This window comes from Dromiciops gliroides, chromosome 2 (genome assembly GCF_019393635.1).
Source record: "Dromiciops gliroides isolate mDroGli1 chromosome 2, mDroGli1.pri, whole genome shotgun sequence".
Taxonomy (NCBI): Eukaryota; Metazoa; Chordata; class Mammalia; order Microbiotheria; family Microbiotheriidae; genus Dromiciops; species Dromiciops gliroides.
This window is the reverse complement of record NC_057862.1, coordinates 78,339,747-78,483,925: the sequence shown is the minus strand read 5'-3', so window position 1 is coordinate 78,483,925 and position 144,179 is coordinate 78,339,747. Positions and strand designations below refer to the sequence as shown.

General features: G+C 39.4%; 1 protein-coding gene and 1 pseudogene across 1 annotated transcript; both read left to right on the top strand.

The window, feature by feature from the left end:
* Positions 1 to 31,540: 31,540 nt before the first annotated feature.
* On the top strand, positions 31,541 to 139,976 carry ENTPD1 (ectonucleoside triphosphate diphosphohydrolase 1). Its single transcript, XM_043989759.1, has 10 exons — positions 31,541 to 31,937; positions 100,804 to 100,931; positions 109,731 to 109,848; positions 116,130 to 116,280; positions 118,364 to 118,523; positions 119,410 to 119,649; positions 123,455 to 123,715; positions 130,982 to 131,089; positions 133,070 to 133,207; positions 136,407 to 139,976. Exons 1-10 carry the CDS (start codon positions 31,931 to 31,933, stop codon positions 136,611 to 136,613), a joined length of 1,518 nt encoding a protein of 505 aa, XP_043845694.1. The 5' UTR covers positions 31,541 to 31,930; the 3' UTR covers positions 136,614 to 139,976.
* LOC122744304 lies at positions 62,322 to 62,855 on the top strand (annotated as a pseudogene).
* Positions 139,977 to 144,179: the final 4,203 nt, after the last annotated feature.

The following is a 144,179-nucleotide window of genomic DNA, read 5'->3' as shown; positions in this document are numbered from 1 at the left end:
ACAGTCAAATAATAATGCATTGATTTGCCTGTTTTCCCACAGCCTCTTCAACACTGTCTTTTTTAAAAAAATTTTTGCCAAGTTGAATGGAGTTGGGCAAGCCCAGTGCTGTTTTAATTTTCATTTTTCTTACTGCTTGTAATTTGGAGTGTTTTCATGTAGTTACTTATGGTTTGCAAATATTTTGAAAACTGTTTATATTCTCTGACCCTTTGGTGGAGGTGGGGGAGGGGAAGGCGGGAAGGAAAATCAGCAGTTGATACTCTATCTGTGTCAACTCTCTCCCATTCCTTTTCTGAACATTATAATAGGTGCTTCTTTCCAAAAGTTGCATTCCAAAAGTAGAAACAGATTTTCATAAAATCAACTAACATCAGGCATCGTCTACTTTGATTTGTTTGTTCTCCTTATTAATGTTATAATCTAAAAAGAGACTCCTTTGCAGCACTATTGCCCTCCTTCCCAAATATTTACCAATATGTCTTCATAAAGTAGGCGCTAAATATTTAGGTTGATTATCAATATTATTTCCTTTCTCTTTTGATCATTCCTTTCCATGCCGTGGTCAAAGGGATTATGTGTGTTTGTATGCATGATTTCTGGTTTTTTTTTCCTAGACAATAAATGTTTTAGTATTGCTGCATTGCTACATTCTACAGAATACAGCCAGTTACAAATCCATCGAATTGATAGTATAATTCACATCTTTCCAGCTTTCCACAAAAACAACAAATACTTTCCTAAAACATATGCAGATTATTGGCACAGTTACTTTATTCTGCATTGAGTCCAATTTTACATAAAACAGTTTTTCTGCAATTTTGACATGAAACACAAAATAGAGTTCATACCCTCTCTTCAGGTTGGGGGATAGAATGTGAAAATGATGAGACCTCACCTTTACAAAATGCTTTATTGTTACAAATACATCACATTTATTATCTCTTTTGGGTCACTCAACAATCCTGTGAAGCAATTAGTATCATTATCCCCACCTTACAGATGAAGAAACTATTCAGTTTCATTTGTTTGTTTTTACAGGAAAAGTTAGGGGTCATTAAAAGAGGTTTATAACTTCCTGGAGTCAAGCAAATCTATTTTTGTCCTGCTTAATTGTGGACCCAACTAATTGTCCATATATGCAGAATGTCCCAGGTACACTAATAGATGAACATGCTCTATAATCTATCCATCCAATTATGACTGTTTGTTATAATATGATCAAGAGACATTCTTCATCCACTTTATCTTTCCCATGTTGATAGTTAGGCCAAACTATTTTTTTTCTAGCAGTTATAGATCTCTTCTAGAAAGTTCTGTCATTTTCTCGGGCATTTGGAGTACCTTGCCAACCACAAGAAATCACTCTTCAACTTGGATTCTATCCTAGATTTCCTCCAAAATAAAGGCAAATGTCTCTGGTGAACGAATATCTCTTATTTGTGATGCATGAAGGCCTACTAAAGAAGCTTTCTTCATACATTCTTTAAAGTTTACACAGGGCTCTCCTTAGATAAAGCTATGGAGTTTTGGAAGTTTGGCTCTGGTACCTCTTGTTTCTCCTCTCTGTAATCTTCCTCTTTTCCCCTGTTCTTTCACCCAGATATCAGCTTTTCTTCTCCTATACACATTCAAGTAGCCCCTGCTTTCATATCTTTAACCCCACCTCCTTCAAGCTAAAGGCTAATAGACCTGATTTCAGTCATTTACATTTAACTATTGATTGATAAACTTTATTTGATTGTGAATGACTTTCATTTACTATCTTTTCCAAAAATTTCAATTCAGCAATTCAGGGAGCACCTAATATGTACAAGGCATTATTCTATGCACTGGAATAAAAAAATTATATATGTGTGTGTATGTGTGTAAATATATATATATATATATGTGTGTGTGTATGTATGTAATTGTATGTATATATGTGAATGAATGAAAATGTTGTCAACTGGACTTTTTCCAGAACCGGTCTCTAACCTATGCATGACCAGAGTTCCACAAAATTGGCCAGAGACAGGTGAGTCAGGAATTAGAGAGAAAGTTTATTTCCTAAGTGAGGAAAAAGACTTGCAAACAAGGTGGGGCTATAGACACTTGTGCTGGGGCCTCACCCTTAGTGGGGGAACCTGGGGCAGTGTGGGGGGATCTCACTACTTATACTAGTGACTGCACAGTGAATTATAGCCCTAACAATGAGGAAGCAGCAAGCATGTGACAAGTTTGATTCACTGGAGGATGTTCTACATTTTTCCAGTGTTTGTATTTGACCAGAGAACACCTGGTGAATTGTCTGACTAGCCCAGAGGGTGAGATCATCCAAAGGGTGATCTCAAAGGGTTGTTGTCCTGCCAATCTCAGGGCACAGCTTTCTTTCTGGGCCTCAGCTCTGGAAACAAGGAATCTAAATTTTAATTTGTCATTTCCCTCTTTTGGCCAAAGGTAGGGGGTCTGAAAGAGCCACAAGAGGCCAATTGGGTCAGGATGAAATATTGCCTAGGGGGTCAGTTCCTTGAGGGGACATATTGGGGAAGTGTGTCCCAGGTATCATTGCTAGACATTTGTTTACTTGCAAGCAGAAAAATGGGGCAAGAATGTAGAGGGAGAAAATGCCAACATGTTTGAATCAGGACCTTGGTTACTGAGCACATAACAAAAGGGAAGAGGAGAAAAAAAAACACAAAAAAATTAAAAAGACTAAGACAGTATATTCAGCCCTTATCTGGAATCTTGGGACAGCTGTCTCATCTGGGTGTCAGCTGCTTCTGGGTCCATACTATAAAAACCACAAGATTCATGGTCCCTTGAGGTTCTGTCATTTACTCCAGAACAGGGGATTTCTTTAGATGGTTCAGGAGTACATGCCCACAAGTTTGGCGGCAGTGGGAGTAGTCAGAAGGACCTGGTAGGAGCTCTTAGAAACAGCAATTGATTGTATGTAGAGATGGTGCAGTTTCCTAGCCTTGGAGGGCTATGTTCTGATAATGCAATAAGGTTTTTCATAAATTCATAATTGTAGTTACATTAATGTCAGATTACAGATCAAACTACTTAGAGAGCTTATGATGGACTAGGTTTTTTTTGTTTTGTTTTGTTTTGTTTGCAGGGCAATGAGGGTTAAGTGACTTGCCCAGGGTCACACAGCTAGTAAGTGTCAAGTGTCTGAGGTCAGATTTGAACTCAGGTCCTCCTGAATCCAGGGCCAGTGCTCTATCCACTGTGCCACCTAGCTGTCCCTGATGGACTGGTTTTAAGAAAGGAGACTTACATGTCACCAAGGTAACCAAGAAAACTTTAAACAAAAGACCAAAGCAATATAATAATTATCACCAGTATTAACTAACACCAAGACTCCTTTGTATCCTAATAACCCATTTTTAATATCCATTCAACCAGCATTTTTTCAAAGTCCCAGATGTCTCATATAGTTATCTGGTCCTTATATATCTTTTCTGGGACAATAAGCTTTAATCTCAGGACAGCTCTGAAGGGGTTCTACTTCTCTGGTTCCAATCTAGAGGTTCCTAGATAATTCTGCAAGTAACTAGACAATATAATTTGCTACAATAGATTAAATTTGGCTCTCCAGTTTTGAAACTTCAGAGAATTTCAGTTTATATATTCCTTTTGCTGATTCTGTCCTTACCTAATTCCTGTACCTGATATAAAAATCTTTTAAAAATTTATGAAGGTCTAACTGTAAAACTCTCCTGCCTTTCAATATTACCAGACATATACTTTAAAATGGAAAAAGAATTTCTTTGGGGGAAGCTAGATGCTCAGTGGATAAAGCACTGGCCTTGAATTCAGGAGGACCTGGGTTCAAATTCAGCCTCAGACACTTGACACTTACTAGCTGTGTGACCCTGGGCAAGTCACTTAACCCTGATTGTCCCCCTCCAAATAATAATTTCTCTTTCTTTACCATTATCAAAACAATTTATGTGTAAAATCCAATTAATCCTTTATTTATGTTTTTTTTAATTTTTTTTTTTTAGTGAGGCAATTGGGGTTAAGTGACTTGCCCAGGGTCATACAGCTAGTAAGTGTTAAGTGTCTGAGGCCAGATTTGAACTCAGGTACTCCTGACTCCAGGGCTGGTGCTCTATCCACTGTGCCACCTAGCTGCCCCCAATTAATCCTTTATTAATAAATCCTTTATTAAATTTTGAGGACTTATTACTAAAACATATTCAAAGCCTTAATTTTCAGATCAAACGTAAAGCCAATCGTGTACATCTGTGGTTCCTAGAAAAAAAGTACAATGCTATTGCTTTTCTCAAAATTTATTATTCCATTTATTTAGAAAACTTTTAAATTACATCTTTGTCTTATTACTTTGCCTAATCATTTTCCCCTTAGGAGGATATCATACCTATATTATAATTTGACCACAAATTCAAATTAAACTTGTAAAATGTCCATACTTTCATCTTAGAATAGAAACTCAGAGATGTTCCAGTATCAATCTATTACTTAACAGAATTAGTATTGTACTTACAAAATTTCTTCATTCTAGAAATTTGCTATAAAAGGAAAAAAGAGGGACATAGTTATATCAATGTCTTATATCACAAAGGGGAAAAATTCCCTTAGATCTGTTTGATTCCAGGCATGTGCCATATCTGACAGCCTATCATGTGTTCACATGGTGTTAATAGCAAGGTTCAGCATTAACCAAATGGGAATTTTCTTCTTCCAGAAAGGATATAGCACAATGGGGAAATAGAGTCATAAGCTTCCTACTTTGGGTCAGGCCAAAGTCATCCTCAAAACCTTTCCCAGGCACAGACATCCACCTTTAGCAGTTCTCAGACTTCAGAACTTGCCACTTTCTACTATTGGCTTCATGACAATACAATTATTCCTGTAATTAAAACTCAAAAAATTAGTTAGTTATGATCCCAGGAATTTTTTTCCTTAAATAGAAAAATTTCACTAACCACAACTTAGACTTGAATATCTTTCCTGATGTTTCCATAACAGTTAACATTTCACTTATCCTTTACTTGTAAATTAAAACTATACATGTTCTGGGACTTCAGACATATAGCAAATACCTGATAATTGACTCATTAATATGTTGAAGCTACATATTTAAGTCACCTTATACTCTTTCATAATAGCCAAGATTATCAAATGAAAATTTCACTATTATGTTAAATATTTAAGTTTTTGAATATCTATATTTTATCACATATTTTTAAAAGCCCAATTAATGTGTAACAGACTCCAGATTAAAAATTGTTTTGTCGGGGGCAGCTAGGTGGTGCAGTGGATAGAGCACCAGCCCTGGAGTCAGGAGTACCTGAGTTCAAAATCGACCTCAGACACTTAACACTTACTAGCTGTGTGACCCTGGGCAAGTTACTTAACCCCAATTGCCTCACTAAAAAAAAAAAATGTAAAAAAATTTGTTTTGTCTAACAACAATTCTGTTACAATAATCTCTCAAATTTTACAATATAAGGGAATTTAGAAATACAATAATAATACAAACAAAATCATGTATTTAAAACATGAAACAAAACTTCAGATGATATCAATTGCATTTTCAAATTATCCCATGTGAAAATCATTGATTTTTTCAACCTTTGGCATTTTAAAACCACTTTTAAATTTATCAGGCATGGAATAATTACATTCAATTAAAGAAATAATAATGTGCTTAGTATATGCTGGTTACTGTGTTAAGAACTTCACAATAATATCATTTTGATTTCATAACAACCTTGGGAGGTGGGTACCATTATTGTTTTTCTCTTTACAGATCAGGAAACTGGGGCAGAGTAAGATAACTTGCATTTTCCCAGCATTTTTTCAACACATGTATTTGGGACACTGATCTGAGATGAGAGGTTTAACAGAATAAGAGGGAGAGGGTCTCTGACAAGAGAGCTTTGTTTTAAACAGTCTTTTTTTTCTTTTCATGGTCAGAAATGTCAAGGAAGGGTTGACAAATGGTTGCTGTAAAGTGCAAACCTTTACCTATTTTTTTTTCTTTCTTCACTCTGGTCTTACTTCCAAACTAGCTGCCTTTCTTCATTGCCCTAGAGCAATGAAGCTATCAATCTTCAGAGGAAGCGTCACGTAACTTTAACTTTTATAACATTTAATCCTCATTTTTCCTTAAAACAAATTCTACAGAGTGGTAACCCAAAACTTACTAAGATATTTCAGAGAAGGTGAGTTCCTGAAATTACTACAAACCCCATTTCTCCCCCTTCAATCTAAAAATTATTAATCTCCTTAATAATTAATCTCTAAACCTCCAGAATTTGCTAAAATGTTTTTAGCAGTTCTACAATCTTTAATTAATTATCTGACTTTATTTCTGTAATTCCAACTTGACCAATGTTGAAATAATAGGAAAAAAGTGTTTTGCAGGGTTTTCTTCTTTTCTCATAACCCAATCTTCCACAAAAAGCCTGAAATGGGAGTTAGTCCTGTTTACTGAGACAATTACTTCAAGTATGAAAGTCCATTAATCTTTCTCAGTGTCCTAAACTCTTTAGAAATCTTTCAAGGTAACAGAATCTACAAACAGCACAAATAGGACACAGACATTCTACAAAGACACACAGATAAAATGACAGGACAGATACAGATACAAAGCTTGCAGTTTCATACAAATACCACTTAGACAACAAACACAGGCAGCATTCCACAAAGACAAATTAGATCACAAATTCACAGAGCAGGCAGTTAAGATCTTAATTTTACCTTAGGTTTAAGGGATTCAAGAACACAGTTGCAGATTTTAACTAAAGACAAGCAGGAGGTGGAGGCACACATTTTGCAAAACGTAGGTGTGCTGAGTCTGAGGTACAGTTTGCAAAATGTAGGCAGTGGGAGCCTGAGGCGCAGGGTTTGCAAAATGCTTGCAAAAAGAGCTAAGTGTGCCTTCATGTTATTTACAAAAAGGTGTACTGGCACATCTACAGAGAAAGAACTGATGGTATCTGAAAACAGACTGAAACACATTTTTTTTTGACAATTCCTTAATCTGAAGTTTTGTTTTTATCTGTTTTTTCTCACAAATTAGATAAGGTAGAACTGTTTGCCATGACTACTCATGTATAATCTATGTTGAATTGTTTGAGTTCTTAGGGTGGGGGTGGGAGGGGAGGGAGGAAGAGAAATTGGAACACCAAGTTTTTTTAAAAAAAGAAATTATAACCTAAAAAAAAAGGTGTACTGGCATGCTGTTATAAAAGGATATCCATCTTACCAGAGTGATGAATCACCAAAGGGTTCCAGGGGCTTTTCCTCAGAAAGAAAAGGCAATCTCTATCAAAGGCAAGGACTCAGAAGGGATTGGAGCAGGAAGAGGCCTCATGAATTCCTCAGACAAGGAGGAGCTAGACTCTGAAGAAATCTCAGGTGGTACCTAGTCCACTTCCACTGGTTCTGAAAGGTCCAATTGGCCCAGTTCTGTGTCCAATTCCACTGCTACCACCAAAAATGTCAACCAGACCTTTTCCAGAACCGATCTCTAACCTATGCATGGCTAGAGCTCCACAGAATAGGCCAGAGACAGGTGAGTCAGGAATTAGAGAGAAAGTTTATTTTCTAAGTGACAAAGAAGGCTTGCAAGCAAGGTGGAGCTACAGACACATGTGTTGGGGCCCCACCACTAGTGAGGGGACCCAAGGCAATGTGGAGAGATCTCACTACTTATACTAGTGACTGCTCAGTGAGTTGTAACCCTAACAATGAGGGAGCAGTAAGCATGTGACAAAGTTTGATTCACTTTAGGACATTACAATTTTGTCCAGTGTTTTGTCTTTGACCAGAGAACACCTGATGAATTGTGTGACTAGCCCAGAGGGTGAGATCATCCAGAGAGTGATCACAAAGGATCATTGTCCTGCCAAGCTCAGGGCACAGCTTGTTTGCTGGGCCTTAACTCTGGAAACAGGGAGTCTAATTTTACTATGTCAATTCATATATATATATATATATATATATATATATATATATATATATATATACACATATATATATGTATATATGTATATAGACACACACACACATAATCCATAAACATACACACACACTACCTGTCATCAAGGAGCTTATATCTTTCAGAGGAAATAAAACAAGTACACAGATAAGTGAATAAAAAGGTATCTAAGGAAGATGAAGAAGGCATAATAGAGAAAATGGCATTACCTTGTGCCTTTGAAGAAGACAAAGATTCTGAGAAGTAATGATGAGGGGAGAGTGGTTTCTAGCTATGAGAGATAGTACATGTGAATTTATGGAGGTGGGACATGGTTTGCTCATTTCAGGGAATAGCTAATAGTACATTTTGCCTCAGAAGTGGAGTGCATGAAGGGAAGCTTGGAGAAAGTAGGTCTGAAACAGATTTGGGAAGTCCTTAAAAGCCAGACTAAGGAGGTGGTATTTTCAACTAGGGAAAGTAGGGAGCTACTAGAGTTTTTGAACAGGGAAGTAAAGTTAGGTAGTACAAATATTATTATTCTCATCTTACATATGAGGAAACTGAGGGACTTGATTAAGGAAATTCAGTGAGTGACAAGACCAGAACTTGAATCCATGCTTTATGACTTCAAGTTCAGTTTTCCCTCAACTGTACCATTCTATTTTTCAAACAGGCACAGGATCATCATAAAGTCACATTCTTTATTGGATTTAATGATGTAGGTTGTTATGTACCCTAGGAAGATTATTTTTGGCATATACGTGGATAAGAGGTAGAAGAAAAGGAAAACTGAAGGCAGAAATCAATTAGGAGGCTGTTTGTTTTGTTTTGTCTTGTTTTTTAGTGAGGCAATTGGGGTTAGGTGACTTGCCCAGGGTCACACAGCTAGTAAGTGTTAAGTGTCTGAGGCCAGATTTGAACTCAGGTACTCCTGACTCCAGGGCTGGTGCTCTATCCACTGCACCACCTAGCTGCCCCTGGAGGCTGTTTGAATAACTGAGACAAGGGCTCAGGAGAAAATGAATTAAGGCAGTATGAATGGAGAGAAGAGCATGGCTGTAGGGTATTGTAAAGTCTCTTTACACCCTTGATTAGGTGTAAAGGACAGATGGAATTAAGCAGAGGGAACATTTAAGAATTTCATATGAGTTTACCCATCTTTGAATATAAGAATGGTGGTACCCTCAGTAGAAACAAAGAAGTTGGGAGGGGGCAAGGTTTATGGTGGAAGATGATAAGCTCACTTTTGATTAAGTAAAACATCAAAGTGATTTCTAGCAAGAAGTTGGAAATGCAAAACTGGGAGGTCAGGGAAAATGTTGAGATGGATATAGACATTTGGGACTCATCTACTGTACATAGGGTTGGTAAGTCAAGCAGTAGAGTACATGAGATGGCTAGTCAGAGACCCTTAAATTTCCTTTGAGTTCATAGGTATGTGTTTGGGGGTATGCAAAGGCATACACAGGGACGCCCTTATGTCTCAAAGAATGGCAGTGAATTGTAATTTGATCACATGATATGTGCTCTTTTAATTTTTTGTGTATGAGGGGCAATGATGATTAAATGACTTACCCAGGGTCACACAGCTATTAAGTGTCAAGTGTTTGAGGTCAGATTTGAACTTAGGTCCTCCTGAATCCAGGGCTGGTACTTTATCTACTGTGCCACCTAGCTGCCCCTTGCTCTTTTAATTTTATTGTTTGCTGTATTGCCCCAAATTACATGATATAGTCTAGAAATGCACAAAAACCTCATGCTTACTCACAGCATGGGTCCCCATTTACTAGGGTACCACATTATAATTGGTCCTCCCCTTTCCCCAGCTATATCCCAGAGAGATCATAAAAAAGGGAAAAGGGCCCCCAGGCACAAAAATATTTATGACAGCTCTTTTTGCAGTGGCCAAGAATTGGAAACTGAGGGGATGCCAATCAATTGAGGAATGGCTGAACAAGTTGTGGTATATGAATATAATGGAATACTATTGTTCTGTAAGAAATGATAAGCAGGCAGATTTCAGAAAAACCCGGAAAGACTTAAGTGGACTGATGATGATTAAAGTGAGAACCAGGAGAACATTGTACACAGTAACAGAAACATTGTGTGATGATCAACTTTGTTTGACTTAGCTCTTCTCAATGATCCAAGACAGTTCCAAAAGACTCATAAAGGAAAATGCTCTCCACGTCCAGAAAAAGAACTATTGGGTCTGGATACAGATCAAAGCATACTATTGTCACTTTTTGGTTGTTTATTTTTGTCTCTTCTTTATTGTGGTTTTTCCCTTTTATTCTGATTCTTCTCTTCCAACATGACTAATGTGGAAAGGTGTTCAACATGATTCTACTGTATAACCTATATCAAATTGCTTGGTGTCTTGGGGGAAGAGGGAGAAAAATTTGGAACTCAAAATCTTACAAAAATGAATGTTGAAAACTATCTTTACATGGAATTGAAAAAAATATAAAATACTATTTAAAAGAAAAGAAAGGAGCATAAAAACTAAACCATAATGAATGTGCTGATATCAATGCAAATACCTTAGACTTCTCAGTTAGGAACTTACATGTAAATAATGCCAGCACCAGTTCCAGTTCATAAAATAGATTGATTAAAAACCAACAGAAATAAAATTTGTTTCTTAGTACAGGTCAGTTTTGTTCTATTCAAAGCCAGAAAACCTTTCCATCTGATGGAAAACATCTAGTCTGTTACATAAGAAAAATATAGATTAGACTGCCAGTTTCAATTACCTAGATATCCTACTCAATCTAGTTTGAGCATGTTTCCTAGAAGTAAAATAAATAATATTTTACTTAATAAAGCACATTTAGAACAAAAGTTTAATAAACAAATGTGTTTTTAGTTTAACTGGTATGAAAATTATAGATGGCTAGAATATTCTATTGTGGTAAAAAGTTTTAACAGTCGGTTAGATAATGGAGAGACGCCAGTTTTTTTTTTTTTTAGGACCACCCTTTTGGGGAGGAGACCAACAGCATGAGCTACGCACACCAGTCCGCCTGTGACGCACGCCAGATTGCCTGCTGAGCACTCGACTTCCGGGGTGCGAGCTTAAAAGGCAAGGAGAGAACGGAAGTGGGGACTTTTTTCCTGCTCCGCTGGTCTCCTGGCTGCGCTGCACAGACAGACGCTGACTGGAGTTCGAAACGGCCTGGCTCGCGGTTAGCAGCAGCATGCGCTTGACACGGTCTCTCTCTCTCTCCCCAAAGGTGGCTTCGGCTTTTGGTGAGTTTTATACAGAATATAGACTAAGCTTAGACTTAAGACGATTTGTATTGTATTTCTACTTTCCTATCCTTCTAATCAACATCACCTTGTGACTACCATACAATAAAAGCTCTAACTAAAAAACCAGAAGCTTCTTCCATTTACTAGTCTGGGAGATAAATTAAGGGAAAGGTTAAGTAGGGGAGATTTATGATCTAATATCCAATTTTAAATCTCACACTATCAAAGGAATGAAATTTTGTACATTTGTACATTTACTGCTTTTTCTTTTCCTCTGATGATAAAGAAAAGAAATGTCACAGTGATCTAAAATATATTGAAAAGGGAAACTGCTATGTGTCAATTGAATATTTTGAAAACTATCAACTGTAAAATTTCATATTTTGGACTATTCTTCACGGTTAAGTTTTAATGAAGGAAAACCTATCAGTATGGTAAAAGTTACAAAGACTCTTCAAGTCCTGGGTCTCAACTTATTAAAATATCAAGGGTAGAAAGCTTGTAAAATTCTTTAGCTGTGATGGGAAGTTGTACGAGGACAACTGTCTAAAATACTAGAATGATGGTATAATGACAGTGTAATGGAGAAACCGACAGATGTTGTTCTGTGCTTGACAAAATTGGGAGATCATTTAGTGGTCATAATGAAAAAGCTAGTGGTTAAAATTTTCTTTCATTGAACAGAAATCTATTTTATCTCCCTCTCACCTTTCTACCACTGAAAAAATAAAATAAAACCTTTGTAACAAATATGCATAGTCAAGCAAAACAAGTTCCCATGCTGGTCATGCCAAAAAAAATATGTCTTATTGTACACCCTGAGTCCATCACTTTTCTCTCAGGAGGTGCATAGCATGCTTTATCATTGGTTCTTTGGAATTGTAGTTGGTCTGCCAGTTTATCTGAGTTCTTAAGTTTCAATTTTGTTTTTATAGTGGTTTTAATATATGTTATTCTTGTGGTTCTGCTCACTTCAATATACATCAATTTATACAAGTCTTCCCAGGTTTCTCTAAAACCATACCTTTCATCATTTCTCCTATCACAATACCATTCCATTATATTATATAGAGGCTCAGCATAGTCTTCTTCCCATTTCCTGTAATCTACACTGCTTTTTATCATGACCCCACATAGGACACCTCATCCTCCATCCCCTTTTCAGCTTCCTTTTGTGTCATCTTCCCCCATTAAATTATAAGCTCCTTGAGGGCAGGGACTATTTTTTAAAATCATGTCTATCTCTAGCATTTAGCACAGTGACTGGTACATAGTAGGAGCCTGATAAATGTTTATTAACTGATTATTTTATTTATATTCCATTATTTTTTCAGCCATTTCCAATAGATGAGCAACCCTTTAGTTTCCAGTTTTTTGTCACCACAAAAAGAGCTGCTATAAATATTTTTATATTAATAAGTTGGTTTCCTCTTTCTTTGATCTTTTTGGAGTGTGTCCCTAATCAAAGGGTATGCACAGTTTAGTAACTTTTTGGACCTAGTTCCAAATTGACAAGCTAACAGTTCCAAATTGACAAACTAACAGTTTTAAGAAAGGCTTATTTATGAAACTTCTCAGTATGCTTCAGAAAAAAAGATTCTGTAATTATAAAATGTGTAAAAATTTCATCAAGTTGCTACCTATCTAGAAGAACTGCATCCAAAATGATTTAATTGTGGCATTTATGATACTGTGCACCAAAAGACTACGTAATCACTAAGTGGAAAAATGGTCTCAATAATTGCCACACTGCTGACTGTGGACATCACAAACAGATGTCCATTGTGATGTGTGGCCTTTCGATAATGAAAAACATAGTCCATTTGAACATTTCATGTCTATTCAGAAACTATTAACAGTTGGTGTTTAGTCTAGTTTTTGCCACTTAAATGACATCCTTCTTATTCTTCAAAATGAATGGGGATCAATGATGTCTCTCTGATGCCTACTGCATCTGGATGTACTATAAGAGTTAAAATGAAATGTCAAGAAATAAACAATGGCATACTCCATGCATATACTATGTGCATTGTTTGAACCTCATCCTAATAGATGCATGTACTTCAAGCAAACAGAACAGAAATCCCTGATACTTTGGTTGTTTTTTAGACTTTTGACATTTTCATGGATGGGAACCCTTTACTGGACATACAGTAGTAGAGAAGTTTTCACAAGAAGTAGGATCTCAGCCAATGACTTTTAAATCACTGTTGAGTAGAAGATAGGATTTCAGAGCAGAATCTGTGACTATTGTAAAACAAAACTACTCCTTTATTTTATTAGCTTTACAAGAGATTGGGGCAGCTAGGTAGCACAGTGGATAGAGCACTGTCCCAGGATTCAGGAGGACCTGAGTTCAGATCTGGTCTCAGACACTTCTTAGCCTCAATTGCTTCACCAAAAAACAAAACAAAACAAAACAAAACAAAACAAAAACCAACCCCAAAACCAACCAAACAAAAAAAAAGCTTTACAAGAGATGACAGGGGCAGCTAGATGGTGCAGTGGATAGAGCACCGGCCCTGGATTCAGGAGGTCCTGAGTTCAAATCCGGCCTCAGACACTTAACACTTACTAGCTGTGTGACCCTGGGCAAGTCACTTAACCCCAATTGCCTCACTAAAAACAAAACAAAACAAAACAAAAAACAAGAGATGACAAAACAATTTGCCTTTCTAAAGATAGAATAAAAGGGGGAAACCTTATGCATGAACTAAATTCATTCAAGTTCATCTTTGCCTTTTTATCCATATGGTGGTAAAAGTGAGGAAAGCCATCCAACCTTTAGTTCTTAACTTACCATGAGGACTCAGGAATGAAAGGTTGTATAACTCTTTAGCTGTAATGAGAAGTGGTCCAGAATATTTTTAATCTATTTTCCATGATAATATAAAAATGTGAATAGGGAATAATGTAATAATTCCCCAAACTAAAAAGAAATTAATATGTCTAACAATACCATTACAAGTCATATACTGAAAGACATTAAAGAGAGAGAGAGAGAGAGAGAGAGGATCCATATTTACCAAATATATAGTAGTTCTTTTGGGGGTGGCAAAGACCTGGAAACTAAGTGGATACCTTTCTGTTAGGTAATGATGAACAAATTATGTTATATGAATGCAATACAATATTGCTGTGCTATAAGAAATGTTGAGAGATGGTTTCAGAGAAACCTGGAAAGACTTGTATGAACTAATGAAGAGTGAAGTAAACATAACCAGGAGAATGGTTTATACAATAACAAAACACAATAAAGATAAACAACTTTGAAAGACTTGAGAACTCTGATCAACTCAGTGACCAATCAGGATGCCAGAGGAATGATGACAGAACATGCTACCAACACCTCTTGACAAAAATGTGATCAACAGCAGATGCAGAATGAGATGTACATTTTTGGACTTAGCCAGTGTGGGAATTTATTTTGCCCAATTAAACATATTTATTGAAAAGGTTTTATTTTTCTTTTTCAGTTGAAGGGAGAGGTAAAAGGAAGAGAAGTTGAATTTGAAAATAAAGAGATAATATAAGTTAAAAGAGATAAATGGTCCTTCATGTTGATGATTAATTTGAGTCCCACAATCACTTTGATCCAAAATAGAAGCAAGAGTAATAAACTTTATTTTACCCACTCAGTGATTACCAACATTAGTTGGAGACTTGTAAAGTTGTGATTGCAGAGGGGAAACTGCTGAATTTAGACATTTATTGGGATGATATGAGAGTCATTGCCAACTTTAAAGTGTCCTTGGGTGAGTTGGAAGTTGATGTCAGATTGCTTTAGATTATAGTGAATTTTTCCTAAAGGTAGGTAGGTAGGTAGGTAGGTAGGTAGGTAGGTAGGTAGATAGATAGATAGATAGATAGATAGATAGATAGATAGATAGATAGATAGATAGATAGATAGATAGATGGATGGATGGATGGATGGATGGATGGATGGATGGATGGATGGATGGATGGATGGATGGATGGATGGATGGATAGATAGATAGATAGATAGATAGATAGATAGATAGATAGATAGATAGATAGAAAGAAAGATAGATAGATAGATAGATAGATAGATAGATAGGTAGGTAGGCAGGCAGATAGATAGATAGGCAGGTAAGCAGGTAGGTGAATGGAGTGTTTATCAAGCATTTATCATATGCCAGCCTCTGTGCTAAGTGTTGGGCATCTAAAAACAAGAAAACAAGACAGTCCCTCCCTACAATAAAGAAACTTATAATCTATGGGAAGGGCATACAAAATGTATAAAAAGAGAGTACTCACAAGACTGTAGGTAAGGAGATTGAACAGTCCAGAGAGTGATCTGAGCTGAGAGTGAAGTGAGCATATCTGGGGCTCCTCATGAAATGGCAAGCCAGTTGGAAATCCTAAAAAAAACTAGAGGACTTGGTGTAGTCTTCCATTTTGTGGGCTTTTTACAAATCTAGTCAATGCCTTGTAGTCTTAACTTTGCAAACCATTCATATGAAAGTCTTTTCTAGACCAATACACTTTAAAAAATGTACCCAAAGCACCTCAATTTCCTTATGACTTTGTGCATTGAACAATAATTTGCTTTCACAGTTAATTACAATGATGTAATGGAGTAATTTAAGCCCTCAATACTTAGTCAATAAGGTCTTATTCTCCAGGACAGGAAGTTGAAGAAACCTTAATTGGCTTTGGTCAATTTAGGTTAGCTCACTATGTGGTTAAAGATCATATGATAAGGAAAATTGTTCCTAGAGCAAACATTTGACTTTTTTGTCATTTCAAAATTTGTATTTTTGAAATATCATTTTTAAGTCTTAAAATCTTTATTAAACTTTTTTTAGTTTTCTTGATGAACAGAAATACTTTCCATTATGATTCAACAAATGTTAGCCTTTAAAAAATAATATACAATGTTCTTAAGATGAAATTTTCTTTGCATGTCTAAGTCTGTGCTGTGAGATACCATTATATGAGAAATGCCATTAGACAAATAACTTCTCTTCTTAATCTGTATGCTGATAGATTATGAATTGAGCTTTTCAAAGAATGTGATAAAAACAGATATTTGAAAACTGTTAAATATCTAATGGGTTGTATTTTGTTTTAAAACAGATAATAATAAGTTTACTATAATGGTGAATTTTCCATTGAAAACTTTGGACTATCACTTACAAAAATTATGAAAATGTAGAGGGTGGCTTAAAGATATAATTTCAATACCTCAATATGAGTCAGCTATCAGGTATTTGCTGATGTCTAAAACCCCAGAATGTGGTTAGTTTTAATTCATGAGTAAAGGATAAATGAAATGTAACTGTTAGGAGAAAATGAGAAATTAATATTGCATTCAAGCTTAAAGTTGTGATTAGTGAAATTTTGCTATTTGAGGTAAAAACTCTTAGGACTATACTATTGTTTTGAGTTTTGATCACAGGAATGGTGGTCTGAATTGTCAATAGCCAATAATAGAAATCAGCATGTGCTGCAGTCTAAGAATTGTGACAATTGAATGTCTGTTCCTGGAAAAAAAGTTGAGGGGACAACTTTGGCTTGGCCTAAGGTAGTATCCTCCTGACTCAGTTTCCTCATTGTGCAATTTCCTTTCTGAACAGGAAATTTCCCTTGGTTAATCCTAAACCTGGCTTTTGATCTCCTATAACTAACTACATGATTAGCTGTCAGATATAACTCATGCTTGGAATCAAACAGAGCTAAGGGAGTTTTCCCTGTTATGATATATGTCAGGTTTTGACTAGGTTTCTCCTTTTTTCTTTCATAACAAATTTCTATAATAAGGGCAGGTGAATAGTAGAAATTTTGTAAGTACAATACTAAATCTATTCATCAATAGATTGACAATGGAACATCTCTGAGTTACCATTATAGGATGCAAGTATGAAATATTTTATCATTTTAATCTATATTTGTTGTCAAATTATAATATAGGGATGATATACTCCAAGAGAGAGATTTGGACAAAGTAATAAGACAAAGATGTAATGTAAAAGCTTTCCAATTAAATGGAGTAATAAGTTCTAAGAAATCAACAGTTAGATTTTTTCCCTCTAAGAATACACACACACACACACACACACACACACACACACACACATATGACTGCTTTAAAATACATCTAGTAAGGAAATCCAGGCTTTGAGCATATTTTAGTAATAAGTTCTCAAAATTGGAATAAGGATTTTACATACAAATTATATTGATAATTCTAAAGAAAGTGAAATTATTTTCCCATTTTAAGTATTTGATAATTTTAAAAGACAGAAGAATTCATTTTATAAGTTAGATACATGAATTTTTATTTCTTATATCACATATAGGATTTAGGTCAAGATAATAATATCAAGAGGTATATTAAAAAAATCTGAAATTCTCTGAAGTTTTAGCATCGGAGAACATAATTTAAAAGCTTATACAGAACTGTATTGTCTTGTTACTGACAAATTTTAGCAGATTTATGTAGGAATCTTTATAAGCGATTTGGAAGCAGACTTGCACAGCTCCCTTCAGAGCTGCCCTGAGAATGAAGCCAATTCCAAAATGTCCAAGAGAAGCTATCCAGGGACCAGACCAGAGATATTTGGAACTCAAATGTGTTGATTAAATGGACATTGGGAATGCGTTACTAGCATACAAGGAGACTTGATATTAGTTAATATTAATGATAATTATAATTATTGTATTGCTTTGACCTTTTGTTTCATGATGTTTGTGTACATTTATTTTTAAGTTCTCTTGATTTCTTCATGACATGTAAGTATCTTCTCTAACTTATTTCATTGTGGGCCCTCTAAGTAGTTTGATCTGTAATATGATATGCAATTGTGATTATACATTTATGAAAACCCTTTCAGATTTGGCTTATAGATAAATGATGCATGGGGGGAGTGGGTTGCTGATTCCCATATAAATCAAAAGGGGAAATTGAGGAAACAGGGAATTGAGGGAGCTGGGACTGCAAGTGGTTATTTGTGGGAATTGAGTGAACTACACTGACTCCATCTTGTGACTCAACTCTGGAGCTAGTTTAGTTTCTATTGAATTATGGATCTAGTCCAAATTCTGTCCTGAGAGAAAACTTTATTCAATTATGAGAATTGGGAGAAAATCTTATTGTGTTGTTTGAACCTAGCCCTGTGTGACTGGGAAGTTGGACCACCCCTACTTGCTGCTTAGGGATCCTTAACCAAGAACCTAGATTATGCTGACCAGAAACTTGGTCAGATCCAAAGATTGAGGCAAGGATTTTTCTCACAGTTGTAGATCTCAAGAAATCCATATATCTTATCTTAAAACTGGCCTCATACTGATCAATTGGCTATTGTTTCCATTTCTTTGATTGTTTACAAACACTTAAGGGTAGTGGGACACATCTTTTTAAAAAAAATATTCAGGGAACTACGCTTGTTCAATCTCCTCCCTCCCTACAATTGGAAAGTCCCTAATCTTCTATCCCAATTAGAAATTAGATTAATGTTGCTTGTTTCCTTTTAATTAATTGGCCTATGTGATTGTTCTTAAGGGATAAAATTTTATCTCCCCTTCTATTAGTGTTCCAGGCCTAAGCTTGGAAGATCAAATCTTTGTTTACTTGATAATTTCGTTTTTCACATGCCATATAGCTAAACTTAGGAAAGAAGGATCCAACAAGTTGTGATGAGGATCATCACAGACAGAAGTGTTATAGAAGATAAAGAAGTAAGGAGGACCAAGGTGGAGGTGTCATTACAGTAGAAAACTCAGAGGATAAGTACTAAGAAAAGGCCATTCAATAGATAAGGCAATTACCAAGTGATTAGTGACCTTGTTAGGATAACTTTCAGAAGATCCAGGAAAGAGGCCATGTTACAGGGGGATTACAAGTAGGTAGAAGATGAAGAAGTAGAAGCAGGAAGTATAGATTACCCTTTCTAGAGGTGAAGGGGAAGGTAGAGATGAGATAACCTGAGAGGGTAACTGTTATTGTTGTTCAGTTGTTTTCAGTTCAGTCCAACTCTTTGTGACCCCATTTGGGGTTTTCTTAGCAGAGATACTGGAGTGGTTTGCCATTTCCTTCTCCAGCTCATTTTACAGATGAGGAAACTGGGGCAAATAGGGTGATGTGACATGCTGAGGGTCACACAGTAAGAGTCTGAGGCCAGATTTGAACTCAGGAAAATGAGTCTTCCTGACTATAGGTCTGGCACTCTATCCACCACTCCACCTAACTGCTCTGAGGGGATAGCAGTGGAGTAGTTTTTTGGTGTTTACTTTTGTTTTTTTATAGGGGAGACCACAGCATGTTGTCAAGATAAGGAGAAGCAACAAGTAAAGAGGGAGAGATTGAATATTCATGAGAGAAAGAGATGGTTGCCTACACTGATGTATTGCTCATTTCCTCCTCTTGGAAACCCTACCTCCCCTTGTGCTTCAGAGTTTTTTGTTGATTTTATGAGGAGAGCTGTTTTCCCCCCAGCAAAATATGAGCTCTTTGAAGGCAAGACTTACTTTTTAATCCTTTTATTCCCAACACCTAGTGTAGTGCCATGTATACGTATTTTTTTTAAGTGAGGCAATTGGGGTTAAGTGACTTGCCCAAGGTAAGTGTCAAGTATCTGAGGCCAGATTTGAACTCAGGTACTCCTGACACCAGGACCAGTGCTCTATCCACTGCACCACCTAGCTGCCCCTACACATATTCTTAATAAATGCTTATTGAGGGGTGGAACCAAGATGGTGGAGGAAAGGCAATGACTTGCTTGAGCTCTTCCCAAGACCCCTCCAAATACCTTCAAATAATGCCTGGAGCAACAGAATCCACAAAACAACAGGGTGAAATAATTTTCCAGCCAAAGACAATTTACAAGGTTGGCAAGAAAGGTCTGTTGTACCAGGGTGAGAGTGGATCACAATCTAGCACAGGCCTTGCCAGTGTACCCTGAGCCCTAGCAAACCAGAAGCAGGCCTCAGGAGCCTCTGACTCAGCAGCAGCAGCAGCAGCAACTGCTTCTGGAACTCTTAGCCCACAGACAATAAGAGGGTTGAATAACTGACCAGAAGGAGATTACAGGGGTCTCTTTGCTATTGCCAAGGCAGAACTCTGTTGTTTTGCCCATATTATGAGCCAGGCCACAGTCTTAGGTGGCAGTCCCAGGCAGGGAAGGAGAACAAGTACACCTGAGCTTTCAGCCACAGTGGAGCAGAATTATTTTCATATTTTCAAGGAAGAAAAGCAGGCCTGTGGTTGCTTGTAGACCAGAGCACAGGCCAGGAGAGTAGTAAACACACTTCTCCTTATATTATACCACCTTGAAAGAACTAAAAACTTATAAATTCCTAGAAGTATCTCTGAAAACATCTGCATAAATCCCCTGAAGCTTGGGACAATGCACCCTCCACCCTGGAAGCAGTGCCCCACTTTAACAAAGAGTTAAAAGTCAAAAAATAGGCTGGAAAAATGAGCAAACAGAAAAAAAAATTCTGACCATAGAAAGTTTCTATGGAGACAGGGAAGATCAAAATACACCCTCAGAAGAAGATAGCAAAGTTAAAGATACTACATCTAAAGCTTCTGTGAAAATCAGGGTGCCACCCCCCGACTGAGAAAGACATTATGAGAACCAAGGCAACACCCCCCCTGAGGAGAAAGCATATGACTAGCATCCGGAAGTTACATCTATTCATAGAACTACCTGTAAGTCAAGTCAATCAATCCTATCAGCCAATTAACTTGGAGCTGTGTGTGTGGACCACCCCTCTTGCAGTTATGCAGGGAGCTTCCACTTGAGGAGAATGGGGGATCTTTCTTTCTGTTGGAGGTTGTGGTAGTAGCAGCAAGTCCAGGGAGCTAGGCTCTTTCTTTCTGAACTCCACATGTTCTCTTTACTAACCCCAATATACTTTAATAAATACTTAATCTCCAAAGACTGGTGCTATACACTTCTTATTTAAGGTGACAACACATTAGAATTTTAGTCACGTAGTTAGATTTTAAGCTTCACAGTTCCAAGAAAAATATGAATTGGTTTCAGACCATAGAAGGGCTCAAAATGACTTTGAAAATAAAGTAAGAGAGATGGAATAAAAAATAGAAAGAGAAATGAGAGTGATGCAAGAAAATCATTTTAAAAAGTCAACAGCCTGGTAAAGGAAACACAAAAAATACTGAAGAAAATAACACCTTGAAAAACGGACTAGGCCAAATGGTAAAAGAGGTACCAAAAAACCAATGAGGAAAAGAATGCCTTGAAAAGCTGAATTGGACAAATGAAAAAAGAGATACAAAAGCTCTCTGAAGAAGACAACTCCTTAAAAATTAGGATTGAGCAAACAGAAGCTAATGACTTTATGAGAAATCAAGAAACAATAAAGGAAAACCAAAAGAATGAAAAAAAGAAGGCAATATGGAATGTCTCATTGGAAAAATAACTAACCTGGAGAAAAGATCCAGAAAGATAATTTGAAAATTATTGAACTACCTAAAAGCTATGATCAAAAAAAGAGCCTAGATATCATCTTCCAAGAAATTGTCAGGGAAAATTGCCCTGATATTCTAGAGCCAGAAGGTAAAATACTAATTGAAAGGCTTCATGGATCACCTCCTGAAAGAGATCTCAAAATGGAAACTTCCAGGAATATTATAGTCAAGTTCCAGAGCTCCCAGGTCAAGGATAAAATATTGCAGGCAGCTTGAAAGAAACAATTCAAGCATTTTGGAGTCACAGTCAGGATAATACAAGATTTACCAGTGTCTGCATTAAAGGATCAGAGGACTTGGAATATGATATTCTTGAGGGAAAAGGAATTGGAATTACAACTAAGAATCACCTACCCAGCTAAACTGAGTATAATCCTTCAAGGGAAAAATGGGGATTCAATGAAAGAGAGGCCTTTCAGGCATTTTTTTTTGTGGGACAGTGGGGGTTAAGTGACTTGCCCAGGGTCACACAGCTAGTAAGTATCAAGTGTCTGAGGCCAGATTTGAATTCAGGTACTCCTGAATCCAGGGCCAGTGCTTTATCCACTGCACTACCTAGCTTCCACCTTCAGGCATTCTTGATGAAAAGATCTGAGGTGAAGAGAAAATTTAATTTTCAAATACAAGACTCAAGAGAAACATAAGAAGATAAATAGGAAAAAGAAATCATAAAGGATACTAAAAAGTAAAACTGTTTATATTCTTACATGGGAAGATGATACTTGTAATTAATAAGAACGTTCTCATTATTAGGGCAGCTGGATGGAGTATATTTAGACAGAGGGCATAGGTGTGAGTTGAATATGAAGGGATGATATCTTTAAAAAATAAAATTAAGGGCTAAGAGAGGAATATACTGGGAGAAAGGGAAAGGGAGAGGTGGAATGGAGTAAAGTATCTCACATAAAAGAAGCAAGAAAAAGCTTATACAGTGGAGGGGAAGATGGGGGAATTGAGGGGGAGTGAGTGAACCTTACTATCATCAGAATTGGTTCAAAGAGGGAATCACATACATAAATCTATCACACACATAAATCTATCTTACTCTGCAGGAAAGTAGGAGGGGGGTGTGATAGAAGGGAGGGAAGATTGGGAGAGAGAACAGTCAGAAACAAAACACTTTTGAGGAAGGACCAGGTAAAAGGAGATAGAGAATAGAGTAAATATTATGAGGAAGGAATAGGATGGAGGGAAATATAGTTAGCAATAGTAAATGGGAAAAATAATTTGAAGAAAGTTTGTCTGATAAACATATAGAGAACTAAGTCGAATTTATTAAAATAAGAGCCATTCCCCAATTGAAAAATGATCAAATGTTACAATTTTCAGATAAAATAAAGTTATCTATAGTCATATAAAATGCTCTAACTCACCATTGATTAGAAAGATGCAAGTCAAAACAATTATGGGGTACTACCTCATACCTATTAGATTATATAATAAGACAGCAGAGGAAAATGACAAATGACAAATGTTTTAGGGGCTATGGGGAGAATGAGACATTAATGCACTGTTGGTGGAGTTATAAACTGATTCAAACATTCTGTAGAACAATTTGGAATTATGGCCAAAGGGCTATAAAACCATGCATACACATGTAATACCACTACTAGGTCAGTATCCAAAAAGAGATAAAAACCAAACACTTAAAGGACCTATATGTACAAAAATATTTATGACAGCTCTTTTATGGTGCAAAGAATTAGAAATTGAGGTGATGCCCACCAACTGGGGAATGGCTGAATTGCAGGATGTGATTATGATAGAATACTATTATGCTATAAGAAATGATGAGCAGGATGCTCTCAGAAAAACCTGGAAAGACTTAGATGAGCTGATGCAAAGTGAAATGTACTGTATATAAAGTAATAGCAAGATTGTAAGATAATCATTTGTTAATGACTTTGTTAATCTCAGCAATACAATGATTCAATCTAACACTGAAGGACTTATGATGAAAAATGCTATCCATCCCCAGAGAAAGAACTGATTGTGTCTGAATATAGATTGAAGCATAATTTTTAGTTTATTTTTCTTGAGTTTTTTTCATAACCTGACTAATAGGGAAATGTTTCATATGAGGACACATGTATAACTTATATTGAATAGCTTCCTTTCATAAGGGGCAGGTAGGGAGAAAAGAAGAGAATTTGGAGCACAAGGTTTTAAAAATGGACATTAAAATTGTTTTACATGTGATTGGGGAAAAAGAAAATTCTAAATAAATGGGAAAAATGCTTATTGAGTTAAATTGAATGGAATGGAGCAAGGTCTTTGGGGATAAGAGAGGAAATGAAGTCAAGAACAGAGATGGAAAACAGCCTCAGGAACTAGAAAGTCTATGTCACCAGTGGAATGGGGATGGTGGTATACAACTGTAATCCCTCCTATGGGGAAGACTAAAACTAGTAGATCACTTGAGTTGATCCATTATCTTTACTAAGTCTGAAACAAGCATGGTGAACCTCTGGGAGCAGGGGGCCTAAGGAGGGGAAAACTGGCCCAGATCAGAAACTTCTGTGGATCAGCAATGGGGTGCTGTACTTCTAGCCTGATTGAGATACAGAGATCCATTCTCAAAATGAAAAAGGAAAATTTATTCCATACTCTAAGGTCAGAAGGAAAGAGGAGGAAATGGATGAGGATATTGGTTGGAGAGCCAATCCCAAGAATTTTAGAGCTGTATTTGGCCTCAGAAAGGCCCAAGTTCAACTCCAGCCTCAGACACTTACTATGAGACCCAGGACAAGTCACTCAACCTCTCTCAGCCTTGTTTTCTTCATCAATAAAATGGCACCTCCTTCCCAAGATTGTTATAAGGGTCAAATAAGAGAGCATATGTACAGCACTTTTTTTTAAGTGAGGCAATTGGGGTTAAGTGACTTGCCCAGGGTCACACAGCTAGTAAGTGTTAAGTGTCTGAGGCTGGATTTGAACTCAGGTACTCCTGACTCCAGGGCCGGTGCTCTATCCACTGCTCCATCTAGCTGCCCATATGTACAGCACTTTGCAGACCCTAAAGCACTATATAAATGCTACCTATTATTATACACATTTATTTTCACTGCTACCTATTCAGATCAATGACCTCCAAAAGATGGCACCAATTTTTATGGGACATTTTGTTTTTCCTGTTGTTGCAATGGAACTTGAGCACAGAAAACACTTAGAGTTATTAACCTGAAGGCTTGAAGTCAGGGACCATGTGTCATTTATCTCTGCATCCTCTTCAGAGCCTAGCACATGCAACTGAAAATAGAAGGGCTTAATAGATGAGTGCTAGACATAATTAAATTTATTAAATCTATTGAATGTCTCTGGATCTCATCCAGTAAGAAGGATGAATGAATGAGTATCCTTTCAATCCACATTATGTGCTGAGTAAGAAGTCAAATAGGGGCAGCTAGGTGGCGCAGTGGATAAAGTATCGGTCCTGAATTCAGGAGGACCTGAGTTCAAATCTAGCCTCAGACACTTGACACTTACTAGCTGTGTGACCCTGGGCAAATCACTTAACCCTCATTGCCCTGTCAAAAAAAAGAGTCAAATAATTAATTAGATGACTAACACAATTCTTTAGTTAAGTCCAATTTTAACTCCAAGCAGAGGCACTCCGGCAATAGTGAATACAATGATCCAAGATAATTCCAAAGGACTCAAGATAGAAAATTCTATCCACATCCAGAGAAAGAACTGATGGAGTCTGAATGAAGGTCAGACTTTCACTTTTTTTTTCATTTTCTTTCTTTTGGTCTGTTTATTCTTTCACGACATGATTAATATGGAAATATGTTTTATATAACTGCACATATATAACCTATATCAAATTGCTTACTGTCTTAGGGAGGAAGAAGGTGAGGGAGGGAGAAAATTTGGAACTTAAAACTTATAAAAATGAATGTTAAAAATTGTCTTTACATGTAATTGGAAAAATACTATTTTAAAAGAAAAAATAGTTTATACAGAAGGCGCAGGTATTTTTTTTTTTCTGAAAGAGGACCTGGGGTATTTTAAATGTTCTTGTTTGTGGTTTGCTAATCTTCTAGAGTTGGGTCTGAAAGCCAGTTCCCTAAGAGAAGCATTCTTTACCAATTTTCTCTCCTTCCTCTTATCTAATGGCTCACCCTTGCCCCATCCCTCCTTCCTTCCCTGTTCTCTCTCTACCCTGCCCCCATCCAATATATGGTCTTATCAAAACCTGTCAAAATGTATTTTTATACTTCATTTGAATTAAAAACACACCATAAATAAGAAATGTCAATTATGGTATGAAAGGTCATTGGCCTGATGGTCAGAAGAGCTGGGTTCAAGTCCTTGTTCCTCTATTTACTAATTCTTTCACTTTCCATTTCTCTCTGAACTTCAGTTTTCTCACCCATAAAATGAAGAATAATATTTCTACTGTCTCATCTTTTCATGACAAAAGCACTATATAAATTGTAGTTAGATATTCAATGAAATGGATTTCTAGCTTTTTATAAGGGAGTAACCCTTCTAAAGAATGATAAAAATATGATTGAAATTTTATTGGTAGCAGTTTTCTATTTGGAAAAAAAGCCAACCCTCAAAATCCACAAATTTCTGTATGTTTAAAAGAAGAATACATTTATACTATCATTTATGTCCATAATATCCTCCCTGGTTTTCATGACACTGCTTTCTCCTGGTTTTCCTCCTACCTCCCTGGCTACTCTTTCTCAGTCTCCTTTGCAGTATTATCATCCTTATGCCACAGTGTAGCCCAGAGTTGGATCCTGGGCCATTTTCTCTATTCTCTCTCTCTCTCTCTCTCTCTCTCTCTCTCTCTCTCTCTCTCTCTCTCTCTCTCTCTCTCTCTCCTCTCTCTCTCTCTTGCAGGGCAATGATGATTAAGTGACTTGCCGAGGGTCACACAGCTGGTATTCTCTATTCTCTCTTAATGATTTCTTGCTTCCAGGCAGTTGATTCCTGGAGCTGTATATCCATCCCTCCAGAGCTCTTTATCCATCCCTCCGGACTTTACCTTTTAGAATCCCCAGCTTCCTATGAAGCTCAGCTCCAGTGCTTCTTCCTACAGGAAGCTTACTCTCCTACCCACAATTGCTGGTGCCCTCCCCACTGGATATTACCTTGTATGTGTAGCGGTAGGAACTGATTAAGTCAATCAAGTTACCCCACCTCATTTAAAACAGGGGATAAAATGCTATTCCCTGATGCCTTAACCAGGTGGAAACATCATCTTCAAACCAATCCAATCAGAGCAGTACATGAGGCTTATGTACTTCTAAAGGTACAAAGACTCTAGAATAGGGATTTTTCACCTTTTTGTGTCATGGACCCCTTTGGCAGTCTGGTGAAGCCTATGGATCTCTGCTCAGAATACTGTTTTTAAATGCATAACATAAAAAGTATGTAAGATCACAAGAGAAACCAATTATATTAAAAAAAATAAAACAAGCTCACAGACACCTCAAATCTATCTGTAGACCCTTTGAGGGGCCCTAGGGTAAGAACTCCCCTTTTAGTCCATGTTTAAAAAGTTCTCTAATGAATTGGAGTCATGACGATAGGATGTATGTTTCTATTGGCTGAGGGAATGCCATCATGACATGGGGGTTTTCTTGAAAACATCCAGCAAGTTACAGGCCAGAGAGATTCACACAAGTGGAGAAGAGAGACCATTTCAGCTATACCTCACCCTTATCACTGGGGGGAAGGGGGTGATGTAGAGGAACAAAGCATTGGTCTCAGGCTCTTTTATCCACCACCCCCAACTCCATTTCAGTAGAAGAGGGACTTGTGAACTTTGGAGATCCTGAGGAATTTCAACCTTCTCTTTAGTATTCTAGCAGCATTCTGAGATCAGCTGTTTGCAGTGCATTGGGAGCCAAGGACTTATTCAAAATTCTACAAAGAACCCAGCATAAAAGCTTTATCATCCCTAAGGGGAACATCTTGAGGACTCCAGTGAAAAGACTTGCAGGAATTTTGAATTATCCCTTTGCCACACATGCTCCCTAATTTCAAAAGCCCACTTTCTCCTGGATTTTGTATGTGCTAGAAGAACATATCCCAGATTCTGGGGGCTTTCATACCAACTGCACCAATTGTGGCAACTATGCCACCATAGTAAAATTCTAAAAGTCAACAAGGCAAGTCAGCATGCATTTCTTAAGTGCCTACTATAATCCAGGCATTGTACAGGTGATATAGAGAAAGGTAAAAACAGCTTGTTCTCAAGAAGCTCACATTCTAATGGGAGAGACACCATATAACCAGCTATTTATAAGCAAGATATAGGCAGGATGAATTGAAGGGGGAAAGCACTATTTATTTTTATTTTTTAAAATTTTTTTAGTGAGGCAATTGGGGTTAAGTGACTTGCCCAGGGTCACACAGCTAGTAAGTGTTAAGTGTCTGAGGTTGGATTTGAACTCAGGTATTCCTGACTCCAGAGCCGGTGCTCTATCCACTGTGCCACCTAGCTGCCCCAGGAAAGCACTATTAAAGAGACTGAGAAAAGCCTTCATACAGAAGGTAGGATTTTAGCTGAGACTTGAAGTCAGGGAAGTTAAGGAGAGAATTCCAAGTATGGGAGAAGGGCAGACAGTGAAAATCCATGAAGTTAGGAGGGATGTCTTGAACAGCAAGAAAGCCAGCATCAAATTTTGTTGCCGATGTTGTTGTTCATCAAAGAGGACCAATGACATCATGAGGATGATGTTTTGACTTGTGATTGAATTGGATTTAAGTGAAGCAGAGTCATCTGAGTCCAGTGGCAAGACAAAAAAGTCAAGATGACTGGTGATGGTCCCAGGGTTGAAAAGTACATAAATAAATAAAGTGTAAGAAGACTGGAAAGGTGTCACTGGAGTTGATTGAATTGGGGGTAGGGCAACATAGACCCTAAATTCATCACCAATCTGTGAGAAAGTGAATAATAAGTTTTATCATTGTTCCTCTGGAATCATAGTTATTTAGTTGATCATAATTCTTATAGTTTTCAAAGTTGTTTGTCTTTATAGTATTATACTTGTATAAAATTTTCTCCTGATTGCTCATTTCACTCTTTGTCAACTTATAAAAGTCTTCAAGATTGTTCATTCTTATAATATTGCGGTTATAGCATAAATTGTTCTTCTGGTAGACTTCACTTTGCTTCAGTTCATGCAAATCTTTCCATGTCATCTATTTCCTCATTTCTTGCAGTGAAATCATATTCCATACCATTCATATACCACAATTTATTCAACCATTCCCCAAACTGATGGGCATCCCTTTCATTTCCAGTTTTTTGCCACCAAAAAGAGAAATGCTATAAATATTTCTGTACATATAGAACCTTTTCCTCTTTCTTTGTTGTCTTTTGCGTGTAGGCCTAGCAGTGGTACCAAAGGGCATATACTTCTTAGTAACTTTTTGTGTATTATTCCAAAATGCTTTCCAGAATGGTTGTGCACATTTAACAGGTCCACCAACAGTGTATTTTGATGTGTCTGTTTTCCTACAGATTCTCCAACTTTTGTCATTTTCCTTTTTTGACATCTTTGCTAATCAGATGGATTTGGAGTAGAACCTCAGAATTGTTTTAGTTTGCCTTTCTCTAATTAGCAGTGATTTGTAGCATTTTTTCATGTGACTCTAGATTTCTTACCTTGAGGATTTGTCTGTTCTTGATTTCTTCTGTTGAGACCTTGTCTGTTCTTATTTTTAGACCATTTATTAATTGGGGAATGGCTCTTATTCTTATAAATTTGAAACAACTTCTTATATATCTTGGAGAGACCTTTATCAGAGAAACTTGCTGCAAAAAGGCCACATCTCTACCCACTAAACTATGCAGCCTCCAATAAGGCACATAATAGCATCATAATACATTCTTGTTGAATTGAATCTACAAATCTTGATTTACTTAATGGACACAAATTCTCAAAATGGAGAGACGGTGTGGGGGTGGTCAAAATGACAGTGGACTGGGAGCCAGGACTTCTAGTTCTATTTTTCCCACTGAATAGCTGTGTGATCTTGCCCAGATCACTTACTATCTCTGCCTCAGTTTCCTCAACTGTAAAATAAAGGAGTCAGCTCAGATGATTTTTAAAGTCCCAGCTCTAGATTTTGATGACTTATGATAATTAAACAAAGGGTTTGGTTTAGGGTGAATGAGCCTCCCTACCTCTTTCAGAGACAGTCCTTAGGGAGGTAGCTAGGTGGCGCAGTGGATAAAGCATTGGCCCTGGATTCAGGAGGACCTGAGTTCAAATCCAGCCTCAGACACTTGACACTAGCTGTGTGACCCTGGACAAGTCACTTAACCCTTATTGCCCTACAAAAACAAAAACACATAAAACCAGAGACAATCCTTAGCTTACCCATTCCTAGTTCTAGTCCTCATCACCAGGTATAAAAATAAGTGTAGATATAGATATAGATGTAGGTGTAGGTGTAGGTGTAGGTGTAGGTGTAGGTGTAGATGTAGATGTAGATGTAGATAGATGGATATGTGTGTGTATGTATGTATATACACATGCATATATACATACACACATAAATACACATATATACACCTGTATATGTATATCTACATACATGAACACACATATATGTATATCCACACAAACATTTTTAAAAGCCTTTAGGTGCTAACCCTTAAGCTCACATTTAACATTAGGGTTTAGGCTATTCTAACTATGAAAATTTATCCTCAAAACTTTTGAGCCTTTTAAGAGGGGTAAATGGAAGCTCAAGAAAGGGTGGACTGCTTATACAGGATGGGTGAAAAGTCTTGATGTTTTAATAACTTTTTGAAAATTATTTTTTCTTTATTTTTCACCATTTATGAGATTTGATTTTTCACACACAACATAAATTCATTTCCTATATACATTGTATATGATTCTATGGTATTGTAAATTAAAAACAAAAAATAAAGGAGTTATAAAATATCAAAATGCCTTCCTATCAAATGATTGGTGCAGGAATTGAGAATTCTGCTTCTGACTCATTTGGGTACTCTATCCTTCACATTCATTTTTCTCTGAAAAAAAAAAAAGCCCCCCCCCCCCAGTAACTCGAACTCTACTTGTGTTATTTAACTAAGTTTTTTGAGCATTTTTTCTTCATAAAACAAAGAATTATGATATTTTCAAGAACCACTTCCCAAGTTTGCCCCAGTAAAGTGCTTTACAAATTTTCAAGCACTTTAAGTTGTATTACTTTTTTTGTTGTTACCAACAATAACAACAAAAAAATCCCACATATAAATAGTCATTTCCTCAGCTTAGGGAATCTCCTTTCATCTCTAAGATATAGCACATCCTAGCAAGTTGTCTGAAACACAAAGGTGTGAGCTGCAAGATTGGAACCCGTGTCTTCCCAACTCAAAGCCCAGCAGGCTCTCCACAGCCCTAGGCTGCCTCTCAATACCAGTAGTACGATACTATTGTACTACAATTGTGTTATAGTAACTAATAAAATGATGATAAGAATCATCACTTACACATTCACACACACACACACACACACACACACACACACACACACACACAGAACCCTGAGCCAATCGTGGAAGAGACTCTATAAGTTGACATGTATAAAAATTTGTTCAACATTTTTGCAAAACAATTCATTATGCAAGGCGGGAACCGACGTCCCAGCTGGTTAAATGACTTGCAAATGAGATAGTCCTTGGAGTCTCCAGGACTGCAAGGTCCTGTAGTAGGCGCTTAAAAAGTACTAATTGACAGTTATAAACATGCCAAAAGAGCGAAGCGGCCCCAGATCGTTTCTACCGCCCAGTCCAGCGGCGGTTCTGCTACCCTGAGTTGCCAATAAATTTAAGAAGCAAAGGTTCATTAATTACCCAGCAGGAAAGCTGTCCAGGAGGTCGGAGGGTTTCCCTTCTTCTATCTGACTTCAGATCTGGAATGCGCAAAATTTCTTTGCAAATGACCTTCTTTGACTTCTCTCCCCAAAGAGAGAAGGATGGAACATCATGGACTGCAGATTTCCAAGTAAAAACTACAAATTCCAGGGAGCCTCGGTTTGGCTCTAGGAGATTTTTATCCCCTGGATTCTCCTGAGTCAATTTGTTCTCTCGCGTCAATGAAAAAAGACCCAGGGCGACCCCCAGCTTCCAGGTTCCTCCCGAAACTGATTTAGCCCCTCCCACGAGCCAAAGAGCTGATTATAAGAAGCTAAGTTTTCATGATCACCTCTCACTGAGGCAGAGCGCAGTCCTGCAGCAGCCGAAAACCAAAGAAAGAGGAAGATACGGCCGCTCGTGGCAGCTCATGGAGGGTAAGAGCGAAATGGATTTGACCTGAATCCTACCAACACTCGCCACAATTTCTAAGACCAGTCAGCTTCCCTCCTCTCCTCTCCTTTCCCTCACCACCGTAGAGGAACATTCCCACCCTCTTTCCCTAGAAGGGGAGGCCAGAGAGAACTTTGAGAAACTGCTGAGACAGGGACAGACAGAGACATAAAGACAGACAGAGACACACAGAGAGATAGAGACCCAGAGACAGAGACCCAGAGAAATCGCCGGGGGGGAAGGGAGAGGGGGCAAGAAGGAGTGGGGGGGGGGAGAAAGAAAAGAGAGAGGGAGAGAGAGAGAGAGAGAGAGAGAGAGAGAGAGAGAGAGAGAGAGAGAGAGAGAGAGAGAGAGAGAGAGAGAGATTGAGATTCTGTGTCGTTGTCCTTGCGGCTCTTTCTTCCTCTAGCTAGAGAAGGGCAAAGCTATTTATCAGCAGTTGGCGTTCAGATTGGTTTGTGGAAGGATGGAAGGAATCAGTCTATCTCTGAGCGTGTCTTCAGGCTTTCTTTGCCTGGACCTCCTCTGGGTTTACTGGAAGATGCTGGGCTACTTGTCCCAGGGCTTTGTTTGGTTCTGTTATCTTCTGCGCCGGCATTCTTTCCTATTGTGATGAAATGAGCACCCGTGCCTTCCATGTGGGGAGTTTGCTCTAAGAAGCGGTGGTGGTGATCCGCTCTCACCACGGGACCTATGGCTTTAGTGTCTTGCAAGAGACTGAAAGCTTGGGGGGGGGGGGGGGAAACAGGAAGAGTCACTGCCTTGTAAAAAGCAGAAAGGGCATGTGGGACTCACCATCAGTGATCAGAATTTGGCATAGCGACTTGTCTGAAGAAGGCAGCATGCCATAAGGGCTAGCGAGTGACCCTTCTTGTAGCCACTGTTTTAAGTCATAGAGGGTTTCGATATGCGTTGGTGGAGGGAGTTCTCACACCCAAGAATTCTGCCATAGTTTGAACAGTGGGCAGGGATACCCTAGCGCTCGCTTGCCCTCTCTGTCTCTGTCTCTGTCTCTGTCTCTCCTCCTCCTCTTCTTCCTCCTCTTCTTCTTCTTCCTCCTCCTCCTCCTCTCCTCCTTCTTCTCCTCCTCCTCTTCCACCCCCCCCCCAGGCCAATTGTCAATCAATCAATCAAAATGCCTTTTGTGATCACCTACTAAATGCCTAGCACAGTGCTAGGCTTGGACACAGGATTCGAAGACAAAAGTGAAACTGCCTGCCCTCAAGGAGTTTGCTTTCATTTCTAACAGCACTTTCTAACCAGGGAGCTAGGGAAAATACTAAAGCATTTTAAGTTGTCAGAGAAATTGCATGTATGCCCTTGATCTAGAAGATAATAGGTTGCATCTTAGGTATCTTAGACATTACCTAAAGATAAGTAGTTCACAAGTTTAAATCCTGTAAGGGGAGGAAAGGAAGGATAAAGGAATTTTGCATGTTAAATCACTCTTTTTTTTTCCAGGGCAATGAGGGTTAAGTGACTTGCCCAGGGTCACATAGCTAGTAAGTGTCAAGTGTCTGAGGCCAGATTTGAATTTAGGTCCTCCTGAATCCAGGGCCAGTGCTTTATCTACTGTGCCACCTAGCTGCCCGTGGGTAAAGGAATTTTGAAATAGTTTTACTTACTGCTGGTATAGTGGGTGGAGTATTAGACTTGACCTCAGGAAGAACTGTGTTAAGATTTTCCACTTCAGACATTTGCTGGTTGTGTGACCCTGGGCAAGTCACCTAACCTCTCTGAGCCTTAGTTTCCATATCTGTAAAATGGAGATAATGTACCTATCTCATAGGATTTTTGTGAGGATCAAATGACCTAGTGAATGCAAAGAGTTTTGCAAACCATAAAGTGCTATATAATTGTCAACTGTTATTTATTTTTTTGTTTGTTTTTGGTCGGGTAGTGAGGGTTAAGTGACTTGCCCAGGGTCACACAGCTAGTAAGTGTCAAGTGTCTGAGGCTGGATTTGAACTCAGGTCCTCCTGAATCCAGGACCAGTGCTTTATCCACTGTGCCAGCTAGCTGCCCCCTACTGTTATTTACTTTTAAGTCTATTGTTAACACTATATCTCTAGAGGTCTAGTCATTTTTATTGTGCAGAACACGGAAGAATCGTCAGGGAAAAATCAATAGCAAGTCCCAGAGGTTTTGCAGCAGTTGATTCTTTCTGGGGCATACAGGGAGTGGAGTGGAAAGAATGTTGGTCTTGGACTATATGACTATATGACCCTGTGCAAGTCACTTAAACACACTGGGTCTCAATTTCCTTGTCAGGAAGGCATGGGTTCCAGTTCTGCAGCTCATACCTTTATGTGTCTTTCAGACAAGTTACTACGATATGCTGTCTTAGAGTTGGAAAGAATTTCCCAAGCTGAAGAAATTTTAAGTTATTTACACATATCATTTTTTGTTGTCAACTCTACATACATAGTCTATTTATTTGTGTGTATATTTGTATATATGTTTATACACAAAACTCCATAATCCTAGAGTTATTGTGAAGGAAGTTCCATCTGAATGTGAGTTATTGTATATGCAAAGTATTGGTGTTATTGGAGATATTCCAACCCTTAAGCCTCTCCAAGTACTTTTATACTGTGTCTTTTGAGGTTCATAAAATGATTCTGTAATTTAAGTAGGCAGATATTATTCCCATCTGACAGAATAAGGAAACAGGGGAATAGCGTTTAAGTAGCTTACTCAAGGTCACATAACTAAAAGGCAACAAAACTCTAACCCATAAACAAGGAGTAATAGAGCTGAGCATAGGGAAAATTCTTCTTATTCCTGTCTTAACACTCTTTCCTCCATCCGACAAAGATAAAAGTTTCCCTGACTGACCTTCTCATGGAAACCCTGCCATTACAGTTACAAAGACAATATTTATTTATGAGATAGGGGAAGACTGTCTGAATTCTGAGTCATAGAGCTGGAAGAGATCTTGGAAATTATCAAATCCCAGACCCCTTATTTTGCAGACAAGGAAATAGCTCTAGTAAGATTAAGTTACTTGGCCAAGGTCACACAGGTAGCTGGTGTCAGAGGTAGGCCTGGAACTCACTTCATAGCATTATAGAATTTTTTTTTTGAAAGGCAATGAGGGATAAGTGACTTGCCCAGGGTCACACAGCCAGTAAGTGTCAAGTGCCTGAGGCCAAATTTGAACTCAGGTCCTCCTGAATCCAGGGCCAGTGCTTTATCCACTGTACCACCTAGTTGCCTCCCCCCCCAGAACATTATAGATTTAGTGCTGAAAAGGATCTCAGTGGGGATTTGGTCAAATCATTCAATTTATGGATTCGATGTACAGAGTCACTAGCATTCTTAAGTCCCTACTTATGTGCCAAGAACTGCTCTAAGTATTGGAGATAAAGCAACTTGCCAAAGTCAGAAAATTGGCAAAGCCAAGTTTTGAATTCATTATTTTACTCTAAAACCAGAATGGTTACTCCTGAGTTATACAGTTATCCCTTCCACATCAAGGAGGTTAGGGATAACTGTGCTCCTCATTGCCCCCATCTGGAAAATCCACATAAAATTGTTTGGCCTTCCCTTCAGTACCTGAGAAGACACCAGAAGTTTTTCTTTTTCTTCTGTGGGGTGTTTACAGTACCTTATTGTAAAGTTTGGGTCAAGTATTTGGTCATAGGTTCTATGTTGTCTGTTGGTGTTCACCTGTCATTGGCGATGTCTGCAAAACTCCCCCCAAAATTCCCATTTAATTTCTTACCCCTACCAGAGATATGCTGAAACCTTGATGGGGAAAATCTAGGTGTGGAAGGGATAATTGTACTGTCCTCTGACTTGAAGGCCATTGCTCTGAGCACTATCTGGTCCTTTTATGGAGCTGTACAAATGGGAAAACTCAAGAAATAGGCAATTCACATCCATCTTGCTTGCAATGAACAATGCCCCTTGCTAGGTGCTGGGGGATGCAATGATGAAAAGATGACTGGGGGAGGGAAAGTGATATGGACATCATATGATCATTCTTCCTAATAGCTAGCATTTATATAGCACTTCAAGGCTGGGGTACAATGACTCAAAATGCAAATATTTGGAAGGAATAACAAGCGAAAGACATTTCCTATAAAATATAATTAACCAACCAATAAGTGTGAAATTCTAAATGCATTTATTAAGTGTCTGCTTTGTGCACCAAAGATGTCCCTTCCCTCTAGGTACTCACTTTCTCAGGTGAAGGAAGGGATTGTAAAATAGATACTGAGTAATTTGTGAACACGGGGTAGGGTGTTAGCTGCTAGGGGCTTACGATAGACTTTTTGTAGGAGTTAGAACTTGAATTGGATTTTAAAGGAAAATAGTCATTCTGTGATTAGGGCGGCTAGGGGGCTCAGTGGATAGAATGCCAGGACTGTAGTCAGGAAGACCTGAGTTCAAATCCAGATTCAGATGCTTACTGGTTGTGTGACCCTTGGCAAGTCACTTGACCATGTTTGCCTCAGTTTACTCATCTGTAAAATAAACTGGAGAAGGAAATGGCAAATCACTTCAGTATCTCTGTTAGAAAAACACCCAAACGGAGTCACAAGGAGTTGGACATGACTCAACAACAACAACAACAGCAACAGCACAGCAACTTGCAACAACAAAATCAACCTGTGAGTTATGCCTGTATTCCAGGCATGGAAGGCAGGTTGTACAAAGGATAAAGGAAAGTACACAGAAGAGCAAGCTGACCAGTTTGACTGGAAATAGAGTATGTGAAAGGCAGTAGTATGCAATAAGCCTGGAAAGGTCTTTGAAAAGAAACAGTAGAGCCCATATGATATCCTGGAGTCAGAAGAAAGCCACAAAAGCCTCTTGAGCAGGGCATTGACATGGTCAGACTTGTGCTTTTGTAATTGGAATTTGGCAGCTTTGTGGAGGATGGGAACATGAGGAATTTGAAAGATGAAAGGTGATGGTGTTGTCAGAAAAGGAGGGAAATTCACAGAGGAAAAGATAGGAGCTTTGTTTTGGACTTGTTGACTTTGAGATATCTAGGAGACATATAAGGCAGCTAGGTGGTGCAGAAGATAGAGCACCTGGTCTCCAGTCAGGAAGACTCAAATCCAGCCTCAGACACTAGCTATGTGACCCTGGGAAAGTCACTTCACCCTGTTTGCCTCAGTTTTCTCATCTATTAAATGAAGTGGAGAAGGAAATGGCAAGCATTCCAGTATCTTTGCCAAGAAAATCCCAAATGAGGTTACAGAGAGTCAAACAGGATTGAACAACAACAATGGGACATCCAGGTAGAGCTGTACAATATTGTTGTTGGTGATGTAGAAATGAAATTCAAGAGAGGGAGATAATAGTTTAACCCAGAAGTGCATAGAAGCTCATCAAGAGATCAGAGAAGAATAGAAGAGATTCAGAAACAGAGGCTTGGATACATATAGGTGTGGGGAGTGGGAAAAGAAAGATGATTCTACAAAGGAGATCTAGAAGGAGCAGCCAGATAGGTAAGAGGAAAACAGGTAGGAGAGCAGGGTTGTGAAAACACAGGGAAGTGAGGGACTCTGGGGAAAAAAAGTCTGAGAGGTTAAGAAGGACAAGGATTGGAAAAAAGCCATTGGATTTAGCAATTAATAGATCATCAGTAGTAGCTTTGCAGAGAGTAGTTTTAATTTGGTAATGAGGTCAGAAACCAGATTTCAGGGGGTTGAAAAGTGAATGTAGGGGGCAGCTAGGTGGTTCAGTGGATAAAGTGCCAGCCCTGGATTCAGGAGGACCTGAGTTCAGGTCTGACCTCAGACACTTGACACTAGCTGTGTGACCCTGGGCAAATCACTTAACCCTCATTGCCCCCCCCCCACCAAAAAAGTTACCACTGAAAAGTGAATGTAAGTGGTGAGAAAATGGAGGCAATGAATGTAGACTACTAATTCTAGGAGTTTGGTTAGAAGAGGGAGAAGAAATATAGGACAGTAGCTTGAGGAGATCACATGAAACGTTTTAATTTTAATTTATTTTCACTGGACTTTTGATTTCATCAATGTTGGAAGTTCCAGGTGAGGAACTTCTTTTCCCAAAGCAGATCAGTTCCTTAGGGTTGCCTGGGGGCATTCAGAGTTTAAGTGACTTGCTTGGGGTCACACAGCCAGTATCTATTAGAACCAAGTTTTCTTTACTCTTTTTATTAGTGTTGTTTGTCCTTCATTCTCAAAGAGGACCATGACATCAGGAGGTGATGTCATGGCTTGGAGTGAATTGGATTTAAGTGAGGGAGGGCTGTGCAAAGTCACCAGCTTCACTCTCTTCTCCAGAGCCATCTGGTTCCAGTGGCAAGATAAAGATCAGGAGAACTGGAGATGTCCTGAGATATTTTAGGGCAAGTGGGGTTAATCGACTTGCCCAGGGAGTGAAAAGTTTTTAAGGGTGGGGAAGAATATCTTGTTTTGCTTAAGAGAATGAGGTTAAAAACCAGGCAGTGGCTACTTAAGGTCAGGGAAGGGAGCTGATCCCAAAGCAGAAGAGAAAGGAGAAGAAAATAATGAATTATACAGAAAAGAGAGACTGGGAACATGAGACAATGTCAATACCTTGTTTAATGTCTAGTGCCAATGTCTTGTCTAAGGCTGGCTCTGCTTACATGGTGGGCAAATAGAAAGAGTGTGTGGTGGGTATATTCTAATGCTTTTTTATAACACAGTGGCAGGACTATTACTGAAAACATTTGGCATCCTTTACCCTTTAGTACAATTCAATTCAATTCAACAAAGTTGAATTAAGCCTGCAACACATAGAGCTCTGTGCTAGAGGCTAGAGATATAAAGACCAAAATAAGTTCTATTCTTTGCCTTCAAGGAGCCTATAGTTTCAACCTCAGTTTGTTTGGGTTAATAAAGGAATGCAACTTTGAGGAGATTGTGAATCATTTGGAAAACAGCATAGGGACAGGAACAGCCTAGTACAGAAAAGAACTCTGTTTGAGACAGTGAGTAGAACAGTTTGGCCAGAGTGGAGGGCTCCAATATGGGAGTCTTAGATATAAGGCTGAACACAGATTGTAGATGATTTCAAATCCCAGAGTAAGGCAATCTTGTGTCATTGGGTGTGCAGGTTAAATTGGAAGATACCCTCTGGGATGCTAATTCATTCAGGAGAGACCTTCCATAGTAACACAATATATTGATGGCTATGACCTCAGCCAGGTCATGATAGAAACTAATGCCTGCTCCCATTCATCTGAATTTTGGGAGAGTGAAGGAGGTTTGGCTATTTTTGAAATTAAATCTGTATGGGGTTCCCAATGGAGAAGAATGGAAAACTGCTTTCAGCATTTGATATGGTCATTTTGAATATTTGGTCATGCTGTTAGAACTGTAATATCTTTGGCTTCCAGGAAAATATTTTCTGGGATTTCCTTAAACTCTTTGTGGTTTTGTGGACAGGGGAACACTTGGTCTCTTCTGCAGATGTGACAGTGTCCACATGTGTTAGTTTAGCTCTTCAGCACCTCAGAGGACACTATCTCTATAGGGAATTAGAAAAATGCCTGTCTGAGAGAGAAGAAAAGAGTTTCCTAGTGACATCATCTCTCCCAGTTGGCTATGGACTGATCCGGGTCAAGTGGTGGCTGTTGAAGAGTTGAGGATTACCCAGAGATGCAGAGGAGGAGGGGTGCAAGATTTATTAGGCCACAGAGCGTTTTGATGGAACTGCATCCAAGTATTCTTCCACACCATTGGAAAGAAGAATCAGTTTTCATTGATACTCCAAGAATCCAGGCTGCATTGGGCAACTGAAAACAATTTTCATCTCCAGCTTGTTCCTGGTTTCATAGGAATCAGGACTGGAAGAAATATTGGGAAGTATAATCTAACTCTCCTATTTTACAGATGAGGAAAGAGAAGTCCACGGACATAAAGTGACTTCTCTTTGCACACTGTAACACAGTGCTTCACACATTTTTTCCCTTTAAATTTGTGATTTCATAAATGTAGGGAAAAGGGAACTCCTTGGGGCAGCTAGGTGGTACAGTGGATAAAGCACCAGGCCTGGGGTCAGGAAGACTCATCTTCTTGAGTTCAAATCTGGCCTCAGATACTTACTAGCTGTATGACCCTGGGCAAGTCACTTAACCCTTTTTGCCTCAGTTTTCTCATCTACAAAATGAGCTGGAAAAGGAAATGTTGAACCATTCCAGTATCTTTGCCAAGAAAACCCCAAATGGGTTCATGAAGGGTCAGACATTACTGAAGGACTGAACAACGGGGAATTCCCTGTGTTGAAACTCTCTATATATATGTAGATCAGAGAGCCTCAAATGCAATTTAGAGTCTAGGCTATGCCTGGGGTCAACAAGAGGCTAATTGTTTTCCCCATGGCCACATAGGTAGTGTGTATCAGAGGACGAGTTTAATTCCAGGTATTCCTGACCCCAAAGGGATTCCTGGAGCCAGTATACCACACTGCAGGTTTTGTCACACAGCAAGTATTTAATAAATGCTTGTTAAATTGCATAAAAAGTCCCACCAAGTTCATGCAGGTAAAAGTCCAAATTCATACTCTTATAACTCAGGTCTTCTGGCTCTTTGTAGTGGGAATGGATGCTTTTTAGTCAGACTTTAGAGGTCATCTTGATATAATGCCAGAGGCCTAACAAACTATCCCATCTACTCATGTGTATGCTGGTAAATGTTTAACAAAGAGCTTTCTTGAAAAAAAAAGAAAAAGAAAAATGTATGCACACACACTCGTGAGTTCAATATGTATTCTTAATACTTTCTTAAGTTGTGATAATTGACCAAACAATAAATTAAGCCCTATTTTTAGCTGCTCTCTGAAGTGTAAATGTTTATTTTGAAATAAAATAAGCTGGCTCCAGCACCCCCCCCCCTACCCCTGTGCATTCACCAAGCAAGAAACAATAGAACATTTGGGATGGAGAGGGAGTCTTTAAGATTCATTTGAGAAATGGCAACATCTGTTGGAAAGGTCTACATTTCACTCAGATGTTGAGGGATCAGAACCATAATTATTTCCTCTCAGTGAAATTTTTGATACTCTATCAGGTCGTAGGAAGTGATGGGATAGCTTCTGAGTTCTTTTACAACCTTTGGAGCACTGGGCTTACCTAGGATCTAAGGATTTAAAGATCTTATGAACTACTTCAGCACCCCCCCCATTTTACAAATGAAGAAACTGAGACCCAGAGAGGCAAATTGTTTTAAACTGGCACAAGTATTAAATAACAGAGCTAGAATTTGAACCCAGGACTTCTGGTTCCATATTCAGTGATGTTTCCACTGCCCCACCCTGCCTTGAATTGTTGCTGGAGGTCCAGATTGAGAATGCAAACAAAAGCTATAGAATCTTTCCCCATCACCATCCTAGTGTCTAAAGACTACTTATAAGGTGGGATATTAGAGAATTCAGACCATTTCAGAACAGAAAGGGACCCCCAGGACTTCAGGACTGGGAGGGAGTTGTTGTCTCAATCTGAAACAAAAATCTCCTCCTACAACATAACTAACAAGCGGCCATCCAATCCCAGAAGTTCTTCACCTTTGTTTTTCTGTCTGGAGAAATTTATGGATCCTTTCTCAGCAATATATGTAGATATATATGTGAATGTACGTGTTAAGGGCAATCGGGGTTAAGTAACTCTCCCACAGTCACATATCTAGTAAGTGTCTGAGGCCAGATTTGAACTCCAGTCCTCCATGCCACCTAGCTGTCCCTTGGCATAATGGGTTTTTTGTTTATTTGTTGTTTGTTTTTGTTTTTGTGGGGCAATGAGGGTTAAGTGACTTGCCCTGGGCCATACAGCTAGTAATTGTTAAGTGTCTGAGGCTGGATTTGAACTCGGGTCCTCCTGAATCCAGGGCCAGTGCTTTATCCACTGTGCCACTTAGCTGCTCCCAATTTTTTTTGCCACCTAGCTGTTTTTAAGAGAAGGAATTTAATTGAAGGAAATTCTGAGTTTCCATTAGAGTTTTTCCTCCCATCCATATTCATAGGCCCTCTGAAATCTCTGTGGACTGAGATTAAGAACCCCCAATCTTTCCTTTGATTGAAGATCTCAAATGAGGGGGAACCCATTACTTTCTGTGCAAGCAATTTCACTTTTAGATCAAGTTAATTGCTAATTTTTCTTTATGTCAACCTAAACTTGCCTTCTGCTAACTTCCACCCATTGCTTCTACTTCTACTCTCTGGGGGTCAAGCAAGACAAGTCTATTCTCTATTCTATCCTTCAGATATGTGAACACAGCCTATTGTGTTATTCCTATACTCCCCTTTCCCCCCAAGTTTTCTCATCTCTCTGCTCAATGACTTAATATCCCAAGCTCCTTATTCTGGTCTTTATATGTCAAAACCTTGCAATCTTTTGCCATCTTGTTTGCTCTCTTGCAGAAGCTCTCTAGATTATCTTTGTTCTTCCTAATATGTGGTGCCCCATGGACGGCCACAATGGCAGAATTACTCTTCTAGTCCTGTATACAATTTCTTCTCCAATTTGCATTTGGCTTTTTTTTGGCTTCCATAACATCCTATTCACTCATATTGATCTGGTAGTCTATTAAAGCCTGTCTCTTTTGTGGAAGTACTGCTGTTAGTCACATTCTGTACTTGTGAAATTGATTTTTTTTTTGGAACTCAGGTATAAGCCTTAATGTGTTCTTATGACATTTCATTTTAATTGATTCAACTCAATGTCCTAGTTCAATGGTTCTCAACCAGGGGGTCCCTAGTTCAAAACTATCTTCATACAAATATTAAGATATTTTAATTTCTAACATGGTAAATATTGATTATATCACCCAAGTAAACAAAAGCTTTTTAGCATCTCCTTAATAATTTTTAAGAGTGAAAAGTGGTCCTGAGAGCAAAAAGTTTGAGAAGCACCGTCTTATTCCACTAAGATCTTTCTCAATTTTGTCTGTTTTTTAGTTATCTCTTCCAACTTAGTGTCTTCTGGAAATTGATAAGCATACCATTCATGCCTTTATCCAAATCACTGTTAAAAATGTTAAGCAGCACAGGGCCAAACATAGAACTCAGAAGTACTCCATTGGAGTTCAAGTTGGGGAGTCACTCCAGAACATTCACCTTTTCCCACCCATTAATTCCTTCCAAGTTGATGCCAAACCATTACTGACAGTTCTCTAGATCCAACCATTCAAATAGCTCTGAATTCACCTATTTGTACTATCAACTAGCTCAGTGGTGTCAAAATCAAATAGAAATAGGGGCACATAAAGATTCATGAAGGCAGCATATTGACATTGGAAACCAGATATTAATATTCTATTCTATTGTATTTTTATTTATTTTGTTAAATATTTCTCAATTACATTTAAATATGGTTTGGGGACTTGGGAGTGTTGCTGGCTATGTGTCTGATATTTCTGATCCAACTCATATTTGACAAGACTAGAACTTTATCTACAGCTTTCCCCTGATCTGACCATTTTAGTAATCTTGTCAAAAATGGGAATAAGATCAGTCATCATCATTGTCATTGTCACCATCATTACCATCACCACCATCATCCTAATCATCATAACCTCTGACCTCCTTAGGGGGCAGCCAGATAGTGCAGTGGATAGAACATTGGGCCTAAAGTAAAAAAGACTTTAGTTCAAATCCAGCCTTAGATACTTTCTAATTGTGATCCTGGGCAAGTCCCTTAAATTGTTTGCCTCAGTTTCCTCACCTGTAAAATGGGGATAATAATAGCACCACCACAACAACAGGGTTGTTGTGAGAATCAAATGAGATAATTTTATTTATTTATTTTTTTGTGGGGCAATGAGGGTTAAGTGACTTGCCCAGGGTCACACAGCTAGTAAGTGTCAAGTGTCTGATGTCATATTTGAACTCAGGTCCTCCTGAATCCAGGTCCAGTGCTTTATCCACTGAGCCACCTAGATGCCCTGGGATAATATTTCTAAAGCACTTAGCATACTGCCTAGAACATAGTAGATACTATATAAGTGCTTGCTATTATTATTACCATCAATCCAATGTTCTTTCTATTATATGGCAGTTGTTTCAGTAACAACTGTTAATATTAGGCATCTCCAAAAAATATTAGACATATCCACAGCAATCTTAGGCCTTTGGAAGTTTTGGGGAGGAACAAACTCTTGTCATTGGTTTGCCTGAGGTTTTTCTTGCATAAGGGAACAAAGATGAGATTTTCTTCCCATACCTTATTCCTTTTCCTCTCTCCCTTAGTTGATATGGTGATACACAATGCAGTTTGAATGTATTGATAAGGTGTAACATTATATGATTCTTTTATAAGGTACAAAGACCTCTATGACTGAGTCAAGGAGAGAACTGGGGGAAAAATAGCCATTTCTCTGGGTGATCTAAATAGTTATACCCTGGAAAAATTCCAGCAGTTTGAGAACAAGAAAAATTGAGACTAAACCAGGAGCTGCCTGTAAAGGAAGATAGGAGGGAATCCCTCTCCCAGCCTCCTAACATCAATCACAGCTTTGAAAGGGACTTACTGGGGCAGCTAGCTGGTGCAGTGAATAAAGCACTGACCCTAGATTCAGGAAGACCTGAGTTCAAATCCAGCCTCAGACACTTGACACTTACTAGCTGTGTGACCCTGGGCATGTCACTTAACCCCAATTGCCTCACTAAAAAAAAAAAGAAAAGAGAAAAGAGAAGAAAGGAAAAGAAAAAAAAAAGAAAGGAGTTATTTGGCTGGTAGGAGATGCTGCATCTAAAAAGGAGCAAAGACACATGCTCCAGATATACATGGATACAGAGAGAAAGCTTCTCAGAGGAAACAGCTTTAAGTAGCATGACCCCTGACAGTAGAGATGTATAGCTATGAGGAAGATAAGACTCTAGGAACAAAGTTGAGCAAGCTGACCAGCAAAAACGTTGCATCCAAGGGCCACTTTGTGAGGGCTCTGGGAAGAAAGAAAAGACTTCCAGGACCTGTTGAACCAGTAGTTGTGAGTTCTCTTTGCTACAGACAAATCCTATCCTTGTACCTTGTGCCTACTGGAAAAGTGGGCACTGTGTAATTGGGAGAAAAGGCACCTCAAGTTTATGTGAGGGGTGGCTTTGTATCTACTGTTCTTGCTATGCCATTTGAATAAATGTCCTTGCTAAGAGACAATCTGTTGACTAATTATTATTATTATTATTTTTATTTTTAGTGAGGCAATTGGGGTTAAGTGACTTGCCCAGGGTCACACAGCTAGTAAGTGTTAAGTGTCTGAGGCCAGATTTGAACTCAGGTACTCCTGACTCCAGGGCTGGTGCTCTATCCACTGTGCCACCTAGCTGCCCCTATTGACTGATTATTAATGGGAAGCACATCTGTAGGGGCTCATGAGCTATTGTCTTAGTAGTAAAGTCCCATAGGCTCATCCCTGCAATTTTATAGCAGTCCACTTCAAGGAAATCAACCTGTGAATGTGAGTACCTGTTGGGGAGTAGCTCACTTTGTTTCTTTCACCCATCAAAAAAACTTGTCCAAAAAAGTTATCCTGGATCAGTTCCTGGACCATCCAACTGAACCTAATCCTTTGTTATAGAGGCTGCTACTTCTTGTCAATCAATTAACAAATATTTATTCCCTTCTTACTATGTAAGAAGCACTATGCTAAGAATACAAAGACAGAAGTAAAATAGTCCCCACCCTCGAGGAGCTTATTTTCTTCAGGGGAAGTCAATGTGTGCACACATAAGTATATACAGAAATTAATATATGACAATTTGTGGTGAGAACCTCTAGCAGCTGGAGGAATCAAGAAAAGCCAAGCAATGAGGCTATCTTGTCTCAGAGCCAGGACACCAACCCCCTGTGTGCTTCCATTTATAGTTATTTTTGTGTGTGTGCTTTAAAGTTTTTTATTGGTGCCTTGCTTTTTGTTTCTTTTCTTTTCTTTTTAAGCACCACTTTCAGTTACTATTATTGGGGAAGAAACCATGTAATAGAGGCCTTTACTAGGGTTATAGCATGACTAAGCATTGTTTTTGTGTAGGACCATGGCATCTTTTCCATGGCTTGTCTCTATCAACAGTGGGGAGCTAGGAGAGTAGGTGGCAAAGAATTCTCCCCTGGTTTCTGTCTTCAACAGTAGATACCTCAAAGTTTCTCAAAGATTAGACTGAACTTACACTTGGTACTAAATCCTTAGCCCCATCCCAAGTCCAGAAGACAGTCCACACATGGAGTGTTTCCCATTTCCCAATCTCTGGGTACCCTGAAGCACAGGCTCCCTAGTGCCATTGGCGTCCAGAGGGTTGGGGTATCTGTCAGAGCTGCTCAGCATTTCTAATGCATTTCTTTTCTGGCCCAGGCTTCTATTCCTTCTGGCTCCCTAAGGCTCATGATCTCTGATGGATGTGAGTCTCCTCTGCTATAGGACCACTTCACTATCCAGGTAGTAGGAGTATGGAATAATGAAATGAGCATCTGGAATCACAGTACTTGGGTGCAAGTACTGGCTTTGACACTTATTCCTTGTGGGACTTGGGGCAAGTCACAATTTCTCTGGGGACCAGTTTCCTTATTGGCAAAGTCTGGGATTTTTTTCTGGAGATATTTTCTCCAATATCAAATAGTTTTCCCTCCTCATATTCACTCTCCCACACCCAGGGAATTCTTATGTAATTCAACATCTGAAAGATCTCACTCTTATGTTCCAATGACCTTTGTATATTTATCAATAAACAAACCAAGGCAGCTCCTTCATATTAATACTCTATCTGAGCTATACCACCATCTGGTGGGATGCTGGAGGTTATAGAAAATAATTTAAGATACTAACAACCTTTGAGGTGACAAATTTAGTTATCTAGCTGGTTCTTGGCCGCATCTTTAAAACTTCATTCCCCGGTAGAAAGCAAGTGACCACAACTTTAATTTATCTCCAATTTCTGGAGGTTGTTGCAAGTACTACTAGACCCTCAGCTTCTTTTCCAGCAGACTACCTCCAAATAAAGCTTCTGGAATGCTGGAGTTGGAAGAGGGCCTAGACATCATGTAGTCCAACCCTGCCATTTTATACTCCAACCAAATGTCTTAATAAAATTCCCAGGTGCTTCGGATTCTATCAACAGAACTTCCCAACAAACTCTGTTTTATGCCACATGGATTTAACCCATGCTACTTATTTTTGACTGCTGCCCCATCAGCCAGTAGTCAATACACATTTATGAAGTGCCTTCTATGTGGCAGACACTGTGTTAAGCACTGGGTCATCACTAGTCCTGGTAGTAGTTGATCAGCTGATAAGTCCACTCATGTAAAAAAAAGCAAGTGTCACTGGCATAAGGAAAGAAGTATATCAGTCCATGAAAGGTTGCTGGTAAAATGAAATCATCAGTCTTTTGGCAGCATTCCCCCCACTTTCCAGCCTAATGCTGGTCACTTATACTCTTACCCTTCCAGACAACTTAAATAGTTCACATTTCACATCTCCCAGATGAGGGCCTATGAGACTAACCTACACCTTAATCTCCTGACCATATTGACTCCACCATGTTGCAAGAACATGAAGAATATTATTAGATTGTGAGCTCCTTGAATGCAGGGAATATATTTTGCCTCTTTTTGTATTCCCAGCATTCAGTACAGTGGCTGGTACTATGGGCTTAATAGATATTTGTTGACTGAATACCAGAAGTACTGCATCCTAGACTCTAAGAAAATGAGTCTAAATCCATTTTTTAGTGGACTAAGAAATCCAGAACATGGTCTTTTTCAGTAGTTTCATTTGTATCTGACTCTTCATGACCCCATTCGAGGCTTTCTTGGCAGAGATACTGGAGTGGTTTGCCATTTCCTTCCCCAGCTTATTTTACAGATGAGAAAACTGAGGCAAACAGGGTTAAGTGATTTACCCGGGATCACATAGCTAATAAGTATCTGAGGCTGGATTTGAACCCTGGTCTTCCTGACTCCAGGCCAGGTGTTCTATCTCCTGTGCCACAACAAAATAAAGAAGGTCATGACCTGGAAAACCAGTCTTAGGAAGCAGTTAATTAACCAAAGGCCTTCGTCAAGGTCCATGCCTTCCAGGAGACCTTCCTTGATCTTACAGAAATGAGAATTTTCTACTTCCCCGGGGAAAATTGGGGCAGTACCAGGATCTTCTAGCTGGCAGCTGTTGATTTTCCCACCTGCATACATGCTTCCTCAGCCAAGCAGTCCCACTTGCAGCACCCAAGCTAGCCATGTTAGACTAGTTGTTCCCTCAAAAAGAACCAGATCAAAGCTTTGGGTTTAAGGTAGAAAAGTACCTGAATGATGAGAATCCTTCTTAGTACTGGTTCCTCATATTGTTTAACTGCTTTGCTTTTTCCTTTCCGTTACGTTCCTATAGACTTCCTGTTTTCTGGCTAGTGTGGTGGACTTTTGACTACCCTTTTCTTATGTTTCTGTCTGGTCTTTTAATATTTATGTTCTCCTGGTTCCTGTTTGTTTGCTGTGCCAATCTGTGACCTGCTGTTTGCCCTGACTCTTGGTATCCATGTGTTGTATGCTGAATCCAACTCACTGTCCTGATTCTGACTCTCAGCCTGGCCTGACCCTCCCCACCTTTGTTGTTGTTGTTGTTTTTTTAACCTGCTTTGGGCACAGTCTGCTTCTTTGTCTAACTTCTATTCTGTACTCCCAGCTTTGCAAGGGATGGGGATGCCCCCACCCCTTTTCAAGTCTGATTCCAGCTCTACTACCTCAAATTTGTCTAGGACACTTTGTTTGGATTTCCCTTTTGTCTCTATTCTCCCTCCCCACCCCAACCCTCATTATAAGGTTCTTTATAGTAAAAGATTAGATTTATAGTAAAAGCTATTTTGTTATTTTAAATTTTAATATCCCCAAGATGTAGCATAGTAGGTATTTACTAATTATTGGTTTAATGAATGAATTCAACAAAATCTGGGTGCCTAGTATGTTCAAGGCACTGTGTTAGATACTTTGGAGGACCCAAAAGTGAATGGCATAGTTCCTGTCCTCAGAGAGCTTTCTATCTAGATCCCTGGTCCTCCCTTGACGGTTAGCTTCCAGGCCCTGCTTTGGGAATGCTCTTTTCTTAATTTCTTTCTTACCCTCCAATCTTCCTCCCAGGTCTCCCAAGACCAGCTTTTTGCCCTAGAATTTATGACCCATGGTGGTCAACCACCTGATTGGGCTTGGATGCTCATACTTTCCACCAGCTGCAGAACACTTTTTTTCTTTGTCTAGTGATACTTTGGCTCTTGGTTATTTTTTCCAGTTAGAACATGTTTCACAAGTCTTCTCTCTCTCTTTCTCTTTTTTTAACTTAACCAGTTGCTTGTCTTGCAGCTTTCCCCTTAATCTAGCCAAAGTGACCATCAGAAGACAGTCTTTGAATTGATCTAACAAATCAACAAGCCCTTTGGGGATTCAGTTTCCTCAAGGTGACTCAGATTTTGAAAGATCAAATTTGAAAATGGAGTCCAACTTTGCCGAAGGAGCTATTTATGATTTCCTCTGTTGGTATAGGGACAGGTAGGTGGCACAGTGAATAGTACCAGTCCTGAAGTCCTGAAGGCTCATCTTCCTAAATGTAAATCTGGCCTCAAATACTTACTGTGTGACCTTGGACAAGTCATTTGATGCTGTTTGCCTCAGGTCCTCATCTATAAAATGAGGCAGAGAAGGAAATGGCAAACTACTCTAGGGTCTTTGGCAAGAAAACTCCAAATGGGGTTATGAAGAGTGAGATATGAATAAAAGGACTAAACAACTATTGTTGGTATATGCCATATAGAGTAAGAACAATTGCCACTAGTTCTTATCAGATTTAGAGGTTTTTAAAGTGGTTAGACTCCATTAAACTAGATTCTCTCTCTTCCTTCTTATATTTTATTTTAATTTTCTCTTGATATAATCTCAGTCCAATAAATCATGTCAAGAAACTTGGCTAGACAAAGTAAAAAGCATTCCTTTGTGAGAATTTTTTTCTGAACATGTGGACAAGGGAAAAAAAGATTCCTTGATTCCTTTATGAATGGAAGCCCCTGGTTAGGCATAACTGTGTGATCCTTGTTATTTTTGGTCTGGACCTGAGATTGATTTTGTGGTAAAAATACGCCAGTTTTTGAAGGACCACCCTTTCGGGGAGGAGACCGTGATGAACAGCCGTGCAGGGGCTACACACTCCACCTCCATCTGTTAGGCACTCCACTTCCGGGGTACGAGCTTAAAAGGCAAGGAGAGAATGGAAGTGAGGTCTTTTGTCAGCTCTCCTTGTCCGCTGTTTGCTCTGCACACACAGACCCTGACTGAAGTGTGACTCCGCCTGGTTCCCTGTAACAGCACGTGCTTGACGTGGCTCTCAGCTTCAGAGGTGGTCTTGGGTTTTTGGTGAGCCCTATAAGGGTTTTTGGTGAGTTTTATATGGAATATAGACTAAGCTTAGATTTAAGACTATTTTGTTTGTATTTCTACTTCCCTATCTCTCTAATCAGCATCACCTTGTGATTTCCAAACAATAAAAGCTCCAACTAAAGATCAGAGGCTTCTTTAACTTACTAGTCTGGGAGATAAATAAGGGAAAGGTTAAAAGGGGAGGTTAATGCTCTAGTATCCAATTTTAAATCTCACAATTTCATATGTGTGAGGCAATTTCCAGTGTGAAAACTGTTCTGCTCTGAGAACCCGTCTCTTCCAGTTTTTATTGCTCAAACAACAACAATAATAAAACCACATCTGAATTAGAAATAAGTGCAATGGTGGGTGTTGATTGATTCACTAAATCATCCAATCCCACTTAATGTGATTAATAAGAAACTCTAGCTGATACCTTTATCAGGTAAAGGTATTCTATGCTGCTAAATCAATCAATAAACACCATTGCACTTATTTATGTCCTGTTATACCTTATGGGTCATAAAATTGCAAGTCAGTTGAGATTCTAACATTCTAGTGCCTGGCAGTGTAGAGGAGAGAGTAGTTCCAACTGACCTTCCCCCCCCCCCAAGGTATTACTTGAGGGGGGAGGAGGAGAGTCTCGGTCTCTCTCCTCCTTTCTCCTTCCCCTTTTCTTCAGATCAAAGGAGGACTTTTGAACTTCCAAAGGCTAGAGGAGTTGGATGAGTGTCCCTGAAGCAGTAGTGACCAATGATAGTGTCTGCATCGGGAACCTAGGACTCCACAAGGAGATACAAGGAAAGCTTCATCGTACCTAAGGGAGACTTTCTGAAGGTCTTGTGAAGAAGAAAAGGATGTCCAGCAAATGGGTTTCCAGGAACTGTGAGCTACCCCTTTGCCATATGTGCTCTAAGTTTGTGTCCATTTCCCCCTGGCCTGTAAGTATTTGTAATAGAGTATGCCCTACTTTGTATCAATTGTTCTTACTAGACTACCATAGCAAATGCTAATTTCTACAAGCCAATTAAGTCTGGTTGAGTAATTGATTTAGAATAATAATCAATAGGGGAAGCTCACTGGTAGGGGCTCATGAAGTATAGTATTAGAAGTCCACCTCCCAGTAGTAGCCACCCTTTGGAGATCCAACCTACCAATGCAATGAGGATATAATTAGGTAGTATGTAATTGGGAAATAATTGGGATATAATAGCCCTAATAGGGCAGAATATGCAATTTCATTAATAGCTCCATAAATGGAAGAATCTGAAAATCAAAATTAGAAGGAAGGGAGAAGAATTCTCTTCGATGAAATAAAGAAGCTCAGCATACAACAGAGACCATTTAAACAAACTTATTTACTGAATGTCAGCAAAAAACCAGACTTTCAGAATTGTCTTCTGGCAGCTTTCTGCTTCCTCTGTTCGGAACTCCAACCTCACTCTGCATAGACAGATGGGGGAGATGACATCACAGAGAAGTGTTTCATAAATCAGGATTCCTTCTCCAGGGATCGCCAACTGCCACCCTTACTTATTAAATGAAAACAATGTATCTGTCTCATTTTCACTGCTTCCTTGTCTTTCTCTCCTTATTGATACTCTTTTGTATAAAATCAGAGGATGGTAAAGTCAGAAGGGGTTAGTGACAATAGAGTCCCACCCCCTCATTTTATAGAGGGTGAAAATGAAAATCTCTTTTTTAGACTGGTAGCCCTTGGAGTTAGCAGGGCAGGAAGGCAGTTTCTGTGATTACCTGGTGGGGGGGGGGCGGGGGGGGGGAGGGGAGGCAGAGAAAAAAAAGTTGAGAAAATGGATTTTCTCCTTCATTATAGAATTAGGGGGACTGTGGATGTGAAGTGTTGTGGCAAATACTGTCAGACCCAGACAATGTATTGATTAGCATTGTTGAATTATTTGTTTTTCTTCCTTTTAAAATCTTTGTTATGGATGATGGGGAGGGGAGAGGGATATGTACTACAAACAACTATGATGTAAGGAACAAAAAGTATCCATAAAAAATGAGATAATTTTAAAAAGAAAAAACCCCAGAAGATGCAACAAATGGTAATAAAATAAAAAAAAAATAATGGTACACACATTTCTTTCAGAAGCAAAATCCAAAATAAATGTGACCTCTTTTTGTCAATGGAAAGTTTTATTACCATGATTGTGGACTTCTTTTTTAATCTTACTGAATAAAGCCTTGCTTAGAGGTCAATAAAATGCATGCATTCAACCTAGTTTGTTATAGCTAATTTTGTCAGAAGGTGGAGTCCCACATATACTCCACTGTCTAAAAGTCTTTCCAACTAGAACAAATAAGCAGGAAAAATTAGAGGAAATAAGCTTTATAAAGAACAAATAGAATAGTGCACCACATTCACTTTTTTAAAAAGTGAGGCGGGGCAGCTAGGTGGCGCAAGGGGCAGCTAGGTGGCACAGTGGATATAGCACTACCCTGGATTCAGGAGGACCTGAGTTCAAATCTGGCCTCAGACACTTGACACTTACTAGCTGTGTGACCCTGGGCAAGTCACTTAACCCCAATTGCCTCACGGTGAGTCACACAGCTAGTAAGTGTCAAGTGTCTGAGACCGGATTTGAACTCAGGTCCTCCTGACTCCAGGGCCGGTGCTCTATCCACTGCGCCACCTAGCTGCCCCATACCACATTCACTTTTGACAAATACATTCAGAAACAAGAAGTCTTCATGTCTCTGAAAACCATTGGCCATAATTAATTTTAATTGTTTAGAAACTTGAAAGTGACGAGCCAGCCATCTCTGTGGTGGGCCCAGTGCTTAAATAGGCACACACAAGGACATGCATGCATACTTACACACACACACACACACACACACACACACACACACACACACACACACAAACGCAACCAATATGTCTTGCAGCAATAACACTCACTAGTTGCATCTGAGAAAGCAGAGCAGCAAATTATTTAAAAGTTAAGTGCAGGGGCAGCTAGGTGGTGCAGTAGATAGAACACCGGCCCTGGATTCAGGAGTACCTGAGTTCAAATCCGGCCTCAGACACTTGACACTTACTAGCTGTGTGACCCTGGGCAAGTCACTTAACCCCCATTGGCCTGCAAAAAACAAAAACAAACAAAAAAAGTTAAGTGCAGGATAAGGTCAGCATTAACCCTGTCAAACTCCAAGGCAAAGGTTTTCAGCCTACCTTGCCTTTTGTCCCTAGAATGAAGGAATTATCCTGTTTCTTGAAAAGTCCTCAGCCTTTGGCAAAAGCTGGGTGCCAGGGCCTGGTAAAGATTACAGGAATTGTTCTACATGCTTTGTATCTCCTGCCCACCTGAGCTGAAGAGTCAGTGCAAATGAGCATCTGTGCTTCTTCTGTCTCTTGCATTTCAGCAACCATGAAAATCCCAAATAGTGGCATATATTCCATTCTCAGAATCATCATGCTCACTCCTGGCTTCTATTGCAAAAATTCAGGGCAAAGAAATGACACGTTAAAAATATTAGTTGACATACAGTGCTATGTTGTATACAGTTCTACTGGTCCACTAATTGTCCTTAGTAAAAGTAAAAACAAAAAACAAAAAGCCACTGTGAAAATAATATTTTGCTATCTTAGAGCCACACAAGACATGGACTTTTAATTAATTAATTTTTAATTTTAATTAATTAATTAAAAATTAAATTAATTAAAACATTGGGACATGTTTTCATGATTTTGTTGACTAATCAGTTTACATTTCTTTCCAGAAAAAAATCTTTTTTCAACTATTCTTTAATTTTCAATTTCTTACCTGAAATGAATGACCATGATCCTCAAAGAGGATCATGTCCTGCCTCTGGAAGAGTCTGGCTGACTCCCTGTCAATGGTCAGCTGCCAGCATTGTAGTGAGGCATGAAGTTGAACTGGATGATCTCTGAAGTCCCTCTCAACTCAAAAATGCTAAGATCCTTGACTCTAGGTGGTTTTGCATTGGACATCAAAGCCTTTGTAATTTGTTTAGACTGCACATTATCATAGTCATGTCCCCCTGTGTTTTTCCTGGGACACACAGTCCATTGGTTTTCTATCAAGAGACTTCTCTTAAATCCAGTGGTTAGTCACTCAAAGAGATTATCTATGAAGCACAGAAAAACCAAAATGATGTTTTTGCATAATATTCTGGTGAGCAGATATAACTTGGTAAACTTTCTGGTACAAAATAAAGAACCAGGCAGACCTTTGATAGCATTCTGGTCTTCCCAGATCAAAATGAAAGAGAATCATGCTAGACCGCAAGCCCCCTCATTCCAACCATCCATTGGGAGTTATCGACCCAGCAGCACTTACTGTCTCAGGAGCCCAGCAACCCACCATTGCCTTCAGAAGAATGGCTCTCTCTGAGGGAGCTCTCCTCCTGCTCCCACTATCGGTGAAAGCCTTCTTTATCCCTTCTGTCAAGGCTCTCTCTGTGATACATCCTTAATGGGCTCAACAAAGACTGGATGTTCTGAAACAGAACATGCTGTTTCAGTTTCAAGACCATCTCCCATGATGGCATTCACAAACCTCTTTCTGTTGGGTCTGCTCTGTAAGGCTGGTGTAGCTCTGAGACCTTTTTAGAGGTTTGAGAACCACCTTCATTGTGAAGTTTTTGAGACCCATTTGTTCTAGCTTTTGTGCTGGCTCATTCATTGTCCGCTTGTAACCGGTGTTTCACTGAAGAATTCAAAACTCAAAAAAGACAGATTCCATAATGCGTAAGGCAAAATTATAAAAGATACTCATCATGGTGTATGAAATGAAATAGGAAGGCTTTGTCTTTATTGGATCCCACTCCATTTGGATATGATGTTTGGGAGCAGCTTATTTTGTCCTCATTGGACCATTGTCAGAGTCAGCAATGTCAAAGTTAGCCCTATCAGAATCAGCACTGTCAAGAGACAGTTGTAGCATAGACAAAGCCTCTGCACATTTGTAGCATTCATCATGTGCCAAGTTTTGAAATAATCCCTGAGCAAAATAATAATTTGAGTGATTCTAAGTGTGTGCAGTGGGTCCTTGAACTGAATTGGGGGATTAATGGGACCAGGGAAAGAGAAGCTTTGAATAAGCTTCTTGGGGACAAGGACTGGTTTTTGCTTGTTTGTTTTTTAGTTAGCTAGTTTGTTTTTGATACTGGGCCTCTCTGTCTGGCCCATTGGAAGTACAACAACCACTTATAGCCAGATCCTACTGTTGATTACACAAGTGCTTTGATCTGCTCTGTGTCTGACCAAGGCTGGTTCACTTCTCCTCAAGAAGCCTGTTGGCCTTCTTCTTTCAGGGATTCTCCCTACTGGTGCTAGATTTAGGAAAGGCACCTTCTCAACTTTAGCCTTATTGCAGCTCAGGATTCTTGAGTTCAAGACATCCATGAGCCTCCATCTCCCCAGTAGCAGCAATTACAGTCATGGGTCACCACACCAGGCTGACTGCTTCATTTTTGCCATTGTCTGCCCAGCACTTAACACAATGCCTTACTCATGGTGGGGTGGGTTGGACTGTATTGAACTAGGTCATCTGAACTATTTTCCTAGTTCCTAGTGGTGTAATTTTTTATTATTTTTATTATTTATTTTTTAATTTTTTTTGGCGTAATATTTTTTATGGATGAATTTTCACTGGGACAGCAGGGTAATTGCAGGAAGAATAGCCTACTGGTAACAACACTGACCTGGATCATTGCTTCACCTCCAACACTAGTTCACTTAAACAAGTCATAACCTTTCTGGAACTCAGTTTTCTCATCCGTAAAGGGTTGGGTTAGATGATCTCTAAGGTTCTTCCAGTTCTAACAGTCTGTGATTCTGGAGTAGAGGACGTAAGAGCATTTTTATCATGATGTACAAAGAGGCAATTTTAATATATAGTTTTAAAATGCATTTACTTCTGTGGAGGAATATGATCTATTATTTTAATATAAAATATGTTGTCTATGGCAATAGCACGAGGGTTTTAGCTCAATGGAAGGGTATGTGCCTGCCATGAAGAAGGTTTCTGTGGTCAATCCCTGATATCTCTAGGGTTGGGCAGGGAAAGATTCCTCATTTAGAACCCTGGAAATGCAGGACCCATCATGTCTGTGATGCTGATTTGAGAGTTAGATAGGCCAGAGATCAGAGTGGATAAAATGCAGCTTTCTGCTACATAGTTTAAATAAGTGGAGGCTAGCTGATACAAAGTGAAATGTACTGTATACAAAGTAACAGCAATATTGGAAGATGATCGGCTGTGAATGCCTTAGCTCTTCTCCACAATTGTGATCCAAGACAACTCTGAAGAACTTAGGATGGAAAATGTTATCCATCCCCAGATAAAGAACTGGTGGTGTCTGAATACAGACTGAAGCATACTTTTTAAACTTTATTTTTATTTTTCTTGTTTATTTTTGTCTATTCTTTCACAACATGAATAATATGGAAATATTTTGCACGACTACACCTATATCAAATTGCTTGCCTTCTCAATAGGGCAAGGGGAGAGGACGGAGGGAAAGAATTTGGAATTCAAAATTCTAAAAATGAATGTTAAAAATTGTTTTTTACATGTAATCAGGGAAAAATAAAATGCTAAATAAATAAATTCAAAAAATAAGAAAAAATCAATGTAGGCTAGCTTATTCATTCAGACATTTTCCGTATTTTTTACAAATTTAGCAGTGACAACATTGGTGGCTCCAGGTTCACACTAAGCAAGCAGGGTGTGGGGAAACAAGGAAGCCTGGGAGCTAGGACACTACTTTCTTTGCTTGTTAATCTATTTCCTCTCTTATAGAAGGGCTGACCTGTGGAAGAGGGAGTAGTCTTGTACTGTGTTGTTCCAGAGGAAGGAACAATGGGTGGAAGTTATAGGCCCAAGAGGTTTTAGCTAAAGATAAGGAAGAACTTTTTAGCAATTAGAATTTTCCAACAATGGAATGGCTGTGATATAATTCAACCTTTTTTTAAAAATGAGGTGTCTAGAGTCACAGAAGCTTAGATTGAAATCGGAAGGGCCTTCAGGGGTCATCTAGTAAAATTTCCTTATTTTCCAGATGGGAGAGCTGAGGTCCAGAAAGGGCTATCTGTCCTTGGTCCCATGGCATAGCCAGGATCTAAACCCAGGTCTTCTGACTTCAAAGTCAGCTTTTTCTACTATTCCACTATATCTACTTTCTACTCTTCCATCTCTATGATGTGACACACTTTGCTAATTGTCAGAGGGGAGACCAAATCCAGTAAGACACAGTAGTTTCTCTCAAGGACCTTATAAGCAGTTGAAGAGTTGCCTCATTTTATAATGAGCTCATGCGGGCTAGAAGATCTTTATTCAGAGTTCCTATATTTAAATTTTAGAGGTCATCTAGGCCCTAGCTTCTCAAACTGGGTTGTGACCCCCAATGGGGTCATGTAACTGAACATAGGGGTTTTGAAAAACTTGGCAACAGTAAAAGGTTATGTAAACCTATTTTATATACCTATATACCCAGGGTCATGTAAAAATTTCCCCGGGTGAAAAGGGATAGCAAGTGGAAAAAGTTTAAGAAGCCCCGGTCCGGGGGCAGCTAGGTGGCACAGTAGATAGGGCAATGGCCCTGGATTCAGGAGTACCTGAGTTCAAATCCATCCTCAGACAATTGACACTAGCTGTGTGACCCTGGGCAAGTTACTTAACCCCAATTTTGTCTCACCAAAAAAAAAAAAAAAAAAAAAAAAGCCCTGATATAGGCCAGTGTCCTCATGGTACAGTTAAGGCAACTAAAGCCCAGAGAAGTTCAGTGAATTGCTCAAGATCACCCAGGTAGTGACAGAATCAAGGCTCAAATCCAGGTCCTTTGTGTCCCAATCCAGCACTCTTCAATGGCTTCACACCTTACTGTAGAAGACATGCTTGCACTTGATGGGAACCTGGACTAGATGAACTTGAAATTCAATCCAACTCTTAAGACAATGAATCCATGGTCAATCAAACCATCAAGCCTGGATAGAGAACTGAATATAGCCAGAAGGAATAACACATTGGGTAGATGATCAGTGAGGATGATGATCAACCTGTGCCCCAGGAGCAGACTTCATCTTTATAAGTTTAAAAATAGGCTACAACATGAGCAAGAAACAAGAAAGGACCTTTACCATTCATTAACCGCTTCTATGGTGAAAGGGAAGACCAAAACTCAAACTCAGATGAGTTTGTCAAAATGCCTATAAGTGAAGACTCAAGTAGGAAGATGATCTTGTCTCAAGACCAAAAAACCTTCTTTGAAGAGTTCAAAAAGGCTTTTAAAAACCAAATGAGAGAGGTCAAAGAAAAAAATGTACAAAGAAATGAGAGAAATGATGAGTTTACACTGCAAAAAGAAGCACAAAACTTGACTGAGGAAAACAATTCCTTCAAAAATACAATTGGTCCAAATGTATGAGAAAAAATGGCCAAATGGGAGAAAAATTGGCTAAATGGGAGGAAAAAATTGGCCAAATGGAAAAAGACGTGCAAAAGCTTACTGAGGAAAATAATGCCTTAAAAATTAAAATTGGGCAGATGGAAGCTAATGACTTAATGAGACACCAAGTATCTGTCAAGCAGAATCAAAAGACTGAAAAAAATAGAAGAAAATGTGAAATACCTCATTGGAAAAACAACTGACCTTGAAAATAGATCCAGGAGAGATAATTTGAGAATTATTGGACTACCTGAAAACCATGATCAAGAAAAGAGTTTAGACACCATAGTCCAGGAAATTATCAAGGAGAACTGCCCTGAAATTGTAGAATCAGAGGATAAAATCATCATTGAAAGAATCCATTGAATCATTGAAAGAATATTGTAGCCAAACTCCAGAATTATCAGGTGAAGGAGAAAATACTCCAAGCAGCCAGAAAGAAACCATTTAAATATCATGGAGCCACAGTCAGTATTGCACAGGACCTGGCAGTTTCAACATTAAAGCATTGCAGGGCTTTGAATATGATATTCAGGAAGGCAAAGGAGCTTGGATTACAACTCATAATCAACTACCCAGCAAAATCGATCATTCTCTTTCAGAGGAAAAGATGGGCATTCAATGAAATAGAGGACTTCCAAGGCTTCCTAAGAACTGAACAGAAAATTTGGTCTCCAAATACAAGACTCAAGAGAAATATAAAGAGGTAAATGGCGGCGGGGGTGGGGTGGGGTGGGGAGGGTGTTCAATTGATGTTAAACTGCTTGCATCCCTACGAGGGAGGATAATACTTTTAACTCTTGGGATATGAATCTCTGTTAAGGTGTTGTTATTGAATTGATTTTGATCTGATTATATAAACTTAAGGGGCAGAATAAAAGAAGACTAGGGGAGGAGAGGAAGGGGGAGGTGGAATGGGGTTAATTACATCATATAAAGAGACACAAAAAGAATCCATTATGATAGAGGGAAAGAAGGGAGGGGTGAGCATTGTTTCAACCTTACTCTCATCAGATTTGGTTCAGGGGGGGAATAAAATATACTCCCATTTGTATAAAGGAACTTAGCTTACTTTTTAAGGAAACAAAAGGAGAAGGGGAAAAGGTGGTATTGATAGAAGGGAAGGCAGAAGTGGGGAGAAAAGGGGGCAAGAAAAAGAAGGGCAGCTGATAAAAGAGAGGGAAGATTGAAGGAGGCAGAAGCAAAATACTGGTCAAGAGGAATAGGGTGAAAGAAGGGAAAAAAAGAGTACAAACAAAGGGGAAAAGAGGATGGAGAGAAATAAACAGTTAATAATCTTAACTCTGAATGTGAACGGGATGAACGCTCCCATAAAATGGAAGTGAATAGCAGAGTGGATTAACAATCAGAATCCTACAATATGTTGTTTACAAGAAACACATTTGAAGCAGAGAGATACACACAGAGTAAAGGTAAAAGGTTGGAGCAAAATTTATTGTTTCAGCTGAAGTAAAAAAGCAGGGGTAGCAATCCTTATCTCAGACAAAGCAAAAGCAAAAAATAGATCTAATTAAAAGAGATAAGGAAGGAAACTACATCTTGCTAAAAAGTATGATAGATAATGAAGTAATATCAATACTAAACATGTATGCACCAAGTGGTATAGCATCCGAATTCATATAGGAGAAGTTAAAGTTAGAAGAGGAAATAGATAGCAAAACTATCTAGCAGGAGATCTGAACCTTCCCCTCTCAGAATTAGATAAATCTAACCACAAAATAAATAAGAAAAAAGTTAAAGAGGTGAATAGAATATTAGAAAAGTTAGATATGATAGATATTTGGAGAAAACTGAATGGGGATAGAAAGGAATATACCTTTTTCTCAGCAGTACATGGCACATACCTCAAAAATTGACATGTATTAGGGCACAAAAACCTCATAGTCAAATGTAGAAAGGCATAAATAGTAAATGTATCCTTCTCAGATCATGATGCAATAAAAATTACATGTAATAAAGAGCCATGGAAAGGTAGATTGAAAATTAATTGGAAACTAAAAAATCTCATCCTAAAGAATGAGTGGGTCAAACAACAAATCATAGAAACAATAACTTCATCCACAGAGAATGACAATAATGAGACAACATACCAAAACCTATGGATGCAGCCAAAGCAGTGCTAGGGGAAATTTTATATCTCTAAATGCTTACATGAATAAAAAGAGAAAGAGGAGACTCAATGAATTGGGCATGCAACTAAAAAAGCTAGAGAAAGAACAAATTAAACCCCATTAAATACTAAATTAGAAATTCTGAAAATTAAAGGAGAAATTAATTAAAATTGAAAGCAAACAATCTGGCTCCTGTCCCACCTTTCCAGGCATATTACACATAACTCCCTTTTGTGTCCTCTACAGTCCAGTGAAATTGGCCTCCTTACTGCTTCTTAAACATGACAATCTATTTTTCTTTTCTGTGTCTTTGCTCAAGTTGTTCCCCATGCACAAAATGTGCTCCCTTCTCAACTCTGTATGTTAGGATTGCTAGCTCCCTTTAATGCTTATTTCCAGCACTGCTTCCTCCACAACATCCTTTTCTGCTCTCCCCAGCTACTAGTAGCTTTGTGAAATTACCCAGCATTTATGTTATATTTATTTTTAACACTTTTTTTTGGTGGAGCAATGAGGGTTAAGTGACTTGCCCGGGGTAAGTGTCAAGTGTCTGAAGCAGGATTTGAACTCGGGTCCTCCTGAATCCAGGGCCAGTGTTTTATCTACTGTGCCACCTAGCTGCCCCCTATATTTATTTATTTATTAAGGTAATTGGAGTTAAGTGACTTGCCCAGGGTCACACAGCTAGTTGTCAAGTGTCTGAGGCCGGATTTGAACTCAGGTACTCCTGAATCCAGGGCTGGTGCTCTATCCACTGCACCACCTAGCTGTCCCCCCTATATTTATTTTTGAACATATATATTGCTTTTTTGATATAATGTAAACTCCTTTAAGGAGCTTGCTTTGACTTTATATCTGCAATGCCTAGTGCACAATGCTTGGAATTTAGTGGGTGTTTAATAAATGTCCATTAGTTAATGGATTGATGGACCAGTGTCACATTATTATGAGGTAAAGTGTGGCTTGGTTAGTATGTGGCTGATGCAGAATGTGGCTAGAGGTCTACAGAATCAAGAAGGTAGATGGAAGGAGTCTACCACAAGGGCATTGAAATCACCAAGTATATGTTGGTGCAGCTGTGAATTGGTCTAACCATTCTGAAAAGCAATTTGATATCATGCTGAGGTGACTGAAATGCCCATGTCCTCTGACTCAAAGATCCCATTGCTTGGCATATATCCTAATGAGGTCAGAGACAACAAAAGAGATCTTATGTACCTCAAAATATTCAAATTTTGTGGTAGCAAAGAACCAGAAATGAAGATGATATTTCTTGATTGGGGAATGACTAAACTAAATGTGGAAATTGAATGTAATTTTGCCAGGGCTGGGGCAGGGGCTGGTGCTGTGGTTTGGGCTGTTGGTGGGGTCTTGGAGCCTGAGGAGGCCAATCAGCGGGGGCACTGAGGCCTGAGAAGGCATTGTAGGACTGCTCCCCACCCCACACTAAGCAGTGGGGAGCCGGTGCAGCCATGAGTGGCTTTTTCTCAACTATTTTTTTCCAGTCTATTTGGAACTCAGGAGATGAGGATTTTAATTTTGGGATTAGCTGGAGCTGGAAAAACAACCATCTTGTACAGATTACAAGTTGGAGAAGTTGCTACTACTATTCCCACCATTGGTTTCAATGTTGAGATGGTAACACAAAACCCTTAAATTTCAAGTCTGGGATTTAGGAGGACAGACAAGTATCAGGCCATACTGGTGGTGTTATTATTCAAACACAGATACACTCATTTATGTTGTAGACAGCTGTGATTGAGACCAAATTGGAGTTTTCAAGTCAGTTAGTTGATATGTTGGAGGAAGAAGAGCTAAAGCAAGTGGTGTTTGCAAACAAACAGGACATGGAACAGGCCATGACCCCCACAGAGATGGCAAATTCATTCAGGCTCCCTGCCTTGAAGGACTGAAAATGGCAGATTTTCAAAACATCAGTAACCAAAGGCACTGGCCTTGATGAAGCAATGGAATGGTTAGTAGAAATGTTGAAGAGTTGGCAGTGACCTAACATAATGAAGGCAACATCAAACATCCCTTCTACAACAGTCACAAGAACTGCACAGTACCAAATGGTAATATAGTTTCTGGCATATATTGGACTGGTTGAAACACTTGTAAGAGTGAAAATAAAGTTTTTGTTCAAGAGATATCTTATCTTGATTGAACCAACTGAATGTCTATTCTGTATTATATACTCTTTTCTTGCTTTCTTCTTTCATCAAGGTAGCGTCTATTCATTTGTATAGAATTTCTAACCAGGTATGGTCCTTTTGAAAAATACATCCTTGTTGGAATCAAAATTTAATTTTGGGATTAGTGGCTGCAGTTTATTTGTTGTAAACCCTGATAAATATCCTGTCACTGTAAAAAATAAAATAAAAAAGTGAATGCAATATAGTATTGTTCCCTAGCATTGAATAACAGAGTAGAAAGAATAGAACGAAGCATGATGATACATATAAGAACAACCTATATTTGAAATAAGCAGAACTATGCAACCAGTGTTCACCATGACTACAACAATGTAAATAGAAAGAACAAAAAAACTGAATACTATACAATTATAATGCCAAGCTGGCTCTGGAGAAGAGTGAGAAAAGTACCTCCCTTTCTTTCTTCCTAGAAGTAGGAGACTACTTGTAACTTTAGTTTTGTTGCATATACTTTCAGATATGGTTGGTATGTTGGTTTGTTTTAATGGCAGGAATTCAGCTATAAAAAGACATCAATAAAAATAAGATACATTTTTTTGGTGGGCAATGAGGGTTAAGGGACTTCCCCAAGGTCACACAGCTAGTAAATGTCAAGTATCTGAGCCTGGATTTGAACTCAGGTCCTCCTGAATCCAGGGCTGGTGCTTTATCAACTGCGCTACCTAGCTGCCCCCTAAGATACTTTTTTTAAAATGATGCATTGAACTAGATGATCTCTAAAGTTTCTTTCAGCTCTGTGATCTGATTTAGACCAATGTACTGTAAATTCTCGATTATTGTGCCCAAATGGAGCCAGTTAATCCACAACAATAATCTACAAGCCCCACTGTGGCTGGTTTGGGATGAGTTTTTTGTGCTGACATTTGTATATGAGTGAGTATGTGGGGTGCTCTGGGAATTCACAGCTTGTCAGACTAAATATTGAAGCTACAGTGGGAAGACAGTTCAAGAGGAGTTGGAAAATTTGTGGTCTTAATACTAGATACCAGGATTTAAGCAGCAAGTCAGGACCTTTGCCAGAACCTTAAAGGAGAGAGCGCAATCTGAGTTCTAGGTCTTGGGGGAAGTTGACCATACCATACAGGAGGGGGATGTAAAGGAAAAAGTAGTGTTTCCTCCCCTTCTCTTTGGTGTCTGCCCCTGGAGTCAGCTCATCTAGGCTATTTTTCTTTCTTCCTTTTTATATGTTTTTCATTTCTTCCTCCACTTTTTTTTTGCTTTGATTTCAATTCAATAAGCATCTATTAATTATTTTCTGTGTGAAACAATGTTCTGGCACGTGGGGACATAAGACAAAATATAATAAAAAATAACAATTCACATGTATGTGGTGCTTTAGGGTTCTCCAAGATTTTTATATACATTATCTCATTTGTTAAAATAAAAAAAACAAACAACTTACCAAAAGTTCTGAAGTCTAAAGCCACAAGTTCCCCAAAACCCAATGTTTTTTCTCTTTCTCTTAAAAAATCCTCCTCCTCTTCCTTCCCCCTTTTCTTCTCCCTCCCCTTTACCCCCCTTCTTCATCACCAATCCATCTGACTAAGGAAGACGCTGATTTTTCAACATCTCCTCTTGGGAAGGGAAATCAACCACCTATCTTTGAATGCCACGCTATATTTCGAATTCCTTCTCTCTGACCCCAGAAGTACCGTGTAGCTTCTACTCCCCAATGATGTATGAAGTAGGAATTAAGACTATCACAGGAAACCTGATCTGCAGACTTGGTGAGCCATTTCCGAAAGGTTGCTCATTCCCCAGTCCAGAGACTCCTTCCTCTGCTCTTGTTGAAGAACTGTTCATTCAGGATATATGTTCCTTTGAGAATCTCTTCTGCAGATTCAGGACCCAGTACCTAATGTGAGGAGATGGGATATCTCCAAAGAAAAGTACTTTGCTTAGAATTCTTAGATCCTTCTGAATACAGCTCAAGTGCCTCTTCCAATGCCTGCTTCTCTCTCCAATGGTTAATGCTCTTTCCTCTTGAAATTGCTTTGTATAATTTTACTTCCTAATCTGTGTACCATGTTGGAGTCCAGCCTCCAACCCCTACCCCCCACCCGGTAGATTATAAGATCTTAGTGGTCGAGTTGTTTGGTCTTTGTCTTCATTCCCCCATACTTCGGCACTTAATAAGTTTCTGTGAATTGAATTGCACTGGATACCCTCATGAATGGAGAGAATCCAACTGTTTTTTATGATTCTATCTAATCTAATCCTTTTCATGGGAGCCATCCTTTTCTGGAGTCACCTCAGAGTTAATGTAACCTAATGCTGAATGTCAGCAATATCATCTATTTTTTTCTGGACTTGCACAGTATCCTAGAAATTTCAAGGGGGGAAGGGGCAATAGCATATCCCATTTTTCTCAGGTATGCAGCCAAGGGGCTTGCAGTAATTCTCTTTCATTTTTATCGTAGGAAACATGTTTCAATATCTTTAGGGAAGTTACATGAAAGAAAGAAATAACAAATATTTTGGGTTGCCCAGGAACTTGCTGTGAGAGATATCACTGATTGTGGCAAGGAGAAACAGGCATAAAGACGTGGTTTGGAGAGGAAAGAATTTGGTGAACAAACAACAGTGTACCAAGGAGGTCCTAGGGAGAAGCAGGATGTTGAAGAAGTAGGGTGATGGAGCAGAGCTGTACAAAAATGTTTTTTCTCCCATTGTGTAACTTTTCCCCGTTCAGATTATGTATGCCCTGTTTTTTTCAAGGGTGAATCCATCTGGATTATTTTTACAAAGTAATTCTCACACAGCTATTTCTTAATAGGAAATTTCAGGACTGTAGGTTCTTAAATAACTAAGTCTGTATAAAAACAGGGAGCCACAGGGATAAAACATTGAGGCCAAAAGATATTCTCTATTCCCAGACTTTTTCCTCAGACACACTACGGGTGGGATCAACAAAATACAGAACTGTTTGCTTTCAGTTAGCATTTAGCACGGTGCCTAGCACACAGTAGGCACTTAATACATGTTTAAGATTGATTGATTGATCATGAATAACGAATTAGGTAGCACACAAATGGTGCCACAGGTCTCATTTGGCACCTAGAACCTTTTTGAGCCATCTGTTGCCTACACTGCCAATATTAGTCTAGTCCTATTCCCAACCCAACTAGTATTTGTTAAATATATATATACTATGGCAAAGTAAGTCATCAGCAAACATTCATTAAGTGTGCTAGGCACTGTCGCTGAGTGCTGAGGATATCAAGAAAAAGAAAAAATAAGCCCTGCCCTCAAGGACATAACATCTCGTTGGGGAGAAAACACTGTTACCTAAAACTTGAATCCTGAATTATAGGAGGCAGTACTTGAACCCAGGCCTCTTCTGACTCCAAGGCCAGTTCTCTATCCATTATGCCAACAGTGGGGAAAATAAAGAAATAAAACAGGGTACATGGTTTTGCTCATTAAATGCTTACATCTGGCATAGTAAATTTAAAAGCATTGCTTAATCAGAAATAATCCAAATCGTCCATTGAATTGGCCTTTAAATGTATTCATGTTTCTTTTTACAAGGGAGCTACAAGAAGCAAGGCGTTAAGGAATCTATGCCCAGTTTACAAAAAGCAAGCAATAACTTGAACAAAAGAAACCACCAAGGAAGCTCAGAGAAACTTGGAACCAGGAAGATCTGAATTCAAATTCAGCCTCAGAGACTTACTAGCTATATAACCCTGTCAAGTCACTTAATCCCTATTTGCCTCAATTCCCTCATCTGTAAAATGGGAAAAACACTGGAGAAAGGAAATGGCAAACCCTCTAGTATCTTTGCCACGAAAACCTCATTGACGAAAAAAATCCAAGGGGTCATGTAGAGTCAAACTCAACTTAATGACTGTGAAAATGAATGTATAATTATATTTAATCATATGTTTTGAAATTTTTATTTTCCTATGGCTTAAAAGAACTAATGATAATTAAAATGACAACTATAGTGTGCTTTTAGACACACATTCACATACACTGAGAAATCCACAGAGTGAATAAATTGGAAGATAGAAGAAATCTGGTGGCTTTCAGGGTAAAAACAGGTTGATAAGCAACTCTAATAGGCATTAAACTAAAAGCAAATTATGCCTGAATTATATTCAGATACCTCTTAATTTAAGCTCTTTTACAAGTTACTCTCCTCTGCTCTCCTCCCCATATCTTCCACATCACCAAACCCCCTCCATCATTCATAGGTAGTACACAAGCTGCTAGCACAGGTGACAACATTCTTGTAATCCTGAAACAGAGTAAAGAGTATTATTTTGATGCATCTTGGGATTCCTGGGCAGCCAAGTGGCGTAGAAGACTAAGGCTTAATTCTTTTTTTTTTTTTTAATGTATGAGGTATTTTATTTTTTCCGTTACATGTAAAGATAGTTCTCAACTTTTGTTTATACATGCTTTACAATTTCAGATTTTTCTCCCTCCCTCCCCTCCCTCCCCCCTTCCCTAGACAGCAGGTAATCTGATATAGGTTATATCTATATATCTCTATACATATATATATAGATATAGATATATACACATAATAACATTAATCCTATTTCTGCATTAATCCTGTTACAAGAGAAAGAATCAGAGCAGTGATGCAAAACCTCAAAATAGAAAAAAAAAAAAACAACAGCACCCAAAACAAAAGAAATAATATGGTTCAATCAGCATCTATACTCCACAGTTCTTTCTTTCTTTCTTTTTCTTGGATTTGGAGATCCTCTTCTATCATGAGTTCCCTGGAACTCTTCTGTACCATTGCATTGGTGAGAAGAATATAGTCCATCACAGTAGGTCAACACTCAATGTTGATGATACTGTGTACAATGTTCTTCTGGTTCTGCTCATCTCACTCATCATCAGCTCACGTAAGACCCTCCAGGTTTCTCTGAACTCTTCCTGCTCATCATTTCTTACAGCACAATAGTATTCCATTGTATTCATATACCACAACTTGTCCAGCCATTCCCCAATTGATGGGCACCCCCTCAACTTCCAATTCCTTGCTACCACGTAAAGAGCAGCTATAAATATTTTTGTACATGTGGGTCCCTTTCCCCCTTCCATGATTTCTTTGGGCAAAAGACCTAAAAGTGGGATTGCTGGGTCAAAGGGTATGCACAGCTTTATCGCCCTTTGGGCATAATTCCAAATTGCTCTCCAGAATGGTTGGATCAGCTCACAGCTCCACCAACAATGCATTAGTGTTCCAATTTTCCCACAGCCTCTCCAACATTTATTATCTTCCTTTTTTGTCATTTTAGCCAATCTGATAGGTGTCAGGTGGTATCTCAGAGTTGTTTTAATTTGCATCTCTCTAATCATTAGAGATTTAGAGCATTTTTTCATATGGGAATAGATAGCTTTGGTTTCTTCATCAGAAAACTGCCTGTTCATATCCTTTGACCATTTCTCAATTGGGGAATGACTTGGATTCTTATAAATTTGATTTAATTCCCTATATATTTTAGAGATGAGGCCTTTATCAGAAGTACTGGCCTCAAAAATTGTTTCCCAGCTTTCTGCCTCCCTTCTAATTTTGGATGCATTGCTTCTGTTTGTACAAAAGGCTTAATTCTTAAGGACAGAGACTTTGCTCTATTCTTCACTAAGTTCATTATTGTTATAAAAATCTCTTTTGAGTGACCATGGATGTAATTGAGGAGGCTGTGTAATTTTCTGGGGCTTGATGTGGTCAGCACAACATCCACAAACAACATCTGGAGGACATCACTAATTATGAAGAGCTCCCCTTCTATTTGAACTATATAAAATCCTCCATGATAGTGATGAATATCTGGGGTACTTTTGGCTCAATTGGCAATTACTATAACTTGGCCCTAGACCATCACTTTGAAGTAAATTTGAGGCATAAAATGCAAGGGATATGCCATATTTGAAATGAGAAGGGCATTTCCCAACAAATATCATCCTGGTGAATAACAGAAGATATACCATGCCAACTGTCAGTATTGATCTTGCCCACAATTATAATGAACCTTTAGATAGGAGCATGTGGTATCTCTATAACAATGTGAATCTGGGCCAGGACAAATGTTTCCCACAATCTGGAGGCTTTATCTTAGGTTGGTTTCAGGGAAACTTCTATCAGCCTCAAATTACTATCACCATCTGCTGTATTCACACTTACTTATAAGTCACTAACTACTACTGGGGGAAATCTCACAATTGCACTGACTGGGCTCCTCTCCTGATTCTGGGCTTTCTCTACCCTCACAAAGAAAAGTCTTCACTCTGGAAACTTTTGTCACCCCTGGATTTCTCACATTGGAAGTACCCTATGCCCCGTACCCTCTTTTATTTGGCTGGTTCCTCCATAACCTTCATTTTAAGGAGGATGACTAGGCCAGACATGAATTGCTTTTTCTCCAGGATGCATTTCTGACTCTTTAAATTTCCTCTACAATGCTCCACCTTCTCCCAGTCTTCCCTTTTCAATTTCCTGTTGTCTTCCCTCATTAAACTGAAAATTCCTTGAGGGTAGCTTTAGCCTCTCTTTTTGCTTCTCTTTATATTCCCAGTGCTTAGCACAGTGTCTAGCACAGAGAAAGAGATAATAAATGTTTGTTGTTGAGGACTGGAAAACTAGATATCTGACATTTCACACGGTTCAGTGGATTTTAAGATGAGAGGCCAAAGATGTGAGGTCTTAGAGTACTGCCAAAGAAACTGGGGCTCCATTGTTGGGGGCGTGTGTATCTACAAATACACATTCTTACCACACATTGGTAAATTGCTAGTGGGAGATTCTGCCAATGTTCTCACCCACTGGATATAAATAAGAAGTGTTTTGCAAAATCGGTCTTGCCCATTGGGCTGGCTCTTCCATTTTGGTATGTTGGGGCAGACAGTTAAGTGGAAGGAATGTGCTTGTCCTGGAGGCAATCAATAAAAGATTGTTAAATTTGCTGGCTGGATTACAGGGAATTCCTGTCTGTAACCTCCTTGATACCACTTTGCTGCAAATAGACCCCTTTGCCAGCTAAAAAAAAATTAAATATGGAATTCTACTCTGATCACAAAGCCCCACTGTGCTCCTTCCAGGCTACTATATACTAGGAAATTTAGTGAAAGGAAAGTGTGCATGTGGATTCTAGGAGGAGGAGAAAGGGGGAAGGGGAAACTTATTTATTCCTTATCTCACACACAGAACCTAAATTGGCTCTTAGTTTTCACAATCATTTCCATTCTTAGTATTACCACCACTGGATTTGTGAAGACCACACCTGCTGTTGATAGATCTAATGGGACTTTTCTTTTTCCAATCTCCTACCCCAAACCTGGTTCCCAGCACATAGTAGGTGCTTAATAAATGCTTGTTGGATTATACTACATCAGGTGCAGTACCCTCCCTCTCATCTGAGCTGCTTATAAAAGGAGAGTTATACAAGTTTATGGGCTGGTGTTTTCTAGGCGTCCCTAAGATTTCAGCTGTGAGCTAATAAGTTGGAAAAGAAACAGAACAAGAAAGCCAAGTGAGAACTCTTTATAGCAAAGAAGTGCAGCTCCAAAGAACCTGGTTTCCCTAAGTGCCCTCTTGGGTTCCCTGTTTTCTATGTCTTTGAGGAACAGGTCTTGTGCATTAGCTTATTTTGTAAGCTTTTGGAAGTCCTAGGCAGGGCATATAACAAAAGGCCAGGCACCATGTCACAAAGTCAACAATAGTATGTCTTTATCCATACCTTTTGAGCCTTTTCTTATATTCTTGGTTATGTCACAGGACTCTGACACTTATGTTCATAAATCAGCTAAATTGTCAAAGATGTAGCTGCTGAACTGGGGATGGCAGAAAGGCAAGACTGGGAAACAGGGCTGGAGTTTATTCAGTCTTGGGGGTGGTACCCTTCTTTCGTAGTCTCCTTGATAGATTTTCTTGGTGTTTTCTGAATTTTAAGGCTACAGAACAGTTGGAGTGTGAACAGAGCAGATGAGTACTGATTACATCCTCTATTGCCTTCAGTATAAAAGTGAAAGCAGCATAGAATAAGGTGCTTGCCTTAACACTCAAAACCTATCGACCTTTGCACCTTGTTCTACCTTCTCCTACCTCTCATTCCATCTTTCTGTCTCTCCATCTTTTTTTTGGGGGGGGGCAGGACAATGAGGCTTAAGTGACTTGCCCAGGGTCACACAGCTAGTAAGTGTGTCTAAGGCCAGATTTGAACTCAGGTCTTCCCAAATCCAGGGCTGGTGTTCTATCCACTGCATCACCTAGCTGCCCCTCTTCATCATATCTTATTTCTATTTGCTATGTGTTTTTGTCTTATCTAATGTCTACTGTTTTTCTGTTTTTCTCTGTCTCTGTCTTTCCGTCTCTCTCTCTGTTTCTTTCTCTGTATGTCTCCCTCTCCCTCCCTCCCCCTCTTCCCTTTTTTCTATTGATATGCTTAAACAACATTAGTAATAAAATGAAAGGATTTGTATTTTTATTTTTTGAATAAAGCTTTATGTTTCCCATTTTATTTTTCAAAAGCAGGCAACTGAAGAGTACTCTAAAGATAAATATGAGATGATTTCTTTTTTCACTTGTGTGGTTCACTTAAAAAAACTATTGGTGAATCCCCCTCCCCTCTTCTCTTCCAGCAATCTAACACATAGGTAGGTGTTATTTTGCCATTACCCTCTTCCATAATTTAATTCTCAGTGTGGATCTCTGTACCTCTACTCAGTAGCATGGCTGTTTTATTCTCAAATCATAACTTTATATAATTTTTAATATAAGGAGTTGAATTGTAGAATTGGAATATGAGAATCTTGCCAGTTATAGAGTCACACTCTATTTCTTTTATGAGGTAATAGGTCACAAGATCAGTTCTTTTAAATCTCAAATATAGAATTAAACACTTTTAGAGCTGAGGCTGACCACATTTCAGAGCTTGAGATGGACAAATCTGGCTTAACAAATTTGTTTTGCATCCAGGGTGCAGCTCCCAAATTTGGGGAGCCAAGAAAAGATTTTAGCTTTGGGTGAAAGAAAAGGGAAAAGGGCCAGCTAGGTGGTGCAGTGGATAGAGCAGTGACCCTGGGGTCAGGAGGATCTGAGTTCAAATCCGGCCTCAGACACTTGACACTTGCTAGCTGTGTGACCCTGGGCAAGTCACTTAACCCCAATTGCCTCACCAAAAACCAAAACCAAAAAAAACCAGAGAGAAAGAAAGAAAAAGAAAGAAAGACAGAAAGAAAGAAAGAAAGAAAGAAAGAAAGAAAGAAAGACAGAAAGAAAGAAAGAAAGAAAGAAAGAGAAAAGGGAAAAGGAGTATGGGCTGAAGATCTCATATTACTATAGAGCATTAACCCAAATAAGGATCGCCAAAGATCTATCAGAAGCATCCTGCAGTTTGCTCTGGAAGAGGCTCAAAGAGGGAGTTAAACATCTCTGGAAAGAGAACTTCCTGGAATATAACTGCCCTAAAGGAAAGTGTCTTCTATCTCTACATATCCGTGTCCCTTTTCTTTTCCTTTGAATGCTCACAGGAAGAAAAAACAAACAGCATATCAGGCCTGACAGTTTGGTACTGACTAGAGTAGACCCAGGAGCTTCTGGGCAGCTACCCGCTGCTGTTTGTCTATTCACTGGGGTACTGTCTGGTGTCTATTACAAATAACTGACTCTATGAACTCAAGTTGTTTTTTTAAAAAATGAACATCTCATAAAGGAACAATTTAATTCAATAGCATATGTTACAAATAAGAGCTAACATTAGTATCACTGACCTTTAAAGTTTAAAAAGCACTTGGCATACATGAGAATCACAGAGTTTGAGGGTTGGAAGGCACCTCAGAAGCTATCTCCCTTAGGCCAACTCTTCTACCAAAGGAATTCCTGCTATAGCATACCCAATAAGTGCTCATCCAACGTCTGCTTGAAGACCTTCGAGGAGGGGGAACCTAATCCCTTTCTGGACACCATATTCCACTTTGTGACAGCACTAATTGTTAAGAAGTTTTTCCTGGGGCAGCTAGGTGGCGCAGTGGATAGAGCACTGGCCCTGGAGTCAGGAGTCTCTGAGTTCAAATCCGACTTCAGACACTTAACACTTACTAGCTGTGTGACCCTGGGCAAGTCACTTAACCCCAATTGCCTCACTAAAAAAAAAAAAAAAAAAAGAAGAAGAAGAAGAAGTTTTTCCTGACATCATGCCTAAATTTGCTTCTTTGCAACTGCATCTTCCACCTGCTGGTCCTGGTTCTTCCCTCTGAGGCCAAAAAGAACAAATCTAATCCTTCCCTTTACATGAAAACCCTTCAGATATTTGAAAACAGTTATCAATGTCCTTCAGAAACCATGGTTCCTAGAATTGGGCAGAGCATTCCCATGAGATCTGACAAGGGCAGGGTAAGAGGGGCTCTCACCACATGATTGCTGGGAGCTATGCTTCTCTCAATGCAGCCCCAGATCTTACCAGCTTTTTTGTCTGCCACATCATGCTGCTGATTCATATTGAGCATATATTATTTCTCTGTCATTTTTACAACAACCCTATTTAGGGCTTTTTAAAAAATTGTTGAGAACTCCAAGATGTTCTCCAGTTGTCTTCTAATAATGATGCCCTGATGTAAACTCAGATCCTGGGCCAAGATGGCTGCCTGAATGGAATGGGAACATCCAGCTCCTTCATATCTTACTCTGGCAAAAATCTGAAATTTGAATCATAATGAATAATGATCGAGGAATCCAATGAGAATTATAGGAAATGGCTTCTGCCCCAAAACTACATTAAAAGTCAACCAGAGAGGCAGCTAGATGGTGCAGTGGATAGAGCACCAGCCTGGAGTCAGGAGGACCTGAGTTCAAATCCGGCCTCAGACACTTAACACTTACTAGCTGTGTGACCCTGGGCAAGCCACTTAACCCCAATTGCCTCACACACACACACACACAAAATAATTTAAAAAGTCAACCAGAAATCCATGGGCAATAGGAAAGGGGCCAAATTCAAGAAAGGCCAGCCCTCTAGCTTGGCCAGTGATGGGCCAGAGATACATATATGTAAAGAATTAATTGTTATTTGAGGTTTTTATGATTCCATCTTTTGGCTAGAATTAAAAAAAAAAACACCTTGGTGCATGCACTGGCCTCTGGGGCTCTGCTAATGGCAAGGCGCTCCACCCACTGGTTGTAGCTGTCGCCATGGCGCTGGCACCTCATGTCATCACCACTCGCCTACATGGGCCTGGCAAAATTATAATGATTGGAAGCCTAGTGAGATCAGTCATGTGACTGTCAGAGCGGGCATCCCATTGGCTTGGGGCTGTCTGGGGCCTGCTGGGAAGAAGGAAAAAATTCTAGCCAAAAGATGGGGTCATAAAAACCTCAAACAACAATTAATTCTTTATATATAGATTGCAAAATACTGTATCTGGAGATAGCAAGAGTAGACCCTGCCATGCCCCAGACTTAGGGAGGTCAGAAATTCCCAAGATAGATGGTCTCAGGATGAATAACTTAGCCATCTTGGGGATCAGTGTAGACAGAAGTGCTCAGGTAGGAACATCTAAGGTGCCCAGGGCCTCTCAGGTCCCTATCACTCTCTCATGAAATGTCATAGAAGTTCTGAAGCTCTTATCCTCTAAATATCAAAGATACAGAGAGGTCTAATTCCAGGAAAGAGGTCAATGTAGGAACTCAAGGGATCCAGGGTTACACCAAGCAGGGCCTACCCACTCAAAAGCGCAAGAAAGGGGGAACAACCTGCTCCTCAAATAAAATTCAAATTCAGGAACTAAAGCTGAAGAGAATAGTAAAGCAAAGGAGACACCAACCAATACAAAAAAAAAAAATTATTGTAGATTCTTCTCCAAAGGAGAGTAACTCAATAATGGCAAGATACAGACTCAGAGAAAACAATTAGATTTTTCACTAAGACTAAATGATTATCTAGAAGATAATTAAGCAATAGATAAAATAATAAATAGCTAAGAAAAGAAAATGGCAAACATTACCCAAATAAAGACTCCCTGAAAATTAGAATAAACCAAACACAAATCAATGACACTATAGTTTAAGAATTAATAAATGAAACTGCCCTGATGTATTAAAACTATAAAGCAAAGTGAAAACATAAATAACCCACTGATCACCTCCTGAAAAGCACTCAAAACTAAAAGTAACAGGAATGTTATAGCCAAAATTTCTCACTCCTACATCAAAGAAAAAAAAATATTCCAAGCATAGAGAAAAATGTAGTTTAAGTACCAAGGAACTACAGTCCAATATCACACTAGACATGATAGCTTCTGTTGTAAAGGAAAGGAGAACTTGTAATAAATATTTCTGAAGGCAAAAAAAAATTTTAATAGAGGATTACAACCCGGTAGAACTTAACCTGCAAAGTTAATTATAACCCTAAAGGGGGAAAACATAAACCTTTAATTGAATAGAGGAGAGGTGTCAAATATGCTGCCCGTAGGCTCTTTGTACACTCTTTTTTTTTTTTTAGTGAGGCAATTGGGGTTAAGTGACTTGCCCAGGGTCACACAGCTAGTAAGTGTTAAGGGTCTGAGGCCAGATTTGAACTCAGGTACTCCTGACTCCAGGGCCGGTGCTCTATCCACTGCGCCACCTAGTTGCCCCTGTTTGTACACTCTTGAGTGCAACGCAAACTAGATTAAAAAATAACTGGGAAATGTTTAACAAAATAAATAAAGATACAATATAGATAATATTAAAATTTAAAACTAAGCCAATATGCAGTCCCCAGAGATTTGTAGTTATGGTTTAGTGGTCTCCATTATATTTGAATTTGACACCACTGGAATAGAGGAATTGCAATGATTTCTGATTTAAAGATTAGAGCTGAAGAGGAACTTTGAAATACAAATGCAAAAATCCAGAGAAATATATAAAGGTAAATTTATTTGAACAATTAGAAGGTGCTATATGATGATGTAGTACTAATGTTCTAGTAGGGAGAAAAGAAATAAGTATCCCTTCAGAACCTAAATGTCTTCAAAAGGTACTGAAGGAGTTAAATAAGAAAAACAGGGAACCTGGGGATGCATTGGTTCTTTTCTTTTCTTTTCTTTCTTTTCTTTTTTTTTGGCAGGACAATGAGGGTTAAGTGACTTGCCCAGGGTCACATAGCTAGTAAGTGTCAAGTGTCTGAGGCCAGATTTGAACTCAGGTCCTCCTAAATCCAGGACCTGTGCTTTATCCACTGCGCCATCTAGCTGTCCCCCATTGGTTCTTTTCTGATGGCTTTTTAAAAAGGATATAAAGTGGGAATACACTGGAATTAGAAAAAAGATGGTGGAATTTGCTATTTCTCATAATTTAAGTATGTGGGGAGAATGTGGAGGGAGGAGTAAAAGGAGCAGGTGTCAGATGAATTGCACTCATCTGAAATGGACAAAGTGGGGTTGAACAAACGCACACAATTTGGTGGAGAAACACATCAAACTTAATATATGGAAGCAAATGGGATGGGAACTGGAATTAAGAGAGAGGATAATATTGGGTAGAAAGTAGACATAAGAAAAACAAACTTCCTGATTCTGAACAGAAAATTAAAGTGGGGGTAGGGGACAGGGAGAGAAACAATTAACTAAAATCTAAGGGCAAGTGGTTACCCATTAATTGGGGAGTGACTTTGATATGTGGATGTAATGGAATATTATTGTGCCATAAGAAATAACAAAAGATGATGATTGGATGAAGATCAGGATTGATTGATGACAATATGGATGGATTGATGATGATGATGATGAGAATTGATTGATGGTGAAGATAAAACATGTGGTACTTACTTTGCTGGGCTATTGTGAAGAAAATTCTTTGTCAGGTATAAGGTACTATATAAATGTGATCTATTACTGTTGTGGCAAGAATCAACCTCATGGGTTTATTGTAAGGAAATCTCTCTTTAAAGTACTACATAAATGTAGTTTACTATAAAAAATGATGAACATTATGCTATCAGAAAAACCTGGAAAGACCTACATGAGCTGATGCAATGCGAAATGTACTGTATATAAAATAACAGCAATATTGTAAGATGATCTGCTGTGAATGACTTGCTTATTTTCAGCAATGCAATGACCCATGACAACTCTGAAGATCCTATGAAAAATGCAGTCCATCTACAGATGGGCAAGTCACTTAACTCTCATTGACCCCCCAAAAAAAGAAATACAAGGTAAAAGCAACTCTGTTTTTTTTTTGGTGAGGTAATTGGGGTTAAGTGACTTGCCCAGGGTCACACAGCTAGTAAGTGTCAAGTGTCTGAGGCCGGATTTGAACTTAAGTCCTCCTGACTCCAGGGCTGGTGCTCTATCCACTATGCCACCTAGCTGCCCCAGTAAAAGCAACTCTTACTGCTATGCAGTAACTTAGGAGGCAGATTGACATCCCTGAGGCAAGGGAATACAGTGGACTGATGACCAAAATTGGAATCAGAGGATCTGGGTTCGAATAATAACTCTGCCATTTGCTACCTGGACAAATCAGTTAACCTATCTGGGCCTCAGTTTCCTCATTGTAAAATGGGGGAGTCAGACCAGACACTATCTTTCCAAACTGTCCAAACCAATCTTCTTGCTGTTCCTCATATAGTCAATCAATCACCAAGCATTTCTTGAGTGCCTCATATAGTCTATCTTCTCTCTCAATGTGTTTGCATCTCATTCCTGGAATTCACTCTCTGGTTTGCTTCAAAACCCAGCTCAAACACCATCTCCTACTTCAGGCTTTTCGTGATACCCTCCGTTGCTAGTGCCTTGCCACAGAGTTACCTTCTATTCTGAATATTCCTCTCTATATTTACTTCTTCCCACAAGAGCTGTTTCCTTTCTGGTGTTTGTTTCCCCAGTGCCTGTCAGACAGTAGGCACTTAAGAAATACTTGGTGATTGATTGATTAATTCTAGCTTTAAATCTGTAATCCAGTAGTTCCCACTATCCATGGGCATGCATTGAAAAGAAGATGTCACAATACGGTCACAGCAATAACTAGCCAACCAAAAGGAGTCACCCATCCCTAATGTTTCCCCTTATCTACTCATCAGGGTCAGGTCTGTTAAAGACCTCATTGAAGCCAGGCCTGATGCTGGTGATGACTTGCCCACTTGCCAATGCAACTGATCATGCCATAGATATTCAGGAGATTAGGATAGGGCTGTGTGTCTGGGGCAGTTGTTGGGGTCAATAAATCAGCAGGAGGCAGTAAGGTCCACTCAAGACCCCATTGGGCATTGGTATCAAAAGATAGTATGATTAAAAAGACTTCAAAATAAAAAGACCTAAGTTTCTGGAAACCAGTCTGAATTTAGACAGTATCAACTACAGGGTATTCCCTGAATTTTTGAAAGCTCTGGATTTTGGCAGGATCATAGAATTATCTCCCTTGCTCTGACTAGTACCAGTTCATCCACTCATCTCATCCCTTGGAGACTAGTACCCATAATCACTCTGGTAATTCACCCTAGCTTGGCCTTTGGATCATTCTGTTTTCCTCCCAGTTTGAATTGTGTACACACTCCTCACAATCTCATCCCAGGTGAGAATTATACCATTTTGGGATTTTGCTGGTCCTTCCTCAGGCATAGTCCCATAACATGGATCCAGAAGAACTTCTAGGGGCAGCTAGGTAGCAAAGTGGATAAAGCACCAACCCTGGATTCAGGAGGACCTGAGTTCAAATCCAGCCTCAGACACTTGACACTTACTAGCTGTGTGACCCTGGGCAAGTCACTGAACCCTCATTGCCCTGCAAAAAACAAAAACAAAAAACCCCAGAAGAACTTTTACATCTGTAGTGTTGGGTCTCCATCCTCCTCTGTCTCTGTGGATAAGTATAAGCCTCTGAAATTTCAGTGAACAAATCAGCATGCATTTATTAAATACTTACTGTATGGGGTACCTAGGTGGTGCAGTGGATAGAGCACTGGCCCTGGAGTCAGGAGGACCTGAGTTCAAATTCGGCCTCAGACACTTAACACTTACTAGCTGTGTGACCCTGGGCAAGTTGCTTAACCCCAATTGCCTCACCAAAAAATAAAAAAGAAAGAAAGAAAGAAAGAAAGAAAGAAGGAAAGAAAGAAAGAAAGAAAGAAAGAAAGAAAGAAAGAAAGAAAGAAAGAAAGAAAGAAAGAAAGAAAGAAAGAAAGAAAGAAAGAAAGAAAGAAAGAAAGGAAGGAAGAAAGAAGGAAGGAAGGAAAAAAGAAAAAAAAGTAATACTGTGTGCCAGGCTAAGAGCTGTGAGTACAAATGCAAGCAGAAAGACAGCCCCTGCCCTCATGGAGCTGACATTTTAACAAGAATAGACAACATATAAAGGGAAACTGAAAAGGGAGTAGGGAGGAAAGGTGAAGGTAAGGGAATCTAGGACATTGTAGAGAAAGTCCAGAAGAGTCAGGAATGAAGCCTGGAGAGGAATTAAATCATTGCCAGTCTGGGATGTGTGTGGAACCAGCCAATTAGAGGGACAGACTGCAGGGGTGCAGGATGCTTTAAATATGAGAAATCCAGGGATCCTGCAGGGTGAAGAGATTTCTAGGGCATTGTAGAGAAACACTCGGAGAATCAAGAATGTAGCCTGGAATGAAGGGGAATTCCTTTTTTAGAATTAAGAGCCCAGCAGGTTTGTCCTATAACTTTTAGTTGAGGAGGGTAGGCAGAAAGAACGGGGGAGGGCGGACTGAAGTGGGAGCATGGGGACAGAACAAGGACTTTGGCAGGGATTTGTGGGTTGCAGAAGCAAGCCAAGACATAGCCTTGCCTTCTCAAGTTACAGAAAAAAGCAGCCTATGAGATGGAATAAACTGGGAATCTGTTAAATTGGTAAACAAACGTTCCTAAGGCTGAGGCTTCTCCTGCTTTATCCATAAAAGGCAAGGTTGAACCAGGAAGGCAGGCTAACTTTAGGAGTTATCTCAGCAGTTAATTGTAATGCAAAAGTTATCCACAAGTTATTAATTCACTATGCATTTATATTTTGTACTTAGATAGCAGGTTTGATAGGAAAGATACTTCTACACTACGGTTTTGTTGGGGGAGGTTGGCTTGAGTTTTTTTGCATTGACTTAATTCATTCAACAAAGATTTATTATTCACTTACCTGTGCTGTGCAGTAGGGAAGATACAAAGGTAAATTCAACTCAGCATCTGCCCCGAAAGCTCTTACAATCTACAGGGAGAGATAAGACATTCTCAGAGATAAAATATAAATTACAATATAAGTACATAAAAGGAATATAAAAGTATATAAGTACACAAAAATCATATAAAAGTGCTTTGAAGTCATATGAGGGGAGAAACGACTTACAGCTAGAGGGATCAGAGAAGGGAAGCTTCATGAAAGAAGGATTTAAGCTGGATCTTGTATATTCAATAAGCAGAGATAGTGGATAGGCAGCAATCTATGAGTAGTCACAGCATAAGCAAAAGCATGGAGATGAGAAAATACAGGACATGTTCAAGGGATATCCCATAATCCAGTCTGGCTAGAACATAAAGGCAAATGAGCCCTCTGAGTAGGAAGACAGACCATGAGATCACAGATCATAGGATTTTCACTTTCAGGCCAGCTCCAAGTGTATAGGTCCAAAAGACCTCAAGGAGAATGAATAAGTTCTAGAACCATTCTGGAGCAAAGACCCTCACTAGGACAAACAGTGGGTTAGGTTAGGGCTCTTGAGTCTACCCTATGTCTAATCTTATACCTACCTATAATCTAAACAGCCATGAGTTAAAAGAAACCAGCCAAGGACCTCATTGGCCTCAGTGTATTCTTTTCCCTATGGATGTACAAAATAAAAAAATAGAGCAGAAAAGTTTTCATTCCAATTAGTCAGCAAGTCCGTCAGCCAGCCACTTTTATGGAGCAGCTGCATTCTATAAAAGCTTGGGCTCTGTGCATGTGTGTGTTTTTGGGTCAAAGTTGCAAAGTGAATAAAATCTCCCTCCCTCAAGGAGTTACAATACGTTGGAAAAGCCAATATGTACACAAGGACAGTTTTAAAGAGTAGTATTCTCTACTAGGAGAGTAGGATCTAGAGGCAAGCAAAGCAGGCAGCCATGCAGGGGGTGGCATGTCATGGGAGCCATGAACAGTAACACTTGTTACTGTATTCTTTCTTTTTTTTAAGTAACAGTAAATATCTTTAATGCGAGAAAACTATTATCTATGTTCTATTCTGGGTGCTTATTTACAATAATCCAAGTTACTGTAATATGTAAAGTTTTCCCTAGGGGTGCACACAGGGAGTGAAGCTTTCAATCCTTGCCTAGAGTACACAAGTGTCTTATCAGCCTTCCATTTGCTCATTGTAGATTTCTTTCTGGCTAAAAGATCTCCAAGTAAAAACTTAGTAAAATAAACAGACAATACTGATAGCAGACATTCAATGAATCAATGAAAAGCAGCTATCAAGAACTTATTATGTGCCACTAAGCACTAGGAATTCAGATACAAAAGGAAGATAGCATGTGCCTTCAAAGAGCTTAAATGCTAGTAGAGGGAGAAAATACTTACATAGGCCTGCTCAGGATTATCCCCACTTCTTTACCAATAAATTGGGTCACTGTGGCATGATTACCTCAGGTTCAAGGTACTCTTGTGGGTCCTCGTTCCTAAAACTATGTATCACAAGCCCCAATCTACATGTTCATCCTTAATAGTCAGCCACTTGACATAATTAAGTCAAAGAAAGGCATTTAACTAAAATGTCACAGCTCTAACAATAGAAACAAAATATTCCCTATATAAACATGGGATGAACACTCCACCAGGCTCAGTGGGGAAGAATAATTATAAAGATTTAAAAAATATTAGTAGAGAGGCACACAAATAGGGAACAGATGTGGCCAATGCAACTCACACCTCTGGTACTGCAGGCTTCTTATGTCTTTTCTCCTGGAGTCCTTACACTATCTTTTCTGGAATAGCTATCTCTGCTGGGCAGGTCAATATGTTGTATGTCCTTGGTGCTCACATCTCCATGTCTTAACTTTGAGGGAAAGATGGAAGATGATTCCCTCTTATGGCCTGGGTTTTTCCTTTATAGCTGTCTATTTTATTGGATGCCAGATTTTCTCTTTCAACTCAATCTAGGGTAGCTTGGGATTTTTTTTGTTTGTTTGTTTGGTTTTGGTTTTTTTGTATTTTCCTTTTTTTTTTTTTTTTTTTGGTGAGGCAATTGGGGTTAAGCGACTTGCCTAGGGTCACACAGCTAGTGTCAAGTGTCTGAGGCCGGATTTGAACTCAGGTCCTCCTGACTCCAGGGCCAGTGCTCTATCTACTGTGCCACCTAGCTGCCCTGGGTAGCTTGTTTTTAACATTGGGACAAGGGTATAGCTGATCTTCCCATAGAATTATTATTACGTGTTCCCTGTGTGGCACCAGTTGTCTTCATCCAACTTCCAAGGCCATATTCCTCTCAAGTTGGTTGAGTTACTTCTTTAATACCTCCTAAAGAAGTAAGGAAATGTGAATACTTTAGCTGAACAACAAAAATTTGTAAGGGAAACACTTCATATAATCTTTGATAAGGTTATTCAGAGGGTGAGTCACTCAAGGTTCTATTCCTTCTACAAGTATTGAATGTGCCACCTCAAGTTTTACAACTTTGCAACTTTATAATCTGTAAATATGTCACTTAAGGTGGCCATTGTCTAAAAAAGGACAAAATCTGAAATGGGCTTTGGCCCACACCCTAACACATAAGGGAATGATGGCCAGGGAAGGAGGTTTTGGTTTGGGGAGTTACAGGTATGGTGAGTAGAACTGTAGGGGAACCAGTAATAGACCCTTTCCAAAAGAAATAGTTATTTTGATTTGATTGCTGTGCCCAGCACAAGAGATTGAAACTGATGATGGTGGCAGGGCAGGTAGCAAGGAGATGGATGGGCTGGGAAGCAATCCAGCATCCTTCCAAGGTCTTCAATGTGCCTGACATCTCCAGGATGAAGTGGTTATAGAAAGGAAAGGAATAAGTGGAACCAAAAGACACTGGATGAAAACAAGATTTATTTCTTAGAAAATTCATGTATAAGATGTTTTTTCCCATAGGAAAATGTTTCTTGAGATCAGGGATTGCTTTTCATTTTGTTTTTGTACCTTTAACATCTAGTACCTTACACATATTAGATGCTTAATAAATGCTTACTGGATTAGAGAATAATTCAATCCCTTTGCCAGAGAAAACTCAGTGTTAGTGAGTAAGGAAGGAAGAGAGAGTAGAGACAAGTTAAAGATGCTGCTGTGATCTTGAACCTGGGGGATGTAGAGGACATAGTTCTTCAGGCAGTTCCTCTAATAAGGGCCAATTATTTTATTGAAGGGATTTTCACTCCATTATTTCTGCTGGCTTTGTGGTCCATGTAAACACAGGAATAAATTCAGTGTGTACTGCACAGATGGTTGATTTCCAATGTTTTGTTTTCCTTAAGACTTCTTAAGCTTTGTTCCAGATGTAACCAGTTCAATATTTGTAGCCAACTTAAAGATAACCAATTCAACAGGATCAAACATTTCGAGCTGGAAGCAAAGTTCCAGACCATCTATTCCAACTCCTTTATTTATAGTTAAGGAAACTAAGGCCCAGAGTGTGGGGGGGGGGATTGGGGGAGGAATAACCTGTCCAAGGAAACACAGCTCTATTACACTGCCTTTCCCTGTATCTAAGAAAAAGCAAAACTATCACACACCGCACCCCCCCACAGTAGAAAACTATTATGTCTTTCTTTTCGCTTATTTTTGTATGCATGTATGTATTCATTCATTTGTTCATTTATTTATTTTTCATTATGTCTTTCAGTACCCAACCCTAACTTTGTAAAATTACAAGAGCAAGATAATGTGATTTCTTTCCTATCTTTAAACTGAGTTGGAGAGATAATACTGAGAGTAGGCAGAGGGTTAAAGAAAAGAACAAATAGATTTTGTCAACTAACTTCAATTCAACAAGTATTTATTAAGCTCCCTTACAAGATGCTACTTGTGTATATACATATAAAAGTAGTTGCTTCTACTAAAGTTATGATGTCTCTTCATTTCTTGCTCTGAACATAGCTAATGATTCTGAAATTAATCGCATACGAAAAGCACTTTGTTTCTTGAATCTTTGTCTATGTTTTCAATCTTTCAATGGGTCTTTGATCTCATCAATGTGGGAACTTCCTCCAATGACGAATACTGTGACCCACCCATGCCTTTCCATGTCATGTGAATCTTGTCTATGTCCTCCCATAAATCTATCACAAGGGGTCCACCCAACACTCTGGGATCCTTCCCCAAGATATCTTGATGTTACTTAGAAAACAATGGAGCATAAAAGCTGTCCATCAGTTGTACCTCATTCTCATTGACAAACTTATCATGTCTCCTTTTCTGGTCTTACATCTCTTAGATGATATATCCTTTATGCCTTTTCTTGCGCTTCATTCTTCTTTAGTAATACATTGCCACCTATTCATGCCTATCATGTATATTCTCCTTTAAATGACATGTAATTTCTATTCCTTGGGTCCTGTGGCATTCTGTGAATTTTAACTACATAATATCAATGAAAGAACAATGTTACAATGATGAGTCTTTATTTCAGGAAAAAACTTGAGGTCATTATAAATACTATGTAATTTCCCAAATGCAAGCCAGCTTGTTCCCTTCCTCCTCTTTAATTCTGGATCCAGTTAATCGTCCATCTGCAGCATCTGTCCCAGCCATATTTATTGTAGGCCAGCTCTGTCCATTGAACTTCAGTGAACCACCACATTTGAACTTTAACAACACGATCCCCATTTGTGCTACAGGAGGAAGTAGATACGAAATAAAAGAGAAAAAAGTGGAAAGTACAGCTGGATTAGACCAAGCACACATAAAATATTAGATCATTGTTCATGCTGGAAGTAACACAATTTTAAGGCTGAGGGATAGTTTCTCAGGAGAGACAAAAGAGGAGGTGATTTGTTATTATTACTGGAAAAAAGTTATCATGAAAATAACTTGATGTATATTTCTTCTTTTCCATTCCCCCAAATTTATATAAGGGCATCCCTGATGAAGGTATGGGAAAGAAAGAGACACTTTCTTAAATGTTATTCTACAACAGAAAATATGTTTACACTCACACAATTGAACGAAAAATTCAAATAAGACAAGGTACCACTGTATCTATTGGTTGCTGACCACAAGAAAAGTATTTAATTAGATAAAGCAAAATATCACCTTGCTTTACCAAATGCACTTGCACAAAAGGTCCTCTATACCTGTAACACACTTCATCCTTGACTTCACCTTTTAGATTCCTTAATTTTCTTCAAGGTTCACTTGATATTTCCTTTATGAAGTCTTCCCTGATCTCCCTTTATGTTGTTGTTCAGTTGTTTTTCAGTCGAGTCCAACTCTTCATGACACCATTTGGGATTTTCTTGGCCATTTCCTTCTCTAGTTCATTTTACAGATGAGGAAACTGAAGCAAACAGGGATAAGTGATTTGCCCAAGGTCACATAGCTAGTGTCTGAGGCCAGATTTGAACTCAGTAAGTTGAGGCCAGTACTCTATCCACTGTGCCTCCCATCTGCCTCTCTCTCTCTAGCAATTAGTATTTTCTTTCTCCTCAAATTTTCATATAACAGAATATGTTATGCATCTTTTACCTTTTTCTACATATATAATGTCTCTTATTTATCCATAGGACAGTACAAGTTTGTTGAGGACAGAGACAGTTTTATTTTATTTTTGTCTTTTTATCCCCTGGGACATGGTGGGTATTTAATATGTATTTGTTCTACATGGTTGATGCTTAATAAATGTTTGTTGGGGGCATCTAGGTGGCCCAGTCATAAAGCACCAGCCCTGGATTCAGGAGGACCTGAGTTCAAATCCAGCCTCAGATACTTTACACTTACTAGCTGTGTGACCCTGGACAAGACACTTTTAACCCTCATTGCCCTGCCTCCCCCCCAAAAGATAAGTGTTTCTTGAATTTAGTGGGGAAATTATTGGCTTACTAAACCTGAAATTCTAAGGTCTACTAGTGCAAAGCTTCTTAAACTATGGGCCTCAACTCCATAACTTAATGTGGGGGGGGGGCATGAAAAATTTGGCAACAGTAAAAGGTTATGTGTACCTGTTTTATATACCTATACACCCGGGGTCATGTGAAAACTTCTCAGGTAAAAAGGGATCACAAGTGGAAAAAGTTTAAGAAGCCGTATAGTAGTGTAGCAATCCTTTAATCGAGGCCATTAGCCATAAAATTAAAAAAAAAAAAGAACATGTGACATTTCACTTTGGCCTCTGGATGTTTCAGTTATTCAAATAATTACTGTATAATTCAGATAATTGCCTTAGGTTGGTGTTTGAAGCATCCCTTCCTAGCATTAAAATGTCAAATAGTGGAAATCAGCAAGTAGCGGGGGCGGGGAGTGGGGGACGGTTGAGGAGGGCGGGATGGAAAGAGATGACATTCAGGAGGATCATCTCCATAATAAACCTTGATTGAAATTGTCAAGACGTGAAGTAAATCTGAAGCAAAAGAGTTATGGTGGGTCACTTTTGTCCTAAATCATTTGATCTGGACCCCTAGTCAACCCTTCCAGAGATGCTAGTGTCTCCAGTAACAAGGAGATATTGAACATTTCCCATTATGTCTCACAGGCTCACAGATTTCAAGTTGGAAGAGATATTAGAATTCACTAATCCTCTAAGGTTCAGACATTAAGTCACTGCCCAAGGTCACATACTCAAAGGTACATACATACTAAGTAGCAGAGTTTAGATTTGAACCCAGGCCCTTTGATTCCAAATTCCACACCTTCTCTCTCTGCCCCATCTGGTTAGACCCTTCTTACCTTCACCCTCTTTTTTTTTTTTTTTTGCAGGGCAATGAGAGTTAAGTGACTTGCCCCAGGGTCACACAGCTAGTGTCAAGTGTCTGAGGTCAGATTTGAACTTAGGTCCTCCTGAATCAAGGGCCAGTGTTTTATCTACCAAGCCTCGTAGCTACCCCAACCTTCACCCTCTTATAATACAGATGAAGAAACTGGGGTTTAGAGAATTGCCAAAGTTTCCATGGTGGAAAGTGTCAGAACAGAGATTTGTTCCCAGATCCTCTGACTAAAAAATCTAGAGTTTTCCCCATTGTACCATACATGCCTGCCATGTTTTCTGGCTCCAGACCCAGTACTTTTTCCCACAATGCTTCATCAGTTGAGAGTACAATCTCATAGATAATGGCCTTTAGTCGGACAAAAACAATTAACTTAGCCCTTCCCCTTTTTTTCTTTACTTCCCTACTCCTTTATCCTTTGTGTAAATTGTGGAACTTTGGGAGGGCATAGCCTGTAGCACTTGATACCTCACTGATTCCCCTCCTTCTGGGTGGGGTGATCAATGGTGGGAATGGATGAATGACCTTAACTCTGTTATTAGACATTTAGCCTTTAGCATCATCCAAAGTAAATCTTGAACTGTTTTAAGGGTTTAGATGAACTAAACTCTTTCTGTTGGTCTCATGCAAATGGAAAAAAAGAGAGAGCTAGAGAAAGAGGATATTTCATGTGGTCTGAAATAGCCTGTGGCCAGCATAATAAGAGTAGGGTAAGTGGGGAAAAATGTAAGCCGCTGTGTTTGCTGACGGTAACTAATGAGGTAAATGCTATCATTTGGGAAAAAACAAGCAATGGGCATTCTTTTGTACAGTGACAGCTACAAAAACAAAATTGAAAATACCAAGGAAGGTCCATCATATTTAACATGAGCAAATGGGCAATATCTTCTCTTCGGATTCATAAGTTCTTAGATCTAAAACTGGAAGAGAGCATAGGGAACCTCAGAAGCTATCTAGTCTAGCTCCCTCATTTTGCAGATGAGGAAACCAATAAAATTTAAATGATTTGCCCAATGTCACAAGGAAGTAAGAGATAGGGTCCTCTACCCTCCCACAAAATGTCCTGTGCTATGCTCCAAAGCAATTCCTTGTTTCTACAGCCAATGATCTTTCCACTGTGATGCAATGAATGAACATCCAAATTGCATGTTAAAATGGAGGGGGAATGAAAGAAGCATTGATGGTGCAGTGGGTAAAGCACCGGCCCTGGATTTAGGAGGATCTGAGTTCAAATCAGGCCTCAGATACTTGACATGTACTAGCTGTGTGATCTTGGGCAAGTCACTTAACCCTAACTGCCTGGCAAAAAAAAAAAAAGTTAAAAAAAAAAATGATTTCATTAAAAAAAAAGATCGTGGGGCGGCTAGGTGGTGCAGTGGATAAAGCACCGGCCCTGGATTCAGGAGTTTCTGAGTTCAAATCCGGCCTTAGACACTTAACGCTTACTAGCTGTGTGACCCTGGGCAAGTCACTTAACCCCAATTGCCTCACTAAAAAAAAACCAACAAAAAACAAAACAAAACAAAACAAAACAAAAGATTGTACTATGTGCCGGGTACTATCACAAGCACTTTATCAACATTACCTCATTTGATTCTTACAACAACCCTTTGAGGCAAGTATTGTTATGATCCCCATTTTACAGCTGAGAAGATTGAGGCACTTAGAGGTTAAGAGACTTGGCCAGTATCACATAGTTAGTAAACATTTGAGGCACTGAGCTTACAAAGACAAAAACAAAATATAGTAGGATTGTTCTCAAGTATCTTATGTTCATTTAGAGGGGAACAACATAAGGGGCAGCTAGATGGTGCAGTAGATAGAGCACCGGCCCTGGAGTCAGGAGTACCTGAGTTCAAATCCGGCCTCAGACACTTAACACTTACTAGCTGTGTGACCCTGGGCAAGTCACTTAACCCCAATTGCCCTGCAAAAAAAAAAAGGGAACAACATATACACAAGTTAGTGAATAGGAGTTAAATTCTTTGGAAGTGGGGAGAGCGACAAATGGAGTCATTGGGATTGGCTGTCTATAGGAAGTGGCACTTGAGCTAGGTCTTGAAAGAAACTAGGGATTCCAAAAGGTAGAGGTGAAGAAGGAATACATTATAGATGAAGAAACAGGGATGCAGGGCATGAGACAGCCTGTGCAAATACCCAGAGATGGGGAAGGGAATATTGTGTATGGGGACCCAGTAGACCAGCCTGTTTGGTACATAGAATATGTCAAGAGGAATAATGTGCAATTAGCCTAGAAAGACTGAATGGAGCCAGATTGTCAAGAGTTTTACATGACAGAGGGGTTTGTGTCTTGCCATATAAGCGATAAGCTACCACCCACTTCCTAAGCAGGCAAGTGACAGGATCAGGCTTGTGGTTTAAGCACATCATTTTGTCAGCTCTGTGGATAATGAGCTGGATTGGGGAGAGACTGGGGACAAAGAGGTCATTCAGGAGATGGTTGTAGTAATCCAATTGAGAGGTGATAAAGGTGGGGCAGCTAGGTGGTGCAGTGGATAAAACACTGGCCCTGGGTTCAGGAGGATCTGAGTTCAAATCCGGCCTCAGATACTTGATACTTACTAGCTGTGTGACCCTGGGCAAGTCACTTAACCCCAATTGCCTCACTAAAAAAAAACCAACAAAAAACAAAACAAAACAAAAGATTGTACTATGTGCCGGGTACTATCACAAGCACTTTATCAACATTACCTCATTTGATTCTTACAACAACCCTTTGAGGCAAGTATTGTTATGATCCCCATTTTACAGCTGAGAAGATTGAGGCACTTAGAGGTTAAGAGACTTGGCCAGTATCACATAGTTAGTAAACATTTGAGGCACTGAGCTTACAAAGACAAAACAAAATATAGTAGGATTGTTCTCAAGTATCTTATGTTCATTTAGAGGGGAACAACATAAGGGGCAGCTAGATGGTGCAGTAGATAGAGCACCGGCCCTGGAGTCAGGAGTACCTGAGTTCAAATCTGGCCTCAGACACTTAACACTTACTAGCTGTGTGACCCTGGGCAAGTCACTTAACCCCAATTGCCCTGCAAAAAAAAAAGGGAACAACATATACACAAGTTAGTGAATAGGAGTTAAATTCTTTGGAAGTGGGGAGAGCGACAAATGGAGTCATTGGGATTGGCTGTCTATAGGAAGTGGCACTTGAGCTAGGTCTTGAAAGAAACTAGGGATTCCAAAAGGTAGAGGTGAAGAAGGAATACATTATAGATGAAGAAACAGGGATGCAGAGCATGAGACAGCCTGTGCAAATACCCAGAGATGGGGAAGGGAATATTGTGTATGGGGACCCAGTAGACCAGCCTGTTTGGTACATAGAATATGTCAAGAGGAATAATGTGCAATTAGCCTAGAAAGACTGAATGGAGCCAGATTGTCAAGAGTTTTACATGACAGAGGGGTTTGTGTCTTGCCATATAAGCGATAAGCTACCACCCACTTCCTAAGCAGGCAAGTGACAGGATCAGGCTTGTGGTTTAAGCACATCATTTTGTCAGCTCTGTGGATAATGAGCTGGATTGGGGAGAGACTGGGGACAAAGAGGTCATTCAGGAGATGGTTGTAGTAATCCAATTGAGAGGTGATAAAGGTGGGGCAGCTAGGTGGTGCAGTGGATAAAACACTGGCCCTGGGTTCAGGAGGATCTGAGTTCAAATCCGGCCTCAGATACTTGATACTTACTAGCTGTGTGACCCTGGGCAAGTCACTTAACCCCAATTGCCTCACTAAAAAAAAACCAACAAAAAACAAAACAAAACAAAACAAAAGATTGTACTATGTGCCGGGTACTATCACAAGCACTTTATCAACATTACCTCATTTGATTCTTACAACAACCCTTTGAGGCAAGTATTGTTATGATCCCCATTTTACAGCTGAGAAGATTGAGGCACTTAGAGGTTAAGAGACTTGGCCAGTATCACATAGTTAGTAAACATTTGAGGCACTGAGCTTACAAAGACAAAAACAAAATATAGTAGGATTGTTCTCAAGTATCTTATGTTCATTTAGAGGGGAACAACATAAGGGGCAGCCAGATGGTGCAGTAGATAGAGCACCGGCCCTGGAGTCAGGAGTACCTGAGTTCAAATCTGGCCTCAGACACTTAACACTTACTAGCTGTGTGACCCTGGGCAAGTCACTTAACCCCAATTGCCCTGCAAAAAAAAAAAAGGGAACAACATATACACAAGTTAGTGAATAGGAGTTAAATTCTTTGGAAGTGGGGAGAGCGACAAATGGAGTCATTGGGATTGGCTGTCTATAGGAAGTGGCACTTGAGCTAGGTCTTGAAAGAAACTAGGGATTCCAAAAGGTAGAGGTGAAGAAGGAATACATTATAGATGAAGAAACAGGGATGCAGAGCATGAGACAGCCTGTGCAAATACCCAGAGATGGGGAAGGGAATATTGTGTATGGGGACCCAGTAGACCAGCCTGTTTGGTACATAGAATATGTCAAGAGGAATAATGTGCAATTAGCCTAGAAAGACTGAATGGAGCCAGATTGTCAAGAGTTTTACATGACAGAGGGGTTTGTGTCTTGCCATATAAGCGATAAGCTACCACCCACTTCCTAAGCAGGCAAGTGACAGGATCAGGCTTGTGGTTTAAGCACATCATTTTGTCAGCTCTGTGGATAATGAGCTGGATTGGGGAGAGACTGGGGACAAAGAGGTCATTCAGGAGATGGTTGTAGTAATCCAATTGAGAGGTGATAAAGGTGGGGCAGCTAGGTGGTGCAGTGGATAAAACACTGGCCCTGGGTTCAGGAGGATCTGAGTTCAAATCCGGCCTCAGATACTTGATACTTACTAGCTGTGTGACCCTGGGACAGTCACTTAACCCTCATTGCCCCACAAAAAGAGAGACAGACAGACAGACTGGGTTATGGCCTCATGAAAGGAGAGAAGGGGACATTTGTAAGAGATGTTATAGAGGTAGAATCAATAATTTGGCTAAATTATTAATTATTAAATATTTGGCTAAAGGGAGAGGGATGTGAGAGACTAACTAAGGCATGGACCCCAAAAAAAGATTTCATTAAAATGCATCTGATGTACTGAGGAAGAACTCATATCTGATCTCAGTTAGCAAGGGTACAGGTAAAGCCTGCCTCACTCACAGTGAGGGTGACCTTGTATTCCTTCTTCTGAGACTGCAGTTGAATGCAGTGCTAATTCAGTATTTCGAGGATCAGTAATTTCATCAATGTGGCTGCTCTTTCCATTGCAGTTCCCTTCATGTTTATTAGAAGGTTTCATAAATCCATCAGTCAATGGCCAACCTACTGTCAGTGATGAATTTAGCTAGTAACACTGGTCCTTGGATGATAGATATACTGTCTATAAACCAGGTCTCTACTCAAAGCCTTTATGATTTCATAGAACCTGTTAGAATGTGCATCCTAGGGGGGCAGCTAGGTGACACAGTAGATAAAGCACCGGCCCTGGATTCAGGAGGACCTGAGTTCAAGTCCAGCTTCAGACACTTGACACAGACTAGCTGTGTGACCCTGGGCAAGTCACTTAACCCCCATTGCCCTGCAAAACCAAAAACAACAACAATAACAAAAGAGCATGCATCCTAATAACCAAGAGAACATTTTACACAGAGACAGAAATATTGTTTGATGAAGAACTGTGAATGACAACTATTCCCAGCAATACAATGATCTGAGACAATCCCAAAGGACTAATGATGAAGCATACAATCCACCTCCAAAGAACTGATATTGATTGAACACAGACTGAAGCATGCTACTTTTCACTTTATGTCTTTCATTTTTTTCTTTTATTGAATTTTTCTTATACAAAATTACTAATATGGTAATGTTTTACATAATTGCACATGTATAACCTACATCTGATTGTTTGCCACCTCTGGGAGTGAGCAGGGGAGGGGGTGGAAGGAAGGATAAAATTTGGAACTCAAAACATTTATTATTTAAAAAGAAAAAAAAAGAATGTGCATCCTATTGGCATAGCCCTTTAGACCCAGGGCCCCCTCCATGCTACAATGAGGCACTGGAGAACTTAAGTGGCAGAATAGAAAATAGTCTCCCCCAAAGAGAGCCATTTCCTCTAATTTTGCATTGGGAACTTGGGGAGTGATGGGATAAAGATCCTTCTAGAGACTTCTGGCTTTTGGTATATTCACCAGCCTATGGCAATGATGGAATGCTTCACTTCAAGCCCAATCCCAAAGGTAGAATGTCAGCTCCTGAGGTAAGACTAGGGTCTCTGTCTTTTCAGGGAAGTGTTGGCTGCTACAGATAACAAGAGAAGGATGGCGAGAGAGTGGGGCCTGGATCCTTTTGGCTGTTGTCATACTACTTACCCACTTAAAAACACTGGCTGTGTTATATGAATCTCATGGAATTCTAAGTGTAGTTTTAAATTGAATACTAACTGGGGCAGCTAGGTGGTGCAGTGGAAAAAGCACCATCCCTGGATTCAGGAGGACCTGAGTTCAAATCTGACCGCAGACTCTTGACACTTGCTGGCTGTGTGACCCTGAGCAAGTCACTTAACCCTCATTGCCCCGCAAAAACAAAACAAAACAAAAATTGAATACTAACATAAATGATTATTAAAACACAAAATGAATAATAACTAAAAGAACTATAAAAGCTTAAAAGGGAACTAAGAATTCTGGGACAGCCTCTCCAATGGAAGGCGTACTGGACCAAATAGTGTGGGCTTCAGTTTTGGCTTTGCTGGTAGTTCTTTGCGTGAGCCTGAGAAAGTCCCTTGACATCCAGGGGCCTTCATTTCCTCATCTCTAAAAGGAGATGATCATGATGATGATAACAACTCACATTTCCATGGTGCCTTAAGGTTTACAAAGTGCTTTCCTTATAACAACCTGTGAGGTATATAGGAAAGGTATTCTCACTTTATATAGATGAGGAAGTTGAGGTTCTAAGAGGTTTAGTGGTTTGTCGAAGCCTACATAACTAGTAAGTATCAAGGCCAAAATTTGAACTCAGATCTCCTGACTCCCAATTCCACACATTTTGCTATTGTTATTCATCCACTTTTCGACTGTGTCTGACTCTTCACAACCCCATTTGGGGTTTTCTTGGCAAAGATATTGGATTCGTTTGCCATTTCCTTCTCCAACTCATTTTGCAAATGCGGAAACTGAGGCCAACTGGGTTAAGTGACTTGTCCAGGGTCATACAGCTACTAAGTGTCTGAGACCAGATTTGAACTTGGGGAGATAAGTCTTCTGACTCCAGGCCCAGCACTCTATCCACTGTGTCACTTACCTGCCCTTTCCATACTTTTATACTATATCATATGCTTTTTAGTATTCTCTTCAAGTTCTAAAATTATACAATTATAATTAATACGATTTTGGAATACTGGTTCTCTTTCTGTCCTCCTCTCTTCTTTTTTTCCTTTTCTCTTTTCTTTTATTTCACCTCCTACTCCATTCACAAAACCCACAGTAAATGATTGGATGTGAAATAGAAGAGAAATGAAAGGTAGAGAAAGAAGAATTTAAGTGAAAATGTGCATGTGTGTGTAATTAAAATGATAATTTGATTTTTCTGTGTGATTTGTTTTAATCAAATAATCAGAGTACCTATCTGAAATCCCTGGCCCTGAGGAAATGAAAATTTGGAATAGGAGAGAGTCTCAGACAAAGAAGGAATAGTTTTAGACCATGGGACAGTTTGTGGGATGGTAGGCCTGGTTAGACCATCAGTGTTAAGCACTGAATATTTAGAGGGAAAATGACAATACTACATAAATTGATTTACAGATTCAATGACAAATCAATCAAACTACCAAAGGGTTACTTTGTAGAAATAGACAAAGTAATAAAATTCATCTGAAGGGGTAAAAGTCAAGACTCTCAAGGGAATAATGGAAAAAAAAAAAGGAGCCTAGCAATAACATATCTCCAATTAAATTGAAAAGTGATAATCATCCAAACTATTTGGTATTGGTTAATTTTTTTAGTCAATCTATTGAACAGAGTGTGTACAAAAGACCCAGAAGCAACCAAAAATAGTAGCATAGTGTTAGCTACGAACCTCAACTACTGGGAAAGAGCTCACTATTTTTTTATTTTTTTAGTGAGGCAATTGGGGTTAAGTGACTTGCCCAGGGTCACACAGCTAGTAAGTGTTAAGTGTCTGAGGCTGGATTTGAACTCAGGTACTCCTGACTCCAGGGCCAGTGCTCTATCCACTGCGCCACCCAGCTGCCCCTAAGCTCACTATTTTTACAAAAAAAACCAACCCAAATAAACAAAAACAACTGGAAAGCAACCGGGCAGAAATTAAATTTGGACCAACATCTCACACCATATATCACAATAAGCTCCAAGTGGATATATGGATTAGATATAAAAAGTCATATATATAAACAAATTAGAGGAGGAAGAAAGGAAATATTTTTCACACTGGGTAAAGTGAAAGTTCTTGACCAAATTAGAAATAGAGATGATCTTAGAAGTAAAATAGAAATTTTTAGTTACATAAAATTGAAATATTTTTGCACAAAAAATAAATGCAGTTGGAATGAGAAGAGTAAAATTGGGGGAAATATTTGCAGCAAATTTATCTGATAAAAGTCTGTTATCTAAGATATAGAGGGAACTGATGCAAATATATAAGAACAAAAGACATTCAAATGATCAAAAGATATAAACAGGCAATTTTCTTCTATTTTTTTCATTATTTTGATTTTGTTTGACTAATTCTTTATGTCTCATAAAGTCATTAGTCTTCACTTGCCTAATTCTAATTTTTAAGGAATTATTTTCTTTGGTTAGCTTTTGTGCCTCCTTTTCCAATGGCCAATTCTACTTTTTTTTTTTTCAGGGCAATGGGGGTTAAGTGACTTGCCCAGGGTCACACAGCCAGTAAGTGTCAAGTGTCTGAGGCCAGATTTGAACTCAGGAATTCCTGAATCCAGGGCCAGTGCTTTATCCACTGCTCCACCTAGCCGCCCCCCCCCCCCAATTCTACTTTTAAAGGAGTTGTTTTCTTCAGTGGATTTTTTTCCATTTGGCCAATTCGATTTTTTAAGGATTTTTTTTTTCTTTAGTCAACTTTTGTGCTTCCTTTTCTAAGTTGTTGACTCTTTTTTCATAATTCTCCTGTATAACTTTCATTTCTTTTCCCAATTTTTCTTTTACCTCTCTTATTTAATTTTTTTTAATCCTTTTTGAGCTCTTCCAAGAAGCATTTTTGATCTTAAGACCAATTCATCTTTGCCTTTGAGGCTTTGCATGTAGGCATTTTGACAATGTTGTCCTCTTCTGTGTTTGTATTTTGGTTTTCCCTGTCACCATAGTAGCTTTCTGTGGTCAGGGTTCCTTTCTGTTTCTTACTAATTTTTTTTCTTTTTTTGTGAGGCAGTTGGGGTTAAGTGACTTGCCCTGGGTCACGCAGCTATTAAGTGTCAAGTGTCTGAGGCCGGATTTGAACTCAGGTACTCCTGACTCCAGGGCCGGTGCTCTATCCACTGCGCCACCTAGCTGCCCCTTTCTTACTCATTTTTAACCTAGTTTGTGGCTTTTAGAGTTCAGCTCTGCTTCTGGAACAGGGTGGACACTCTACCAAGCTTCTTGTGCTGGGGGCCAGGGGCTTGGTCACTGGCTTTCTATGCTGGGGCCTTGGGAGCTAGGCTGGCTTGGCCTAGTTGCATCTGTTGTGTGTGTGTGTGGGGAGGGCGGGGCGGGGAGGTAGTGGTGATGGGTTTCCAGGCTGGCAGTCTGCCTTCTTCACTGGGGCTGGAGACCTCACAGCTGGCCTGTTGTGCCACTAGCTTGCTGAACCAGAACCGAGGGGTCTTGGTTGCTTATCTATGCTATGGCTAAGAGCCTCCTGTTGTCTCACCTAGCCATCATCTGTTCTGTTACCTAAATGAGACAGACCTTTCCTGAAATCTTTCTAAGTTATTTTAAGCTGGAAAGTTGTTTCACTCTGCCTTTTTGTAGGTTATAAGGCTTAATTTAGTGGTTTTTTAAGGGAAACTGGGGAAAATTTAGGCAACTTCCTGGCTTCTCTACCATCTTGGCTCTACCATAAGCAGGCAATTTTCAAAAGAGTAAATTCAAACCATAAAAAACTATATAAAGAAATTACTACTAATAAGAAATGCATATTAAAACAGCACTGAGGTTCTACCTCATGCCTGTCATTGGCAAAGATGACAAAAAAAAAAAAGAAAAGGAAGATGCAAAATGTCATAGAGGCTATGGAAAAAATGTACACTAATGGACTGTTGGTGAAGCTTTTGAATTGGTTTAACCATTCCAGAAAGCAATTTAGAACTATGTTCCATTAGAACTACACTCCAAAAGTCACTAAACTGTGCAAATGCAGAATTTGACCCGGTTTGACCCTTTTACCCAATAATAATACTACAAGGCATACACCCCAGAGAGGTCAAAGACAAAGTATTTAAATGTATAAAAAAGTATTTATAGGAGCACTTTTTGTTTTAGGAAGAATTGGAAACAAAGTAGGTACCTATTAATTAGAGAATGGCTAAACAAATCTATACTGTAATAAGATAAAGGATCATTATCACATTATTAGAAATTACAAAATGGAGGAATTCAGAGAAACCTAGGAATACTTATATGAATTTATGCAAAGGAAATGAGTATGACCAATAGCATAACCAATTTATACAACTACATTAATGCAAAGGAAACTAACTTTAAAAAATGTATTTTATTTGTTTCAGTAAATATTTCCCAATGACATTAAAATTTTCATTTTTTAAAAAAGTTGAGTTCCAAATTCTTTCCCTTCCTCTTACCCCTCCCCCAACCCTTGAAAAGGAAAGCAATATGATATTGATTTTACATGGAAAGTATGTAATACATATTTACTTATTAGCCATGTTGCAAAAGAAAACACAAACAAAAAAGTAAGAATACAGAAAGTGAAAAAAGTATGTGCTCATCCACACTCTGAGTCTATCAGCTTTCTATCTGGAGGTGGAAAGCATTTTTCATTATGAGTCCTTTGGAAATGTCTTGGGTCATAGCTTTAATTCTGTGTATATTATACCCTTGGTTCTGCTCACTTCATTTTGCATCAGTTCTTATGACACTTAACCAGATTTTTCTGAAACCATCTTCCCTTGTCATTTCTTATAGCACAATAGTATACCATAACAATCACATGCCACAACTTTTCCATTCCCCAATTAATGGGTATCCCCTCAATATAAAACTAACTTTGAAAGATTTGAGAACTCAGAACAATGCAGTATCTCATTATGACTCCACAATACTGATTATGAAGCATGCTTTCCACTTCTTGGCAGAGAGGTGATATATGTACAAAATGAGACATGTATTTTCAGATATGATGAATACGTTCATTTGTTTAGCTTGATTATACTTATTTGTTACAAGGGAAGGCTTTTATTTTAGTGTAACACACTATTAAAATATTTAATTCTTTTTTAGGCCTAGGGGCAGTAGAATGTCCCTTCAGGTTCACATGCTGCTTTAAAAGAACTTGTATTAATCTAAAATTTAGGCATACAGTCACAATCTCTCTAACTTCTCAGTTAGGAAAATTCCTAACACTCTGGCAAAAATTTGACTCTTTGCCCTAATTTTCATTTTTATCTCAATCTCTACTCAACCCCTGGTAGCCTCTTTGTAGTTGAGGTGAAATTGGGGTTACTGGAAATATTTGGGCAAAAAAAGCAGTAGAGTGTTATATCATAAAGTCTGTTGATAAACAGGTACTAGAAAGAGATGTTAGGAAAAGAGTAGAACTTTTCTAGGAACTTCCCTTTAATGGGGTAGGTACATCCAGTGTTTCAGTTTGTTTTTAGAGCTGATAGAACTCCTCACTTTCTCTCTTCTTTGTTATTAGGTAGTCCCACTTTTTCTTTGTGCTTTTGTTGGTTGCTCCAGGGCTACTGGATATCCCTACTCTATTCTTTCCAGTGAGACCTCCAAATCTCTCTCAACTCTAAATCTTCAATTTCTGAGTTTTCACTGGTCTGCTATTTTATGCAAGACCCACAGACATGACTAAGATTTCTCAATCAATCTGAACACTCTTCCTATCAATGTCATTCTGGTTCATCCAAGGACTTTTCGTACTTAATCCAAAGTCTTTGCTTAATGGGTTGATTGAGACTCTAAGGGGCATGGGCCAACTTGATTGAGTCTTTTCCAACTATTCAATATCTCATCTCTACCTAGTTTTTTATATGTTGTTTCCAATATTAGAATATGATCTCCTTGAGAGCAAGGACCATGGTTTTTGCCTTTCTTTGTATTTCCAGCTCTTAGCACAGTGTCTGGCACAACAAATGCTTAACAAATGGTTGTTGATGGACTGATTGATATCTGTGACATTTAAGAGAAGCCTAGATGTGGACCTTCCCCTCTTATTAGGTATATCCTCTATGAAAGGTTTATGGGAAGAAATGGACAAGAGACAAGTAGGATAATAATAATCATTAATATTTCTATAATTGCTTTAAAGTTTGCAAAAATACTCTATAGGCATTATCTCATTAGAGCCTTACAACTGTGGGACCTTGGTGCTACAGGTATTATTAGTTCCATTTTGCACATCAAGAAACTAAAGCTGTGAGTGGTTAAATGCCTTGTGCATAGTCATATAGCTAGTGTTAGAGGCAGGATTCAGACAAAGTCCTCTTGACTCCTAGAACAACAATCTGCCCACAGTGTTTCCCAATAGGTTTTTTTTGTTCCTTGAACCCCTTTCATCACCACCACCACCCACCACTACTGTGTTTTGAACCTCCAGTTCAATTTAATATAACACTTATTATATTATTTTACATTTATTCATTAAGTATTTACAAAAACTACAATGATAACTTTTGCCCTCTCCAAAAAGTTCCAAATTAAAATATATATGCTGTAATTACAAAATAAAACATTTTATTCTACCTATAATTATGAAAACCCACGATGTTTAAAACATGTGCATGCCTGTTATTAGAGAAGAAAAGTTTATATGTAACATAATTGAGTAATTATTCATTGCTTAAGGCTCCATTAAAATTTTTTATCACAAACCCCTCGGACCATTGACTCAAACCCCAAAAGGGGACTGTGAACCACTAAATGGGAACCACTCCACTGTGCTATGGTGCAACTCAACCAGTCAATCAACATTTATTTATTTATTTATTTATTTATTCATTCATTCATTCTTTCATTTATTTATTTATTTAGGTGAGGCAATTGGGGTTAAGTGACTTGCCCAGGGTCACACAGCTAGTAAGTGTTAAGTATCTGAGGCCGGATTTGAACTCAGGTCCTCCTGGCTCCAGGGCCAGTTCTCTATCCACTGCGCCACCTAGCTGCCCCCAATCAACATTTATTAATTACTTAACCTCAAGGATAAAAAGGCATATATGAGCAGTGATCTAAAAGGGTGGGGGAAGTACCCCTATTGTTGCCATCACAGGTCTGTTGTATGATGTCTGGCCTTGTATTTCAATTGCTTCATATGTATAAGTCTTCTCTTATCAACTGGATTGCAAGTCATTCATGGGTAGAGACTGGCTCTTATATTTTGGCTATTTCCCCCTTCCCCAAACTTAGCACATTTGGGGGCACATGGTACTCAGTAAATACTTGCTGATTAAAAAAAGAAAGACTAATAATAATAATAATAATAATAAAAACAATGAATACTTGATGACTAAAAAGACTAATAATTAATAATAATAATAATAATAAAACCCAGTGAATACTTGCTGACTCAATAGTGGTGAGTGTTTGTCTTTTACCTTTCTTTGTATCCCCAGTGCTTAGCACAGTGCCTGATGCATAGGAAGAGCTTAATACATTCTTATCAACTGACCATCATTTGCTTTTCGTTATAGGTACTAAACCAAAGAGATGTGGGTCTAAGAATATCCTGGTCATCCTTGGATTTTTATTTGGCTTGGCTGTGATTGCTTTAATCACAGTGGGGCTAACCCAGAATAGGCCACTGCCAGAAAATGTTAAGGTAAGTCTAAGAAATTTATAACAATTTGTAGAGTAAATAAGCCTGCCGTGACCATTCCAGCTCTTTTTGTGTCCCTGCCAAGTTTCTTGCAGTCAGAGGTATGTTGGTGAATGTTTAACAGCTGACTGACTACAAGAGACACTTTTTTTTTTAAGTGAGGCAATTGGGGTTAAGTGACTTGCCCAGGGTCATACAGCTAGTAAGTGTTAAGTGTCTGAGGCTGGATTTGAACTCAGGTACTCCTGACTCCAGAGCTGGTGCTCTATCCACTTCGCCACTTAGCTGCCCCTACAAGAGACACTTTTAAGGTTAATTTGCATTGTTAATGTTTTCTCCTTCACTTTCTTAAGCCTAGGCAATCAATAAAACAATAAATCAAGCTCTGATTTGTAGCATTTGTTGATTTCCGGTGTGTCCAGGTGCTTATACTGAAAATTTAACAATCAGTTCTTTTTTTCTTTTTTTTTTTTTTTTTTGCAGGGCAATGAGGGTTAAGTGACTTGCCCAGGGTCACACAGCTAGTTACGTGTCAAGTGTCTGAGGCCAGATTTGAATTCAGGGAGTCCTGAATCCAGGGCCGGTGCTTTATCCACTGTGCCACCTAGCTGCCCCCTAACAATCAGTTCTTGATCTAGTTTGAGACAGTTCCAGGATATCACTTCCTGGAGTCCACCAGCCTGAGGCTTTACTGACATTTTTGCCTTTCAGTTTTGAATTTCCTTTGTTAACTATACCCTCTGCGTTGGTTATTGTCACAGCCTTGGGAAAATGCCTAATTTATAAGCTCAGTCCTGAGGGATGAACCTCACTTCGACACCATCAGAGTTGAGGGGGATTGTCTGGCTGATTCAGCCTGGCTACTGCCTCCCCTAACCCTTCAGTTCTGACCATGGCCTAATGATTGATTACACTGAGAGCTCTTAGTGTCTAACTTCTACCCATTTTGCAGTTGAGGAAACTATGGCATAAAGTGGTTAAGTGCCTGGACTAGGGACAAATTGTGAAATGTTTGAGGTAGGTTTTGAACCTGGGACTTCCTGTTTCCAAGTTCCCTATCCACTGTTGCCTCTCTTTTATCTTTGATTTTATCCTTCATCAGCATATCCTGGAGGGAGATTTCTCCTTAGTCCTCTATGTGTCTTTATGATACAGCCTAACCTGGACCCCTCTGATAGTTTTCATTTCTATACCTCCTCATCTAACCTCATCCCAGCCCAATCCTCCAGGAAAATAAAGTATATATAGTCTTTACTCTAGCCTGCCTGACCTGGGCCAGGCTCATCATCCTGATTCCCACTTTAGTCCATTCTCTAGCTTAATTTTGAGCTGCAATGAGGTTATCTGTGCAGTTATATCGCTACATTCCCAACCAGCTTCCCCGTTGTTTTCATTTAATATTTAACAGCACCATCTTCACAATGCTCCTTCTACTTTATTCAGGTTGGCAGTTGCAACTGAGCCTTTTTCTCCCCCCTTTTCAAAATTTAAAGCCCTCTTGATTAGTTTCCTGCTAAACTTATCCCTCTCAGTCTCCACAACTAAATAGTTGCCTTCGAATCTGGTATTATGGATCACCGTTTGGGAAATCACATTCCTGTTCGTCATAGGCACCATCTATGTAGCCAGCATGTAATAACCAACCATAATTCTAAGGGATCTATGATGAACTATGCTACCTACCTCCTGGCAGAGAGATAATATACTCAAGATGTAGAACAAGACATAAATTTTTCAATATGCTAGTGTAAGAACTATTTTTTGCTGGGTTATGCATACTTGTTCCAAGGGTTTTTTTCCCCTTTGGGAAAAGACAAGATGGAAGGGAGACAAAATGCTTATTAATTGAAAAAAATTAAATGTAAAAAAAAGAGATAAGTATGACTGGTTTTCAGTTTCCTTCTTAGACCTTAAAATTTTTGAGAAATGCATTATTTTCTGTTTTCATTCATTCCCACACAGAAGAGCAAAAATGGATAGCAGTACATAAGTCTGAGCTTTGGTTAGAGCTCTGTAACATCTCAGATATACTCTCCAGAAACATGGACTTGTGATACTGTCTTTACCTTGGTTTTTTTGTTTTGTTTTGTTTTGTTTTGCTGGGCAATGAGGGTTAAGTGACTTGCCCAGGGTCACACAGCTAGTAAGTGTCTAGTGTCTGAGGCCAGATTTGAAATTAGGTCCTCCTGACTCCAGGACCAGTGCTTTATCCACTGCACCACCTAGCTGCCCCCTGTCTTTACCTTGTTAAGCAAGAGTCCTCAGTGGGGTGCCACAACCACCATCTTCTATTTGTTTATTCTGCGAAATATACCAGCATTTTGGCTATTGTCAGAGAGTCCTCCTTTGCATGGCTGAGAGTTTCTTTTCACTAAGTCTGAGACACCTTTTGTGAAACAGTCTTATATTTATTTTATAGAACCAAAGGTGTAACTTCTTGTCTTCTCCTCTGGGTCACTGTCTTCCATCTTGGAATTTTTTTTCTTCTTGACTTCTATTCTCCCTGAGAATGATTCATCCTCTCTCACAAGCCAGAGTGAGAGAAGTATGTATCCCTTGAATTCTTTTATAGCTGCTAAGAGGGAGACCAGCTTAGACTTTGAACAGATGGAACTGGTGATGTCAGTCAGGAAGAGAAGCTCAGCATGGATGCAGCAGGTCACTATAACATGCCACTCATGTCTTCATTTCTTGGATCCTAGTTAGGTTGGAGAAGCACTAGAGGACAGAGGACAGAGCACTGGACTTGGAGCCAGAGAAAGCAGTGGTTCAAATTCCCCCTCAGACCTTCACCAGTTTAGGGACCCTAAGCAAGGCATGTAGTTTCTTCATCTATAAACTAGGGATTGTAATAGCAATTACCTTACAGGGTTATTGTGAAGATCAAAAGAGAACCTCCTCATATAAATATGAAATAGTATAATTTTTATTATATCTAACACTCCTTTGCTCCATCTGGAAACTTCCTCTTTCCACATCTTTTCCCCAAAGCTTCTGGATCTCAATTGAATTTGGAAAAGAGCTGTTTTAAAATCTTCTTAGCCTTGTCCATTCCTGAATGCCAAACCTTTTTTTTTTTTTTTAATAGTTAGAAAGACCTACACAGAAGAGCTAATAGAAAAGAATCCTCCCTCTACTTCCAGGAATGCAGTTTCCAGCCACAATACCTTTGCTGAGTGGCTAACTGTTGGGTTCAACTTCTCTGTATTTGAGTTGTTACCCTCTCTCCTTTTGGATTATTTTGTCCAATCGGTGTTACAAACAGGACTCTGCTGTGAACATTTCACTTAAGACAGTCCCGCTGTTGGCAGTCTCTGAGACATGCATCTGGTGTTAAATGTTCATGGAATTTCCCAAGAGTTCCACTTCAAAAAATGGATCAAAGGATTGTCCTCGGGTGAGAAAGGATTTTGTGGTTTGATGTCTTTATGGAGTATTTGTAAAGAATAGTTCTGATTTCATGATCCAGACATGATCCAGACTTTTGTACGGTCCTATATCTATTTTTTTTTAAGTGGGGCAGTGAAGGTTAAGTGACTTTCCCAGGGTCACACAGCTAGTAAGTGTGAAGTGTCTGAGGTCAAATTTGAACCCAGGTCCTGTTGAATCCAGAGGTAGTGTTTTATACACTGCACCACCTCGCTGCCCCCGGTCCTATATCTTTTTAAGAAACTCCATTTCAAAGTTTTCTAGTTGGAAATAAAGAAAAACTTAGCCCTGTTTTCAAGGGGGACCCGACCCAGTTGCTTTATAGAAAGATTCTCTTCCCCATCCCTCTAAACTAGAGAGTTAGCAGGCCTGGTCAGTGGTTCCCTGAGGACAGAAAAGACTTATTTGCAGATCACTTAAGTAACATTTAAAAAGACTGGCTGCTTATAAACCATTAGAATTTCTGGTGGAGCTGCAGGAATGAGTATTAACAGAACAAGGGCTTTAAAGAGAGACTTTAGGGCTCACAAAAACAATGCATCTAAGGAAAGTAAGGGGAGTTGCTTCTGTTATTTTTCCTATTATTTCACTTAGAGATATTGGTAAGGGTGTTATCATGAGGTTAACCTTATCATCATCTGCCTCATTAGGTTTAGAACCATAACATGTTGGAGTTGGAGGGACCTTAGAGACCTACTAGACTATAAGCTCCTTAAGGGCAGGGACCTTATCTAAACTTATATTTTCCTACCCCAGCACTGTGCTGTGCATACATTAGGTGCTTAATGAATGTTTATTGAGTATATCTAGTTCATAGATAAGGACACTGAAAGCTAGTTTGGTGAAATGACTTGTCCAAAGTCATGCAGTGACAAAACTAGAACTAGAAGCACCCAGACCTCTTTACCCCTACTCAGTATTTTTTTCTACTATGCTACTTAACTCCCACATAAGCCTAAAATATGAAGATTGATGTTATAGCTCAAAATAAAGGGAAAATCTATCTTTCCCTTTAGGTTCCTCTAAAATCTCACCTTCCTGTTTGATAAGGGCCCTCCTCTGTTCATTCTGGCCTTTCTTGACAAGGCTTCTTGTTCTGATTTCTCTTTCGAGATAGAGAGACAGGGCTGGTTCTTTTCAGGTTCTCTCTCCTAAATTGTTCTTCTCTGATGTCTTGAATCTATCTGTCCCTTATGGGGGAGGAGTCAGGGAAGTGAACCCTTTCTCATTCCTAAGTCTTTCTTCCTTACTTAACTATTGTAAGGGGTATGAATGTGCCATGCTTTCTTCATTAGAAAAGTCCACTTGGACTATGAAGGGCCATGTGAAGTCTTGGTCTTTTGGATTGGGAGATATGAGAAGTCTCTTTGACACTGATTTACATATAAAATTCTTTGACCCCATTTTGGGAACAATACTGCCAGTGGTATTATGATGGTGTACCAGAGGGTGGGAAGTAACTATCTTATCTTACAACATTATCTCATATACTTGCTTCTCGTTATAACCCTTATGTCAGAGGTTTTCTCTTTACATGGGGGGCCTGGGTACATTTTGGGACTTTTAGTTTCTTCTTTCTGGCTACTCCTCACACAAGTGGAACCTTGGAGTACAGGTATCTGGGAGTACCCAAACAGTAGCCACTTATTTGACTTATTACCTTCTACCTAGGTGGTACCTGATGAGAATATCAATGTATGCTACTCTTCCAACAGATGCCCATCAATTCCCCTTGAAAGCACCCAGGATCACAAGGCATCAAAAAAAAAAAAAAGCAAGATTTTAATTACACAGTAAAGGACACAGAAAAGTTTCACACTCAAGCCCTTAGACAATAAAGAAAACTCCCTTTCCTTCTGGGAGGCCTCTTCCTCTCCAGAGATCTATAAAATCCTCTCAATTAATAGTACTATTTGGGAGGAGCAAAAGAGGGTTAAGTGACTTGCTCAGGGTCACACAGCTGGTAAATATCAAGTGTCTGAGGTTGGATGTGAAATCAGGTCCTTCTGAATCCAAGGCCGGTGCTTTATCTACTATGCCACCTAGCTGCCCCCTAATAGTACTATTAATGATAGCCTCCTTACCCCAAGGTGAAAAAATTTGGGATTACCAGAGAGTCAAACTACCTTCTAGAGGGCCTCAGCTTCCCTCGGTTTTTTGAGAATTAAAATATTACTTTCTGTGGTGGTGGAGGTGAGAGTGTCTCACATGGAGAAAGAATTTAGAATTCACAAAGGAGTCAGGAAACTTCATTCCTAATGCTGCTATTTGGAAACTAACCCCTTAACAAGGTATTTTCAGAGACTTTTAGTACTTAGAGAAAGAGCCATGGTGTCCAGAGAGGGAAGGGGATAGATCGTTTTGTTTGTTTTGTTTTGTTTTTTTTATTTTTATTTTTTGGCGGGGCAATGGGGGTTAAGTGACTTGCACAGGGTCACACAGCTAGTAAGTGTCAAGTGTCTGAGGCCACATTTGAACTCAGGTACTCCTGAATCCAGGGCTGGTGCTTTATCCACTGCACCACCTAGCTGCCCCCGGGGATAGATCATTTTGTATTTATTAGTCTATGTTTTTTCCTTATCCTGTGAGTGCTCCTTTGCGGGGTTTTATGAGATTTGCCCCAGGTCTTGGTATGCATTGTATATGATAAGTTTGTGCTCCAGGGTCAGTAACAACTGTGCCTCAGATTCAGACTTTCTAAGATCACCTCTCTACACAGCCTTTTCACAGGGGATGCTTGAGAAATAACTGAGGTCTGACAGTGAGGTTTGAGGAGCAACACTGTCTCATCCTCTCTCTCTCTCTCTCTCTCTCTCTCTCTCTCTCTCTCTCTCCTCTCTTGTCTATATTGCTTTTGCTTCTTTATCATTGTCCCTCTGTCTGTCTTCTCTTCCTCTCCTTTGCCTGTCCTTTCTTTCCCTTTCCCATTGGTCCCTCTATACATACATATATATATATATATATATATATATATATATATATATATATATATATATATATCCTCTCTCCCTTTTCCAATTTAACCTTTTTCTTTCCCCTTACTTTTAAGTGTCCAGAATGTGGATTTTTTTTTTGGATCAAACCAGTGATTTTATTGATGTTAGGAACTTCCAGTGAGAAATTACCTCTGCTAGTGCAGATAGCAATGATTCTGCTATGTTTAATCTCAGAGAATTGCTTATGAAAAATGGAATACGGAATTGCTGCCACCAAAATCTTGGTCTAATGTTTCATCCTGTTGTGGAGTTTCCTGTGGGATCTACAAAGTTCTGTCAAGGAATTGCCAGGGCCTATCAGAGTGCTAGAAAAAAGAAATAGGCCTGGTGACAGCTAGTATGTGTGTTTTCTGAAAGCTAGCATAGTTCAGTCTGGAGACAATGTACCAGACAGTTGCTTACCAGTAACACATTTCTTCAACCACAATAATTTGTAAAATCCATCTGCTAAGATATAAAGGGGCTGTGATCTGCACTGAGGGAGCCTCTAGAGTCTCAATGCTGATCCTTGAAACATAATAATGAAATTGAAAATCATTTAAAAATATCTTTTGTATCTATTGAATAAACTTTCACATTCCTAGTAAATTCAAAATCAGGTGAGTCTCTCTCTCTCCCTCTCTCTCTCTCTCTCTCTCTCTCTCTCTCTCCCTCTCTCTCTCTCTCTCTCTCACTCTCTCTTCCCTCCCTCTCCTCCCCCCTTTTATTCTCTCTCAAAACAAAACAACCTATATAAAACAAATTATGATAAACCCAAACCCAAAGATCCAAGCTTTTGGAACAAAAACTCATTATTTAATAAAATCTGCTGGGAAAACTGGAAAACAGTATGGCAGAAACTAGGTATAGACCAACATCTCACACTGAATAAAAAAAATGACAAGCAGGATGACTTTAGAAAAGCTTGGAAAAAGATGTATGAAATGGTGTATTGAGAAGTGAGCAGAACTAAAAGAAGAATGTGCACAGAGACGGCAATATTGTTTGATGAAGAGCTGTGAATGTCATGACTATTCTCAGCAATACAATGATCCAAGGCAATCCCAAAGGACTGTTGATGAAACATACTATCCACCTCCAAAGAAAGAACTGATATTGATGGAACAGACTGAAGCATGCTATTCTTCACTTTCTTACATTTTTATGATTTAATTTGCTCGTTAAAAATGACAAATATGGTGATGTTTTGCATGATCATACATGTATAACCCAGATCAGATTGTTTGCCACCTCAGGGAGAGGGGAGGGGAGGGAGGGAAGGAGGGATAGAGATTGGAACTGAAAACTATAAATAAAATAAATTTAAAAAAAAATTAAATTGTTTTAATTTTTTTTTACTTTGAAAGCGGAAGGATAGCACAGTGATAAGAATACTAAACCTGGAGTCAGTGAAACCTGGGTTGGAATCCTGCCTCAAATACCAACTAGCTTTGTAACAGCAGGCAGCTAGGTGGTACAGTGAATAGAGTACCAGGCCTGGAGTTAGGGAGACTTGTGTTCAAAACTAGCCTCAAATACTTACTAGCTGCATGATCCTGAGTAAGTCACTTAGCCTTGTTTGCCTCAATTTCCTCATCTGGATAATGATCTAGAGAAGGAAATGGCAAATCACTCCAGTATCTTTGCCAAGAAAACCCCGAATAGGGTGATGAAGAGTCTGGATTGAGGAAGACATGAGTTCAAATCTAGCTTCAGACATGTACTAGCTGAGGGACCCTGGGCAAGTTACTTAACCTTGTTTACATCAGTTTCTTCATCTATAAAATGAGCTCTAGAAGCTCATGGCAAAACACTCCCATATCTTTTCCAAGAAAACTCCAAATGGGGTCCCAAAAAGTTGGACCCAACTGAAATGACTGAATAACAACAAATGTGATTCACTGCAAGTCATCTGTCCCTTATGAGCCTTATTGTCCCCATCTGTAAAATGGGAGTAGCAATAGCACCAGAATCAAAGAATCAAAGAAGATAAGGCAAGTAAAGTGCTCTGCAGATTGTAAAGGGCTAAATACATTTGAATTTTTATTATTACTTTTAGAAGGCTCTGGAGGAAAGGACATTCCCCCCCCCCCACCCTAGCCTATTACCCACATTGACATGCTAGCCAGCACCTGATCTGAAAAAGATTCAGTCACCAGAGATACTGGGGTGCTCTTGGCTTTCATGTGCAGCAGGAATGCTATCGCCCCCTTTCAATATTAGTATTCATACACATTATAATTCATATTCATATACATAATAATATTAATTTGAATATTATTGTTCATACACATTATTCTGAGGCTCTTGACAACCTGAGAACAGCGTGTTTAGCTGTGAGCTAACTGGCTGGGAGGGTGTTTGTGGCTGATTGGTTCTTGGCTTGCTTTGTCCTCAGTATGGGATCGTGCTGGATGCAGGCTCTTCTCATACCAACATGTACATCTATAACTGGCCGGCGGAGAAAGAAAATGACACGGGAGTGGTGCAACAGGTGGAGGTGTGCAAGGTACAAGGTAAGGCATGGAAATGTGGGAGAGACTGGAAGCAGAGAGGGGATAGGGTACCAGGAGGGTCATGGGAAATCCTAACTGTCAAATAGCATGCATTAAGAAGTGATTCTTCCAGTGAACTTTGGGGGGAATCTGTTGATACTGCCTTGTGGGCACTCTTATAATTAATATGAATACAATTCACTTTAGTCTCTGTATATGTGTATGGCACCATGGTAGGTCCTGGGGATACAAGAGTAGAAATAAAACAATGTCTAACCTCAGGGAATTTGTGTTCTACTGCGGAGATAGGACATATACGAGAAGCAGTATGGCACAGTCAGTGGAGGATTGACCCTGAAATCAGGAAGACTGGAATTCAAGTGACATCTTTGACATATTCTGGCTAAGGGATCTTAGGCAAGTTATAATCTATTGTTCCAGGCAATGATCTAAGATTGTAACTTACAGATGATCTATATTAGTGAAGGGAGTTTTCACACTTGGAAGTTTCTATAAGGATGAAATCAGTTTAGATCTCCTGCTCTATGTCTCCCCCCACTCCCCACCACAAAAAATAAAAACCCAACAGCTAGTCATACACAAAATATAAACACACAAGCCAATACAAGGTAGTTTAAGGGAGGAGGAATCACTAAAAACTGGGGGAAACAGAAGCCTTTCTGGAGGAGGTGGCCGCTAGACTCAGTCTTGAGGGAAGATAGGGATTCTGAGTGGTAGTGATGAGGATGGAGGGCATTCTGGGAGAGAGGCTTCTGTAAATGTACGGAGGTGGGACACGAACCATTGAGCTTGGAGAAAAGCCAGTAGTTCATTTTGGCGGTAACACAGGGCACGGAGGGAGTGATGGGAAATAAGACTGGAAAATTTGAAACCAGGCTTGAAGCCAGATTATAAAGGGCCTTAGAAGCAGAGGAGTTTCTATTTTATCTCTGAGTCAACAGGGAGTCACTGGAGCAGGGAAGTGGCCTGGTCTGACTGTGTTCTAGGAATATTATTTGGACAGCTGTGTGTGGAGAATGGATTGAAGCAGGAAGGAACTGGAGACCAATTAGGAGGCTATTCTATTAATCCGGACAAGGGTTATAAGGACCTATGTTAGGTATAAATGGAAAGAAGAAGATAGGTGTGAAAGATGGGTAAGTGGAATCAATAGCTCTTGAAAACTTTTTGGTTCTAGAGCATGACAGAAAAGAAAAAGCCAGGAGATGGGGGGTTCCAAGTTAAAGTTCTGGCCTTGGAGTTGAGAAGATCTGAGTTCAAATACTACTTCAGACATTTACTGATGCTGTGACTCTGGGCAAGGTATTAAAACTTTCTGGGCCTCAGTTTCCTCATCAGTAAAATGGTGATAATAATGGAACTTAATCCACAGGGTTGTTGTGAGGATCAAATGAGATTTACCATTTAAAGAAAGCACTTTGCAAACTTTCAAGGCTATATGAATACAGCTATTATAATTATTATGACTAGGAAGATGGTTGTATTCTTAATAGAAACAGGGAAAATTAGGAGAGGGGAGTTTGTGAAGGGAGATAACTTTAGTCATGGTGAGTGTGAGATGCCAGTGGGACATTCAGGTGGCAACATTTGGCAATATGGGACCAGAATTCAGTAGAGAGATTCAAATTGGACATATAGATTCAGCAGTTATTGGTATAGACACGGTCCTTGAACCCTTAGGGATGAGTGAACTCAGTTAGGGAGAAAGCATAGAAAGAAAGGGGGGCTCGGGATGGAGCCCTGTATGAATACTCATGTTAAGGAGACAGGAGATGGATAGCAATTTATCAAAGAAGACTGAGAAGGAACAATCAGGAAGGAAACTAGAGAAACAGGAAAGAGCAGTCATGAAGCCAAGAGAAGAGAACACCAGGAGGAGGATGTGGCTAATAGCCACAGTAATGGCTCACGTTTATAGAGCACTTGACAAGTCATTTCATTTGAGCCTGAGAGGAAACCTCTGAGGTGGGGGCTACGAATATCCCCATTTTGTAGATGAGAAACCCAGAGCTGAAAGGGGTTAAGTGACTTGGCTGGTGGTCACACACTTAGTGTCTGAGGTAGGATTTAAGCATAGGCTTTTCTGCCTCCACTCCAGCGTTTTATCTACTGTATCACTTAGTATAAAAAGATATGGAAAGATCAAAGAGGAGAGAGAAAAGGCAATCAGTTGTAGCAGCTGAGGTCATCTGTTACCCTTAAGAAAACAGTTTCAAAAGAATGTTAGGGAGAAAGGGGAGGTAAATTCTAGAGCTGCATCATCCCTCCCCATCATTCCTCAGCTCTGGAATGGTAGCTTGAAGTTTAGCAGGGGGCCATGGGGTACAAAGGGGCTGGGCCAAGGTGGGGTGGTTCACTGCTGCTTGACCTGTCTCTTATTGTAGCCATACCAGGAGTTAGGACAGATAGAAGTGGGTAAACCTCAAAGGTTATATGCTTTGGAAAAAGAAGAACAAATCACCAGAAGTGGAGAAGTAACTCCTAGGAACAAAATTGTTGCTACACCCCATACATCCAGAGTCAGTGATCCAAATTGGGGAGCAAGGGTGGGGGCTAGCTTAGTTTAAGAATTTCAGTTCCAATCAGTTCATTGGCCAGTTTAGGGTAGCCTCGATAGGATTAGTGGATATATATGTGTGTGTGTGTGTGTGTGTGTGTGTGTGTGTGTGTGTGTGTGTGTGTATTTGTAACTTCTTTATACTCTGTAAATCATATAGTCTGTTTAATGTTTTCCCTGTAACTAACCAATCCTTACTAAACATCCCCTTCTGACGTGGGACTGTTAAGGGAAGAGGTTATCCACACAGACCTGAGTAAGGAATGGAGGCAACTAGAGTTGCCTATAATCACATGCCTGTGATTATAAAGATCAGAGTGTAATAAATAGTAAAGTTACTGGAATGGAAACCAGAAATCTTAGTTCATTTCCCCTATTTCAGCTTGGAAACAGAGCTCTATCTCATCCCAACAAGTGATAACATGTAAAAGTAACAGAGTCCAGAGGTGTCGGAGGCTCAGGAAAGGGGTAGAATGGAATTTACCAAACAGTATGCCAGAGTCCTTTAGTTGGATCCAGACCTTAAGAAACACAATATGTGTGCTTCCAAAACGATTTGGACAAGTTGTCCATAGTCTCTCACTAATATATACATAAGTGGGCCAAAGTTAATTCATTTTTATACTGTTAATTTCAGTAGAAATTTTCCTGACATACTGCATCCCAATCTGCAGAAATATTGAAAAATAGCATCAGATTTTTTCCCCATCCTGGTGTGATATGACCTTTTGAAACTGACCCAACCTGAGCTTTCTAATACATTATTGGTGGAACTGTAGTCTACTGTAAACATTTTGGAGAGGAACATGGCAGCATATAATAAGAGTCACAAAACTGTACTTTTTGCCCCAGACTTAGAATTGGAAGTGATCTTAAAAGTTACCTAGTCCAATTCCTTCATTGTACAGATGAGGAAACTGAGGCCTTAGAAACATGAAGTGACTTGCCCAGTATAAAGTGACAGAAAAAAGCAGAGCTAGGATTTGAACCCAGGTCATCTGAGTCCAGATTCATTGCTCTTCCCACTACTCTGTGGTACCCATATGTACCTAAATATGCATTGCTCCATTTGTAAGAGCAAAACATGAGAAATAGCCTATATGTCCAATGGTTGGCAAATAACTGAATAAGTTATGCTATATTGATATAATGGATTATTATGATATTAGGAAAATATTAAACATGAAACCTATGAGGAAATATGAAAAGAACTATATGAAGAACTACAAAGTGAGATCAGCAATACCAAAACTGGTTCCTCATTAACTACAACCCTTTATCCATCCATTCATCTATCATCTGTCTGTCTATTCATCTATCTGTACACATTTATTTGTACACATACACAATGAAAGCTTTATCAATACATGTGTATATAGCTGGCATGGTGGTGCACACCATTAATTGCTGGAGAGGCTGAGATTGGTGGATCTCTTGAATGAAGGCAATCTGAGCTTCAGAAGAGCTAAAGCAGATTGTATATCTGCACTAAGACCATTAATATGGGGATTTTCCCTAGGAGTGGAAGGCCACTAGGCTGCCTAAGGAGCCCAGGTTGGAAACATGGAACAGGCTAAAGATTCTGTGTTAATCAGAATTGGAATGGAGTTTATGAGTAGCTTCTTCCAGACTGGGCAAAATAGGGAGATACAGTCTCAAAATAAATCAACATATACATACATGCATATATGCACACACGTGTAGATGAGTGTGCACATACATAACATACATGTACACACATAGACACTCCCAAATATCCTCATGCACATGTGTGTCCACACACATGGATACACAAAGACATATGTGTGCATGCATATATGCATGCACATGTGTGTGCATACATATATGCAGGTATGTATCTGGTACTGGTAGACCTCCACCAGTCGTGGACGACCATGGATCAGCGCCTTGAAGAGCCACAGGCCACAGTGTGGCTGTGCAGTCCGATATGGGAGCCACAGCTCCTGAGTGACTTATAACCGGTAACTGCCGCATCCCATGTTATATCTACCCCATGAGGAGTAGCTGGAGTGTCCTCTCCAGGGTGCTGGCCTGGGCAGATCAATATGGAAAACAAGCTGTTGCCCATGCAGCAGGTTTTCCCTCTCCGTGACATTGGTGGATCCAAAGGAGAGGCAGAGCCAATACAGTTTGGCACCAGTGCCACTGCAGTTGCCAGAGGGATGTGATGTCCAACATCCAACTGCCTAAGGGACTCCGACTCCTGATTTTTCCTCAGGGTTAACTCCTGAAGCCTTTCCCATATATGGGTATAGCCTCAAGGCAGCAGAGGTTTAAAATCAGGATTTCCTTCCCTTAGGCGGGTTGCCTGCCAACACTAACAAGCCCCACCTGCCTGAGGTATGTATCTATCTACATGCATATCTACATGCATATATGTATGAAGGAAATCAAACTCAAAGGTGGCAGAATTTCATACAGGCTTGGAAAGGGCAAAGAACCAACACAATTTGTGAGTCATGCCCATTAATTCATTTGCTTCTGCTTTTTTAAATGCGAAGGACTCTAATGTAAGATTTTATTTCTTTTATAATGTATATTAACTTGTTTTGCTGATGGTTGTTTATTGTAATTTAAAAAATTAAACAAAAGGAAAATCTGCTGACTGAGCACTTTTTTGGGGTGGTGCTGATTGGTTAAGACTTTGCCACCTTAAGGTTGCTAAATTTGTAAAGGGTGATTTCTAAAAATTTAAGGCAGTATTGAGTTTCTATATCCTGGCGTAGGAAAAAGGCACTGGAAGCTTCAAGATCTGGGTTCTAGCCCTGTTTTTGCAGTTAACTTAAGGGTGATTCTGGACAAGTTCAGTTCCCTGGGTCTCAGTTTCTTCTTCTGCACAAGGAGAGGCTTGGGCTACATTATTCCTTTTGGGATGCTCAGTCTGGGCAGCCTATATGGTACAGCAAAGACAAGACCTCTCACACCCACCTACGTTTATATTTATGATCATGATTTATAATAATATTTTTATATTTATGAGCATTCCATTTCCCACTGGTATGCCTTGGCACAGGCTTTCTCTCATGCCTGGAATGTTTCTCCTCATTTATGCCTCTTGGAACCTTTAGCTCCCTTCAAGTTTTATCTCAAATGCTACTTCCTTCAAGAGGGATTTAGAGCACATTGGGACTCTGAAATTTTGAGGCCATTTATCCATGTTCTAGTCCTCTAAATTGTTTCTTTTTAATAAAATTATATTGGTACCTATTGTTTTTATATCGTGTAAATTTTTCCCTGTACCTCTTCTCCCTTTGCCCCTCCCAAAGGACCATGCTTTATAATAATGAATAATTTTAAAAGAGAAAGAATAGATAAAACAATCAGCAAAACCAGTCAAAACATTAAAAACAATCTGAAAATATTCCAACACCTAGATGTTCCACTTCTACAAAGAGGTCGGGGGAGGGGTTAAGAGCAATTTCATCCAAATCTGGAGAACAAATGTTTCTGGAGAGGTAGCATGGTGTTGTAGAGTTCATCTAAAGATCTGGGTTCAAGTCCTGACTTCGAAAAGTAGGCATAGGGAACCAGAATTTTGCAAACAAAAACTAACCTTCTGAGATATCTTGGGGTAGGTATGGGATGTAAGCACTGGTACAAGCCCAGCTTTATCCTGTGGTGTCTCACAATGCAGTCTATGAACCTTTTAAATGTATTCAGTGGCATTAGAATCCTTCATTTATGGTGTACTTGATATCTCCAGGTCCTGGCATCTCAGGGTATTCCCAGAATGTGGAAGAAGTAGGCTATTACCTAAACAAATGCATGGACAGAGCTCAACAAGTGATTCCCAAGGAGCTGCACCAACAGACCCCCGTTTATCTCGGTGCCACAGCTGGCATGAGGTTGCTCAGGTATGGCAGCATCTAGGAACCTGTGCTTTGGGATTCAAGACAATGTCCCTGTAGTAGTAGTTAAGTCCTCCATCTAATAAAAGTCCAAGGGCAGGAACAAGGATTTCAATCAAGATTTACCAAATAGAATCACTGGACCTCAGAAATCAAGGTGAACTCAGAGATTATCTAGTCCAACATGTACTCAATTAAGAATCTATTTTATAATATCCCCAATAAGCAGAGACATAACTAGCCTGTGACCACCCAGCATGTCTTTCAGGATTGATTACACCTTATTCCCCCTCCCACACTCTTTAATCCAGCCAAACGAATCTATGTGCCTATTCCCAATACATGACATTACATCTCTCTCCCATATGCATTGGCACACAGGCTGTCCTCCATATTAGGAATACTTCTCATTTCAGCCTTTTGCAGCTCCCTTCAAGGCTCAGTTCAAGGGCCATCTCCTTCAAGAAGCCTTTTAAAATCCTCCTAGTTGATAACGTCCTCCTGTTCAAAAAAATAATCACTTTGAATTTACTTTGCATATATTATATATTTGTTGTGTCTGTGAACATGTTGTATTCTTCCTGTAGAATGAAAGCTTCTTGAAGGCAAGGACCATCTCATATTTGTGTTTGTGAACACAGTCCTTGGCACAGGTGAATGTTGATTGGTATCATAACTAATTCCTTCTGCCACTCAACTAAATTTGTCCCAGTTACTTCTTGTGGTATTGTCCCTTCAGGAATCACAAAGTTGTTTTGAAGGTATATTCTGTGACCCTTGACCCAGCTGGTGCTGCTTTTCTCGGACAGTGATTGCCCCGTGTGACAAAATTGCTATTTATGGCTCTGCCAACAAGTGTTCTTCAAGTCTTTGATGAGAGACTCCTGAGACAGTTCCCCCCCCCTTTTTTTTCCTTTTGTAAAGCTCTTGTTAAAAGTCTTTCTTCTTAGTGAGCTGAAATTTGTCTCTCTGAAATTTCCACCCATTGCTCCTAAGTCTGTCCTTGAGGATAAAGCATAAACCTGATCCCTCTTCCACATGATAGTCTTTCAGATTTTGGAAATCAGACATCATGTACCCCTTAATCTTCTCTCCAAGATAGGCATCCCCAGTTCTTTCAACCATTCCTCATATGGCATGAACTCAAGACTCTTAACCATCCGGATAGTCACCTTAATCAATCCCTAAAAAAACACCACATTTATTAAGCACCTACTATGTACCAGGCACTATGGTAGGTGCTAGGTATACATTTTTAAAAGTGAAACAGGGGGCAGCTAGGTGGCGCAGTGGATAAAGCACCAGCCCTGGATTCAGGAAAACCTGAGTTCGAATCTGGCCTCAGACACTTGACACTTACTAGCTGTGTGACCCTGGGCAAGTCACTTAACCCTCATTGCCCTGGGGGTGAGGGAGTGAAACAAGCCCTGCCCTCAAGGATCTTGTATTCTACAAGGTGGTTGTTGTTGTTTGTCCTTTGTTCTCAAAGAGGACCATGACATCAGGGTGATGTCATGACTTGGAAGTGAATTGCATTTAAGTGAGGCAAGACTATGTAGTCATCAGCCTCACTCTCTCCTCAGGATCCATCTGGGTCCTGTGGCTAGATATAGATCAGGACAACTGGGCGCAGGGTAATATGTATTAATGGACAAGTCAATTCAGGACATAAACAAAACAAATACAGAGTGAATAGAGATGAGCACTAACAAGCACTTAGTACTAATTGGTTGGCAAAGAAAACCAAAATGACATGACATAGTGTCAGGGTCAAGCTACATTATTTAGTATTAAGTGCTTAAGCTTATTTAGTATTAAGTACTTAAGCCTAATAGATGCTTGTTGACTGCCTGAGGAACTGTCAAGTGGGGCAATCAGGAAGAGGTATCACTTGAACTGCCACCACCCCTTTCCAAGGCAGACTGAGGTCATCCAAGAGTAGGAGTCCCTAGTTAGTGATCTTCCTCTCTCTCAGGTCTAGGGATCTCATTTACTGGTCGTGATTTGCCCTCCTGTAGGGTGGGTGAGGGAGGTTGGGATCCCAGATGAGTAGCTAACAGAACTGTTCTTTGTGTTGTTGGGGGTCCAGTATGGAGAGCAGCGCCTTGGCAAACAGAGTCCTGACGGCTGTGAAGGAGAGCCTAACCTCTTACCCTTTTGATTTCCAAGGGGCCAGGATCATCACTGGCCAGGAAGAAGGTGCCTATGGCTGGATTACCATTAACTACTTGTTAGGCAAATTCAATCAGGTAATATCAATCCTCTAGGATGTGTGGGAGTGGCTGCCTGGACGCCAGCACAGTTTGTGTCCAGGAAAGTATATCTTCCAGTGTTACAAGCAGCTTCAGTTCCACTACTGAGAATGTATGATTATATTGGGCATCCTGGGCCCCTAGCTTAAAGCCCCGCATACAGTAAATGCTAAATAAATGCTCGTTGATTGAATGATATGTAAATATGAGCCCTAGATTTAGGAGGAGAATCTTTCCCAAAGAATTGCTTGTGGGGCACAAGAGATACCTGCCCCTCATGAGGAAATTACTCTTTGAGTAGTATCAAGTGTTAGTTTTCCTCTTCTGATGCCTCACGGTGGTGTAGGAGAGACTTGGCGTGCTCAAAGGAGATGCTGGTAGAAGATGCTAGCAAATTGCAAAGGCCTGGCAAAGGACTCTTGTCTATAGACCCAGCCTCCCTTGCAAAGGACTGTTGTCTGAGGACCAGCCTAGCCAAGTTCAGGGAGGCATATCAGAAGGCAGGCTGAGGAAGGATGAAGTTTTGGGGCCATAACTACTCTCCGAGGCTCTCTACTGAGGCACGGAAGAATTGCAATTTGTTTTAGTGGAGGGAGAATCCAGGCCACTGAAACCATGTGTCTCTGAAGCATTGATCTAATGAGAGAACACCGTGGAATGGAAAACCTCTGGGCTTGTGTCCTTGATGCTTACTGGGAACCCCTCTTCTCTGGCCATTTATTTTGGCACGGACTCCATCCCTCTTCCTAGGATATACCCCTGGCACCCTGCTCCCTTTTTTCCTGGACCTGAGTCTAGGAAGGGGTGTGTCACAGGGCATAGCGGTAGGGGCAGAGATGTCCACACCTACCTATAGTACCATAATAAGTTTTGTCTCTTTTAGAAAATCAGCTGGCTCAGACTTCTGCCCAGAAGAGAAGGTCCCCAGGAAACCTCTGGGGCCTTGGACCTTGGAGGAGCCTCGACGCAAATAACTTTCGTGCCCATCAACGAACAGATTGAGTCCCAAGGCAACTCCCTGCACTTCCGTCTCTATGGCAAGAGCTACGATGTGTATACACACAGTTTCCTGTGTTATGGGAAGGATCAAGCTCTCCGGCTAAAACTGGTCAGGAACATTCAGGCAAGTCTAACTGATTCCAGATCCTGCCTCCCCCACATGTGCAAGCATGACCTCACATCCTGTTTTCTCTGCCTCGCACATTATTATGATTGAGCTTGGGCTCAGCAGCACCTCCCCATCCCCCCCTCCCCCAAGACACACAGTTTTTGGCAGGTTATCTGACAAAATTTGGTGGATTTTAATTCTGACAGTTGTTTCTTCCCAGCATCCTCTTACTCTTTCCACATCCAACACATTTCTTTAGTATATCAAAGATTTAGAGCTAGATAGGGACCATGAAAATTATTTACTCTATCCCCCTCATTTTACACATGAGGAAGTTGAGGTCCAGCAGTGTGAAGAAGGAGGCAGCTAGATGGCTCAGTGGATAGAGCACTGGGTCTGGAATCAGGACGACCTGAGTCAGAATCTGGCCTCAGACACTTAGCAGCTGTGTGACCCTGGGCAAGTCACTTAACCCTGTTTGCTTTGGTTTCTTCATCTGTAAAATGAGTTGGAGAAAGAATTAGCAAACCACTCTAGTATCTTTGCTAAGAAATCCCCATGGACAACATGGTCCACACGACTGAATGACTGAAAGACAACAATAATGATGTGAAGTGATTTGCCTATGGGAACAAAGAAAATAAATGGCCAAACCAGGATTTAAACTAAGACCCATCTACTTCAAATCCAGTGGCCTCCCTCTCACAAAATATCTCCAGTCATAATTTTCAAACCCTTATCAAGGAAATTACTTTTCAAACCATTACCCAGGAGACCACTTCTTCCTGCTATAAGTATATCAATGAAAATAGTTTGGCAAGAGGTGATATCCTCTGAAAAAGGTAATTTGAATTTTTTTGAAAAGGTAATTCAAATTTTATCTGCTATGGGTCACATGGCAATTAAGAAGAGGGAGGAACAGGAATGAGTCTTTCTCACCCTTTGTGGGAGTTTTTAATCTTCATTTCATAAATACAGCAGAAGGAAGCTTGTTATAAAAAGCCCATTAATGAGGAACATTTTAGTAAAAGCTACAGTTTGAGTTTACCACTTGACCTTTAAAATTCTATATCCAAACACCTTCTGCATCTAAAGCCCAACAAGCCAGACCTGCTTAGCTGGCTTCTGATCATCTCTCTTTTCTATTCACAACAAAGAAATACTGGTCCCCTGCATTGCTCTCCTCAGCCTTTCTCTTCCAGGCCCTGGTCCCCATTCTTCACGTTTACCTTTTTAGCTGTGTGTACTTCTACCAAATGAACCCAAGCTCCCCCAAGCCTTAGCATCATAGGATTATCATTTTAAAATTGTATGGGGGTGGGGCAGCTAGGTGGCGCAGTGGATAAAGTGCTGGCCCTGGATTCAGGAGTACCTGAGTTCAAATCCGGCCTCAGACACTTGACACTTACTAGCTGTGTGACCCTGGGCAAGTCACTTAACCCCCATTGCCCCGCAAAAAAAAAAAAAAAAAGATTGTATGGGGACCTTAAAAGCAATTAAGTCCTTCACATCAGGAAATGAAGGCCCAGAGAGATTACAGTGATCTTTTTAAGGTAACATAGCTAGAAAGGAAGTAGCTAGCTGTCACAGTGGATAGAACACTGGGCCTGGAGTGAGGAAGGCCTCAGTTCCAATATGACCTTACACACTTACTAGCTGTGTGACCCTGGGCAAATCATACAATGCTGTTTGCCTCAGTTTTCTCATCTGCAAAATGAGCTGGAAAAGGAAATGGCAAAACGTTCCAGTATCTTTGCCAAGAAAACCCCAGATGGGGTCACCAAGAGTCAGACACAACTGAAATGACTGAACAACAACAAAAGGTAGTAAGGAGCACAGCTGGATTTTCAACCCACATGTTCAGACTCCAAAAGTCCTTCCCTTGTATCATAGGGCAAAAGCTTGGGAATTGTAGCTGAAACTGCCACAAACCTTTGCCCTTAAAGCCATCTAGATCAAACTTGTAGTAGGCCCAAAGTATTCCTGGGACCACTTTTAATCTGGTTAGCTAGATATAGCCCAAGAATGGTATTAACATTTGTGACAAACTCCAGATCACACTACTGACACGTTATACAACTTCCCAGAAAAATGATCTCTTCATCTTTGGCACTCCCACTGTGCGCTTTTTTTTTTTTTTTTGGCACTTCTCATGCTCTGATTTTCAAAAAACGTTTCAATATTTAAAAAAAAAAAAACAACCTTACTGTCCTTTTAGAGTATCCTCTCTGTTGTACTTTATGACTTTTAAGGTTTCTTACAAACCAAACAGAACTCTCTTTTATGACAAAGGAGAACAATTAAGCAAAAACAAACATGTATTGATAAAGACTCATAGGATTTGCCTCATTCCTCACCTGTAGTCAGCCACCTGTCTCCCAAGAGGAGGCAAATGTACCTCATCATTAGCCCTCTGAAGTAAATATTGGTTAATGCATTGCTTTACGTTATTGTAATCATTGTGCATATTACTTCCTTGGTTCTGCTTATTTTGCTCTACATCGGTTTGTATCCTTCCCAAGTTTCTCTGAATTCTTCCTTGTTACTGTTCGGTAGTTCAATCATTTCCCACTCTTATTTTATGACTCCATGGACCATATCATGTCAATACTGTCTGTGGAATTTTCCTGGCAAAGATACTAGAGTAGTTTGCCATAAGGCAAACAGAGTTTAAGTGACTTGCCCAGGGTCACACGGCTACTAAGTGTCTGAGACTAGATTTAAACACACTTCTTCCTGTCTCCAGGCCCAGCACTCTTTTTCCATTGAGAATTCTTCAGTAATCATTTATTATAGCAAATAATATTCTGTTACATTCATGTACTATTTGTTCAGACATTCACAATTGATGGACACCCACTTAGTTTCTAATTTCTGGTGTTAGGCTAGACCTATGAATTTCCTCCCAATGAGGAAACTCCTACCAAAGCAGAGCAGCCATTAATTGACTCCATTGTCCTAGCTGCCTGGGCCTCTAAGAACTTGTGTCTTGCTGAGGGTCAAACAACCAGCTTGTGTCAGAAGACCTTAAACAGGTCTTCCTGACACTTTGAGTAGCTTTTTATCTACAACTACTTGGGGCAGCTAGGTGACACAGTAGATAAAGCACTGGTCCTGGAGTCAGGAGCACCTGAGTTCAAATCTCACCTCAGATACTTACTAGCTGTGTTACCCTGAGCAAGTCACTTAACCTTGATTGCCTTAAAATATCCAGGGCCATCTCTAGTCCTCCTGATGTATATCTTGCCACTGGACCCAGATGGCTCTAGATGCGAGTGAAGTTGGTGACCTTCTTCTTCGAGAATGAAGGACAAACAACAATCTACCACTACTACTCACCCTTCCATTTTCTCATTGCCATAGATAACAAAAACAAGGCTTTAACAGTTTAGCATTCTTATATACTTATGTTCTGTTTTTGTATTCTGGTTATTTGTGAGCATGTCATATCTCCCTTCCTAGATTTTAAGGTCCTTTAAGGCAGAGTCTCTATCTTACTTCTCTTCAAATCTCAGAAGCCCTACTATGTACATATTAAATACATTAAGTGCTTAATATGTTTGAATGGATAAATGAATGTATTATATCAATGAATGAATGTATTACGCCAGTTCTTCTTAGTCAGTGTGTAAAGATCAGGGAGGACACTAATAACAGCCCTAATTCCTAATCCTACAAAAACAAACTTAACGCCAGAATCGCAAACAAAACAAAACAAAACAAAACAAAAAAACTTAAGATGCATGTTGTGAGATCAAGTTGTGGCTCCTTCCCTTCCCATGGCCTTGCAAGTCATGGATTTCCATATTTTCTCATGTAGGATGCTGAGAATGGACTCCTAAGGGATCCTTGTTTCCACCCTGGCTATGAAAGGGATGTGAACATAAGTGATTTCTTCAACACACCCTGCATTTCAAAGGATGAGAAATCATTTCCATTTCATAGACTTCAAGTACAGGGTACTGGCAACTACTCAGCATGCCTGCAGAGTGTACAGAAGATCTTCAACACCACCTATTGTCCTTACTCAAGGTGTTCTTTCAATGGGGTTTTCCTACCATCCTTACAAGGAAATTTTGGGGTAAGTAGAAGACATGATTTGGTATTTCGCATCTGAGGGTTTTTTGGGTTTTTTTGTGGGGCAATGAGGGTTAACACAGGGTCACACAGCTAGTGTCAAGTATCTGATGCTGGATTTGAACTCAGATCCTCCTGGATCCAGGGCTGGCATTTTATCCACTGCACCACCTAGCTGCCCCCTCACATCTGAGTTTTTAAGGAAGTCAAAATGAAGACCTTGACCGAATGCTTTTCCTGAGGGGAGATATCTGGCAATCACTGACCTCAAAGGTCCCAAGACTTTCTTTCAATTCATCATTGGGCAGTAGATATTTAATCATGGTCTGGGTTAAGGCTGGTTTTCCTAACTGTGTGGAACATAATCAGGAGCCCCGGATTTCATAGATTCATAACCCTTTAGACTAAAAGGTAGTAATTTTTCCCCTTATTGAAGATAAGCAGCTGATTGGCATTCAAGCTTGCTGACCTCATGTTTGTGGATCATTCTTGTGGTAGTGATAGGAAGCCAAACCTGTCTGCTGAAGTAGGTTGTGGGGTTTTTTTGGGAGGGAGGCAGGGCAATGAAGGTTAAGTGTCTTGCCCAGGGTCACATAGCTAGTACGTGTCAAGTGTCTGAGGCTGGATTTGAACTCAGGTCCTCCTGAATTCAGGGCTGGTGCTTTATCCACTGTGCCACCTAGCTGCCCCCTGCTGAAGTAGTTTTGATGGAATAGCCTCAAGGGAGCAAGAGAGCAACACCTCTTTGAGTTCATACTGCTATTTATCCAGGAAACTGATTACTAAGAATGGGGCATCCAGGCAGGAAATGCTTGCTATATGTTAGGAACTGTGCTCAGTGGTAAAAATATAAATACAAGCAAAAACCAATCCTCACCTTCTGGGACCTTGCATTCTAATAGAGGAAGATAGTACATGAAAGAGAGCTAAAAGGGAGGGACAGGAAGGGAAGAAGTGACTTGCCTCTGGAGAGGAAATGAAATTTATGGCACAGATGAAAGACTAAGAAGGGAGAATTGGCATCATTCTTTCATGCCACCTGGTTTTTTTTTAGGTTAGGACATGACTGCAGGCAATTCTTTTTGCTGGTAGAGGCTCCTGGCTCTATTAAATGACCCTAAAGGAAGAGGAGAAAGGAAACACTTCTTGTCATTCTTCAAATGGAATATTGTGATGACAAAATGTAATTGAGAAACAGTAAATTCCCTCATTTCTTTTGCTATCTTTTCTTTGGAGTTTCTTTTCCAAGGTTTCACCATCTTCCCTCATGTTTTTGTAGTGGCCTTTTTCAGCAAAAAAGTATCCAGGTAATGGATTAGAATGAACTTTTTTTGGGGGGGGGGGGAAGGGCAATGAGGGTTAAGTGACTTACCCAGGGTCACACAGCTAGTAAGTATCTGAGGCCAAATTTGAACTCAGGTCCTCCTGAATCCAGGGCCAGTGCTTTATCCACTGTGTCACCTAGCTGCCCCCAGAAAGCACTTTTTTTATCATACTCTGATAGAACCTTGGGATACAATTTGTATATAGAATAAAGAAGTACAAGGTTAGTCTCATATCACTCTGCTTGGCTTGATACAGGTTCCCATGGATCAGGATTCCAGAGACATTTTCCATTTCTTGTGCTTTTGTTTTTCCCCTCAGGCCCAATGTCAGAGCCATTTGTCTCAGCTTCTATGGTCACTGTAAAATCCAGACCCCAGGATCATGTGCAGGCCCAGGGTGAAACTTCTCATTTCCTAGCCATTCAAATACCAGCTCAGTACCTCCCAATGATTTTGCCTATTACCCTGAATCAGACTCTCTTCTCTGAGCAGAAAGTCCCTCAAACCACCCTAGCTCCAAAAGCATCTTCCTCCTTCCTCTACTCCAAAAATGTCTCTAAAAAGCTATAAACTGTCCCCTTTACAGCCATCATCCCTGTGTCCTCAGCCTAGGTTCCATTCTCTCATCTTGCCCCTCCTCCTATTTTTCAGGTACCAGCATTAGCATAATCATTAGCATTTCCAAAGTCCATTTATGTTCAAATTATTCCAGGCCCCACCAGCCAGAGGTTTCTCAATCCACATGTGATTTTATAATCCCAGATCTTTTTTTTTTTTTTTTGGTCACAGTCATATTTGGGACTTATGATCTCATTCTCCAGATGTAAATAGGGTCTCAAAGGCTGTCACTGTTCCTGTCATTTTGATTAAATTGTTCTCTTGAGCTGCTGGACTGGAACCCATTTTGTAGGCAAATTAGAAACATCTCAAGGAGAGAGGGAATAAGTGATTGAGCATCTGCAGGGATGAGATAATAAGATCATTTTAAAATTATTTTTAATGACATCTGTGAATACTATGTTAACAACACAACTAGGAAAGTAGAATTCTCTAGAACATTGTGATGAGGAATAAATCAAAAATCAAAATCAAAAGCTTCTTAATGAGATTTATTAGAATAATGGACAGTGTTCTTAAGGAAACTGGGGAAACCACCATTGTTTAGATTATGTTAAGCCAAGCAGGGTAGATTTCTTTCTTTTTCTTTTTTTTTCTGTTTAGAATTTTATTTTCCAAAATACATGTAAAAACAAATTTTGATATTAATTTTTAAAAACTTTGTGTTCCAACTTCTCTTCCTCCTTCCCTTCCCACCCCACCCCCACCCCCAAGAACTCAAGCAATTCAATATAAGTTATACATGAGTAGTCATGGAAAACATCCCCACATTAGCTAAAGTTGTGAGAGAAAACAGATAAAAGCAAAACTTCAAATTAAGGAATTGTCAAAAAATGTATTTCAATCTGTTTTCAGATACCATCAGTTCTTTCTCTGTAGATGGATTGCAATTTTCGTACGTCTTCGGAGTTATATTGGATCATTGCATTGCTGAAAATAACCACGTGCTTCCCAGCAGATCATTTTACACTATTGCTGTTATTTTGTGTACAGTACATTTCACTCTGCTTCAGTTCATGTAGGTCTTTCCAAGTTTTTCTGATAGCATCCTGTTCATCATAATTTTTATATGGTGCCTTAAATTTGACAAAGAATTTCCTTCACAATAGCCCAGCAAAGTAGGTACCATACACATGTTTTGCCATTATAGTCAATCATAATAACTATTTCCCTCCATTCTATTCCCTTCTCATGATATTTACTCTATTTTCTATCTTCTTTTACCCTTATTCCTCCTCAAAAGTGTTTTACTTCTGACTACCTCCTCCCCCGCTCTGCCCTCCCTTCTTTCACCCTTCCCTCCTTATCCTCTTCCCTTTCTACTTTCCTGTAGGGTTAAATAGATTACTCTTCCCAATTGGGTGTGAATGTTATTCCCTCACAAGGCAGATTTCTAAAGAATATGCCCAAACGGAACACTTATGCAGGCTCCTAGACTGGGGGAAAACCGGGCATCTCTTTGAGTTTCTGGGATTCTGGATTTAGGTATAGTTTCAAAATAGCAGAGTGAGAAACTATAAGCTATTTCTAGAGAACTGGGGTGGTAGAGGAGGAGGAGAAAAAGACAGCAAGGAGTGAGTAAGGGGAGGGAAGCCACCCACTCCCCCCAGAATGGACAAATGGGGGAGATTTATACAGATGAAAAAATGCATCTACCATATCTCAAGAAGTCTTATTCTGGATCTGTAGCTCTAAAATGTCAGGTTTCAGTGACTTGCTGGGACAGGTATTGTTTTAAACTAGAACCTTTCTGGTACCACCAAACAATTCCATTTAGGCAGCTTGGGATGACCCCCAAATTCTGTGTTTGTTCTCTGAACTATGGAAACCTGGCAACCGATTTATCCAAGAATAATCAGGCTCTGAGAAGACTGATTTATATTACCTAAACTCATACAAGCCTAGTTAGTACCAGAAAGACAGTGTGTTAAGTCACAGAAATAAATATGCCCAGGGAACAGGTAACCACGTCAGCAATCAAGTTTATCCTCTTCCTAGCCAGGAAACCTGTGTGGGTTTAACCAAAATATTTCTTTGTCAATAAGGAATCACAAGGATGATAATTTGGATGGAAAGATGGTAAAGATTAGTGGAAAGGGTTTGACATTGAGTCAGCAGAGATTTGACTTCCAATATTATCTCTGACACAATTAGTGACCCAGGGCAACTAAACTAATCTTACTGGGTATAATCTGTAGGTTTTGTAGAATGAAGACAATAATGTTCCATTACTTATTTTCCAACTCTCTGTCTCTCTCTTTGTTTCTCTCTGTGTGTCTGTGTGTATGTGTCTCTCTCTTTATGTCTCTCCATGTCTCTGTGTTTGTCTGTGTCTGTCTGTTTCTCTCTCTCTCTCTCTCTCCCCGCCCCTCCCTCTTTCTCTCTCTCTTAAGGACCAATTTTTAATTGGGGAGTCTTAGCTAGGCGGCTTGCCACAATATTGGGGCAAGGAAGGAGACCAACAGCCTCCCTCAAAACAGAGCAGGATTTATTTAACAAGAATGAACTTAAAAAAACACAAACAGGATCAGTGGGATTAAGGCAAAGGAAATAAAATGGGGAAAGGGAAATTATACAACCTGAACACCACCACCGCCCAGGAATCAGCTGAGAACACACAGCAGTGTCACCTTCCAGCTTCAAGCTAGAATGGTGAAAAACCTCTTTTCTTCCTAGCAGACCCCAGGCTGACCACAAACAGCTCCCAGCTAATTGGCTGGCCACTCTGACAGTCACATGACTGCCCTCACTGGGCTTCCAATCATTATAATTTTGCCAGGCCCATGTAGGTGTCAGCGAGTGGTGATGATGTGAGGTGCCAGCACCATGGGGACGGTTACAACTAGTGGGTGGAGCACCATGTGGTTTGTGGAGCCCTAGACCAGTGCATACTGAGGTTGTTTTTTTTTTTTTTAATTCTGACTCCTACCTGGCTCGTCAAAACTGTAGGGACCAATTTTTAATTGGGGAGTGTTAGCTAGGTGGCTTGCCGCAATATTGGGACAAGGAAGGAGACCAACAGCCTCCCTCAAAACAGAGAAGGATTTATTTAACAAGAATGAACTTTAAAAAACACAAACAGGATCAGTAGGATTAAGGGAAAGGAAATAAAATGGGGAAAGGGAAATTATACAACTTGAACTCTCTCACTCTCTCTCTCTCTCTTTGCTCTAGACTCCATGAAGACCCACAGTCTTCTGTTTGTTCTTCATTCCAACATATTTTCACAGTAGTATACAACTTCCAAGTTTGCAATTAATGATTTTTTAAAAAAAATTTTTTTGGTGAGGCAATTGGGGTTAAGTGACTTGCCCAGGGTCACGCAGCTAGTAAGTGTTAAGTGTCTGAGGCCGGATTTGAACTCAGGTCCTCCTGACTCCAGGGCCAGTGTTCTATCCACTGCGCCACCTAGCTGCTCCTTGCAATTAACGATTAAGAATCATATTGCGATTATGGATGCCTTTTGGGGCGTCTTCATTTACGTCTAGAACACTGTTTCCTAAGTTGTACTTTGAGCAATTTCAATAGGGGTTTGATGAAAATTTTGGCCCTAGTATTTATTTCTCCTCTGAAATATTAAATGGAATTATGTACGTATCAAAAGCATCTCTTTGTAATCTTTCAATAGGAACATTGGTTTAATTATTTCTGTTTTGTTCTGAAATTTCCCCAAGTCTCTTTTATCTCAGGGGAATTCCATACCCCGGAGCTCCCAGACTTGCCTGTATAGCTTCTGTCAAAACATTTCACATTTTCCAGTGTTCAGTGGTCCATCTGGAAAGACCTTAATTCATAGTTTTCAATCAAAGAAGGCAAATCTTTCCTCAACTGGGTGTCATTCTTTTTCTTACCATGTGTAAAGAAACTACTAATAGCAATAACTAGCATTTATATAGTGCTTTAATGCTTATAAATCACTTTACAAATATCTCATTTTAACCTTACAACAGCCAATGGAGGAAGGTGCTACTATTATTTCCCTTTTACAGATGAGGGAATTGAGAGAGAAAAAGTTAAGCAACTTGCCTAGGATCGCCCCGCTAGTAAGTATCTGAGGATGGATTCAAACTCAGGTCTTCCAGACTCCAGGTTCAGCTTTCTATCTATTCAGTGCACCTCCGCTATGGGCAGGAAATCACTTGTAGCTATACTTAAGACCCAGTCCTACCTTTGAAGTTTTTTTTTACTCAACATCTACTAGGATGGGACCAAACAGCTATTAGGGGAGCTGCCCCTTTTGGGTCTCTACCTGGACCTCCCTGCCTGAGCCTCTCCCTCCATTTTACTTCATTTTCCATTTCAGAGTTGGCATCCCTTCTACCAGCTTTGGGGTCATGACATCATTAGTCCTCTAGCAAGTATGGTCCATATTGACACCAGCTATGTCCAATTAAACATTATACACATGTCCCAACCCCTCTTGCTAGCTCCACATACTTCTATTCCTGGACACAAAGTACCTTCCTAGCTTATTTTGCTATAAGCAAAGACATTCTCTTAGCTAAACTTCATACCTGTGACCCAGGGCCTCACGTAGAGCCCTGCACACAGTAAACACCACTGGTTTCCTTCAAAGTAGAGTTCAAGAACCACCTACTGCAGGAGACTTTTCCTTCTGTTCTGCCCAACCTGGCCCCCCAATTACTTTCACTTTCTCTCTCTTAAAATGACTTTGTATTTACTTGTGTAACATCTTCCAGTCAAATGTAAGCTGTTTAAGAACAGGGGCTCTTTCTTTTCTGGTCTTTACATTCCAAGGTATGAACACAGTGCTTTGCAGATCAATATTTGGTGAACTCAATTGAATAAAATATTCATTCAATGTCCCCCGCACCTCCCGCCCAGTACTGATTGCTGATTCACTCTTTATTCCACTCAAGGCCCCTGATAATTGAAAATTGCCAAGTGTACATCATACTCATGATAATTACCACATATAACTTACGAAGAAACAGTCGCTTCATCATACTTTGCCTCTTAGATTTGCCGGGGGGACGGGGGTCTGTATCACTTTGGAGGGCCTGCAGTTTTCTGTTCATTAAATAAAGTCCTTGGCATTTCTTGCCAATAGGAGGTTTTATAATCCTATTCACTAAGCCTTCATTTTTTTGCCTTAGGGGGACACTGCTCTTTTGAGGAAGACAGGAAATATGACTTGATGCCCTATGACCTTCTCCAGTTTTGGATTAGGCATTCATTGTATCCAAGCCTCCTAGGCGTGAGAATTTTCATCTTTGCTGGGCATGTTAGACTATGTTAATCTTCTCTCTCTCTCTCTCTCTCTCTCTCTCTCTCTCTCTCTCTCTCTCTCTCTCTCTCTTTCTCAGGCCTTTTCTGCTTTTTACTTTGTGATGGACTTCCTGAACTTGACAGATTCCTCTCTGGAAAACGTGGTTACTAAATTGCAAACCTTCTGCTCCCAACCATGGGATGAGGTAAGATATTTCTGTAGCATGGTAAGATTTGCAAAGCACTTTACACATATGCCATTTGATCTTCACAACAACCCTATGGGATGTTACATACATCATTATTCTCATTTTACAGATGAGGAAATGGGGGCAAGTTAAGTGATTCGCCCAGGGTCTCACAGCTAGTAATAATGATTTTATAGATGATTTAGATAATTAAATGACTATTTCAAAGTCACAGGATATTTGAGCTAGAAGGGACTTTAGACATCCACTAATCTAGAGGCAAACTCAGCCAAGCAGCTGCCAATTTTGACATTTTTAAATAGGATCAAATTGTATTTTAAAAAGTAAGAAAGTTGGAACTAGAGTCAGCATAACTTCTTCCCCCATTCCCAATATTTCAAGCTGGTTTGGAGACTTGTATTATTCATACTCTAATATAATTCATGTTAAGAACTAGCCCTGATAGATTACAGAAGAGAACCATCTCCAAGGGCCGAAGCAGCTATTGTGAGTATGAAGGGAAAATCTATTGTATACCAAATGTAAACTCTATTTTGGTTGCCCTAAACCTGGTGGGAGCTGGGCATAGGGCTTTTATCATTCCATGGAGGCAAGAGTTTGTGGCTTTCACCTTTTTTATTGAGGATTTCTGGGGAATTTGGACTTACTGCCTCATTCTATAGCAAGCATTCCCAATCCATTTTGGTTCCCATGTCCTTTGGATTTGAGTAAAGATTCCTGTAACCCCTATGCAAAATGAGTAGAAATAAATTCTAGAGTTTACCTTGCATATGCACATAATAAAAAAAATAATTAATTTCAACAGGATACTATATTTACCTTGTACCCACTTAACAAGCTTCTCATACCCCATGAGGCATATGCACAGCTCTAGAGATAACACACTAGATCATCTTGGATAATGGAGAAAAGCATGGATGAATGAAGTCTTGTTGAAAATAAAAACATCTCACTTTTTAACTTTTTCCCCCACTAGATTTTCTGCCAGAGCTGTTGAACTTGAGTTTCCCTTGCTTTGATATCCCATTGAACTGGGTCAGGATTCTCTCATTGCCTTTAGGATCCTCTAGCTCCCTGTCCTTCTAGAGAGGTGATTAGAAATGAGCCCACAAACACTTTATGAAACTAACTCTAAACTATATACATTAATTGTCTGTGCCTTTGGCTTCTCTTACTCCTGATGCCCCCCACCCCTTTTCTTTTGGCCATTTCCATGCTTAATAAATTCCTTCCTTCTTAAAGATAGTAAGTAAAGGAAATCAAAGAGAGTACAAGTTTTATTTTGCTACTTTTTAACCCCTTTGGTTAAAAAGAAATCTGGCAAAGGAAGAAGTTAAAAAGCAAGTTTGCATCTTTAGGTGACTCCATTGATTCATGCTCTCCTTTGTCCCATACGAACTTCATAGGGTAAGGAAATAATTCTAGACTTCACAGAGAGATATCCTTACTAGACAGGGTTCTTGTACCAATGGAAAAAAAAAGTAGTCCCCCACTTCTCACTGAGATAGGACTATAGATTTATAGTTGATAGAGACCTTTAGGCCTAGTTCAGGGGTTCTTAACTTGGGGGCTATAGACCTCAAAGGGTCTATGGTTAGATTTCAGGGTCATTTATGTACTTGGGTGGAAAAAAAATTTATTTCAATATAATTAGTTTCCTTTGTAGTCCTTGTATTTATTTTACACATTTGAAAACATTATTCTGAGGGAAGGAGTCCATGGGTTTCAGCAGACTGTCAAAGAGATCCATGGTACAAAACTAGTTACAAACTCTTGATCTAGTACTAGCCCACCCTCTATAGCTCAGCCTTCTGACTTTCTCAAAGCTAGGCTCAAGGACTTTCACCCAGCTTCATTTAGACACCACAATCCCAATTACCTTACCCTGGATCAGCACTAGAATTGGATACCAGTTCTCTTGACAGGTGTATGTTATAATCAAATAAAGTTTAAAATCTCCTTTTTTTTCTTTCAAAGGTGAAAGCACAATTTCCTAACATCAAAATGAAGTACCTCAGTGAATATTGCTTCTCTGGGACCTATATTCTTGCCCTTCTGCAACTAGGATATGGATTCACTGAGAACAACTGGAAGCATATCCAGTTCATGGGCAAGGTAATCAGTGTGTGGGGAGATAGAGATTTGGGGTAAAATATGTTATAGTCAGGGTCCCTGGGGCATGCAAGTGGATGTCTTTTCTTGGGTATCACACTCGTGATGGTTTGGCTCATTCTATTTAACTACTTTTTATCTATTTGTTGTTTTTTTAATCTAAGCAAAACAAGTATATTCATAACTCCTCTTAGGGTTTCCCTTCAGTGTTGTGGTCTGAACAGAATCAATCCATGAGTGGACATTTATTAATCACTTACTTCATGCTAGGCACTGCACTAAGAATGCTAAGCAATGGGGATAGAAAAAGAGGCAAAAGACAGTGGCAATCCTCAAGGAAGTTGCAATTTAATGAGATAAGGAAAGTAACAAACATTTATTAAGGTCCTATGTACTGTGTGCTAGGTATCCAGAAGTACTTTACAAATACTATTTCATTTGATCCTCACAACAATCCTGGGAGGTAGGTGATCATATTATCTTCATTTTACAATTGAGGAAACTGAAGCAGAGGGAAGTTAAGTGATTTGCCCAGGATCAAACAATAATTTCTAAACCTAGATTTGAACTCAGGTCTTCCCAACTCCAGATCCAGTGCTCTGTGCACTGTGGCACCACCTAACTGCCACTTTCCCTTTGGCAAATGCTTTATGGTTTTGTAAAAGCAGTTTCAGAATTATGATCACATTTGGGGCTTCGAGTAAACCTGTGAAGTAAGTAAGGCACATATGATTATTTTCATTTTACAGATTAGAAGACTGAGACTCAATCATAGCTTGGCAGCATTAGGACTTGAAACTAGGTCTCTTGATTCCCAATTCTTTTAAACGCCTTTCAACAAGAAGCCCAGGATCCTCCTAAATTGCTAGTGCCCTTTTAATCTATACTATTTTTATTTTCCTATGTCCATGTAACCCCCTAATAGAATGTAAGCTCCTTGAGGACAGGATATATTCCACTTTTGTCTTTGTATCTGTAAGTGCTAAAATTAGCCTCGAGTCACCCCTCCCCCTTTGTTTCAGCCACAGGGGCCTCAGAGACAGGGGGCTTTCAGTTAGAAGGAGGGGTAGCTATGGGGAAGGGGGGTTGCTACAGTGAAAGAGGGAAGGTAGTGAAAGATGCCACTGAAGGAGAAAGTGCAAGCGGGGAGATAGAGAGGGAGAGGCCAGCCAGTCCAAGCGAGGCTTGGATGCAGGCTGCAGTGGCCAGCATACCCTCAGGCGAGAGAGACGTGCCAGCAGGAGAGAAAGTTTAAAACGCAGTCAGGGGGCAGCTAGGTGGCACAGTGGATAGAGCACTGGCCCTGGAGTCAGGAGTACCTGAGTTCAAATCTGGCCTCAGACACTTAACACTTACTAGCTGTGTGACCCTGGGCAAGTCACTTAACCCCAATTGCCTCACTAAAAATAAATAAATAAATAAACAAACAAACAAATAAATAAATAGATAGATAGATAGATAAATAGATAAATGAATGAATGAATGAATGAATGAATGAATAAAACACAGTCAGGTCATATTTCTTGCATTATTCTTATTTTTAAGTTTATTCACCTAAATAAATACTGTATTTACTTAATTGAAAGAGGCTTCCTAATCTTTTGCTTATCAATTTGGGAGAAGCAGTTGTGGGAATTTATAAATGGCCCATACTAAATTAAAAAACAGTCAGATAGCCAGACAGGAATTCACAGATTAGGTACCAGTTAAAATAATTTTTACATTTGAATGGTAACTGTGGCAGGACTTATGGGCCAATTATAATTTTCCAGATAGCTATAATTATTTTTCAGATAGCTTACAGTTATAAATTTACAGAGTAGCAGTTATAGTTAATAACATTTTTTACATATCTTTGATCCTACACACTGTAGGAGGAACTCAATTAATATTTTGGTGAATGAATGATGAATAATATCTTTTAGTAGCAATATTGCTTACCAAATTAGCCAGTGCAGTCATTCATGGAAAAGTAAATTTTTTTAAAGGTAAATACAGTATCCAAAATAAAAATTAAAACCAAACAACAAATTCTGGAAAGAAATTCTTTGCTTGGGTCTCTCAGTTGTTGCTTATGATTGGGTTGTTTGTTTTGGTGGGAGGGGAAGGAGAAATAAAAACTCTTTAAATAAATAGTTCCTTTAACTTAAGAGCCAAAGATGAAGTGATACTTCATCACAAGAATATTGAAGGTCTGAAGGCTGACTTGAGGAGGATTTGATAGCTCTGTTACTTCTGGGTACATTGTATGTATCTAAAATCTCCAAACACCTGGGAGAGATATATGTGTGTGTGTGTGTGTGTGTGTGCCTTCATACACCTAACCTTCTTCCCTTGGGCTTCTGGCCTGACTCTAATAATGTTACTATCAGGAACTCTATCCTTAGATACAGTATATCACTCCATCCCCACTCATCTTGCCAACAACCTTAGAATGAGGCTGAGTGTACCTTCTTCAACAGACTATAACCAAGTTGTCCAAGGGATGGAAAATCATGATCTAACCTAGATTAGGCACTGGGTGGTCATAGGTCAATGTCCAGTACTATCAAGGTTCATGAGGGGCCAATTACTCAACAAGCATTTATTAAGCACCCACTAAGTGCCAGGCATTGTGCTAAGTGCTGGAAATACAAACACAAGTAGAAAGAAAGGAAGAAAGGAAGCTGGAAAAGGAGGATTGGAAAGATGGAGGATACAGGGGGCATGGTAGACAAAGTCTATAGTGTTCTTGAAGAGGAACACCAGAGGCCCGGTGCCCCAAACCAAGAATATAAGTTCCAAGGGGCCTGATCTCCATTCTCCTAAGAGAAACTAATGAGAAAGTTGGTATTTTGGATTGCTGCTCAGACTCAAGAGGGTCGATAAACCCTCATCCTAATGTCCAATCCATTGTTACTAATCTACTTGCTTTTAAATAAGTATAAATAGTTCAGGATATAAAATTCATAAAGCTTAGAAAATATTACAGGGTCCGTGTTCCCTCTAAATCATCTCTTCCTCAGGACCCATTGATACATCCAGTAGTTATTTAATGAATGCTTATTGAATGGATGAATGAACAGCCTGTGGCTAAATAAGAATGTGGCTAAGGCTATTGAATGATCCATACAGAAGGTTGGTAGAGTTTTGTTTTTTAAACCAAATCTTGAATAACAAAATTTCCATCCTGACCAACCCCTCCCACCCTTTCTGTCTCCAGATTAGTGGAAGTGATGCCGGATGGACTTTGGGCTACATGCTGAATTTGACCAACATGATCCCAGCAGAGCAGCCTTTGTATCCACCTCTCTCCCATTCGACTTATGTCTTCCTCATGGTCCTCTTCTCACTGATCCTGGCAGGCGTGTTCTTCATTGGCTGTTATGCCTTTCGAAAGCCTTCATGCCTTCAGAAAGTAGCTGTATAGCAAGTCTGGCTGAGATCAACTGGGTAGAGTATGGAAGAAACACTCACAGGGAGGATTTTTCTCCCTCCTGCAATTTCATGCTGCACTCCTTCATGGGAGTTAATCTTTACCAGCACAAAGCTTCCCTTGACTTCTGCTGCATATTTTTTCTCAGGAGGGTATCTTATCATCCATGTCCCATGCTTCGTGGCAGAAATCCAGCATCTCCTTATGATTCTTTCTTTTTCACCTTCTTTCTTCTGTGTTTTTTATGCTTTTGTGGGTCACAAGAATTCTCCAGTTTTTAGAACCTTGCTTTCTTGGATTGAATTCATTTGTAAGAGAAGAGATAATGAAGCTAGAAATCAGCAACAGTTACAGATGAAAGTTAGTGAGATCTGTGGGGAGGTTGAATTGGTTGGATGACACCTCATCCCAGGAATCGTTTGAGTTCCTTAGGATTTTCTTCTATTTTCCTGCCTCCCATTTATGAAGAGCAGATGGTGCCTCTGTATGGAGCAGAGTCAAATGGGCTCCATAGGAAATGTCTTTAGACTAGGCCAACATTGGCTAGGTCCAAAGAGTATCACACGGCTATCCTCTGTGGTAGGACAATGCTTACCTCAGTACCATACTGTGTCATCTCTAGGATGTGAACTTCTGGGGGCAGCCCCATTTCTTTAAGCGCAGAGTTTGTTCTTAGAGCTGCTAAACATATAGACAAACCAGTCATAGGGCACATATCAAGGTGGGTGGGTATATGTCAAGATTTAAGATATTGTTTCAACTCAGGGTTGGGAGTTGCGCATTTTACTGCTGTATCAAGCCTTAGTACGGGGACAGTCTTACTAGTTTTGGATGGAAGTGGAAAAATCTATCATTTATAGAGCAGAGATTCTTAGACTTTTTCATCTCAGGCCCCCTTTATACTCTTAAAAATTATTGAGAACCATGCCCCACCCTCAAAGACTTTTTGTTTGTATGGGTTAAATCTGCTGATGTTTACTGAATTAGAAATTTAAATGTCAGTATTATCATAAATGTCATTTTGACTTCATAGACTCCCAGACTTCTAGGGCCCCCCAGACTACACTTTGAGAACTGCTGCTATGGAGTAATAGGTCATTAGGTTGTCATGACAATCTATAGTAAGGTTAAGTAACATGCTTCAAAAAACAGTGATACAGACCTTGTCTTGGGACTAATTTTCTTGTGTGGGAGATGGATGTGTGTTGTTAATTCTGGGTGGGGTGGGGAAAAGGAGAAGGATGAAGAATCCCTGTGCCACCTACCTCCATGAACTGTTATAAGCATTGCTCCATAGCCAAGAGTAATGGTGCATGATTTTGACCTTGTTCCAAGATCTTTGACCTCTCCTTCAGCGGGCTCATCATTGAGTGGATGGGGGAATGAAACAATTTCACTCAAAATAAAAGTTACATGTCCTTTTCCACAAGAACAACAGTCTGCTTTTCACCATGTCCAAAGGGTAGAAGCTCATGAGGAGGGAACCACCTTCTCTTCTATAGTTATCCCCAGCTGAACCTCCTTGACCTCGAGCTGGAGTCAGATGCCAGATCTGGACATTTAAATCTGCTCTTAGAAGAAAAACATCAGATCAATGCTCCTTCAGGATCACTGAATTTGAGGATGAAAAACATACAAACATTCACCCCAAGACAGTGAGATGTAATTTAAACCTTTGTCAGCTCCTTTTTTGTCCTTTGCATAGAAATATATGATGTTAATGCTTTCTTACTACAACCCTAGGAGTAGCTCTTTAATAATAATAACAACAAGCATTCCTTATATTTATATCATGCTTTGTCATCATAAAGTACTCCATTATCTTATTTGAGCTGCATAACAGTTTTGTGCAGGTATTTTTGCCCCCATTTTACAGATGAGAAAACTAAAGCTCAGAGAGTGAGGTCACAAAGCTAGCCTGTGGCAAAATTGGGATTTAAAACCAGGTTTTCTGACTCCAGCTCTAGTGCTCTTCTGCTCTGTCCCACTCATTTTTTTTTCAGGGAAATACCCTGTGTCTGCCACCTCTAAAGAGCCTTTGATAATGATGGTGAGAAAAAAAAATTGAGAGGCTAAACAAACACTTCTTTGCATCTCACTCTAAGTCCCTTGCCCAACTCACTGCATTCCAAAGTCAATTTCTTACAACAGTGAGCTTCATCACACGGCTTGGTCACTAAGAATTTCAGGGGACAAACTAGCAGTCTCCAGACAAATCTCAGAAAAAAAATAATGGTTGGAAATAGGCCAAGGCTCTTTTCAGTCCAAGGGCCCACCCAGAATCTGGTTAACATACAGAGGTAAGTGAGGGCAGACAAATCTTTTGATATCATTGTTGCTTACAGCTAGCTGCAATTATTTCTAGAGTCTGAGGTCAAGGGAATGCTCTGTGATCTGGCAATACCATTCCTTAAGACAGGGTAGAGAGTGAGGATAGGAGGGGGAGTGGGATGTATGTGTGAGTGACTTTTTCCCCATTATGGACCACAAAAGAAAAACAGTGATCTAAATACCACCATAAAACCAGATAATTAGTGTAGGGGTTTGGGTTTGGGTTTTTAGAGAAATAGAAAATAATTCAACTGATATGCCCTTAATATTAAGAACAGAATAAAAGAAATAATTTTTAAAAGTATCATTTCTATATCATGGTTTATGAGAAAGCTAGGTCTAGGGCAAGGAATGGCAAAAAGGGTTAAGGGACATTCAGGGCAAGGAAAAAAAACCTATCTTTTCCCCCACTTCCCCAAGTGGTGGGAGATATTTAAAGCCATGTTTTATTTTTGCAACCACAAGTATTGTGATATAGTTTTCTTTGGCCATTTATTGCATTTGAGGTTTTGAAGTAATTTTTAAATAGAATTTTGACATTGCAGCTAAGAGTTTTTGTTCAGTCTTGAGGTTTTGCTGATGTTTAAGTGAGGACAGGTATCAGTTACTTGGTATCAATACTTGAACAGTCTGGCAACCTCAAGAATACACATACACACACACACAGGCACGTGCACATGTGCACAGACATGTACACACACACACACACACAGAGAAAATGACCTTAATTTGAAGATAAGACAAAGACTATGGGTGTTAGTTTTTTGATAATCAAAACAATTCCTTAAAGTATAAATAAAACCAAAATTAAACAGATTAACAATTATTCAATTCAGTAGCCATATATTAAGCACCTGCTATGTTCAAAGCATAGTGCTAGGCACTGGGAAGAAGGGAGAGGGCAAAGACAACAAAATGAAAAACAGTGCACAACCTCAAAGAATTTATATTCTACTAGACTAGGAGAGACAGGCAAAGGAAAATGTACTGTCTTCTTAGAACTAAATACACAAACAAACAAACAAACAAAAAGAACTAAATACATAAAATGAATGAGATTGTAGTCTATTAAATGTCATTCTCAGATAAATTAAAGACACAGTTGTTTGCTATATCTAATGAGTTCCAAAAAAATGCTGTGTTAGAAATCAGCCTAGTCAGCCTTTGAACCTCAACTGTCATTCTCATTGAAATATGACAGTAACTCAGGGTTAGCTGTGAAATTGTTAATGCCAGTTAATGTCCTATTTAATAGACCTAATTTAGAAGTAAATCCTTTCTCATTAAATATTACCTCTCTTGCTTGGGGCTGTTTTCTCCCTTGAAGAGTCTCTTCATAGACTTAATCAGGGGACCCCCTTCAGCTCATGTGGCCTCATATTTTAAACTGACAAAATTCCTTAAAGACTCCTGTACCCCTTTTTTTTCTCACTTCTGCATGAAGTACTCTGTGTAATCCAAAAAACCAAATTTTCAGTTTAACAAAAATACAATAAAATTGAACAAAGCTGCTTTTGTCATAAGCATGAGTATTTTTAAACAGTGGGAGAAATGTTGGTTGAAAGACATTTCATTTTTGCACATTTGTGACAGGCTGGGGGACTACAGGTCCACACCTTTCCTTGTAAAATCAACATGAACTTCCAAATCATGTGACATCTGTGACTTGACCTCATAGATTTTCTCTGAAACAATGATGAAATGGGGCTAATTCACATTAGACTCCCCCAAGTGGTGTTGGACCTCCAGTCAACATGTGATTTACAGAAGTGCTGGTGAAGGGGTAGCATATTTAGAAGTTCTTTTATTAAATGAACCTGATGGTAGCTAGACTGTATGTGAACACTGGTGTAGGCTTTCAGACTGTGTGTGTGTGTGTGTGTGTGTGTGTGTGTGTGTGTGTGTGTGTGTGCAGACATGAATGCTGATCTGGTAGTACTTAATTCGACAATAATCACTGATGGAAGGAAACAAGTTGACTCCATGTTCTTGAATTGTAAAGAGATACCCTGCAAAAAAGCGTCATCTGAAAAGTGCTTGACAGCTCCTCTTTATGTACTTGAATGACCTTCTCTAAGAAGCTGTGGCAGCCCTCTTCTCTCCTGTGACTTGAAATGAGGGAAAGGAAAGAGAAGGGAGTGGAATAGAAAAATGTGGGGAAGGAAGGAAAGAGAAAGGGAGAATGTAGAGGAAAGAAGGGAAGGGAAGAATCTGCATAGATATGCAGGGACCAAGTGTACTGGAAACTATGCAGCTGCTTAACTATTTAGGAACTCTAGTTAGAGGAAAGGGTCATGCTAAGAGAATTGTATGTAACAAAAGAGCCTAAAGATCCAGCCACTCACCAGGGGAGCCCTAGGTTATTTGCTTGTCCTGAAACTGCACTTAAACTCTATGGGCTAGAATAGGCCTTTTAGAAGTATCATGGCTCCCTTCTTGTCCCCCAGAAAAGGTCACTAAGTCAATCTTTTCAAATATCATTTCCTTTTTTTACTGTCATATATGAAGCTGTAGTGATTCCCTATTGCATCAAATGTAAACTCTCAGTGGCATTCAAGGCTCTCACGAGCAGTTTACTAGCTAGATTCCTTTTTTGCACCATCCATTATAGCTCATGAGCAAGTATGAACACAGAAATCCACTGATTGATGGAAATGCTTAAGGAGGAGAATAGGTATTATTAGAATACATCAAAATATGGGCACGATTGTATAAACTACACAATGACTTCTGTCTGAAAATAATGGGGAAAACACGAATTCCTTCAATGTGGAAAAGATATTTTATTTTAATATAAACATGTAATCATTGTACATCACTAAAAATGGTAAGTAATATTATGCACCTGAGTTGAATGAATGAACTCCTAGGCACTGTGCCTATGCTATGAGCTACTACCAGTAGATGAACAGTAATGCCTAGTTAGGTAATTTAGGCTTAAATTTCATAGATTAGATTGAAATTTGGAGCTGAAAAAATCTTAGAAATGATCTAGTCCTATTCTCTTATTTTATAGATGAGAAAAAATTTAGACCCTGAGAATTAAGTGGCATGACCCAAGTCACTCATCTAATTGGTATACACCTTTGGGGCTATAATCAATGTCTCTCGACTCCTGAAGCTTTTTTTCTTTTTTAAGTGAGTGAGAGCACCTGCAGTGCTTTTTCCACAAAAATATAATTCCATATTAAGAATTTTTTTTCTATTTTCCTTTTGAACACTGGGATTCATAGTATTCCAGTTGTACTAAAAGTTAGTAAAATTTATAAATCCCTGAGTTTAAATTAGTTACCCTTGCTTTTAGTTGACTATCTTAAGGGTTGTTTTGTTTTTTTGTGTGTGTGGTGCTTTTTTTCTCTTACCTCTAAGCTTCACCAGCATCTTTTGATGCCTTCTATTCCCATTTGTTTCCAGCTGCTATTCAGGAAGTAATTAATTATCTCTTTAATACTCCCTATAGGAACACTAATTTTTCAATTTTTTTCTTCTACCAAAGTACACTTTGCCTGCTCTTTTGTATATTTAACCTCTTTATGTTCTGCCTTTGCCACATATTTCTAGACTATTCTTAAAATAGAATATTAACTTCCCTGTCTCAGATTCCCTCCATCTGGGTGTATTGTCCTTCCATTTGATAACCTAGCTTCCAATAATAATGTTAATGCTACTAACTAACATTATTAACAATGACATAAATGACAACTGACTTTTATGTACTATGATAAAGTCTGCAAACAATTTATATATAAACCTTTCTCCTCCGGCTAGGTTAGAATCACCCAAGAAAGGGCAGCTAGGTGGCACAGTGGATAAAGCACCGGCCCTGGATTCAGGAGGACCTGAGTTCAAATCCGGCTTCAGACACTTGACACAGACTAGCTGTGTGACCCTGGGCAAGTCACTTAACCCTCATTGCCTCAAAAAGAAAGAAAGGAAGGAAGAAAGAAAGAAAGAGAAAGAATCATCCAAGAAAACATAATGTATGAAATCAGCTTACACCTATTTTCTCACAGGGATTAAATTCATAACAAGAAAGGTTTTACTAATTGTATTTTCATAAAGAAAAGGGGATTAGTAGACTTCATGACAAGAAGTCAAGAAAACTGTGACACTAGCTTCCTAATGGTAGGGCATGGAAATTCTAATGACCCAGGGGCACCCCAGATGTATCTTGGAGCACTAGGTTTTGTCTATGTAGTACTTTGCTTTCTGTACCCCAATTCAATGGCAGTGACACAATCCTATTATATCACTTGGAACACTGTCATGCCATCTAGAATTGTTTTCATCACCTTAGTGTTTTTCTGCATTTATTGTCTTAAAGCTAAACACAGAAAAATCCATATTTTAGACCAACCAAAATAATTTATCTTACTGAGTAGCAGGTATGAAATTGAGATCCTAGAATTAATAGTCAGTCAGTAAACATTTGTTAAACACCTACGACATGCCAGGCACTGTGCTAAGTTGGAGGAATACAAAAAAATGCAAACAGCAGTCCCTGCCCTCAAGGAGCTCACAATCTAATGTGGAAAAAAAAACAAGCAAAGAAATTTAAACAAACAAGCTAGAACCAGAATAAAAAATAAGATGGAGGGGCAGCTAGGTGGTGCAGTGGATAAAGCACTGACCCTGGATTCAGGAGGACCTGAGTTCAAATCCGGCCTCAGACACTTTACACGTACTGGCTGTGTGACCTTGGGCAAGTCACTTAACCCTCATTGCCCCACCAAAAAAATAAATAAATAAGAGAGAGAAAGCACTAGAATTAAGAGGTATTGGGAAAAACTTCCAGTAGAAGATGGGATTTAAGTTGGAACTTGGAAGATGGAAGTGAGAAAGAACATTTGAGGCACAGTGATGTAGGCATTAAGCATACTGACAAGTACATGCATTTGATAGAAAAAATAAAGAGAATTAGCAAGGGAGATTCTAGAAACATATTTTTCTAAAATCTTCTTTTTTTTAGTTTTCCACATTTGTTTTTATAAGATTTCTAGTTTCAAATTTTTCTCCCTCCCTTCCCTCCCTCCCTCTCCCCAAGACAGCAAGTAATTTGATACAGGTTATATATGTACAATCACATTAAACATATTTCTGCAACAGTCATGCTATGAGAGAAGAATCAGAGCAAAATGGAAAAACCTAAAAAAAGAAAAACAACAACAAAAACAATAGAAATAGTATGGTTCGATCTGCATCCATATTCCACAGTTATTTTTTTTTCTG

Excerpts from the sequence above, each read along its gene's own strand:
- ENTPD1 (XM_043989759.1), top strand. Across the intron at positions 119,650-123,454 it reads AACTGGTCAGGAACATTCAG|GATGCTGAGAATGGACTCCT; the intron begins GCAAGTCTAACT and ends TTTCTCATGTAG. Across the intron at positions 131,090-133,069 it reads GCTCCCAACCATGGGATGAG|GTGAAAGCACAATTTCCTAA; the intron begins GTAAGATATTTC and ends TTTCTTTCAAAG.